The sequence below is a fragment of the Pectinophora gossypiella genome, chromosome 15, assembly GCF_024362695.1.
Source record: "Pectinophora gossypiella chromosome 15, ilPecGoss1.1, whole genome shotgun sequence".
Lineage (NCBI taxonomy): Eukaryota > Metazoa > Arthropoda > Insecta > Lepidoptera > Gelechiidae > Pectinophora > Pectinophora gossypiella.
The window spans coordinates 5,073,887-5,218,065 of record NC_065418.1 but is presented as its reverse complement, the minus strand read 5'-3'; the positions used below and the strand labels follow the sequence as shown (position 1 = coordinate 5,218,065).

General features: G+C 36.7%; 2 protein-coding genes across 2 annotated transcripts; both read right to left on the bottom strand.

The window, feature by feature from the left end:
* Positions 1-30,120: 30,120 nt before the first annotated feature.
* LOC126373152 (G-protein coupled receptor moody) lies at positions 30,121-125,130 on the bottom strand. Its single transcript, XM_050019180.1, has 7 exons — positions 124,648-125,130; positions 78,571-78,613; positions 41,686-42,159; positions 38,538-38,776; positions 36,050-38,176; positions 33,331-33,569; positions 30,121-33,124 (listed from the first exon to the last, which is right to left on the bottom strand). Exons 3-5 carry the CDS (start codon positions 41,917-41,919, stop codon positions 37,333-37,335), a joined length of 1,317 nt encoding a protein of 438 aa, XP_049875137.1. The 5' UTR covers positions 41,920-42,159; positions 78,571-78,613; positions 124,648-125,130; the 3' UTR covers positions 30,121-33,124; positions 33,331-33,569; positions 36,050-37,332.
* Positions 32,329-36,226, bottom strand: LOC126373448 (G-protein coupled receptor moody-like). Its single transcript, XM_050019606.1, has 3 exons — positions 36,050-36,226; positions 33,331-33,569; positions 32,329-33,124 (listed from the first exon to the last, which is right to left on the bottom strand). Exons 1-3 carry the CDS (start codon positions 36,224-36,226, stop codon positions 32,329-32,331), a joined length of 1,212 nt encoding a protein of 403 aa, XP_049875563.1.
* Positions 125,131-144,179: the final 19,049 nt, after the last annotated feature.

Sequence of the window (144,179 nt, the reverse complement as noted above, 5' to 3'; positions counted from 1 at the left end):
GCTCGCATTTTTATATATCACATGTAATGAAAATCCCAATTCATTGTTGATTAACAATAAAATCGTCTAGACTTTGGTACCTAAATTCTCTACTTTTATACTTTCCCTCATTAATGACCTGGTTAATATATGGCTTGATTAGCAAAACTTTCTGACCCTAAACTTCTGTTCTTGTTATCTGTGATCTACACTAAAACTCGGTAGTTTCGTCCAATGATTTATTGTATACCATTATTCGCACAAAACATTAATGGCCTATGCCAAATACTTACCTAAGGTATTGGGAACAGACTGGAAGGGCCCGGACGGCTTTATAGCCTTTGACTAACGAGAAATGTTAAATGGTTCGAAAACATTCAGATGAAGGGTTCCAGATCACCCCTGTATCACCCAAATGTTTTTCTGGAAGAGTCTTCAATTCCAAATGTTCCACTTCTAGTATTTAATGCGCTATTATCTTTAATGACTTTATGAAACGTGACTCTGATAAGATTCATCAAACGAGCAGTAAGCGGTTCATTTGAAGAGTCAACACTTCATTTTGAAGTATCTAGTGCTTTGTATGTTTTCGGGCAAAAAGAAAAACTTACAATGATATCTTACTGGAGTAATCGAGAAAGGAACACGTGGTCTTAATGTGATGCACGGAGTTCATTGTACTTATATTCCTTTAAAGAAAGAAACATTTATTACTTTCGGACACCACAAACACAGACAGGTACATTACAATCAACACAGGACAGAAACCACACACACCACCACTCACAAACACTCTCTATATGTACACTATTGTGTACATAATACTCTCTCTGTATGTATGTCTCTCTCTCTTTCTCTGTATGTACTTTAGTACATACATGTCATGTAGGAATGGTAGGCAGAATGAAACGTAACGCAAGGTTGTGTGAAAGAGAGAGCGACGAGTGAGCGAGATAGAGGAGAGGATTGCGGAATGACAGGGAAATGGCGGACAGTTGTTTTTAAAGAGGAAAACGTAGAAGATTATAAAACGTTTTTAAATAAACAAAGTTAAAGAAGTAATAATCGTTTCCTTCATGCCCTATCCCATATACATACATAAGATCACGCCTATTTCCCGTTGGGTTAGGCAGAGTTTACGGAATACTACTGACATGACTGACGCACCACTTTTGCTTCGTCCACTCTCACTAAAGACTTTATGTATGCTCGCCGGTTTAGAGTACTCTTGACTTGTAATTGTTTTAAAACATCCTGGATCTCATCTCATTTTCCTGTTCCAACCCTACCACTTACACCCGTATCATAAAACTTTTAATTACTAATTTTATTTCCTACTAAAAACAGCCTTGCATTGTTATTGTTACCTTGTTATTGTTGTAGTAATATACAAAGTTATCTTTGTATGTGTCTGTACAAGTTTGAGTTACGATTGGATTCTGTGACATCGAGCAGTCATCTTTTATTCTGTGGAATAAGAATCCTGGAATGAACTATATCAAATTCCCGTAGCCTTTTCCAAGAGCACGACTTTCCCTTGAGACGTCAAGTCTAGTGTAACTTCATAAGTTGCTAGAACACATATGTTATCAGAGTTATTTACTGCTTCTCTATTCTCTTGTAACATAGGTAGGTATATCTTAGGGACACATAAAGAATTCACACATTGTACGTATACACCTCATGTAGACCTGTTCTACATTTACAGCTTCAACGAACAACTAAAATCAATAAAAAAAATATACGGTCGAATTGAGAACCTCCTCCATTTTAAAGTCGGTAAAAAAAGCAATAGTTTATTCCAAGTGTGTAAAGTTTACCTGTGGAATGTTGATATTTTATAATTACTTATTAACTTAAGAAGTAATTGTACAGTCTTCTTCTTATCGTGTGGGTTGTGAGGTGGAATACCAACCTCATCAACCCTGGTGTCAGGGTATTGTACAGTTATTCATCAATTTACTGAAGGTATGTAAGAAGGTCACGGCTCAGCAATAACAATAGGTCTGTAGGCACCTATTTTCTATTTGGTTACGCAACAAAAACTTTTTCCATCAACCATTAGAGATCTCTCTTAGAGATAAGTCCACCCTTGTAAACGTCCATTTCTTGTTTGTGATGTAACTAGTTGTTAAGTGCAATAAAGTAAAGTATATAATTAATTAGTTGAGCGTGGTGTTGGGTTAGTTCCACACATTTTTATTAGTATTCCGTAAGCAAATGGCCATTGGCAAATGAATCCCTATTTCTGTCAGTCAGCTATCCGCCCGTCCGTATTTAGATACATCTGATAACTCATTCGATTGTAATCGGTCACTGCACGGGTCGTTGAGTGGAAGTGATGACCTCTTAGGGGTCGTAAAGCGGCGGTAGAAGTGGACCAGCTCGACGGGTTAAGCGAGTAACTCGAGTAAGCCACTAAACGGCCTCCCGGGGATTATTCCCAACTTCAGTGATTTACTCCACTTGTTATGTACAAAGTTTGGTATCGGAAGTTTCTGTATTGGCCTGGAGTCTACAACGCGCCGGAAATTTGTGGTTCCAATATTAAACTCAGTTGGACTTAAATTGCTTAATTCAATTTGCGGAGTCCTTAGGAACTTTGGTTTCATTCTTTGATATGAGTTACGTCTTTTGAAACTACTATGAGGTTTGCGGCTTTTAAAACTACTTTCAATAAGCTTTTATACTTTCAGAGGGTTTTCTTGCAAAAGAGTTAAAATTATTGAAATATCTGCAAGTGACATTATGTCTCTAGCTTTCATGAACTTTAAACTTCACATTATTCATTCACGATACATTGAAACAACGCAACGAGTCTGCAATGGATCTTACTCAGACTCTTTACGACGCTGCTTGCTGACCATAAATAAACTCACGCCTATTTTCCACCGGGGTAAGCAGAGACTGGAATTCCATTTGCTTCGATGCTGACATAACCTTTGTTGCTGTGCGTTTCATAAACGCACGCCAGTTCAGAGTATATCGTACTAAACCTTTGCTAAAAATCATTAAAAATGATATGATATTTAAGTAAACAAAGTGTTTTAAATATTAGGTTTTGTTATAAATGTAAAAGCCGTCGTTCAGATAAAACAAATCGTTAGTGGTCACTGGAATGGGTCGGGAATATTCAATGCGATTGAATGCCCACATTTATTCCAGGGTAATTTGATCTGGACCCTACGTGAGAGGAAACTGGGAGAGGCAATGGGTCACCACGGATGAATGCTTTTTTCACTTTTATTAAGCCCAATGTTCATTTCATGAAAAAGTCTTTCGCTATAAAAACCTTTTGGTTGGCTAGGTTCTTAGTACTCGCGAACCGCAAATGGAAAGCGTATTAACCTATGTGTATTTGGTACTTCATCATTTTTAATTTAAACGAGGCATTAGGGTTAAGACAGTGGTGGTTATATAACAAGAGATGGGAATTAATGATTTGTTGGGAGTTAATTAAATTACCTATGCTCGCCATTCTGCTTAATTGATTTGATTGGTCAAAACAATATTTTATAGATCGCGTCGTAGAGTTTTTCCTTCATTTATCCTTCTAATTTCATGGATAACAGACATATGCATCTTTTATCTTTGTTTTGGGTAAGTACTTATAAATGATGACCCGTATTATTACATCCAGGCACAAATACACGAAGAAAGAGAAGCAATATAGGTAGCAACATAATTCTATACATAATGTGATCCATTCCATTCCATATATATGCTTCTGCTTTCTATTTTATATTGTATTTTTGAATAATTTTGTACCCGAGTAATGAGAAAATAGGTTTTTTACGCCATCTATATTGTTTTTGGTGAACGTAGCCCGGAAAGCCCTAATTATGAAAAATAATATGAATAAGTAATTTAAATATTTAAATATAAAAGAGAAATATAATTTAATCGAGTTAAAAATGGTTGCTTTCATTACGTACATTTTGAACAGTATTCACCTAAGAATTAAAATGTTACATTGAAATGGAGTTTCTTTGGTAAGTACCTACATCATTATAAAAGTATTGCAGGCATATAATTTAAACATGCCTTTTTGCATTTTAAATGTGTAAAATATTTTACAACGTATGCATACCATACTTAATGCGTATTATTTTTTATATAGTAAACATATAAAACAATACTTAAAATATAAGTGCAATAATATTGTTAAAATATAGTAAGTATAATAAATACAAGTTGTATCACTGACTAATAATTAAGTATGTTGTCCTCTCTACCAGTTGCAGTGCCCTTACCGGGTCCATGTTGATACTATAATACTTACTTCTGTATTTTTATAACACCACAATTTGTACGAACACATGGTCGCAATAAAACATTTCTATTTCTATTGCTTAGTTTGCATTTGGCCTGACGTAGTTATAGAATCATGTCGGTATTTTCCAATCCCAATGATTATTGTTTCCAAACCAGCCTCTCATTTTCAGTATAAGTCATCATCATCTCCCTAACATTATCCCGTTTTTCACAGGCCCGCTTACCTAACCTGAAGATTTGACAGGTCTAGTTTTACAGAAGCGATTGCTTGTCTGATCTTCCAACCCGCGAAGGGAAAACCAGCTCAATACAGGTTTGGTCACATCCCTCCGAAAATGCATTTCTCGGGAATGTGGGTTTCCTCACGATGTTTTTCCTTCACCGCTGAGCACGTGATAATCATTTGGGTATTTGTATTACATTTTAGTATTTTATTGTATTTCAGTATAATAAGTAATGTTTTTTTTTTAAAAGAATAGCGTAGTCCAAGTTCCAGAAAAATACCAATAAGGTTGTACAATATATCCATGCCAATATAATGCTAGAATGAGATCACAAAAATTGATAGAATTGTCAGAACCTAATTCAGTTATTTCTGCAGAAATGAACTCCGATTATGATTATCCCAGCGTTGGCGACAAAAAAGTTTTCATCGTAAATTTACGTCAGGGAAATGATTACTGGTGTCTGCTGGCGATTTGGGATTTTTTCTCTAGAATTGCTCGGTTTGCTGAAGTCCGTCATCTGTTGAGAAGAGAAAAAATGCCTCTTCTGATCTTGATAAATGTGACTTGAGCTACCAAGACCCAGGCGCGGATTCGGCGTTGCTTTATTAAATCCCATCAGGGTAACATCCATCTAGTTATTGTATAGGTAGAATAACAAATATTAAAACTTTAAAATCCGCCCTTATCTTTGACTTCAGCTTCTATTTTGCGTAGTCTTTTAGTATGTGCCTACCTACATAATTAATGGAGGATTAAAAAGGTCGCATTAAAGCAGTTCGGTTCACCTACACATAAATAGCCTATATACGTCCCACTGCTGGGCACAGGCCTCCTCTCAATCAACCGGAGAGGGTATGGAGCATACTCCACCACGCTGCTCCACTACGGGTTGGTGGAGGTGTTTTTACGGCTAATAGCCGGGACCGACGGCTTAACGTGCCCTCCGAAGCACGGAATCATCTTACTTTTTCGGACAATCAGGTGATTCAAGCCTGAAAAGTCCTTACCAAACAAAGGACAGTCTCACAAAGTGATTTCGACAATGTCCCCATCGGGAATCGAACCCGGACCTCCAGATCGTGAGCCTAACGCTCTTACCACTAGACCACAGAGGCTGTTCGGTTCACCTAAAAAAGCAATATTGCAGTTTGACATTTCTTGCCATTGCGCACGGATACTTAAAACTGCGAAATTGCTTTTTAGACGAATTGATTCTATGTGGCCTTTTTAAACCGACCGCACTGTTAATGTATACATGATCTTTTGTAGGGAAGTTGAAAAGAAGAGAAACGTTAAATGCATAAAGGATTTGCTTTTTTTAAAACCCCAAGGGATACTATTAAAAGCAGATAAGGTTTTTCAAAGCACGGATATCATAGGAATAATCTTACCGTATCGTTGGTCGCTATTGAAGCTATACAACTCTCTACACTTACAAGGAATTAAATACAGCTGTGTGTCTGTGTTGGTAATTAAATGACCGGAATTAAGAATTTAGCTGCACATTCTTTGATATTGTACTCATGTTTTCACCATCAACTTCCCATTCTTTTCTTTTTCCTTCTATTTCTAGATTTATGTGATGGTACAATCTGTTCGCACGTAGATCGCCAGTGTAAAGAAAAGTACATACAAATTTTATAGCTGTGTTAATATTCCTTAAAGCGCATCTGTGCGGTGTAAGAGTCAAAACGATTACCATCATTACTCTTTTATGATAGGTTATTAAATATAATCGAAAATGGTGTCTGGTTGCCGCAGGATTTAATACTTTTTCTTGCTAGGCAATTCATAAAAAAATTTTTTTGATGATTTCGTACTTCGGAACTTTCAGATGGCACGCTTCGGAACTTTAAGCTGTTGTTCCCGGGCTACTAGACCAACCCGTGCAGGCATCGTGGTGGAGTATGTTCCATATCTCCTCCGTTTGCTTGAGGGGAGCCGTGTGCCCAGCAGTGGGACGGATATAGGCTATTAATTAAAAAAAAAGATAATGATTTTCTTGGAAAACAGTTTAATATTTATTACGTCTTTAGGGTAACTGGGTAAACAATTGAAAGTATTGAAATTTGATCGTCAGACGTAATATCCGTTACACGTCCTAATATTATTGAGTTAGCCGATTTGATTACATTCTCATTTAATAAGACAAATATAATATTCCTTGGTAATGTTTCTAGACTGTTATATTTATTTACTTCGTATTTGTCTTTGCATTAAAAGCTTTGTGATTATTCATCTCACGTTTGCTACGCTTGTGTGTTTAGGCAAGTAGTCAGCAAGTACCTACATCAACATAATTTAAATATGGTAAGAAGATTAACTAAGACAAAATAACATTTAAAATCCTTGTTGTTGTTCCGGTGTATTTCTGGAGAACGAGAGCTTTATTGGGAAACTTTGACCCTTCCTTATTACCATATGCCTATAAGGCATAAATTAGGATGGTTGGTTACTTTGCCTTCAGTAGGTTGTGTACGTTAAAGGATAAGGAAGATTATACTGGAATACTATTGGAGTAAAGGACAATTACAAAATGACAACTGAAGTATGTTTTTTTTAATATTCCGCTAACGGCCTCCGTGGTCCAGTGGTTTGAGCGTTGGGCTCACGATCCGGAGGTCCCGGGTTCAAATCCCAGTGGGGACACATCACCAAAATCACTTTGTGATCCCTAGTTTGGTTATAGGACATTACAAATACTTTATTGCACAAACAGGAAGAAACAAAACACAAAACAAAAGAGAAATATAATGAGTACAATAGGCGGTCTTAGAGGCTGTGGTCAGCCTGATTGTCCGAAAGAAAGATGATCCGTGCTTCGGAAGGCGCGTTAAGCCGTTGGTCCCGGTTACTACTTACTGATGTTAGTTAGTAGTCGTTACATGAGCCATGTCAGGGGCTTTTGGCGGCTTAACAGTAACTCTGATACCAGGGTTGATGAGGTTGTTAATCCACCTCACAACCCACACGATAGAAGAAGACTATTCCGCTTGCTTCTGTACCCCCACCCCTCCGCCGGCTAAGTATTGAATGCTATCTGAGACAATCCTATATATTTTTTGACGTGACTTATTGTAGATTTGCCGCAGATGGCATTAACTACTTGGCCGGACAAATGGGGAGGGCTGAAGGCTCCCACCCGGTACAACGTTTAAGACAACTGGCCTGAGGGTGCCCAGTTGGGCGCGAACCTCGGCTCAGGGCGTCGTCTGAGAGGAAAAATATTTGAAAGAATTAATCGACCCTAGTGGGTCGATAGCGATAAGCGCTGAATAAAGGAAATCGCCGACCACGCCGGCGGGGTCGGTATCGGGGTCCTGAAGTGTTTTGGTGTCGCGAGCTGATTGGCTGTCTCTATGGCTGAGACAATCCTACATTATATGCCGCATCATTATTATATGTTAATTTTATTTTATTTTATAATATTATATGCATGCCGTTGTCACCTATAATTAGGGTAACAATTACTATGTCATTTTATGTAGATCTTTACTGGAAGAGACTTGTTGTTAACTCTGTTGGTGACCTTTAATAAATAAATAAATATAAAAATATTAATACGACTGCGGCGTCTAAATCGAGTAAGTTTAATCTGTTCTGTCAACTGTAATCTCGCAAACAGACAGATGCAATGCGATCTACTAAGTAGTGTACAAAACGGTATAGCTCCTAGAAACTGATTCGCTCTTTGCCTACGTTACGAGGAACTTACCAGCACGTGTACACGTACGGTCACGAGCATTAATATGTATACACTTTTGTACCATGTCACATTAACTTTTTTGACAAATTAAACTGTAAGTCTCACTAAATGTCAAATATGTTGGTGCGACAGAGTCCTAAAGTGGGTACATTATATTGCTCATGACTGTACGTCACGTGTATGTGTGTGTGTGTACGGTCACGAGTACTAATATGTATACACTTTGCAACCATGTCACATTAACTTTTCTGACAAATTAAACCATAAGCCTCATTTAATGTCAACTATGATAGTGCGACAGGGTTCTGAAGTAGGTACATGATATTGCTCATGATTTTACGTTAGTCTGATCCAGTTTTTCAGCGGTTGGGCTCACGATCAGGAAGTCCCGGGTTCAAATCCCGGTGGGTATATATGTCGTGGTCAGATCTTAGAATTGATCATTTTATAATGTGTTCGACCGTTTCATGAAAAGATCATATTTCATGAAATAGCCAACTTAAGTTGACCATATCGTTGAAACGTCAACGTTTAATGATATTTCAATCAACGTTCAGCCATATCATTAATGCAGGCGGTGTTCATGTTATGTGGTGTAATAAAAATGCGAATAGTCGATTAACTTCTTAAATTCAAAATTATTTACCTAATCGATATGGAACATTGTACAATTACATCGGTTTGTCGATTATAATATCAATCCCCATCTCCCCATTTGTCCGGCCAAGTAGTTAATGCCATCTGCGGCAAATCTACAAAACATTCTATAAAAAAAGTTTAATTACAGTACTTCTTATTTGTCACAGTTCTTTGTATAGCGAACATACAATACACTCCAATTAAATGGCAGTCATACTTTTTTTTCTGACTGCGCTTTTCAAGCAATTTGGCTATGACGCTTCTGCAATTACCATATTTCCCTTTCCTGTTGTATTCTCAAGAATTTTTCAACAACAATGCATTTAGTTTTCTAAAGAAGAAAATTGCATGCAAAGCATTTTGAAACGACAACGGGAGCAAACATTCGTTTAAAAATACAATACAATAGGTGTAGGTATACCAAAAATCCATTCGTATTTTCTGGCATTTAATAAAATGAATATTATTTTTAATTTGGTTTTTGTTTTGGCAACTAGAATAGATACTTAGTTATGCAGCCTACACCTCCTAGAATTGTTATCAGTACGGGTGGCCGCCGCTGACTCGAGTCGCGCCATGGCCACCGCGAATTGCCGCGTAAGCTTTCGTCCATTCTTGTTACTGGAAGCGAGGTGTGGGATGCATCCGGCCCAGCGAGATATGCATGATAGTTTTAGTTTAGCTTTTAGTCTTGTCTAATAACTCGAATGTAGAGCACAGCTCCATTTTTAATAATATAAAATTCAAACTTCAATTTTGTATTTTTTAAAAACGCTCTACCGCGTTCCCAAAATCTTACTGGCGCAGCCGGTAGGATTATTCGCGAAAAAGGACTGATCTCGAGGACTCTAAACATCGGTTTTCGGGTGAAACGAGTGAATAATCTGCGAACCAAATAAATAAGTAACGATTATCGGCGCGAGAGACAAGACTCAACATCTGGAGCAGCACTGCTATAGAGGGAGGAAATGAGAGCAGCCAGGCTGTGAGTAAAACCCTTCATTCCTGTTTTGTCCAGTTCTATTCCCTTTGGCAGTCTAGTTTAGTGTAGGTAACGTTTCAGACGACATAGCTGAACCTTATCTGATTTTCTTTTGCTCGTATTGCACTACATTGGCAATACCCATATTTTAATTAAGTGATTTAAATTATATAACTCACTAAATCGGAGTTATAAGTGTGCTTTTAATTTAGGAAGAAGCTTTTATTATTCTATTTTACCTTTTTAACTATTTTTTTTTTGTGTTTTCGTGCTATTTCCTGTGTCTTATTTTACTTGTGTATAGCTTACGTTTCTTTTTTTATCTTTTATAATTGTGAAACCCCAAAAAAATAATAATAAAAAAAATAAAAAAATAAAAATGGAAGGAAACATTACTGTTATTCCGAGAGAGATGCTGTGTCTCATTCCCAGATTCGAAGGGGAACCCAATTTGATCAATCTTTTTGTCAGAAAGAGCGAATACGTTTTGGACTGTTTTACGCGACAAAACAATATTGCCCAGAACACTTATGTTCTGCATTCAATTTCAAGTAGGCTTGGTGGTAGAGCGGCAGCACTAATAAGTGAGAGAGAGGATGTGACTACATGGGAGCAATTGAAATCTCTGATAGTGCAACATTTCGGTGATCCGCGATCGGAAGAGTGTGTCGCAATAGAACTAGAGTCGCTTAAAATAAAGCAGGGTGAATCTCATTTAGACTTTTGCCATCGTATTCAATCCGTGCGTAGCACGCTCTTCTCGAAAGTAAACCTTTTGAATGACGAGGGTGTTAAGGCCGCAAAGATGATTATATATAATAACACAGCTCTTAATACGTTTTTATACAACCTGTCCGAAGACATGATTCGTATCGTGCGGTTAAAAAATTGTAGTAATTTAGAGCAGGCTTTGAGCGTGGTTCTTGAAGAAGAGAATTTTCGAAATCAGTACATGTCTAAAAAACAAACCAGGCAAAGTAACCAAAATTCACAAAATCTTCAAACTTCACAGAACCCCCAAAATGTATTTGGCTTTAAACCTACAAACTTTCAAACTATTCCTATTCAAAATTTTACTAAACCCGTTGACCAGCAAAACTTCCGTTTTCCTGTGCAACAAGGGTTCCGTTTTCCTGTACAGCATAAGTTCGGAGCTCCAGTACCGAACTCAGGTTTCCGAATTCCGTTACAACACCGATTTGGAGCCCCAGTACCAAATTCCGGTTTTATAATACCTCGGCAAAATTATGCTGGCGTTCCTAATCAGTATCGATTCGGTAATCCATACCCTCAACCAAATACGCGCTTTTTCCAACCTAACCAAAATCAAAATCAATTTAGATTTGGTGTTCCGAATACACAACCGCAACAAAATCGCGTTCAAAACCCTCAAATAGGGTCTGGAGACGTTTCAATGCGCACCGCACCGCCTATTAGACAAAATATGATTTATGACCAACAAGACGTATTTTACACTGACTCTGAGACTGAATCGACTCCTGTCGGTTACGAAAACTATTATTGCGAAGATCAATTTTATTTTAATGATGGTACCCCATTCGAACCCCAATTGATTGACGAGACCCCTGTCGAATTTCAAGTTATTGAATCTACAGAGAGTGACCCACAATGTGAACATAAGGAGTCAAATTTTCGTTCAACGGCCTCATGCCCTACAGTCCCGAGATAGTACAGTTAAATTGTAACAACACATTGAAACTTCCTTATATTAACATCCCTGAAATTAAATCTCGTTTCATGATCGATACCGGTAGTACAAGATCATTCATTAGCCCTACAAAAGCCAATCAGTACTTTTCTGATTTTAAATATAACGAACCCTTCGAAGTAGTGAGCACACATGCACGTAGTTGCCACGGTGAAGTTATATATATACCTCTTTTCAAGACCTTTAAAAGCTTCGACAAACATAAATTCTACATTTACAGTGTTGATGAGCGGTACGACGGATTGATTGGGTCAGATTTATTAAAACAGTTAGGCGCGATAGTGGACATGGAAAATCAAGTCTTACGTACAAAAAATGTAGAGATTCCGATCATTTATAATCCACCGTATGAAATCACCCTTGAACCAAGAACTGAAACTCGTGTAAAGGTTCCCGTTGACCTTCCAAATGGTGAGGCGATTTTAGACTACCTAGATCTTGGTAAAGGTGTACGCATGCCAAGCGCCCTTATAACATGTAAAAACTCATTCGCTTATACAGTCCTACAAAATATATCAAACGACAAAGTGACCCTAACCTTTGAAAGACCGTTCAAAGTTACGAAGTTCCAAAATGACGCATGTGAAGTAAACACGGTAAACAACAACGATTTTGAAATTGACGAAATGCTCAAACAAAATTTAAATAGATTACGTACCGATCACATGAACTCTGAGGAGAGAAAGGCGATAATTGCTCTTTGTCATGAATACAAAGACATCTTCTACTGCGAGAGTTTGCCATTGACCTTTACGAACCAGGTCAAGCATCAAATCCGGACTCATAACGAAAATCCGATTTATTCCAAGCCATACCGTCACGCACCCGCCGAAAACGATGAAATAGAGAGGCAAATCGAAAAACTTCTTAAGGATAACGTCATCATAGAATCCTATTCACCTTGGAGTGCACCCGTGCATCTAGTGCCTAAAAAGCTAGATGCTACTGGTGAAAGAAAATTCCGAATGGTTATCGATTATCGACGTCTAAATGAAATAACTGTGGATGATCGATACCCCTTGCCTAATATTTCCGACCTTTTTGATCGTTTGGGACGCGCAACTTATTTTAGTACGATCGATTTGGCAAGTGGCTACCACCAGATAGAGGTCGAAGAAGCATCCAGAGCGAAGACAGCCTTCACAACATCATCAGGGCATTATGAGTTTCTGAGAATGCCGTTTGGTCTCAAGACGGCGCCTGCCACCTTCCAACGTACCATAGACAACGTACTACGTGGTCTACAAGGCATTCACTGCCTTGTCTATCTTGACGATATAATCATATACTCTTCAAGTTTACAGGAACACCTCGACAAGCTACGTAGAGTTTTTGAGAGACTAAGGCAAACCAACTTAAAGGTGACCTTAGATAAGTGTGAGTTCCTACAAAAAGAAGTTTTATATTTGGGCCATCAAATTACCAAAAATGGCCTAAAACCTAACAGCGATAAAATCAAAGCTGTTTTGGAATTTCCCTTACCTAAAACCCCTACAGAAATTAAAAGTTTCTTAGGCTTGATTGGCTATTACCGAAAGTTTTTAAAAGATTTTTCAAAATTAACTCAACCCTTAACAAACTGTTTAAAAAAGGGCAAAAGAGTTGAAATTACTCCTGAATTTGTAACAGCTTTCGAAAAGTGCAAGGAACTGTTAGTAAATGCGCCCTTACTTCAATTTCCAGATTTTTCTAAACAATTCATACTTACTACAGACGCTTCAGATTACGCTTTAGGGGCAGTACTTTCTCAAGGCCCCATCGGTAGTGACAAACCAGTAGCATATGCTAGTCGATCGCTAAACGCTGCAGAGACTAGATACAGTACGATAGAGAAGGAACTCTTAGCCATAGTCTGGGCGGTGAAACATTTCCGTCCCTATTTATACGGAAGAAAATTCACAATATTTACTGACCATCGACCACTTGCTTGGTTAAATTCAATTAAAGAGCCGAACAGTAAGTTAACGCGATGGAAATTACACCTAGCAGCATACGACTTTGAGATAATCTACAAAAACGGTAAACAGAACACCAATGCGGACGCACTGTCGCGAATAAAATTAAATATTTTAAATAACGACGAGACTTCCTCAATTAGGGTGAATATAGACGACAATGAGACGATCGAAATTTCTGACTCTGAAGAGACACTAAGTGTTGCAAATAGCTATGACGATCTTGACAGAAACCAACTGGAAAGTGAATATCCGATAGTGTCGCCTACTTCTAGTACAATCACCGCAGCAAGCTCTAAATCGGACACAATTCACTCTGCCCCGGACATAGATACTAATGGCATCCCAATCCTTCACGAAGCGATAGATACCAAACCAAATCAGTTACTTATATATTCATGGAATAGACAAAAAACTACAGTCAAAGATCTTTCTAACAAAAAACAAAAAATCTTAGAAGTTCACTTACCTACAGATAATTCGGAATTAGTAAAAGATTTTCTTTTGAAGCACATTAAACCTAAAATAAAATATTTCATATATTTTGAAGACGACTTACACAGAAAATTATTTACAAATGCGATCATTAAACTTTTTAAAAAGGATATAGTTAAAATTTTCGAATGCACACAACGAGTAATTAATGTTGAAGATGAAGAAGAACAACGTCAAATCATATTGAAATACCATTCTGGTACTACGACACATCGTGGTATTCGGGAAACTCTCATAAAACTGAAACGAACTTATTATTGGAATAACATGGAAGTGACGATCGCAAGTGTTATAAATGCGTGTGAAGTCTGCAAACAAATGAAATATGACCGAAAACCCTTTAAGCCCGAACTACAACTAACGCAAACTCAGTTGAAACCTTTTGAGGAACTTTTCATTGATTTATTCTCAATCGAAGGGAAATCTTTTCTTACTATCATAGACGCCTTCAGTAAAATCGGTCAAGCTTTAGAAATATCAAACAAATCCACCCCGGAAGTAGTGCGCGCTTTAATTAAATATTTTTCATACTACGGGACCCCCTCCAAAATTAGCGCAGATTCTGGAAGTGAATTTAATAACGCCTTACTCAAAGAAACATTACAATTTTACAAAATCGACCTTCATATTTCGACACCTCATAACCCAAATTCTATGGGTCTAGTTGAACGTTTCCATTCCACCATTCTGGAAATATACAGACTTGCCAAGTACGAGCACAAATTAACAGATGCTGCAACGGTAATGACGTATGCAGTTATGTCATACAATAATACTATTCATTCCACTACTGGTCTGACACCTTTTGAGGTCGCCTTTGGACATACGAATGCATGTAGCACGTTTCATGTAGATTTTACTAAACAATATACCCAAAAGTTGGTTAGGGATCATGCCAAGAGAACTGAATATCTTTACAAATATTTGACTGACAAGATGATTGAAAGAAAGGAAAAGATTAGGAATAAACGGGGAGGTGAGAAAGAGTTCGGAGTGAGTGAAGAGGATGATGTATTTGTAAAAGGTGTGAATACCCGAAGAAGTAAAGATAAACCACGTTTTCAGAAGGCACACGTAACAGGTGAGATTATGAGAGGAATATTACCTGTGGAAGTTAAGGGTCGCGAAACACAAGTCCCCATTAAAGACGTCAAACGTCCTTCACAGGTTCACGCTGCTACTGGTGCCGGCAATGGCAGCCCTCGGCCTTCAACTTCAAAAAATCAATAACAACCCAGGCGTTTTACCCGTTAAGGAAGGCCAAGCGGTTATTAGTTCTGACAAATGGATTGTTCTAAAAGTATTAGATTTGCAAGTGTTACGAGAGGATTTGGAATTCAACGTCAACCGATACTCTAATTTAAACAATCACGTCTTATCCTTTTTTGATAAACAGAAACTACAATACGAGATACATAACATTAAAATCCAGACAGATCATCTAATGAACATGACAATAGACAAATTCAGTCAAATCATCCCGCTGCAGAGATCTAGGCGTGGAATTTTAAATCCTTTAGGCTCTTTGATAAAGGCCATAACCGGTAACCTCGATAACGAGGACGCTATATAGGTAAACGTGAGAACATACTTATGGAAAGGATTACTCTAATCTACAAAATTATGCATTCATTTGTTAATGTTTCAAAATCTGCCAGAAACAATTTCGTCCAGGTAGATAAATCACTGTGGGAAATTCGCAAACAACTAAATGAGACAAGTAAAACCCTATTGTACACTCAACTGGTAAATGCTTATAATTTATTTTTACACACCTTTGAAATGATATATATAAAACTGGACGAGGTTGAAACTGCTGTAGCTTTTAGTAGGCTCTACACTCTACATCAATCTATCATTAATACTAATGAATTGTTAAATATATTAAGTTCTATCGCCAAATCTCATAGATTACTATTTGATGTTAATTTAGAAAACTTACAGAAATTGGAGCAAAATATCCAATTGAAAGCATACACAAAAGGAAATCAGATAACGTTTATATTAGAGATACCTTTAATTTCAAAAGAAAATTATATATACTATAAAATGATCCCGTTACCTATTACCAATCCATTTAATCAAACGACTCTCATTCTACCCAAAAATCCTTACCTTATCCTGGAAGGGTCCAAAGCAGTCTGGCTAAAGCAACCCTGCAGAGAAGTCGACAAAGAATTCTTTATGTGTTTTAAAGATGAATGGCAGCAACCTCCGGCGGATCCATGTATCGAAGATCTCATCAGGTTTTCATCTAACACCAGCAATTGCAACCCTATCCTGGTCACAGTTAACAATATCAAAATAGAGCCCTTAAAACCAAATCAGTGGATTGTATATAGCAAACTGGAAAACATACTGAAGAAATCGTGTGGGCTAGAGGAAAACCGGGAAATCATAAAGGGCACATACATACTTACTATAGATGATGACTGTAAAGTGAACATCAACGAATTGATGCTGGAAAGACATCAAACTTTTGGCGCACCTGTAACCTCATACAAAACGGCCTTCATGACCTTACCTGACATATTAAAGACCGAACCAGTACCAGCAAGCAGACATCTCAATTTAGATGAAACAGCACTGATGGAACTGCAGACGGTTTCGATGGAAGCGGAAAGAGCATTCAATCGTGATGGTGAAAGTGAAAGTGTAATAAAGGTGAAAAGTATTAGTTTAGGAACGGTTATTTTATATGTATCTTTAGCTATAAGTCTCTGTATATTCATAGTATATAAATTTAAGTTACATTTATTATTATGCTATCAAAGTCATCAAAATGGAAATGATGACTTTGATTCTAACGGGGGAGGAGTTATGCAGCCTACACCTCCTAGAATTGTTATCAGTACGGGTGGCCGCCGCTGACTCGAGTCGCGCCATGGCCACCGCGAATTGCCGCGTAAGCTTTCGTCCATTCTTGTTACTGGAAGCGAGGTGTGGGATGCATCCGGCCCAGCGAGATATGCATGATAGTTTTAGTTTAGCTTTTAGTCTTGTCTAATAACTCGAATGTAGAGCACAGCTCCATTTTTAATAATATAAAATTCAAACTTCAATTTTGTATTTTTTAAAAACGCTCTACCGCGTTCCCAAAATCTTACTACTTTATTAATGTATGAAGTGTATATTTAAGGTTTGTTTATTTATTTGCAACTTGAAAAATAAATTCGCTCTTTGAAAGTCCAGTCAGGTGTGGGTACAGTTATGAGCAATATCATGTACCCACTTTAGAACCCTGTCGCACTATCATATTTGACATTTGATGAGACCTACGCTTTAATTTATCAAAAAAGTTAATGTGACATGGTTTCATGTGTACTCATGACCGTACATAGTTCACCTTATGATGTTGTAACTCGGACTGTTCCGATTGGGATATAATTGTCAGCTTATGTTATGTTTTGTGTTATTTGCAACTCTTACATTGTTATTACAGGCTTAACCTAACTCAATAATGTTAAGGACTTATAGAAATTCAGATATAAATACTTAAAAATAAACCCGTTTTTTTGATTATTTATTAACCCGGATTTATAATCAAATCAAATTCCTATAAATCACATGAATCGCAACAAATTAAAAGAGACTAAGTTAAAAATATTTGTATGAACTTTCTTACGACTACTTATACTACATTCGCTGGTTTTTTACAGTACAATATAGATACTATTTTTTATTTTGTAAGTACCTACAAAATTACAAGATTACTTATTACAAGCACTTACCAATTACTTGCTTGTTCTACTGCTCGTATGTCATTATAGGTACGTACAGTTGGATTTAGGTAACATTTTGTAAATGCGTAATTAAGTTATGTAGTCGCAGGCGGTAAACTGAGTGATAAATTGATTCGGATTAGTGTGCAGGGACGGACTTGAAATGTTTGAGGAAATTATTAGAAAAACAAAGTCAGTTAGTTTTGGTTTAGGTTAAAGCAAAGTTAGTTTAGGGAAAACAAAGACAGTTGCTAAGGCAAGAATCATTGTTATTTATCGTTGTATCACTAATAAATATAATAATAAGTAAATTTAAAATATCCAAGCCATGGTTAGGTAGCTAGCTAATCACGTTGTCTAGAAATAATCAACTCTATTCTCTATAATCTAGAACTATTTTCATATTTGGTAAGATTAATTATGTTTTTATCACGTGTTTTTATGTGTGGGTGAGTTCCGTGATGTCCACATTTTTCTTCTGTTATGATGAGAACGAACAATATTGAATATCACCCTCTTAGATAGTGGATTTCTAATCACTCTATCATCACTTTTACAGGTTTCTTTAAATATGATGGATCACTTTGCGGGCAATGGGGTTATCACCTGTCATTATACGGTTCGTCATGTCCATCTTAGATATAACAACACAATATAAGCTGACGGCTATATCCCAATGAGGGTAGTCAGAGGTACATCCGTCTCAAGATGAACTGAATACCTACACCTCACCGAGCTTATTCATCCAGCATATCCATCTTAGACTTCGTATCAAAATTGTTTGTCAGTTGTTTTCTGATCAGGTACTTGTGGCTCTGGCTGCCTCATTAGGACATATTCAAGGGAATAATAAGGATGAAACTGAGTACAGACCACTTCCCCAAGAATTCCGGTTGAAGCCCGGCTTAAGTAAGTTGTGGTCACACCGCCTCTTCGTCTCTACAACCACAATCGTTATGCGTCGTTAAGCTCATTCTAAATCCACACCTGCTCCCTTTAGGAACTAAGATCTAAATATAGAAATACTATTTACTGTTTCGAATTAATAACAGTTTTTTCAATTTATCAATATTATCTTTTTCTCGTCTCGAACCAAGGTGAATTTCTCGAGCCTTTTCAAGTTCAACACTTCTCGACCAGAAACTCTAGTGTTATCTTTTCACGTCCAAACTGCTGCGCCGAATTTGATGAGAATTGGCACACTGATAAGTCGGGATCCAGGGGACGATAGAGGATATTTATCTGAGACGGACATGACTCATAAAAGAAAAGACTGATGGTAGATCGTCACCAACGGCTTTACATGCTCTTCCAAGAACGAATGAGTCCGAAAAGAAATCCTAAAAGGTCCTCTTTCTTACGACTGGCCGTACCCGAGCTTGTTTAACTTTGTTGATCGGATCGACAAGAGCCACTTAGCAACACGTCTCTAGCACGTGATTTGTCGAACTGTACTGTATTGTCATGTATAGGTACACAAACAAATCAAGCTCCAACATTTCTAGAGGACGTGTACTCTCTCTTTGATTTGCCATTCCAAGAAGCAATTGGAATAGGAAATAGTTTGTATTGTCAATAGCTAAGAAATAAATACATATAACGGTTGCTTAGGATCGACATTTGATTATATTAGGTACTGTATGATTGGTTTCAATTAACATCTCAATGGTATATTAAAGTAGGACCTGTATAATAAACCCTGAGACATAATGAAGATACCATGCTCAGAACACGAACGAATGTCACTGTTTTTGTATTAAAACATACTTCTTCTATCGTGTGGGTTGTGAGGTGGATTACTAACCCCATCAAACGTGGTGTCAGGGTTAACATTGAACCGCCAAAGGCCCCTGACATGGCTCATGTAACGACTACTAACTTGTATCAGTAAGTAGTAATCGGGATCAACGGCTTAACGCGCCTTCCGAAGCACGGATTATCTTTCTTTCGGACAATTAGGATGATCTCAGCCTGTAAGGCCGCCTATTGTACTCATTCTATTTCTCTTTTGTTTTGTATTTTGTTTTTTCCTGTTGTGCAATAAAGTATTTGTTTTGTTATATAATGTCCTATAACCAAACTAGGGATCACAAAGTGATTTTCGTGATGTGTCCCCACTGGGATTTGAACCCGGGACCTCCGGATCGTGAGCCCAACGCCCAAACCACTAGACCACGGAGGCCGTTAGAATAGTTAAAAACATACTTCAGTTGTCATTTTGTAATTGTCCTTTAGTCCAATAGTATTTTTCCAGTATAATCTTCCTTAACCTTTAATGTAGGTACACAACTACTGAAGTCAAAGTAACCAACCATCCTAATTTATTCTTTATAGGCATATGGTAATAAGGAAGGGTAAAGTTTCCCAATAAAGCTCTTGTTCTCCAGAAATACACAGGAACAACAACAAGGAGTTTATAAGTAATTTCTTTCGTTCAAAACAGCTATAAGTACTGGTTTGTTCAAATTTTATGTCTTTTAATTTTCATGATAGTAATAAACTTATAAATTAAAAGAACACTATTGGTTTGCTATTACTTTCTTACCCACTTTCTTTCACATGTGTACCGCAAATATTTGACCAAATGTTTTATTCAGTAACATTCCGCTACGCTGAAATTAAAAAGGATAGAAAAACCGATGAAGTGACAAAATAAAGTTACTTTAGTACTTGGCTTCCAAGGGCGCAGTCCCGTATAATTCGGTGATAAATTATGGCGAGGTGGACACTTCTGTTGTTTGTGGTGAACCAAGTAACTTTGGCTTGGTATAATTTTCAGATAGAATAAATTTATCTCGCCTACACTGAACCAGCATTAGCCGCTTAAAGACTGTACTTAACAAATTACAGGCAATTTGGAATTGTGAACTAGAACCTTATGTAAATTTTTGATATTACTTAAGCCTTTGTCCCCTGTTTAACATATTAGCATATTATTTTAATTCCTATGTTTGTGCGAGGGATTAATTTAACTTTTCATTTTAGCTGTTGCTTCTAATGCATTCAGAAAAATACGTACACTAATCTTATTAATTTTAATGACTGTTTGCTGGTTTGTAACTTAGTATCCAATCAAAAACATAAATGTGAAATGAGAGCCAAGTTCAATATTATGATAAATGCCTTGGTTGTTGACTTCAACGACAAAAGAAGTGAGATCTAAATGGGTGCCAAGTTCAATGGTCAGTCCTGAAATTTATTTATAAGTAACAGTATAACATATCATATCTTCTTGTAACATAAGATAATGTATAATATTGTAGCCTAAGGTCTGTCTTGAACTGGGTTAGAGTTTTGATCTATAGGTCAGTCAGCCAGTCAATGATAAAAATGAGGATTTTTGGACATTAATATCTAAAAAACCGTTTGAGATAAGCTTATGAAAATTAGAACACATATGTATCTCGCAAGTCTCAATATATAAGCCTAATTTGATACGTTTATGTGAAATAGTTTTTGATTTATGAGGGGGTCAAAAGTGGCTCCAAATGGTTCGTGTAATAACACACGGTGCGGCTCGCCAGTTCTGTTTCTTGAACTTGGCTTGACACGCTACCGCGTATCTAGATATTAACTTAATATTTGAGCAGTATTATCCACATGCATGGCAATCCTTATAAAAGTAGGGAGACATAAATCACTAGAAGCTAATTCAAACCGACTTATGTCGATTCATAGCTGGTCTTGGTTCTGGTACGACAAGGACTGACGTATTGCAATTGAATATAGTAGGAGGAAAGGAGTAAAAGTAAAAGATAAAAAAGTAAATTCCTATAATATAGTGCACACGCGTTCTCACACGTGATGAAATTCATTAGGTTAGCGTCACGAATACGATCGCTGAGCCACAGCAAAAAGTAGTTTCAAGGAAACACCAGCGGTACCACTGCCTTATTACCCCGTCGAGAAGTCACGTCATATATTGAGCTAGTTAGCTAGTCATTCCACGTGCCCTCATCCATTTGAGTCACGAATCAAGGCAGTTATTGCACTAGCAACTCATTTCTGAAGTTCGCCTCTGAGTTTAATATTGTCTCACATAAAGTGAATTACTCACTTTGACTTCTTCGTACACGAGTTTTGCTGTTCTTCGAACGTTTACATGCATACATTTATGTACGTATGTATGGATGGGCAGGATCACAAGTAATCGGAAGACAAATTGCAGCCATTTTTGATACAAAATTGAGGATAGATACGATGTACAGTCATGAGCAATATCATGTACCCACTCTAGAACCCTGTCGCACTATCATATTTGATATTTAATGAGAATTACGGTTTAATTTGTCAAAAAAGTTAATGTGACATGGTTTCAAAGTGTATTCATATAAGTACTCGTGACCGTACTATAGATATAAGGCTATCAGCCATTATAGCCTCTACACTAGTATATCATGACAGATATCTAGAGTGTTCCTCTGTCGTATCTAGTCACATGCCTGACATAGAATAAACAATAACACTAACGTGGGAGAAAATGCAGCACGCGTTTTATCTCATCACCTCCCTAGCGTTATCCCGTTTTCATAGGGTCTGCTTACCTTACCTGAATATTTGACAGGTCCGGTTTTTTTACAAAAGCGACTGCCTGTCTGACCTTCCTACCTGCGAAGGGAAAACCAGCCGAACACAGTTAGGTTAGGGTTTCCTCACGACGGCCTCCGTGGTCCAGTGGTTGTTGGGATCACGAGCCGGAGGCCCCGGGTCGAATCCCGGTGGGAACATGTCACAAAAATCACTTTGTGATCCCCAGTTTGGTTAGGACATTACAGGCTGATCACCTGGTTGTCCGAAAGTAAGATGATCCCTGCTTCAGAAGGCACTTTAAGCCGTTGGTCCCGGTTACTACTTACTGATGTAAGTATGTACGTAGTCTTTACATGAGTCATGTTAGGGACCTTTGGCGGTTCAATAATAACCCTGACACCAGAGTTGATGAGGTTGGTATTCCACTTCACAACCCACACGATAAGAAGAAAAAGCTTACGATGTTTTTCTTAAACGCTAGCACGCGTAACGCCTATGTTTTTTTTTATTTGCTGCATACTTATAAGCAATCTTACCCCTTTACCTCGTTAACCCTAGGTTGATGAAGTTGGCCTTCCACCTCATAACCTACACGCCAAGAAGTACCTTCTACCTTAACGGATGTCGTTATAAGTTTCTAAGAGTTGGCAATCAAACAAGTCTCTTTCAAACCTGCAACAAAGGCAGGCAAACTTGACTAATTATTGAAGAGTTTTCACTTTACTAACTTATATCAATAGAACATAAAGGAGTTCTTTATAAAAGATTCACTAAAGACATATTATATCAAAAATCAGAATCATTTATTCAACGTAATTATCATTGATAAACTAGTTGAAGGTCAATTTAACATTTTTGAATTTACATCAATGTGCAAGGTGGTGGGAGGAAGAAATGACAACAATCTTTTAAATCAATGTATGTATATATTATAAGTTATTTAATAACTAGACGAACACATTTAATACCAAGCATTTTCTCATTTAAGTAGGTAATCATTATTCTTATAAGCCTTTTTAATTAAAGTAAGCTTCACATGAGATTTAAATTGATTTTCTGACAAATTGTAAATTTTGTCTGCTATGTTATTGTAAAAACGTTTACATAACCCCAAAAAAGATGAATTCAATTTACTTTATCTGGGACATTTTGGATAGGTACTAGCAATTTTATTTTTGTTCCTAGTATTGTAAGTATGTCTTTCACAGTTTCTCGGAAGGAGAGATATTTTTTTTTACGTACTTACATACATACATAATGTTTCCATAAATATGCAGCAGTCAGTATATTAATTTCTTTAAACAGCTCGCTCAGAGAATCTCGACAAAGCAGATTATAAATAGCGCGAACTCATCTTTTTTGGATAATGATAATATATTGGAAAAGCATACACATAGATAAAATTTATTGGTCTAGTGTTTTCATATCATGACTATTTTTCTTCATATTGATTGCAGTTTACTACAATCAAATGGCCAATTTATCACAACGTAATAGTAAATAATTCAGTATGACATCGTTCAGGGACCTTTGGAGTCGTTAGTGTAATTTATAATTCGATGAGGTATCTTGAATATCTCGGACTGAGCCGGCTGAGTTCATTTAATATTGTCTCAGTCCCTTGATTAAACATTCCTAGTTTCTGTTTTGAACTTAAGTTTCAAACGCGTACTTTTATTTAATAATAATGATAAAATACTTTATTGTTTACATTTACAGGAGAAACTAAAAAAGATAAAAGTTTAATTGTGAAACACGATCGAATGTTTTTTTTATATTGTTAACTTTCTTACTTATTTACTTGATGGAACACGTTTCCTCTTATTAACTCTGTTAAGTCTTCAGTTACAAAGTTAAGCCAATTTTATGTTTTTCAACTTAAAACTTTCTTGTTTTTAAAATAAAAAAATAATAATAAGTGTGTCAAGCGTGTCTTTAGCAGTTTGTTGAAAAATAAAGTTTATAAATCCACCTTTATAATTTTAACGGCAAAAAGGCTCTTCTGTAAGTTACCTTAAGATTTACACAACTTTTAAAAAGAACACAAAGGGAATAAATTTCACAAAAGAAAAGTTAAGCAGCATTGAAGTTGGATGTGAGTTCGCTCATCAGGAAAGATTCAGAAGTAGCTTAAGTCAATTACTTTTCCTTTTACCTTAATTTGTGCGAAATTTTTTTTACACGCTGATTTCTGACTTCAAGTCTACTTCAGTTGTTTTGATTTTCGTTCCTGAAATACTTATACATTTTAGTAGTCATGGATATACTTAGATCAGTGTTACTTAAGTGAATGTATCTAAAACACTTTAATTGAGAGTGAACGTCATAATTACGTGTCAATCATACGAGTCATTGGAAGAAAACCGAACCTGAACCAGCTTTTGTGTTTGAATATCCAAGCATAAAACAATCAATGAGGGCGGTTTTTCCCAATTCTTATTTAAAATTAGTACAAACTCATAACTTCATCAAAAAACTCGTAACACACGTACTTACGAATTTGTGTTCAACAAGACTGTTGAATTTACAATTACTAACCTTATAATATATCCACTGTAAAATTACTTTATTTTACCCTGAGCTATTTCTTCAGTTCTGGATTCATAATTACGTGTACTAATGTTACTATACGTAGCTTGTAATAGCTCGCAACGTCGATCATGGCACAATAAAAGGGACCTACGTTTATCGGAGTATTTTCGCAATAAGCATACAAAAACACATTTGTCCAGGATCGTTGACCAACGCTTTGTCTCTGACATCGGCACTGATTTCCCTACAGGCATAATTTATACAGCTAGGTAAGCACAACTCGTTTGTCATCAATCTCCCCTTTTTATATACCTTTGTATTAATGATTAATGGTGGAAAGCTTACTCGTAGATTTGAAATATAAGAGTTCGTTCGTGTAAGACTAATGGTTTTATCCCTTTCGGCAGTATTTGTTGTTATTAATAACAGCTAGTGAAAGGAAAAACTGAGCTTACATTTAGAACGCCTGAATTTTTTACGAATACGTCATCACATCATATTGTTTTTCTTTCTGTGTAGGCGTTTTGCTATTTGTCATAATTTCCAACACGATAGTGAAATTCATTTCTTTGTTTCATATCGCATTTCTATATCAGTCAACACGTTGCTGTCTTATTTAAAACTATGAAGGGTTTATGAGAGTGTTGAAAAAAGGTCAACAAAAATAGTTTATAATATTTAATTTTATTCCATAAATTTCCACAGAATAGTTGAATCCACCCCATAATCTGCTCCTTAAGTGAATGTTTGCGAAAGTATGTCCAACACCACCATAATCCACTTCAGCTGAGGCACCATCATTTAAATTATCGATCACATAGATCGCAGTTATAATATTTCCACTATCTTCATCATATTTCGGAAACACAACGTCACTGCTTCTCAAATAAAAATTAGGTCTTTTCACATGCAGACTTTTATGTAACAATTCGTCTCCATCTACGCGAGTTCCTTCAAGAACACTTTCACAGTTTATGTTTTTTAACGAAATTATAAATAGAATTACAAATATCAAGTTAGAAATCATTTTTCTTCCTTTCAAAGTAACTCACTATTGGCAGTTGTTAAATGAAATAAATTATTTTGCCATGTGGAATTTTGTATTGTGTGTAATAATAAATTGCAATCACAAACAGTTTGCAGGAGAATATTCAGTACTAAAGTGAGTTTATTTATCAGTCACATGTGCTTATCATATCATGGTGTTATAGATATCACGTTTCATCGCTTGAATGATAATGTATTGTATGATTCATTTATAGGAAATATCTATTTAGATGTCCATATCTTGAGATAAGACGTAGTAGCGTGGGTTTTTGTTCTCGCAACACGTGTAGAGCAACGTTTTTTCACAGAACTCATTTTTCATTTAAATCAACACTAAGAATTAAATTAAGTACAATGAAAATAATAATTAATGAATTATTAATTTTTAGGTGTAATTTCTCAAGCAGTTTTTTCTTACCTTTCAAAACCGGAACTTAGCAACTAAGTACCTAACTTCTTATTTTATCGCCACGCTTGAGTGACGGGAACGACAAAAACTTTTGGAAGTACGCTTATTGAAAACTTTAATATTTTATAGAATATATATTTTTCTTAGGCCCATTTCAAAGGAGAATATTTTTACTGAAGGGTTGTTCGAGATTCGTGTGTTAATGATAATTAGAATTAGTAACCAATGCTGGACAAAAGTAGAGCGTTAAGATTAGCCAATTAGCATCGCCATTTGCATTTATAAATATTGTAACTGACAGAAATAAATGAAAATCTAAAAATAATGCTAATTAAAAAGAGCTATTATACTGTAGACGAATTTTTAAATGATAAGTTTTAATTTTAATACACACTTCCTCTCTTCCCTTCAACGTTGCTGTGCCCTACAGGGTCCATGTTTTAGTTCCTGTGCCTATGTAACACCCCATTGTACTACATGGAATGCAATAAATATTTGAATTTTTGAATTTGACAATAAGTACATTTTGTTCTCAAACTTTCAAATATAACATGATGATGAGGATCTCGTTTTCGTAGCTATCTTGCTATGTAATAATTAGTATATGGGGTTCAAACCCCGGTAGACACCGCATTTGCACCAATGAGTTGTTAAGTGCAGTTTTCACTAACACAGTTGGCTCGACCATTAGAGACGTCCGAAGGACGTAATATACGATCCCGACAACCCGATTACTCTAGCCATAGAGGCAGCCAATCAGCTCGCGACACCAAACACTTCAGGACCCCGATACCGAGTCCGCCGGCGTGGTCGACGATTTCGCTCAATCAGCGCTTATCGCTATCGATGGACTAGGGTCGATTCATTTCTTCAAATATTTTCCCTCTCAGACGACGCCCTGAGCCAAGGTTTGCGCTCCACTGGGCACTTTCAGGCTTGTTATCTTAAACGTTGTACCGGGTGAGAGCATTCAGCTCTCCCCATTTGTTCGGTCAAGTACCAGTCCGGTGTTGCCATCTGCGGAAAATCTACAAGAAGTCACGTCAAAAAAAAACATTAGAGACGGTGATACAGCTCACCACCTATCACTCGGTCTAAAAGAAATCTCGGTAAGGTACGTAGTTCACCTTGCAATGAGTGTACGTCAGACTACCTCAACTGGAATACAGTCGTCAGCCTATGTGATGTTAAAAATGATGTCGTTAATCAAGCTTTTCCACAGATTATGTCCAGCCGGATCGTTTCGCATTATCAGCTGATCTGGTCTGATCCGGTCAACGGTTTCAGCGCTGTAATTAGATGGTACAAATTGATTCAATGTCCCGTTCACAGGCTATTAAGAGACGATAATTGGCACATTTGTTTCGTCCCTTCCTGCACGTCAGGGGTGGGCAACATAAAAATTTTCGACTATCGTTTTTACAGATAATGATACTTTTTATGATGCCATTTTGAGCTCTGATATTTCAGATATTGAGAAGTGTGATTTTCGCAATTTCTCGTTTTTCGTCATGAGACTTCACAATACTTACTTGTATACGTGCTTATTCGGAGAGTTGGACGCCAGGGTTGGTGACAGTGACTTCTACAGGGCTTGGACCGATAGCATGTACGACGTCTATCTACATAGATAGAATTCGCTGCGTTTATTGGTCGAAGCCCTCGATATAATTCGCGCCAGTTGTCGTGCATACCGTGTAGAAGTGCGAAGCCACACATGCAAATATTCGCTGTTACCCATTACAGGTAAGTTGACCACCCCTGCTTATCATTAGGGTGTCCCTTTTGTACACGTTGGACTTTCCAGCAAGAAGAAAAGGTACGGGAAGAAAAGGTAGGTAAGGTAACTAATAGCTGACGCATGTCCTTCTACAGGGCACCGACCTCTTATACTTACCGGTAAGGAAATTAAGGTGTATAATCGTGTCCATTCCATTGAATCATAGGTGTACCTACTGTATGTGACTTATAGTGGGGAATGCAATAATGTAAACAGACAACTTACAAGGATATTATATAGCAAATACTTAATATTACATAAACAGTCTCCGTGGTCAAGAGCCAAGGATTACCATCTGGAGGTCCGGCTTAGATTCCCAATGGGGACAATGTCGAAAACCACTTTGTGAGGCTGTTTTGCGTTTGGCTAGGAATCACCTGGTTGCCCCAAAAAGTAAGATGATTCCGTGCTTCGGAAACCCGCAGTGGAGCAACTTGCAGTGGGACGTATATAGGCTTTTTATCTTATGTTACGTTAAATACTTAATTATTTAGGGTTGACTGCTCGAAATTTTAGCTCTCTGTTTTTACTAGTCAGGAGAGGCTGGACATACCAGCAGTGGACGATTTCCGGCTGATGATGATGATGATTTTTTTTAAACCAGTTCACATAAATATTTTGAAAACTGCATTTAAACAGAAAATTGTAGTAATGTAATATCCCACTGCTGGACAGACACCATCATGTTCCTCGCATCACCACCCACGTGGATTGATGGAGATGACATGTAATCATTTGAGAAAGAAACTCTTTTGCAGGGATATGGTTCTGTCCCATTTCCCTTATGAGGTCATGATTATCATCATCAGCCCATTAACGTCCCCACTGCTGGGGCACGGGCCTTCTCTATAGATGGATAGGGAGATCGGGCCTTAAACCATCACGCGGGCTCAATGCGGATTGATGATTATTAACGACTGTTATGCAGCCGGGACCAACGGCTTTACGTGCCTTCCGAAGCACGGAGGAGCTCGAGATGAAAACTTTTTTTGTGGTCCGGCTATGACCGGCCTTTGCGAAAGTTGCTTAACTTCAACAATCGCAGACCGAGCGCGTTTACCGCTGCGCCACCGAGTTCCTCACTTATGGGGTACGGAACTCTAAAAACAAATGAATGTTATTAACCAGTTCCCCTTGACCTCTTAATTTTTCTAAGTGACTTTGGAGAGAGTCTTTGGGCAATATTCTTTAAGTAGATATTAAGTACCATCAATATTATGTTTATTATACTTGATATCAGGTAAGTAATGACTTCATGTATAGGTAGGCACGTTATTATGTCCCATTTGGCCGTGACAGATGCCTTCCCTTATCAACTGAATGAATGGGAGTGTCCCAAATATATTAGTATCTAGTGTTGAGGATATTTTTGGTACATAATTCCAAATTATCCGTAAAAAAAAACTTACGTCTTCTGTCCCTTTTAACATGAATGATACATTATTTATTAGGATGAACATAACAACTTCAATACTAAGTACGTCTGCTCGATTTCTTATGACTTGTGATACTAACAAGGGACTTTCCATGTCACGTTCACCAAAAATACATAGATGGCGCTGTAAACCTATAACGTGCTAATTACCTATTTTCTTATTGCTCGGGTAGATAATTATTCAAAAATATAATGCCACGGCAGAGGTTTAAATAAAAATAAATGATGCTTGATATTTGGACCAGATATATACAGAATTATGTTTTGGTCTGAATAATAATGATGATTCGGAAGGCACGTTAAGCCGTTGTCCAGGTTACTACTTACTGATATAAGTACGTGGTCGTTACATGAGCCATGTCTGGGACCTTTGGCGGCTCAATAATAACCCTGACACCAGGATTACTGTTGGTAATCCACCTCCCAACCCACACGATAGAAGATGAATAATAATGGTGGATGATGTGTTGTGCCTGCGTGTTATAACAAGGGTTATTTATACCCAAAACGAAGATAAAAGTTGCATAATGTCTGTTTTCCGTGGAATTAAAAGGTTAAATGAAGGCAACGTTGTACAGCACCAGCAGCACCTCGATAGTCCCTCACTGTACCTGTGAATTATTAAGGGTGTGATTTATGACTGTGTAAAGGGTTGTCAGTGTGAAATAAATAATAATCCGTATTTAAACATTTTAATTTATTTTTAATTACATCTTTGGTAAGTACAATGGCTTAGGGTTCCGTGGCCCCAGGTAATTGGTCTTTGGTATCTATTTTGGTGATAGACAGACATAAAGTATACATTTTTGTCATTATCAGTATTCTATAATACTGTCGTCATACCAGAATAACGTAACGAGGAAAATATCAAAGCCATATTGACACATATAAGTACTTATAACATTATTACATGATTTATTGCATAATAATACATCTAAAATTAAATTTGTACAATCCAAATTTTACATTTCAATTAAATTATTCATAGTTCTCGGTTCCTTCGTAATTTTGAAGTCAAATTCGCTGCAGTAATAATATTTTAGGTGTTTATTTGCCGTTCTGAATCTCTCACTCCTTCATACGGATAATTTTGTGACTCAATCCATCTGAACGATATGAATGTTGGATTTATAATATATTCACTTCTAGTGAGGGCAAATACCCATGGTTCATTATTTATAACTTAATTTTATAACTTTAAGCAATAAACCATAAATAAATAGGTAATTGCTACGAAAACATAAATATAATTAACAAGTATTTGGTATCGTTTTATGACTTTATGTGAGAAATAAATACATTATTTTTAATTACAATATTTTTGATAATAGGTATTCCTAGGGCTCCGTTCTTAATTTACAAATCGTATAAAATATTTATTTTAAATACTTTTAATATCTATTACAATAAATCCTTACATTTTACAAAACTGAGACTGTTTTTGTGCTCCTCCAACTTTTATTTTATAATTAGAAGCTATTTTAACATTTTTAATGGCCTCCTAGGCTTTTCTTACATAGACATACGACGATTAATATTATTATAAAACAAAATAATCATATTTTTTCTTGATAATAGATTATTTTATTGAAAATAAGGCAGGTTACTAAAACGAATCTTTGGTGTCTTCTTTATAAATTACAATGTTGTGTGTTTGTTCCTTTTTTCAAATTCAAATTATTAATTTCTATGTTCTCGATTACTCAGCACCTAGACGTATCAAATCGATTGAAACCCTTTGTATGTCTTTGACATCATTCTAATTTACATTAGTATCACACATTGATATTGTACACATCGTACCTACTAAATACAATTTTTGTCAATTTAATTTTGAATAAATATCTACTTATCATTTTTTGATACTCAACACTTTATAGTTGCTGTATTATTTTGACGCGAGCATATATTCATAGTGGCTTCCAATGTAACTTTATAACAATATTACTATAATTATGTCTCTAACCAACATTACGACAATAGATCACTACGATCGCCTATGAAAACACACGTAACACGATAACTTAAGTTCTACCATTATTGTACAACCCTAAAATCTTCTAATACGCCTTACTATCAATCAAGGAGCAAAAAGTATAGGCTTTATGCTCATTTAAGTCATTACTATTGTGGAATGTTAGCATGCGTAAAATATGTGAAATGTCAAATAGGTTCTGTACACAAAATTATAAGGAATACTTTCAAAAATATTTCCATGATGAACATTGATTTTACTCGACTGGGTAAATCTTGATCGAGCGGTAATTTTTTCGAGATAAGAATATTGTAGGAGAATGGTGGGATAAAAATGTTTTGAATGAAATACACAGTATAAATTTACAGTTAGACTACATGTAAGTACTTACGACTGACGTGCGTGCCTACTTGTAAGAAGACGTTCAAAACAAGTGGCGTCATTCAACCAATATTTCCTTTTCCCACACTCTTCAACACGTCGGTAAAACCCACAGATTGATTCCAGCAGTAACCAATTTTACTGATATTTCCTGTTATATTGCCACTTACCAAAGAAATTTGCAAAAAGTTATGATGAAAATAAATATGTACAATGACTCATTTTGTCGATAAACATCTAAGTAAATTATAGTGAATTATTTATTCCACTTAACAAACATTATTCCCACTTTCAAATACACTCTGCTTAAATGACCATCGATCGTTACGTTCGCTCAACATCTCAATTTATCATACACTAGCACGGACGGTTCTCACTCACGTTGGAAAATTCCAGAATAACACCTTTACATTCATAGGCATAAGGTAAATGTACACTGAAACAATTGCCCTCGTTTTGGGAAGGAACTCTGCGCATTTACCAGAAAATCACTCCTCGGCGCTTCCTTATCGCCTTGTGCTACGTCTGCATTATCTCCAGCAGTCACACGATTTGTTTTTGCAGGACGGCAGAACCAGCATCTTTCTGTACGCTTTTCTGTATTCCTTGGATAACAACACGTAAATTATAGGATTTGAACATGATGTTAAATATCGCAGTATATAGCTCCAGATAACTGCTGTAGGAGTTGGTTTCGATACATCTTGGAACACCTGTATTATTGTGATAGGTGTGTAGCATATAAAGAATGTGACCATGATCGCTGTAATCATTGTCAGTAGTCTCTTGTCTTTTGATGTTGGAGCAGCTTTGTCTAATAGTTGTGATTTTCTTAAGTTAATAGTTTTCCCGATGTTTATTATACTGTTTTTTGATCTAGAAGATCTTTCATCGGGAACTGAAATGATCACGCTGAGTGGAGCTCGTAAAGATTGTACTCTTGGATGTTCTGGGGGATTTTCCGGAGAAATTGGCTGTTGGTTGCTTGTGATATCACTATCCGGAGAGGAAGTTGCTATAGAGGAATCATCCTTATCGGGTTGGTGTCTTTTACGAATATTTCCACGGGATTTTGCAGTAGTTTTTCTAACGATGTAGAATATTCTAGCATAGCAGAAGCTTATAGTAATAAAAGGTAATACAAATGCAAACACAAAGAGGAATTTTTTGGGACTGTTGCCGTTGTGGTCCGGTAGAACGACACAGAAACTGGTTGGATCCATTCCAAACCTGCCCCAGGATTCGGTCCAAATTGGTGTCAATAGTGCAAAGGAGAGGAGCCACGTGGTCGCCACTATGATGCCGAGATTCCTCGATGTATATATTCTAGTGAAGAAAAAACCACATTGAAGTATAAAGCAAGATACTTACAGAAAAATGTATATTTTTGCAAAACATGACTATATTGCGGAGATTTTCTGCATATTCAGAAGTCAGGTGAATGTTTAAGGGTTATCTGAATTTAGTTTCAGAGTTTTATCTAAGCTTTCGCCAACTAATAATTATAAAATTGGAGACATTTGGATACTTACTTAGTATATAACTGAGGATGAGATACCATAATGTATCTGTTGATGGTGATGGCAACGATGGTGAAGATAGACACTCCAGCCAAGGCAAATCTCATGAAGGGGAAGAACTGACACATGAAGCCTCCATAAGGCCAGGTCCTCGTCCAGAAGGTGGTCGCAGACATGGGGAGGTTGATGCAGCAGTAGAGAAAGTCGCAGAAAGACAGGTTGATGATGAATATTGCTGTAGCGTTGCGTACCTGCAACAAAAAAGAAAAGTCTTCACTCACTTTTTTAACAAATAACATGAAATATACAAATACCTATCATTGAATAAGTAATGGTTTATTCATTGATGTGTAAAGTAGAATCAAGAAGTAATCAATTTAAGGAAGGAAGTAATCAAGAAATAAATAATTTACAGGAAAATGGTGTTATTTTAATAAGTACTCATTATCGTGTTAGAATCTTTCTGTCGACTTTAATACAGCATGGTCGGGAAACATAAATATCTGAACGCGTTTCATGTCTTGTATTCACTCTGACTCCATCATCAAACATTTTTATCTAATTTAATCTAGACTATAAGATCCCTCTGCTGGGCAAAGGCCTCCCCTTCCTCTTTCCAATTTTCACGGTGTTGTGCGTATTTTGGCTAGTCCTTCCGGCAATCGTCCCAGTCGGCGTGCCATCAAAATGTATACACATAATATAATATATTGCTAATATTTTTATTTATTTTTTTGTTATATATTATAACGAAATTATGTGTGTATTTAACATCTACTCGTAGCTTAACCACAATAACTGACGCGTGAGAATACTATAGTCAAGGCATCGGATAAAAATCTATGAATTTCGTTACTATTATCCCTATTGGACCAAATATAATTAAAAATCTTGTAACTCATTGCAGACACTTTTGGTGTCATTCAACACCAAGAAACAAGACGTGAACTCCTTATTTTTTTTTATCTCGTTTAAGGTACGTCGCATTAACTACTTACCATGACCTAATGAGGTACTTTCCAGACGACGTTCCCCAATAAGAATACAAATGGCGCTGTACAGATTTCTCTTCGTATAACCTTCTAATTTCATGGATAACAGACTTATGTCTATTATGCAACTTTTATCATGTTTTTTGGGTATAAATGTCATTACACCTAGGCACAACACATCTGCCACCCATTATTATTCTGATCTATATAAAGTGCAGCAATATAGGAAGCAACATAATTCTATACGTATTTGAACCAAATATCAAGCAACAATTATTTTTATATATGCCTCTGCTATTAAGTACATTATATTTTTGAATAATTATGTACCTACCCCGAGCAATGAGAAGATAGGTAATTATCACGTTAATTCTGAACAGCGCCATCTATATTTTTTTAGGGAACGTAGCCTGGAAAGTCCCTCATACCACTATATACCTACTGGTTAATTCGCCGAAGGACGTAATATACGATCCCGACGACCCGATTACTCTAGCCATAGAGGCAGCCAATCAGCTCGCGACACCAAACACTTCAGGTCCCCGATACCGACCCTCCCGGCGTGGTCGACGATTTCCCTCATTCAGCGATTATCGCTATCGGCCCACTAGGGTCGATTAATTCTTTCAAATATTTTTCCTCTCAGACGACGCCCTGAGCCGAGGTTCGCGCCCAACTGGGCACCCTCAGGCCTGTTGTCTTAAACGTTGTACCGGGTGAGAGCCTTCAGCGCTCCCCATTTGTCCGGCCAAGTAGTTAATGCCATTCGTTTTAAACGTAGGTATCTATTCACGCGCAATTAGGTCGATTACCAATGGGATATGAAAATAATATGCACGAGCGGAGAGGGTATTGTGTATCTAGCCGTGAAATTTTCATGTAAGTTACCTATGTCATGTTTTTCAATGCTTGGAAACCGCATGCGATTTTAAATTTTAATATTATATTTCAGATATAAAGAGATCCATATACAAGGTCGAAGTAGCTAGTGTGGTTTGTCGTTTTCCTTGTAACGATAAAAACATTTGTAATATTTATCGATTTTTTTGAAAATTTAAAAGGCAATATTTATTTATCCATTTTAGATTTTATGGGTTCCATGGGCGTGTGGCGCTAACAAAGAATAGCGCCACTCCATCTTCTCCTGCGGCTGTCGTATGAGGCGACTAAAGTATAAATGCTATAACAACAACTGGGTTGCCCCCCCCCCAAAGGTAGCTTCCAGTCTGTCTCGGTCCACGATAATCCACCTTCGGTAGCGACGTAGCAAGGCAGTGATGGAAAGCCTTAAAGGCAGTGATAGGGGTCATTTAGTTATCACCGGCTAGACGCAACAAGGATTCCCTGGGAGGGTTGACGTCAGGCAGGCGGCCGGTTGTAAATAAAAGCCGTAACTTTATACAACATGATAGGACGAAATGGAAGAGGTATACACGTTGTGCCGACCCCACTTAGAGTGGGATAAGGGCAGGAGTTCGAATCATAAGTAGCAGCAAGTTGTCTTCCGATTACTTGTAGGTTGAGTATTACATACAGATTGTCATAATGAATAATATTATATTTCTTATAATGAAAATTAATTTTCTAATGTTTTTTTTTATTTAGTAGTTGGGGTTCTAACACTTCAAATGTGCATAAGTATTTGCATAATGTTCACACATAACGTAGATTTTTTTAAGCTTTTTTTTACTAATTCAACTTAGGCATTTAAATCTGAATGGGAAGCAAAATAATCTTACCTTTTTATATCTAGCCAGGGAGATGACAGTGATCAGGTTGCCAGGGATTCCCACCAACATGAACAGTATGCAGGTGTAGGCGGCGAAATCCATAAGGCAGCTCGGATAGGCCTCGAAAAGATGTAAGGCAGCCAACTTCTCATCAGTGTATAATACTTTACTTTCATTCACTTCCATGGCAATATTTTCAATCACTTTATTTTTAATTCTAATAACAAAACCCTAACCGTCGTTTCAGACAATTACCTTACAACTGAGCCATTGACATCATAACTACATAATATTTCAAACAACTTCCCCTAATGAATCAAGTCCTGTCTACCGCATGGGTAAACCAAAACTGATAACGACATACATTTTAAATTGCAGACACTTTATTTTACTAACATTATATTGCTTTCCATCGTTATTGTTCCAATCTCTTATTTTAAAAATTTAAATATCGAACATGTAGAGATAACAGTAAATATTTACGATGCACGCCAACGAAATGACGAAACATAAATAATATCTATAACGCAGCCTTTATAATATTGAACGTTTAAAATTCATCTAAATAACTACTATTACAATTGATGTTAAGGTGGAATGTTTTCTATAGTTGCTTTGAAGAGTTTAATAAACTAGCACGCCTGGTTATTGTTTGTTTATAATAATCTAGATTGCGAACCACAACTTAAACTACTCCATTTAAGATTTTCCGGAACCCACATAAATTGTTTTATAAGTAGAAATTAAAATATGGCTTTACTTTTATATAAGACGCCTTACTTAATCCACTACGCGTTACCACAGAGTATCAATCAATATTCAAGGATAATTATTAATTACTTACGATAAATACCAACACTGCAATGAGTATGTTCCTTAGTTACAAATATTTACAAAGTTCGTCTTACATCCAACTAACGTAGGAAACTTACGTCTCATAACATTCTCCCCTACCCTTTAGCACGATCACGGACGGCTCGCAATTCTAACCAATTTACAAACTTATAATGTACCTAACCTTATTCTATAACACATAAATTATTTTGTAGACAACTTACACCTACAATTTTGTATGAGCTGTGTGCGAAGATCACAGGTAGACCAAGTAATTATGCGGTCAGTGAAAAACCACGCGGTTGTCGAACAAAGCTCAGACATATAAATATGAGTATTATAATTGAATTGTCAAAAGTCTATATGAAGGTGGGATTCGCCCACATGTTGGCTGATGATCAGCCGGTCACTATTAGTCACGGCGGGCGCTTCTCAGAGGCACCATCGCCGGATGGACGTCACGCCCAGCGACGACACATCAGCAGGTTCTTGTACGCCTGCCGGTACTCGCTTGACATCACCACATAAATAATCGGGTTGATACACGTTGTCAAATATATCAGCAAGTACCCCGCGATGTTTGCCACCGGATGCGATGTGAACTCTCGAAATATCTTCGTCAGTGTTATGGGTAGATAACACACCCAAAAAGAGAGCATTATTGCCATTATCATTTTTAGTAGTTTCCTGTCCTTGTGCGTGAGGCGAGGGGGTTTTATGGATGCTGGGGAGCGTCGTAGCACAACGGCGGCTTGTCGCAGTCGTTTGGCTGTCTCCCCGCCGCTCGGTGTGCGGGGTTTTGCGTCAAGAGCTGATTCTTCATCGTGCCCATCTAGCGTGTCTACTCCAGAGGAGGACGATCGCTCCGGGCCGGGAGTTGGAGGGTAGTGCAGCGCGGGAGGCGCGAGCAATGCTCTCTTCGGCGGAGCGACATGAGCATTCCCGTTCTCAGGACCAGGGGAGCGTTCTAGGGCTGTCGACGCGGATCCTACCGCTGAATCTTCATGTCCAGTTCGAGCTCTACCTTTCGCTGGTGCTCGAGACTTTTTCGCCGCTTCCCTCACGATGCAAAATATCCGAGCGTAGCATATAACTATGGCTAAACAAGGTAGCATGAATGCTCCCACAAACAGAAATTCCTTCGGGGATCTATTGTTTTGGTCTGGTAGTATGGAGCAAGAGCCGATTGTCGGATCTAAGCCGAAACGGCCCCATTTCTCTAGGAATGTTGCTATTAGAGCTCCGAAAGAGAATATCCACGTACTGGCCACCATAACAGCCAAATATTGCCGCTTGTATAGCCTGCAAACAGAATACGGTAGAAATGAAAAAAATAAAATCTGAATGAACACAGCGCGCGTTGCATGGGAAACAAAATTTTCGTGGAACTTTACAAAGGTATAGTAACAACCTACAAAATCTCATTCCGTATTCAGAAAACAAATATTGCACCTGTTTCCTCGTTATTTGAAAGAAAAAATACATGTAACTTTATTATTGAAACATTGGAATTTACATTTTCACTTGTTTTTATATCTGAGTAAATACTATTAGATGGCAAATAAAGAACTGATCAGACGAGAAAATCGTTGAAGCAATTGAATAAGTGTCAATGTTCGTATACTGGACAAAAACCTTACTACAAAACAAAGGTGTCACTTACTTGGGGTATACTCTAGGATGTGAGATCATGACGTATCTATTAATAGTGATGGCCAGGACAGTGAAGAGTGATACAGCGACCAGTGCGTATCTGGCGAGCGGGAACATCCGGCAGAGCGTGCGCCCATGCGCCCACGACCGCCTCCAGAACGTGGACGCGGCCAGGGGCAGGTTGAAGCAGCAGAACAGCAGATCCGAACATGACAGATTCATTATGAACACCGCTGTTGCATTCCGCACCTAGGAAAAATAAATTGTTTCCTTTAGGAAAGTAGGATAATGTAAGTGAATAATTTGTATTTCTGGTAAAGTAATGTTATGTTATGATGCAAAGAGTTGTATCCGTGTCTGAAGAAAATAATTATTTTGTTTCATTTGAGAAGGTCGATTTTTAATATAATATAGGGTGACACTGTAACGAAACCTTTGGGGGATTATTCAGGTCATGATTCTGAGTTGAAATCAAGCGGAATATCTTGTCGGAAAAACCATGACTTTTCTTGTGTTTTTATTTTAAATTATTTTCAGTTACATACTTTTGCGACGGAAAATTTCACTTGATATCTACTCAGCACCATCCCTCAAAATTTTCGTTACGATGTCACAAACACCCTGTATATTTTTTAAAGAATGTTACATGGCGTAATTGTAGAGCCAGCAGGTTTCATGGAAGCAGAGGGTTAAACAATAACTGAAAACGAAGAGATTATTGATTGGAGTCATATTAAATACATGATAGCCTCTGCCAGACGCTGACTATTGTCTTCATGTTATTCATATATGTATAAACGTAAATAAAGTGTTTATAATCGAATAGTTTTCTCATTAATCTTTCGAACGCCGGAACGCGGATCTCGACCAGACACAATGTAAAATCTATTGTGTCTGGTATCTCGGCATATGAGAGGTTAATTGAAGTCGAAACAAATCACTTTCTAAATAAACCTTTGAAAGGTTTATCTTTCTTTAGCTTTAGTTTATAATTTAAAATTATTCGTTACTTAATGTTTGAATAATGAATCAGGACAATGGTGCTGTATAAATTATGCAAACTAAACTAATATTAACTCTTATCATTTCGCATACTCATTGATATACTCGTACTAGGTAGTATCGTTAAGCGTCTACTGACCTAGGGCACGGGAGATATATTTCAATGTCGTTTATCGAACATATTGAATAAATCATGTTTCTGCGCGACATCTGATAACATTACAATGAAACACGTATTTTGCCCAGATGGATCTAGTTTAAATGGACACACAAAATACGTCAATAATTCTTATGGGAGTAAGCATAGCCCAAACACAATTTGCATTCACTCTTGGCATAACATTAACCGATTACCTACGTAATAGGCAGTTCCCCATTATGTAGGATATAATTCATCATGTTTCAAACAACATTATTTTCTTAACTCATGGTCACACCCTGAATACTCCAAACAAAAGCTTTATTGTTACCGTGTGCCGCCGTAAGTGCGAGTGTGACGCAGTCCGCGCGCTCTCTCCCTTACTCCTTAGCGGCTTACAGCCATTTAACACCAAAGTAAGATCCAGAAGGGGTAAGGTCAGCGCCCGATATGAATTGGTGCGGGGCGGAGTGTAAACATAACAACAAGAAAACGCAGATTTTTTGTTGAATATCGGTCTGTTTCATTTGAATCGTGAATCTTCCGGAACTATGTTTATAAAATGTTACAAAATTTCTAAAATGAAAACGGATTCATGATATTTTGTTTAATAAAATACGCGATCCATTTCACTTGAAACCATGATGTTGGCCTTAAGTAGAACACGCGCACTTACCCTATTCACTCTAGCTTTGAAAACTTCAAGATTATAAAGTTTAATTTAAGTAAGTAGAAAATGGTGCAAAAAAGAAATAAATGTTCGGTAGCAGTGTGTCTAGCTTGGCCTTTACTAACACAGTTGGCTAGACCATTATAGACGGCTAATAGAAAGCTCGGTGAAGTGTGGGTACTCAATTCTTTTTGCGATGGATGTAAGTACCTCTGACTAGTGAGGATCTATGTAATAAATATCGAAGCTGTAGAAATTATTATCTCTCTCTCTTTATTTAAGAGCTGCGCTCTTTTCGGTGGAGTAATCGCCATTCCTCTCTTCTTCCCGCCAAAACCTTCACCTCCTGATACGACACGACCTGCACCTTCTCTTTTATTTGTTTCATAAATGTTTTCCTAGGTCTACCCCTTCCTCTATTCCCTTCAATTTTTCCTTCTATGGTGTTAGAAATTAGTTTATAAGTACATAATGTAGAATGCTATTTATTTTCTACTAAGTGATAAGTAATCTATTAAGTTATCTGATATGTATGTTTGTCTTATCTAATTATAGTTACAAGTAACTGTTAAGTAAGTATAATTAATTATACATCGTAGTACTTAGTAATTACTTTGCGGCTTACGTTTGTTTATGGTTATTGATTGACGATTACTCGTGGATAATTTCGCATTGTTGATAAGATATTAATGTACAAATGCAATAAATACGGTACATTCCATTTATTATAAGTATATTTATTGTAAGTATATTAAAATAATCTACCTATATAGTATTTTCACCGTACGCAGGCGTCCGAAAATTAAAATTACGAATGAAACATTATTCATTAAATATCTACGAATATGTTTAATATAAATAAGATAATTCCTTTTTCACAGAATACTATTTGAAATCCTAAAAAGTCTGAGTGAAAAAGATTTGTAAATTGTTTGTATTAGATAGATCAGAATCGGTCGGCCTAATCTCGACTGATAGATACATCACTATGCTAATGAATGTCACATTGTAAAACTTTATATTGAAATGTAATTACTGTCTTGTTTAATACACTGGCCTGCGCAATTAAGTACTACAGTTTTGAAATTATAATAAATTTGAAACGAAATGTTACAATTGTATAGTTAGTTAACTACAAAGAAAGCTGATAAAACATCTATAAAACTTTTTATTTTAAATCTATTACCTGCTACTTCCTTCAGATGCAGAATTGTATTAAGAGCATTCGACCATTTGATTTAAAAAGTCAAATGAAAAAAATATATTTAAATTTTACAAGTGTATTACTTAATTGTGTAGGCCAGTACATTGGAAATAAATAATAATACCTAATTTGTTAATACTAACCTTCTTGCAGCGCGCTAAAGCGACGATGGTGATTAGGTTGCCCGGGATGCCGACCAGCATGAACAGCACGCAGCAGACGGACGCAAACCGTAACAGCCCATCGGGGTAGTCCTTGAACAACTGCACCGCCGCCAGCTCCTCGTCTGTTGAGTACTCCTCAAACCCCAAGCTCACGTTCCGATCCACGTCACTCGCGAACGTACTCTTCGGTATACTAGGCAGCAGATCACCCATCTTAACCACACCATACACATAATTCCCTATCAGCGGCACGAGTATCCTTCTCCATAGTTTAGGTGGGTACGCGCGCGGGCCTCGTCCGCAACTGATAACTGCAAGTACCCGAGAACTTGATGCGTTCTGTCAATAGACTGCAGTAATGTGTGCGTTGATAACGCATTTTGTCCAAGCTATCGGGTCACAGCTGCTCAGGAAGTGTCGTCATATCAGCGCCGGTCCGCTCGATGACTGTATCTGTAAAGATAAAAGAGATTTGTTTATTTCGGACGCTCAAGTTATTGATAAGCGTAATTGATGCAGACAATGTCTACTGAGAAATCTTATATTGGAACTCTTGTGTTGGACCTTTGACACTAATGTAACTTTATGTGCTAGTGTAATGTGATAACACGTCTTTTACATAACAGTGTTTGTGATAGCGACACGAGACGGGTGCCAAGGGACAGTCTGTCCCTACCACTCACTATCGCACACATACTAGTCAAGGGAAGCACTCTGTGGTAGTAAGCTCTTTTCCAATGTTTTTATGAATTGAAATGGAAGTGCCCGGTGGTCTATGCATTTAGTTTTTGTATCCAGCAGCTTTTAACGCGTGCTAAATTACGTTATGTTTATCTATTGTAGCCCATTTGGCTGGGATAGCGCAAGCGGGAAAATTAAATGGAGATTTAATCTGCGCAGCATTTTGCAGCATTTCGTTGTAATCAAGTCTTAAGGATAAGTAATATTGTTTAATAAAAACGTGAATTTCCTTGTGTTGAGTATTTTATTCAATATTTACCGTAAATAAATCTATTGTGACGTCAAATGTATATGTAAAGTGCGCATTGGGAGTGTAAACAGAGCTTGAATGTGGATAGGTATTTTACCATGCACTTGCGCTATTCTGACTAGAACGAGACTTAATGAGAGTGGGAATAAATAGTGTTGGACACGATTGTGAGGCACAGATCTTTGTTTGTTCCTTAATTGGATTGTGGTTGGATGAAATTGATGCAGTTAGATTTGATTAAGATTTGGTTAATTATATTTTTCAGACGCCAAGATGGAATATATTGTGTGGCGGGCGAATGATAAATGCATTTCTACTCGCAGTACTTTTAGCCTCATGTGCAAGTCTACTCCGAAAGAACAATCTTCTTATCGTGTGGGTTGTGAGGTGGAATACCAACCTCAACCCTGGTATCATCATCATCATCATCAGCCCATTAACGTCCCCACTGCTGGGGCCTCCGGATCGTGAGCCCAACGCTCAACCACTAGACCACGGAGGCCGTACGAAGGAACAATGGACTGATATTTGACGTAGGAGATGCGTGTAGGTATTTCTTTGGGTAATTAATTATTGTCTGTCAAAACAAAACATTCGCGTTTGGTTGTGACGAGCTGACTAATTGGGAAAATGAAAAGGTTGTTGGCCTCTGTAATTCGCGAAATTAATATTATATTTGAGAGATTGAGGAGCTTCTTTGCTGAACTGGGAGCGAATAAAAACCAAGATCACAATACAATACACAAACTCTTTATTGCATGAAAGTTACATATCACAGGAATACATATTAAAGAACCATACAAAAGACGGCCTTGTTCTTAACGAAGCAACTTCTTCCAGGCAACCAAAGAACACCTTCAGCTGCTTGTCTTCCTAAGCCTGTCGTAAACTTCGACAAAGGTCCCTTAGATAGTGTCCCTTATAAAACGATGGACAATTGTTATGGACGATATCTTGATTCCTTGTCACCATAAGGCTCATCATATGCATCTTAGGACTACGTATCAACAGATGTCCTCCGATTATATGTGGCTCTGCCCACCCCATTGGGGATTTCGGGCGTGAATTTATGTATGTATTGAGGAAACAGTTTGCATACGTCATAAGTATACTTAGGTCATTGATAAAATGTATAAGTACCTAAAATTAGCAATTCCATTAATTGTGTAATAAATAATGCAATATTAAGCATGTATATTAGGTATATTTAGGTTTTTCCTATCTAACGAATGGCGGTGGTCATCATATTTATATTTGAATGATCACTAATTTGAATAGTCACTGTGGTTCTGTGGTACGGTCACGAGCATTAATATGTATAAACTTTGGTACCATGTCACATTAACTTTTTTGACAAATTGAACTGTAAGTCTCACTAAATGTCAAACATGTTAGTGCGACAGAGTCCTGAAGTGGGTACATTATATTGCTCATGACCATGACTGTACACCGGATTGCTTCTCAAACAGAGACCGCCGGTTCGAACCCCGGTACCGATCTTGCACCATCATCATCAGTTAAGAGCCACGCTCTTGTCGGTGTAGCATTTTCCATTCCAGTCTATCAAAGGCCAATGCCTTGACTTCCCTATAAAACACGACGTTAACCTTTTCTTTAATCTGTTCCATGTAAGCTCATCTTGCACCAATGAGTTATTAATGCAATTTTCATTAACGTTGGTTCGACCATTACAGATGGTGATAAGGCTCTTCGCATATCACGTTGGTATATCAGAAAGGTCAGTGAGGTGTGGGTACTTAGTTCATCTTGCAATGGTTGTAGCTCTGACTACCCCAATAGGGGTATAGTCGTGAGCTTATGTTGTGTGATTATTTAGGCTATCATCATATTTATATTTGAATCGGATTATGGGACATTAATTTGAAAAGGCTGGCAATTCTCATACTGACAGACAATTCATGGCTCTCTTAAGTTCGATAGAAGTAGAATAGAGTTAGATGAACTCTGCATTGAATCAGAATCAGAACCATTGAAGGAATTTATTGAAGGTGAATTTTAACATTTTTGTTTCTACGTCATTTCGCAAGGTGTTATGGCTGAGAAGAAAAAAATACAAGAAACTGCAACAGCAGTTTAAATCAATGTACCTACGTACTAAGAAAATATTACAAATTATTTAATAACTGCAGGAACACATTCAATACCAAGTAATTTTGTCATTTATGTAATCATTAATCTTATAATCATCTATCTATTTATCTAGTAACTGTTTATGTAAGTATGTTTCTTTTGTGTGGAATAAAGAGTTGTTGTAGTGTTAAGATTTTTTACATAAAGTAAGCTTAACATACCCTCCACCCCCGGTTAATTGAGGGGAGGTCTATCCCCAGCAGTGGGACATATGTATATAGGTTGTTTATGTTATGCTTAGCATGCGTGTGTCTACAGTTTATCTATAAAACCGGCATAGTACCCGCGCGATTGTCGTTTTTTTATAAAACTGTTAAGTAAACAGACAGTGTGCTTGTCTGATAGGCGTAAGATAGGACCCAGGGACAAGGGTTGAAGACTTTCATTTTAATTAAATAAAAATCCCCATATCTTGGTAAAACAGGCACGTAATAAATAACGGGGCTTCGTGGAGTTTGTGGACACGTCAAAGAGGTCGTGACTAGACGAGTTGATAGTAATCCGCAACTAGGGTTTGATAAGGCGTATTGATACATGTCTCACGCCCGTAGTCCCCAATGGGATGGGCAGAGCCACAAGCAATCAAAAGGCAACATGCAGCCACATTTGATGAGAAATCTGACGAACCGAAATTACATACATCACATACATACTGGATGTTGTGCCATGCTCTTGTCGGTGTATTCTCCATGCTGCTTTCTTAGGGAAAAATAGGGCAGTGGTTTCCGTCTTACCTTCTTGATCACGTAAGAAAGGTTAAATAGAAAATCTAATGGGTGAATATCAAAATGTCAAGTTTGGTAGCGAACTTTCATATTATTTTTTCGTGAAAAATTGGGTTCCGACATGAAAAAGGATAGTTCTAGATACGAGGTACCTTGTTCCTCGTAGCTCTTTACGTCTTTGTTGTTAGGCACAGTACCTAAGCAGCATTTTTCACCCGATTTTAATAAAATAAGCGGAATCCATTAAAATATAAAATTGCTAAAAATATTATCCCTTAATAATTCGGCGGAAACTGACTCCATGATATCATAATTAACACATACATGGATACCTGCATCGTCGTATATTTATAACATTATTATTATTTATTAGGTCAGTTTACGCTCATTATGCACCGCGACAGCGCAGCGTTTACGTAGAGAAAAGCGTACAATACAATACAAAAACGGTTTATTGCACATATAAACACAACACTAAAAACAATTACAAAAGTAACAAGAGAAGCACAATCGGTGTCCTTATTGCTAAATAGCAATTTATTTCAGGAAACCTTAGGGTGAAAGAACTTGCTACATATTGGAGTCGGGGACGATGCAATACAGGTATAAGTAAATAATGCAATATAATTTAAAATGATCTACTTAAAATAACACATACTTAAATTACCTAGCGTACCTAACGTTTGCCTTACATTGGTACGACCGGGACTTTACAGTCTTCAATGACCCTTACTTAGCTTCTAAGTCAACCGTTTCAAAGTGCTCACAATTAAAGCTTCCTATAGTTGAGTGCATTTCCTCAATAATTCAGTGGAAATAATCGCCGATAAAATAAGGTTAAAGCTAAATGGTTCGTTTGACAGCTGTGAGAGTTATGGACGACCCAACCTGGAGCGATCGCCCACAGACGGACGTCTGTCCGTCAATCCCTGCTCAAGCTCTTTCGAAACGAAAGACCTACCTAAGCTTTGAATATCTAAAAGGGTTAACCCATGTTAAGTGTATATTAGGACGATTGGTATACACTAGGTACCTACATCTATATACGTCTATATCTACGTTCGTAAAATAGCTACTCCAACAAAAAACCATCTATTCATTAAACCATTTTTGGAGTATATACAACTAACCTAGAGAGCTCCATCCGCCAGACCACTTCAATAATTCTGTTGTAAATAATTTAATATACTTACTTAAATGTAATACAAAAGTAATTTGAAAAATGAAGGCTATGAAATAAGGGGTAATGGAATCGTCCTTATTCCTGAAATGTTTAAATATTTAGGGTCTTAAGTGAATTTTCGTGTACTGGATATTATTATGAAATATTGTACGGTTTTTATGCATATAAGTCTTGTCTGTTTTATACCTCTGGATATTTGTGAAAGGCTCGTAGATATTTGAATTATAATATAATTTCAAAATCTTTAATACATTACTTACCTAATTAAAGCACATAATAGCGGGTTCTTACCGCGTTTAAATGGGGATATGGGATGGGTTTATGGGGATTACTTACCTATTAAATAATCATTATCTCCGCTAGCGTGTTTTACAAAAGTGACTGCCTCTAATCTTGCAATTCATAAAAGGAAAACCAGCCCAAAACAGGTTAGTTCACAAAACTCTGAAACGCATGTCTCGGAAATGTCGGTTACCTCACGATGTTTTCAATCACTACGAAAACGAACTAATTGGTTAAGGCCAGTACTAGATTCCAACTTGTGACTACCCAGTGAGAGTGAAAGCGTTCTCTCAACTGGACTAACCACGGCTCAAAAAAGAAATTAATAAGCATATTCTTCGTTGTGCCATTTTTCGTTAATGTTCTTTCAAATATTACACAAACGTTATTAAGCAATCAGAACATTATTTAAGAGACAAAAATTAGGGACAATTTCACGCTTAAAACGTTGAAATAAGACAGGGAGGGATCGGAGTTAAGCAGAGCGTGGCATCAAATATTAAGCTACCAATTAGGTTCGAAAAAATGAATGTTAAGTAGAGCTTGAATACGCTAAACAGGGCATCCTGTAGGGTAGAAGATGACCGTCAACCCAGTTTGGTGATGACCCAAATACAGCGGGATCCTTAATGAATTCGCTTACGTAGATGTAGGATTGGAATTTAACATACATCAGCTGTTTAATATTTTATATATTCTTCATATTACACATATATCATATTGTTCTCAAATCCTTTTAAAATAATGTTAAATGGACAGATTCCATTTTATTATTTTGAAAACTCTTTCGACTGCACGAAGATTTTCGACATTACTTAAGTACTTACCTATTTTTTGTCGCATGTTTATAAGGACTAGTCAACTGTCAAAATGTAGGTTGATCATTATAATACCTTGTTCTAATGCCATTTGCATCTCAGTTTAATCGAACCAAAAAAAAATGCTTACAGAGCTTCTGTTTTACAGATAGAAAGGAATCTTTTGAATATCGTTAAAGTCATGCAGACAGATTTCATTTTTATTATTTTACAAGCTCCGCCAAATCGAATGGACGAACGAGTTGATCTTATTGACTTCAGGGGAGCTATACCTTCATGAATGTGTAATATACGGCCGTCAGTCAGTAGGGCAACGGAGCAACAGGTACGTGTTTGATCTCAGTACTTAAGTACATAAAGTATTTTTCTTTCTTTCTTCTACTTTCTTCTTTCTACTACTTGGACTCTTTATTTAACGGCAATTAAGAAGCGAGACAGAAGGATTTCAATACTTTCAAGAATGCCTACAGGGATGTTCTGAACCCGAATCTATATTGCTTCTAATTATTTTATTTATATATATTATTTTATTTATTAAATAAAATAATTAATAAATATGCAAACAAAGGGCCACCCCATGATCCCAAGTGTCGCATTATGAATCATAAGTCAATGGTTCGTGGTAGCTATTGTAACTTAGGATTTCTTGCAAATTGTTGTTGTAAGGTGTGTTAGTAAGTGGTTTCCTTCTTTTCAATTCTGAATAATTGACACTTTATACACAGTGTTAGTGACACCGTGCAATAAGCTTCAAAAAACAATAGTTTTGTAGTCTTCACTTCTTTCGTTCACGTCTTTTGTTTGTAATTCTGTATTTCCTATGTGTGCAATAAAGTATTTGTTATGTTCAATCTACGTTCAATAGGAATTATGCAGTACTCGTATTCAAGCAGTAGAAACACTATACCGCTTTCCTGTTCTACTGTACTTCATATATGCACAGTCAATGGTTAATTATGGTTTTAAGAAAATAATGCCTCTCGCTGCAAAGGTAGAGCTGTCCCTTTTATCACACAGCATAATCCTTTAGAGCTTTGGCTTTTACTATTATTTTTAGAAATTGAAGCTCCATTCCCAATGTCATCGAGACAAGATGTTGTATGGCTATTCAGAATATTTATAATCTATTTATTTTCAGCCGGAAACGCAGCAGGATGCCTACTAGCGTAGCCAGCTTTCTTCTTAAACAAGGAGCGGCGGTTCCAATCCCGGTATCGGACATGCACCAATGAGTTATTAATTTATCTTCAGTACAGTTTTCACTAAAACAATTGGCTCGACCATTATAGATGGCGATATGGCTCACCACATATCACGTTAGTCTAACAGAAAGCTCGATGAGGCGTAGGTGTGAGTGCTTAGTTCATCTTGGGATGGATGTACCTCTGACTACCCCGATTAAGATATAGTCGTGGGCTATGTTATGTTAGGAAAAGCTGACGACAAGTGTCGAGAGCTTCTGTTAACTCCGTTGATAGTAAAATGCTGTATGTAGGTATGAGGCTTAAGGTGTCATAGAAAGTTTCTCTTTCAAGAAGTTCTGCAAGGTTCAATATTATATTAAGGTGAGAACTTAATTCAACTCGATTGAACCTGTCCTCGCTCTACGTGGGCGATGACGAGGGGCCTTTAAATATTTTCCGGATAACGCTTGACATCTTTCGCAAAGGATTTTCGGTACCTAAGTATGTCAGAATCCAAGACAACAGTTTATTTGACGGCAGATCTATAATGTAGTGCTTTGTAAAATGTATTATAGCTCATCACTAATTTAAGAGCCACGCTCTTGAAGGTGTAGCATTCCCCATGCTACTTTTTTTAGGGAAAATAGAGCAGTGGTTTCCCTCTTGCCTTCCGCCCCGCAGTACTCTGACGCGAGTGGGATTGCGCCCAGAGTGATCTATTCTAAAGCCGTACTAGGACTCCAGTCTTCGGTCTCTGAATAGTACTGACTGTTACTGCTGCCGTATGTCAGATTCCAGGTAAGGATTATAGCTGTACTGTACGAAATGCCTATTTAGAGCTTTTATTCGCGCCAGGGAACAATTGCGTATCATGGTTTTTACAGCGACTCCCCGAACGTCCATTCCTGCTACGGCGAGTATCGTTATAGCGAGTGACTCTTAGTCGCGTCTGTCATTTGTTACCACATAGAATAAATATTTTGAATGAAATTGCATTATTGATGTGAAAATGCGAAGATTTTTTCTTTATAAACTATCTATCTCTGTAACTACCTACATTAAAAAAATGCAGCAATGCACTCGTCGTATATAATTTATCTACGTTATAGTTTTACGACATACCTACATACAACTACCTACTACCTACATAAAATACGATCCACATACCTACAAAGCTTTCAATCTGCAAAAATTTTCCAGAAAATGAGAAATCACATGCTTACGTCCCGTTTACCTGACGTTTGATTCTTAAAAATAGCTTCGACACATGCTTTACTCTGCGCGAAATTGGGATACATTAAATAATAAACATCCGCGTGAGATGTGGTAATACATTGGAGAATTTTATAGCATTGTATAAGTATAAAAAAAGTCCGGTTTGCTTTTCAAGTGGGGAGCGCCGGTTTGAAGCCCGGTACTGGACTTGCACCAAATATTCTCCAAACCACCACCGGTTGATTGAGGGGAGACGTAAATTGTATAACAGTATTTTATGTTTTTTTTTTTTAAAAAAGAACATCTAGGGCCCTGTGCCGAGATTTTTCTTGTAACTTCTTTTCCCCGGCTATACAGGTTGTGAGAAGCCGCAGTAGTTTTAGGTGGATGAGACGTTCGTTATGTAAAACTTGACGATTTAAAGTGTGACTATGTTACCTACTGAATAAATATAGACTCCCCTCAATCACCAGGTGGGGTTCGGAGAATATTTCATATATCATACATACGTGTATTTTCTTTATAATTAAGTAATATCGGCGGAATTGAGATTTCACAAAAGCTGTTAATCAAGAATTAAATTGAATACTATTCCCTCAACATCGTGTAGCCCAGTTCCAGTTGTAGGTACGTATTAGCTATATTACACAGAGTAGTGGTAAGTGGTTTGTGGAGTGCTACGTACTTAGCTGTAATTTCTTCCACTTCGTTGCACTGAAAAGCAAAGGAAAATGTAAATTAAAACATAAATAACACAGTAAACAGTTATAATTCAAAGTAATCTGTCTAAAATTTAGTTCTTAGGGCCTTATCCTATATATGTTACGACTGCGCAACCAATTTGTACCAGGCAATAACCGAATTCCGAATAATCATCATCTCCCTAGCGTTATCCCGTTTTCTACGGGGTCCCTTAACCTAACCTGAAGATTTGACAGATCCGATTTTTGACAGAAGCGACTGCCTGTCTGACATTCCAACCCGCGAAAGGAAAACCAGTCCAATACAGGTTAGTAAAGTTCACATACCTCTGAAATGCATTTCTCGGGGATGTGGGTTTCCTCACGATGTTTTCCGTCACCGCTGAGCAAGTGATAATCATTTATGATCCAAATATGAACTCGAAAACAAATTCTAAAATCATTTGTTTAGGCCTATGCTGGGATTCGAACCGTGTTCTACCAACTGGGCTACCACGGGTCTTCCGATTCTGAATAATATCCATAAATAATTTCATATAAAATGTCGCTTCCCAGCCCGTAAAGCATCGCCTTGCTTTGGACTTACGTTGGTATTTGTTTTATTGTATAGATAGGTACCTATTATACGTAGAACTCTAGCTTCACATAGTGTTAGGTACCTACTTTAACTCCTTAAATACAATATATTTTATTATCGAATATGGCGTGTCAGTTTGATCGAGCGCTGAAAATAAAAGAACCAGGTGTACCTGTAATAATTGTGACAATAAGGTTCTGGACAGTGATCGATGTCCCGTAATACAGGAGAAATCGATTTCCACAGTAGATTGCTATATAGAATTGAACATGTTTACTTGTTACATTACATACATACATACATACATAAACTCACGCCTATTTCCCACCGGGGTAAGCAGAGACTATAGAACACACACACTACACTAGAGACTTGTTACATTAATATATAAAATCACGGTCCCGATCCCTAATGGGGTGGGCAGAGCCACAAGTAATCACAGACAATTTGCAGATTCTGTTGATACGAAATACTAAGATGGGTATAATTATATGAGAGACCTTTAACACGCCTGGGACATAGAACACTTAGCAGTACGTATAATATGCCCTGAAACAAAATAATTTGGTTATTGTTTACAAAAAAGTGACTACCGAACTATACTGGGTGTTAGTGACATCGTAACAAATACTGAGGGGGATGATTCAGACCATGATTCTGAGTTAAAATCAAGTGGAATTTTCCGTCGCAAAATTCATGTTTTTTTTAAATATTTTTTTAATTATTTTCAATTCTATACTTTTGCGATCGAAAATTCCACTTGATATTAACTCAGAATAATGAGCTAAATGAGCCCCCTCAGTATTCGTTACGATGTCACTTACACCCCGTACAAGTACATACAGGTAGCCATACAAGTAGGTATGGGTGTTAGTGACACTGTATCGAATACTGAGGGGGATGGTTCAGACCATGATTCTGAGTTGATATTAAGTGGAATTTCCTGTCGGAAAATTCATCCAAATTTTTGTGTTTTTTAAAATTATTTTCCATTCCATACTTTTGCGACGGAAAATTCCACTTGATATCAACTCAGAATAATGGCCTGAATCATCCCTCAAAGTTTTCGTTACGATGTCACTAACACCCTGTATACTTCCAGTAACAAAACTGTTAAGTTAATAAATAATAAAAGGTGAAAATAAAGCTGCTTCTCTAAAGAAATACGATATACTTAATAACAAACTTTGCTAAAATATTACTGGTCATTGACAGTCCAAAAGTCACTTTTTTTGTATACGTTGTACATGGTATTAGTGACATCGTAACGAAAAATAGAGGGATGATTCAAACCATGATTCTCAGTTGATATTAAGTGTAATATTCCATTGAAAAAGTATAGAATTGAAAATAATTAAAAAGAACTTACTTAAAACAAATCGTGAATTGAAATTCCACTTGATATCAACTCAGAATCATGTTCTGAATCATCCCCCTTAGTATTCCTTACGATGGTACTAACACCCTGAATAACCAAACATTTTTTCGATGTCTGTACTCAAACGGATAACATCGTGGTATATTCAAAATTATTCTTATTTCCCAAACCGCGCATGGAACGACAAGGAAAGTGTATTATAATATACATAATGTAACTCATAATTCGGGGTTATGCTTGTAAATAAGTGTTATACACTGCGTACCTATCATTTTTTGCTAACAGGCCTGGAGGCTTGCCAAAACCATCGTTTTCTGTCTACAAACATCTACAAAGAAAGTAAAACGTTTCGACAACTTCGAATCTGGTCAGTTTGGGGAAAATAAAGTTGCTTCTCTAAAGTAATGCAATATAACTATTTAATAATGAATAATTGTGTAAGAATTTATTTTATAACTAACTTGTTATATTCAGGCTAAAAAATAATAAGTAAGTAAAATATTTTTTTTCTTCATAAGGACACAAAAAAAACTGTTACAATAAAAACCCCACAAAACCATAATCCTCGGGTTGTCTGTGGGAGTGCAGTTCGCTTAAAATATTATGCATAAAATACAGGTAATTTATAGTTAAGAGATCTTTTGCATAAGATGTTTAAATAAAGAAAATATACCTCCGAATCTGCCTATCTAATTTCTTGCTAATATCCGTGCGACAAAATTTATAAAAAGCGTAAGCAACTGTTAAATGTTGCAGCCAACCAGCTTTATTCGTTGTTTAATTAAATGCACTTTTAAAGATACTCCAGCAGACGAGTTATAGCGCCACTACCAACCATTAGTCCGTCACGGAATGGACGTAAACCCTTATTAGTCGGATTATACTTACGAAAAGCCAAAGATATTGATCACGTAAACGTATTCCATGTGTTTATCTTAACTCTCAGTTCTCTAGAGAAGTTATTCTAAGTATTACGATAAAATACGGTGTAGTAAACTCCTTATTCACTGGTTCTTGAATATAGCTTCATAGATTCACTTACTTGTATCACAAAACATATATACATTTATGCATACTCACGCACGCGTATACCCTTACACAGAAAAGGAGCAAAAAATATTATAATAGATGATAACTTGGACCAAGTTTACTGTCTAAGTAAAATATAAAGAAGCAGGAGTGAATTTTAGCAACATTTCTAAATTGTATAATTGATTGGGTAGCGTCCTAAGTCCAAGATAAATTACGAATTGCTGATTACTAAATAAAGACAGGTCTAAAACTCATGAAAAACATATTTCTTTTTTAACGAATTTTGATAAAGAAAAACGCATCAATAAGTTCGGTACTTACTTACTATAATTATATTATCACGTTCCTCTATGACGTCACACCGTGCTCTTTCAAATTCTAAAGTAATTTCTAGTTTTTGTCCGAGTAGTTGGAAACTATCCTGTTCAGTAAAATAAGGCACACTGGTATAAATTGCTCAAAAAGAGGAAGTATGACTACCATTTCATATACATTTTATGTGGTGCAACAGAGTGTATTGGATCTGTGTTGTAGGGTGTGCACAATACCTCTGATTGATGAAGGAAGGGCACGTCTTGTAAATTTGACGTTGGGCCAAATGTTGCTTATGATTAAGTGTGCTCAGAGAATGTTTGTATTCAGCAGGGAAATATAGGTCAGCGGGGCAATGTAGGTTATCTTATTTTATATTTATTTTGTCCGCAACATAATGCACAGGGTCACGGCTTTATCACGTAACAAATACTTCTTACTCTTACTATAAGTTTTACTGTAACTGTTTCTATGCTTTGGTGCATGTATTTTCTCCTACGAATCTCAACTAGCTTGAAAATTATTAAACAATAGTCTTCGATCATACATTAGTCAAGTGGAGAGAAGAGGCCGTAACGAGAACGAGTGATAAAGCATGTATATTTGTCGGAAATTCAGTAAATATCGTTGTGCAGTGTAATTTACTGGGTTAATGGAACGCGCCTTATAGGACTGTGCACTATATAGCGGACTGGCTGAGAGCTAGGGATGTGCTAGCACGAATATCAAGCCTGTTCCATTATGATATTGTGTTCGCGAAGGTAATAAAAATCCTATCAATATCGTCGGCGGTAAATACTGTAGCAAAGAAGAAGAGATGTGAAAAGTAGTAAGGGATAATGAGAACCTAACCTAAATTGGGACAAAGTAGTAATAATGTAAATAATATAATATAATAATATAAAATATACACTTTTGATTGCAATAAAAAATACTTAAACATCCGGACAAAGATCTGTCCTTTACTATAGTTTTTTACTTATTTCTGGCCAATACCCAAGAAACAACAAAAAATATTGAAAATGAAAGAAAATGAATGGATGAAGTGAGAATGAATGAAATGAAGTGTGAATAAAAGTAAAGTGTGGTGTTTTAGTGTATGCCCGAAAAAACAATAAAGCGAATGAAAAAAATGTATCGAATATCAAATGTATGAAGTTTTCCATGCGCATCAGCCCTATGGTTAGGATCCGGCGCTCGCCGCCGCGGCGCCTTGGGCAAAACCTCGACGTTTCTCCGCACGCCAGTGGTTCGACGACCTCTCACGTCATCTCGTCCTCGTCAATATATCGCGTTTCTTCCACACTACATATCACTACACATAAGTGCATACTGTTTTGTTCACTCCGTATTCAATGTATTGGATGCCACGCTTCGTTAATCTCGCTGCTAAGTGACTCCTTGCGTTTCAGAAAGTAAGAGCTTTTCCAAGAAATAAAGTTTATTATCAGCTGTAGATACGATAAGACGCAGCTTTAATGAAATTACTTTCGTCTAAGAATAATCTACGTAATATGAGATTGTCATTATAAAACGCGAGAATAACTTTATCGTATTAAAAAAATATGAATTTAAATCTCATTATCACAGAAGCAGTTGAATATTGTAAATATGTCATCCTCTCCGGTTGGCATTGCTCCTAACTAGGTACAGATTTCGCGTCTCATATGACGCCCAACGTGGGGCAACGTCTCAGTATTGTCTATAAGTAATTGGATAGTTTCCTAGGTCAGAGAAAATTTACTTATCAAATTCTGATTACTAAATAAAGATGACACGGTTTCTTTTCCATTTAACTTATTTATAATGAAAAATGTATTAATAAGTTCGACATTTTGTTACGTTTTTCTATGACGTCTCAAGTTGCTTTTTCATACAAATTCCATAGTAATTTCGTGTTTGCCGTTTAGTAAAAAGTATCTAATATGACTAGTTGGAAACTAGCCTATTAGGTGTATTTTCTGCGATTGCACACACTTAAAATGTCTTCAAAATAAGTCGTCTTAGTCAAGATATTATATATATGTATGCTTTTATCATCAAAGCTTTCCTTGTTGCAACTTTTGAGACAATTTCACGGAAAGTATATATAGTACTAAAATCTCAGAATTTAATAAAAAGCTAACATTCAGTAACATAAGGCAGCTCACGTACCAACGAGCTGACAAAAATATTATACGAGTTAAACTAAATCCAGTTGTTATTACAGCTGAAGTCACAGTTCGTTTGTGAATGAGGGCAATGGTGATTTTACTTCTTTTGGATCGAATTTTTTTCAAACGTAAACGTAATCAACCCGTTGACGGAACTACTAATGATAAAAATGGATTAGTTGACTACTTCCTAGAGTTCTTTCATGATGAATATTATATTACAATAGAGTGTGTATACCAATTCGATTTATTTAAATTTCATTTCGGTTATTTGGGAGGACCCTCGTTAATGCTCGGTCCAAAATGAGAGCGCAAAAAGTACGAAGCTTTTTGCATAATATCAATCGTTCTGACCGTGACAGCCTTGCAAATGAGATTTATTGAGGGCTTTCGGAATTTCCTCGGAAAAACTTTGAAGTAGGCAGGACAGTCCACACGTATAGGAGCCTTATCTATCTTATTTTATGCCATGATTGATTGGGTCTCACGCGGTATGTACAGGCTGAAAAGTTGTTAATGCATTTTTTGTTGTTTTTTTTATGTATCATAATGCCGGTTGCGCTGTTGCGGCCATATCTTCGATCACTTAGATAAAAACGCTTCAATGCTATCTCCGTCTTCGCCCTTTACTTGATGGTCCAATATGCAAAAAGAGATCCGAATGGAAAATCTGAGCACACAGAGACGAGCAAGAAGAGAGCTCTCTGGCGCAGCCGCGTAAGGAGACCCGACCTCAGCTCGGGGTAGGACAAAGAAAAAAAAGACTTAAGTACACGATACCACATGAAAATGTTAGTTGTGTTAGTAGGCTCCGTGTTCTGCATTTACACTCTAAGGTGGTCCATGAAGCGCGCTGTCGACGCCTATGTAAGCCAACCTAACTCCTTTCAGAAGTTCAGAAGCCTCTTGGGTTTTTTACCATAAACTGAAACATGTTTAGACACCGTTTAAAAATAATGACAGTTACGTATAGGAACAGCTTAACATAACATGACATGACATAACATAGCATAGCATAGCATAACACAGCATAATATAACATTGTTTTAAGTTTACGCGGTTATTTTATCATAATTAAAGCACATAATAACGGGTTCTTACCGCGTTTAAATGGGGATATGAGACTCCCCATATCCCCATCATATCCCCATTTGAACGCGGTGAGAACCCGTTATTATGTGCTTTAATTATGATAATATAACATAACATAAATAGTCTATTTTATGTATTTATAAGTAGAGCTTATGAAGAAACAGAAAACTAAGGTAACAGGTATATACGTAATTGTTTTCTATCAGCTATGATAACCGAGTAGTTACATAACCATAATATAACAAGATCACTCTGTTGTAGTGGGAGGGTGTTGATCAAATTATAATTGTTTGTTTGTCTGTTGACACCGTTGTAATTAAGTTGGGAAACCGGAAACTAAAAGTTATTGTAGGTATAGTTAAACTTATGAATGATAATAACCGCAAATGGGTATACGTATACAACTTGTAGTAAATTTTATTTATAAGTATACATGTATGATATATAATACATTTAAAGAGGAGTTTTCATATAAGCGTAGCCAGGATAGGAACATTCTGAGTATTTAATCTACTTGGTATAATAATGACGCGACACATAATTAATGGTTATGATAAAGACGACAAACAGTTTAGTCTTTGTCCCGAACTATAAGAAAAATACAAGACAGTAATGTTGCCAGATAATCTATTCTCAATTAATCGATTAGGTATCGATACTTTCCATATCAATTAATAGATAATTAATTATTTTTAAATAATATAATCGATATTTTACATTTATCACAACACTAATTTAAGAGCCACGCTCTTGTCGGTGTAGCATTCTCCATGCTATTATAAAGAAAAATAATTATATTTTACATTATTTGAGTCATATTTGAATAATTTATCTATCGATGTGATGTCGAACTCCACAAGACAGTCTTGTTTGTGTGTCTAGCATGCACAGCATATTCTTTGAAGATTGCTTGTCATCGCAATGAAAGGGTTTGTCAGTACGTGGGATGTTTTCACAGTCTGCCAAAGATTTTTGCCTGTCATCTATCACAACAAAAATTACATGTTTTTTTTGACGTGATTTATTTTAGCTTTTCCGAAAATGGCATTAAATATTTGGCCGAAACTACCTTTATATTTTTTTCGTGACTTATTGTAGGTTTGCCGCAAATGGCATTAACTCCAGCCAAGTGGCCGGAACTCGTATGCCTCTCGTTGTGGGCAGCATAAGATATGAATAACGAAATCCGCAGCCACTTCTAATATTCGTTTCCAGACGCGATAACAACTACCTAATCTAATATGCTGATGCAATCTGGACTAAAATATTAAAATCCATACAAAGCGTTCAGTATTTTCCCAGGCACGTCGTAAAAACCGACAGAGGGATTGTGTCATTTCTAACATGATGATGATTATGACTACGTTCGATTAATCAATTGTTTGTTAGGCCGGGTTTCCAATTCAATATTCAATCTAGTTCCATACTTTTGCGACGAAAAATTCCACTTGATATCAACTCAGAATCATGGTCTGAATTATACTTCAAAGTTTTCGATACGGTGTTACTAACACCCTGTAAGTATAGTTAGTTTTTTTTTTATTTTATTTATTTTCATGTTAGAATGCACTAACCCGCTACTACTACTTATATTTGTACAAAATTGTCCTGTATCCAGGTTGCCTGGAAGAAATTGCTGTATGAGCGAATAGGCCGCCTTTTGTGCCTTTCTGTATTATCTATTTTCATTATTTCTGTATCTTGTGTTCAATGTGCTCAATAAAGTATTTTATCTATCTAAAAGTTCTTATTTAGATCTATATACTACGTCACGTGTTTAGTTCGGAAGAACGATTTTGCACGTTTTGTGTACGTTTCTAAATTCAACATCGATCTGCCCAATCGACTTCCAATTCTCTTGTTTGACAGCGCACCGATCGATCAAAGTGATTGATACCAACACCAGTGTACTTATGTCCATCTAATTGTAGACGTAGTGCCAAGGGACTAAATGACGACTTAGCTGTACTTATGTAAATTAATAGTTTCATTAATAATAATAATAAAAACTCTTTATTATTAATAAGAATAATCATTAATATTAGATTTACACGTATCAAATTTACAGAATTTTTCATGACATGCCAACGAAACGAAAAAGAGAAGAATACATATAACATATAGCAAAACATATAGGGTAGTAAGAGGCACACCTATCAAAAGATGAACTAACTACCCACGACTCACCGAGCATCATGATAAAACTTTTCATGTATTGACTCGAGACGAAACGAAGAATTTAATGTTCAGTATAATGCTGCTTGTTATCCCGTGAGTGGCATACAAGTTTTTATGAAATGAGATAGCAAACAACCACTTAAATGTCCATCTTGATAGGGTTATGATTCTATATGTCTGGGAATAAAGCGCTGGTAAATTCCATTTGTAATTAGGAGAAGGTCAAATATCTGCCTATGCGCTTAAGCACAATCGGCTAAGTTACTTCAAGCTTTAAGGTGACATGATGAAGCAGTGTGTGAAAGTGTGCTTTGCATTTTAGGGTTATAAAATCATTTATTCAACGTACTTAATTATCATGGATAAACTTGTTGAAGGTCAATGTAACATTTTTGAATTATTTACGTCATTTCGCAAGGTGTTATGGCTGAGGAGAAGAAATGACAAGAAACTGCAACAGCAACACATCTTTTAAATCAATGAGGGTACATTACAAGTTATTTAATAACTATCTATAAGTTCGATTCTTGCAGTAGGCTACTAGGACACCAAGGCCCCGCCTAGACCTACCAAATGTAAGCAGTTGACATCTGCAGGGCTAAAATGTGCAACGTGATAAAATTATCGATCAATTCAATAAATTTTGTCGAAATCGATAAGTTTGTTTTTTTTCCATAACATGCGTGTCGCGTGATTTTGATAGAACGACATGACTTATTTGGGTTCACATATTAGCATCAATCAACAAAACGACATAATTACATCGTCATGTAACGTTCCGCATGTTAGCCTTATTGGTATCTTGGTGGTTGCGCAACCAACATGTTGGGGTACCTATCATACAACTGCATACATTTCATTGGTAGCGCGATCGTCGGGTCATGTTATCCCAGTGAGATAAGGCACCTGGAAAGCATAAAATAGTTTGCAGTATTTTGATGTTTGGTAGTTAGGCACCAGACCGTATATGAGGTTGGTACTCCACCTCACAACACACACGATAGAAGAAGAAGGCATCCAATTTACAGGCAAAACTTATTCTTTTTATCCCATTTCCATTGCCATTCAACAGTGGCTGCAAGTTGTCTTTGATTACTTGTGGCTCTGCCCACCCCATTTGGGATTACGGGCGTGAGTTTATGTATGTGTATGTATGTCCATTCCCATCTCCATCTAACTTAGTGTATTTACAAGATACCAGCTGCTTCGTTACATAACAGTCAGAGTTGTAGGTTATACTCAAATCCGCAGTTACAAGGAAATTACTGTTAGGCCGTACTTGGTCGGAATTGAGGCGTTGGAATAAATTAAGGATACGGTTATGCCAAGGGTTTTCGATACTGCCGTATGGGTCTCGGGTTATGTCATTCATAAAAAAATACAACCACTTCTATGATGCACTCTCGAATCAGGTTTCGTTTCGTCCCTTCCGGGATAGGGTCGTAAGTAGTCGTAGTTTATGTTTAGGCATTTGTTATGATATTTATGATGAATCTTAAATCATAAGAGAAGAGTTTGTGCGAAGTGACACCACTTTTCATTGGCTTTCACATTAAAATATGTTTTTGGAATTAATGACTGCATATTTGAGAAAAAGCTATGATGTTCAGTAGTGACAGATTTATTTCACGACCCTGATAAATAAAACCAATGTATTTTTTTTGTGTTGACAAATATAGCATGTTACTAACTTGGTAAGTTCAGTCTATTGATAAAAACTTTACTTCTTATGTGCAAATTTTGGCCAAATAGGCAAATTCATAGAGTTCATTTCTGGGCTTGTTATATTTTTAATGTAAATATCCCTGTACCGTGATATCCCTGTTCACAGAACGCGTGATTTTCATCGTAGTGTCACGAGTTTGAACTCCGGTTCGGGCTTTAAACCATTGAATTCAAATTTATGAGTTTGAAATAGTTTGGATTGTAGATAAATGATATCACGTGATTTCGTGGATTCGTATCCGGTTAATGGCAATAACATAGCTGGTGAGGAGTGAGTGTATAAGCTATACTTCTAAGCCTACCCCTTTAGTGATACTGGCGTGATGCTGTGTTATTTTATATGATGTTTCCTTCATTAAATGTGTCTGTTATTAAAAGCAACCGTTGCCCAAAACAAGAGCACATTCTGTGGTCGGTAGCCTCAACCAAAGCGGTTGCAAACGATAAAGTGGCCATATAAATCAGGACGTCGCTCCCCCTAGTCCCCCTACAGATTTTGCACGTAATAACAAGTCCACTTCGGGGTAACTCTGTAATTTATATCCCATCCAACACATAAGCGTGAAAGCCTTTGATACGTTCTCTTTGGGAATCAAGAGACAACCTTTTACAAATTAACATCAACGCTATTAAATTTAATTAAACACAACTACAAATTACGTACCTAATTCTGACATTTACGTCAATATATGTTAATTATAATAATATTATTACTAATATTATAAATGTGAAAGTTTTGTGAGTAGGTATGGATGTTTGGATGTTTGTTACTCTGTCACGCAAAAACTACTGAATGGATTTTAATGAAACTTTACAATAATGTATAATAATGTGTAAAGTGTATTTGTATTGTATTGTATTGTATTGTAATGTATAACATAATAACACACAAGCTTTAATGATTAAAAAAAAAACGGAAATTCTTACCGCGGAAACCGACATCTACCCGGACGAAGTCGCTGGCGGCCGCTAGTATATACATCAGTACGTGACATCGTAACGAATACTGCGGGGGATGATTCAGACCATGATTTTGAATAAATATCAAGTGGAATTTTCCATCAAATCAAATCAAATGTACTTTACACCCCCATTTTTTTCCATCACCGATGACGCTGAGTTCTGAGTTCGAGAACTCAGAAACATAGTCTGAATCATCCCTCAAAGTTTTCGTTACTATGTTACTAACACCCTGTATATTAGATGAACATACCTGCGGAAGAGTGGGTATGTTGGTACACATAGGCGTGATGGCTATATTTTATGTGTCAATATAACTATTATGCAGGGTTGGTGTATTGAGATTTTGTTTTGGAATGCTATGCGTTTAGCTCGGTTGGATAATCGATGTGGCGAGTCGCGTGTGATGGCCCTTTTACAGTAATGGCTCTGAGTCAGATCTGCTAGGTACTTTTCGTTTAATTAACTTTGGATTCGGACAAACAAAGAAAACGCTTACATTGTAATACGGCTCTATTAGTGATATTAATGTGGAAATTCCAGCATTGTCCTTGTTACCGTACCTACTTTGTTAAATGATCTTCTCTTTTGTCTTTTTCATAAAATAACTATTATTCTCTCAGCTATGTGGGAGTAAATTCGTGACGAATCATTAAGAATGATCATTATACATTAATCTGCGTAGAATCGTACTTATCTCGGCGAGACAATTCATCTATTCTCTTAGGACGTTGATACCGGCACGGGATTAATCTTAGTGAATCACTTTCCTCCATTTAAGTACTTTTGTAATCGGTTCGGGTGATAATATTTATGTTTACGAATCTCGACTCATCAAACATTCAGGCCATTAAAACATGTCTCGCTCTCGATGTAACGGGTAACACAATGAATAACAAAATTAATTTTATGCCAGACTCATTCATTTCACAAGCCTCCAATTTCATTAATTAACTACAACAATTGATGACACGAATCAGAAATTGGGAAAATGAAACCAGTTGAGTTTAATTACTTTGTATAATATAATTAATAATTGATTATATTGATAATTGAGTGGTTAATTTTTCAGAATTCATTGTTTCGCATCCAATTTATATCGCTTAAAATAAATTGATATCAAATGCCTTCAATAAGTATTATGTTTTTAAATAAAATTCTTGAAATGTATTTATGTGTATTTTCAATATCGAAGGATCGAATTATGCATGGTAAATAAATACTTATATCTTGAGCATTACGTCCTAAACTGTAATTGGTTTTCCCTTCGAGTTGGACGGAACCAATCTAGTGTCAGTCAATTATTTCGAGTAGGTAACAGCCTCCGTGGTCTAGTGGTTAGAGCGTTAGGCTCACGATCTGGAGGTCCGGGTTCGATTCCCGATGGGGACATTGTGGAAATCACTTTGTGAGACTGTCCTTTGTTTGGTAAGGACTTTTCAGGCTTGAATCACCTGATTGTCCGAAAAAGTAAGATGATTCCGTGCTTCGGAGGGCACGTTAAGCCGTTGGTCCCGGCTATTAGCCGTAAAAACACCTCCACCAACCCGCAGTGGAGCAGCGTGGTGGAGTATACTCCATACCCCCTCCGGTTGATTGAGGGGAGGCCTGTGCCCAGCAGTGGGACGTATATAGGCAGTTTATGTAACCGGAGGCCGGAATAAACAGAGACTTGTGCGAAGTAGAATTGGAATTGCACAATTAGGTACACGTTTACAGGAGTAGGTTCACCAAACATGATGTTCCATATCCCAAATTTTACCTAAAAGAGTGAGTCAACTTTAATGAAACTTTGTTCCTACGAAGATTAATGATTGTCTAAAAAAATCAATCTTCTATTTAATAAGTAGATGATGATTAGCACCCGACCGCAGAAACCAGTAAGATGTTAATAAATCACACGTAAGTAATTCCTCTCATCTTCATGTCAGCTAACAGATAATTTTATCGAATGAAAAAGCGCAGGGAAGGTTAAATTGGGGTTTGTAATATTTTGTGGTTTCAACAGGGTTTTAATTCTAAAACTAGTCACCTTGGTAATGGAGACTTATTTTCTTTGAGGCATCATCATGTAAGAATATTATAAAGCACTATACTTTTTGAACTAGACTAGAAACTCGTCCTATTGTGTATTCTTCATTTAATTTTAATCAGAGCTTGTCGCCTATTTCTCAAAACAACGCTTTTGTTCGTCTCATAACAAATTGTTTGTCAAATTTTAGCTGGTAATAAATCTGCTACGTTTGGTGAACAGCCGAATTTTGCCTTTTAAAAACAGCCTTGAGTGTAAAAAGGGCCGATAATTGCTCGTGCACGTGTTTACAGCTGAAAAAGTTTACCCCATCTGTTTCATTCGCACACGTAAAAAAATGATGTGAAAGAATTAAATTACTGTTTATCATTTTTATTGACAGTCCTTTGTCTCTCATAATATACCTCTACCATAAATATCTAGTTTCTCGGAGGTACTTAATACGTTTCTAACCCGATGAGCCACGTGGAGAGAACTGGTAAGGCTTGAGCTTATTGAACCGTTATCATAATTTAAACAACTTGTTAGAAACATGGAATAAAGAGTTGCTAACACTAACTCTGATTTTGTTGCTCACGCACGAAGATGTCTACCAATGATTGGTCGAAATGATGTGTTCGTAACGACGGTCCTACTACGAATGCTCTAATCATGTGTGAAAACGATAGACAAAGAGAGAGACATAGTCTTCTATAGTCTAAACGATCCATTTTCCGAGTCGGAGCTGAGTAACGGTTTGAAATAACGACGTTCTAAGAAATGTCTGGGAGGATGTTGCCGCATGTGTTACTTGCAAATGCATGACCAAACTGACTGTTTGTATAATGTAATCTTTAGATCATTTCCTTGTCCGTTAAATGTTTTGGCTTGAAAATAGCTTCTTTTGATATGCCAGTGAAAACGTAGACGAAGCTAAGGTTTTAGAAGATTTATTAATAGCAAATGTTGACAATGGATTGTTTCTAAAACTGTTGTAGATTATTTTGTTTAAATGACGAAAATAAAAGGAGGGAGGGAACCTTTCGGTCCAAAAGGTCTACTTCCCAAAAGGACCACTGTCTCAAATTTTACGTAACTTATTGTAGATTTTTGTGTCGCCTTCGTTGAAGCGTTACGCATACTGTGAAGCGATATGTATTCCGAACATTCGGACTTGCCTAACTTGAAGTACCAAGGTACATATTAATGTAAGGCAAATGAACAACATATATTATTATTTACTTAGTACGTGTATTGAATGCCTTGAGAAGATAGTATATTCTAGCTCTTTGAAGCATCGTGATATCAACACTAAGCAGCTTTACTGCGTACGGAGTTAACACCCTAGGTAAAGAAGTTCTAATTAGTTCTCTGAAAACCATGCGCAGATGGGAAAAAGCAAGGTAAATGTTGTGTTGTGTTACGAAAAAAACGTAGGGTTAAATGTAACGAGTTGGAGGCCCGCCCCCTTGCCGCTATTCGTTACAGTTAGGTACCGAAACGCTGTGCTCACGTGCCCTCACTGTGCGCGGGAGTTCATAGTGAAGCCGTCTTCGAGAGCATCAGCGTTGTACTGTTTAGGAGACGAAGTGGTCGCCGTGGCCGATATCTTTCAGAGATCGTCATTGTGTCATGAAAAGACGTATTTGGATTAAACATAATCAATGTCTTTGAACCTGTGTTCTGTAAACGTAACATGCGAAGACACGCCACGTGTAAATAAAAGGTCATATAATATATAGTATATCGTATATATGTTATAATGAAATTTAATTAACAAGTCTCAAGTGAAGGTGCTTTCAACGACTTTCGAAGGTACGCTTACGCGAGGGTAATTTAACTTCACACTTGCTTTCTGTTAATTTAGAGGCAAGAGGTTTCTGATTTCATGAAGTCTCAAGAAACCATAAATTCCGGTATTGCTACCTACTTTTACGCATAAAAAATTGCAACTTTAACAGATTTCCGAATATAAAAAAGTATGTATTATACTTCCTTGGGAAAAATAGATGCCCAACAGACAATTGAACATTCTGATGATCTAATAATAATTTTAAAATTTACCTAATGTTGAATTTGTTTTTCCTAGTTTGTCCGAAAGTAAGGTGTTCCGTGCTTCGGAAGGCATGTTAAGCCATTGGTCCCGGTTATTACTTACTGATGTAAATAGGTAGTCGTTACATGAGTCATGTCAGGGGCCTTTGGCGGCTCAATAGTAACCCGGACACCAGGGTAAAGTCTGGCGACGTCCGATAACGCCTGTTTTCGCCGGGATACATATTGCTCGACAAATTTAATGAAACCTAGTGGGGATGGAGCTTAATGAGGCCTAAAAGTGATTAGAGTGATTCTATCACTTACTGAATGAGCAACCATTTTACTTAGCAAGGGCAGTTTTCTCGCAATTAAAACATGCGGGATTGGCTCTTTTAGAGATTAGTCCATCTTCTGTACCTATTTTTTGTCATTATTTAAATTTTTGTAAATACAAACAATAATGCATTAAATGAATGTGTGTAATGTATAATATTTAAAAAATAAACTGTTCGTGGAGAAAGGTTATAAAATGGAAAAGCTTCTCCAATTTAAAATAAGTGCCAATAGATTAATAATTAGAGATATAACTTTTACTATGAAAAAATATTTTATCTACTTCCTAGCTTTCTTGTGCCACAATTTTAATTGCCTTAAACCATTTTCAACAAAATTGAGAATACGTTCTGACGGGTTTAATTACCAATCAAAGAGAGATAGATTTATAAGACATTTATTATTTTATGAAAGCTATTTTATTCTAAATTAATTACTCGCCGGTTATTAATTTAGCACAGGTAGGCTCCTGTGGAAAAAGTTAAAAGAAATATTTGATTAGTTTATGAAATATCGGTCTTCGTTGATTTATCATCATCACTAATTTAAGAGCCACGCTCTTGTCGGTGTAGTATTTTCCATGCTACTTTTTACTTACGAGGAATACCTGTTGCAGTACCTGGTAAACAGCGTCAGGATTGAAAAAAATAAAAGGCAGCCACCATTTTTATATTTTTAACAATAATAACAATAGATTTTTGTTTCAGACAACAGTCAATAAATATTAATTATATTCGCCATGGATTACAATCATTATAATTAGACGTATGCTGTCTATGGCTCCTGATTATAGATAGACGTATTTCTAATAACGTTATAGATTCATATAACATAGTGATTACATTGACAGCTAATACAGTGACGCGAGTTATAAATGGGTAAATAGGTTAAAGTGTTCATTTTACGACCTAGACTAATCCAAGATTGGATGTAGAAGCTTTATAGCTCGACGCCTGCATCCGTAAACCCGGCTCAACGACGCTGTAACTCCCAAATTATTTTCAAAAGATTTCATTACGCCATTACATTGTAATTTAGTCAATTGAACAGCTCCATAAATATTGAGAAAATTGCCTATTTCGTACAGGGATACGGAACTAATTAACGCTGAGAAAGTTCGTTATCCCGTCCCAAAGATGATTGGAAATTTTTGACATGGGCATGAACATAAAGTCTATATTTTTTAATAGAAAATTGATGCTGTTTTATGAAGGAAATGTCAAGTAAGAGATTAAAATTTCGCCATTTTGTTGCTGTTAAAAAATGTGTTTATTATAAAAGTGGTGCGTTGATAAATTTGATTTGTGGGTGATGTTTTGACATGCAATGATATGTTTTTCTACACATGCCATAAATTACATTATTATATCAGCTTTGATATAATAAGATTACTCATGTTTACTTACGTTTAGTTAAACTAGTTATTAATTACATGACAGAAGATATTCTGAGGGACTAAGTTACTTATATACCACTTTAATATAAAATTGTGGGCACTCATTGTTTCTTATTACTTTGTAACATACAAATGCTGTATTATGACTGTCTGTCGACCAAAATAAAATAAAAAAATACAAAAATATAGATTGAAATATTGTTCTAGAAAGGAAGTCTAGGTTTCAAGCTGAGTACCTACTAAGTATACCTAATCACTTCTAATGTAAAATAAGAACTCAAACTAGTTTAGTTACAACTATTTGTTTATCCAGAGTGCCAATAACTACGAGTAACAGATCTCGTGCAAATATTTACAGCAAGAGTATTTTCATCCAACCTATTTCACGTGAAGTTCTCGTAATTGTGCTCGGTCGCGTATTTTTAACGTAACGTGTCACAATTCCGATACATTAACTAGGTCGGTCATTGCCACTGACAATTTTTTATCGTTACATGGAGACATGTTACGGAAAAATGTATGAAAGTACATTTATTTTTATTTTTGGGTTAGTTTGTCATTTTAGCGGCGTAGATTTGTAATTTGAGATGACTGTGCGCTTAAATTAAGCGTCCGTGGTACGCGTTTCATATTTTCGTGTACTATGTTTTGTGACATGAGCCGTGCCAGTTGGTACAACGCTTGCCTCTCGCTTTGAAGTCGCAGGTTCGAATCCAGCATAAGCCTATGATTGTCGGATTTGTTTTCGAATTCATGTTTGGATCATTTAAATGATTATAACGTGCTCAGCGGTGAAGGAAAACATCATGTTATACCTCTCGCGGGTTGGAAGGTCAGAGTCACTTCTGTAAAAACCCGGACCTGTCAAATCTTTAGGTTAGGTAAGGGGACCCTTTGAAAAACGGGATAATGCTAAGGATATGATGATGTTTTGTGACATGAGTAAAAATCTCCGATCTAGATGTCCTTTGGAGCATGGAGGTGTTCCAAATAATTGGTACTGAAGAGGTCATTATTGCCACATTTTTTGTGTCACTTATGTTTTGCCTCAAATCAGATGACATTCAATACTTGGCCGAACTAACGCGGTACGCTAAGTGAGCCGGTAGCTATAAGTGCAGAAGGAGAACATTCCAGAAAATACTTTCCAGGCATGAATAATGTTTCTTACAGGCACGCTATTATGCGGAACTATAAATTTTGTCATGTACCTAAAGAAAATAACACATGTTAAGTGAAGCAAAACGTCCGACATTACGTTATAATGTCATGTCGTAGGTCGCATAAAGGCACTATAAAGGTTAAGATTCATAATATAATGCCACGGGTAATTTATGAGCGCATAAGCATGATAAATAATATGCCAGGAAACGGAACCATGTAAAATAAATTGATGTTCAGTCGTAATGATGCGTGTCGTTTGTTTGCAAAATACGAATATATTTCCAGTTAGAAATAATTTAATAGAACGGAAGTATTCATACTAGAATATATTAAATACAGTATTTGAATATTATACGTGAAAAATGAATTTGTATCAATTATAATCTTTGTCATACTTGGCTGTGTTTTCGTTGTTATAAAAATATATATTTTTAAACGTACTTACTGTAATGTTGATTTAAATCACACTTACGATAATGTAAAAATCAAAGAAAAAAATGTTGCCTGGAAGAAATTGCTGCTCAGCAATAATTCCGCCTAATAAACTCTTTCTATTTCTCTTTTGGTTAGTAATGTGTTGTATTTCTTGTGTGTGCAATAAATTATTTATGTTATATTATTTTATGTATTGTATTAAAATCATAATTTAAAAATTATCGACTTGTGGCTGTGCCCACCACAGTAAGTAGTGATTGCACGTTTTTTTTTTGTATGTATCTGACAAAGCAGCGTGGTGGAGTATGCTCCATACCCCCTCCGGTTGATTGAGGGGAGGCCTGTGCCCAGCAGTGGCAGGTATATAGGCTGTTTATGTTATGTTATCTGACAAAGAGAAAAGTAAATCGAAAAAGGGCTAACTCGGACGGGTCTTGAACCCGCGCTCTTCCAGCCGGGACGAGCGTGTTAATCCGAAGTTCTTTTCGATCTACATCGTCATTACGCCTGACCTGAGTATTTCTATCTATTTAAATAAACTTATTTTTTTAAAACAAAATTGAGGCACCATGGCGGCCAGTGTGTTATTTAAATCCAGTTCCTTCCCTAGCGTGTATCCGAGCAAGATAATCTGTCTTGTAGAATCTGTGCTGTTCCCGGCATTCCTCGGCTTTAGGCGCGCTGCCAACTGCCGGGACTTCCTTCCCGGGACTAGAGACGTTACTTATGTAATAATGTTCTATTATGTTTTTAAATAATAATACGGTACGTACATTAGTAACTACAGACAATCGCTGGGGAAGACCAGGGGAGTAAAAGGGGACAGATCGAAACAATTCATCTAAGAAAGCAATGTTGATATTTGACATTTGTTTGCATTGCGCACTTACTTTTATGTGCGCAAATGTCAAATTGCAACACAGCAGTACGTATTGCAGTATGGTATTTTTGCAGCATTTCACACAAACAACGTGAGTCGGGGGGAGGAACAGTGGTGTGAATCCGAAAACTTTTCTGCTTCAACTTAAAAAAAAATATCGAAAATAAATATAGACTCGGACGGGATTTGAACGCGCAGCTTTTGTCAAGCCGAGACGAGCGTGTTAACCATTACACCAAATTAAATCGAATTCGCATGGAGCCCAGGCAGGCTTCGTCAGGTCTTCACATTCCAGCAGATAAATCGAGGCGGCTCTCTGGTCTCATATGAGCGCAAGTCTCCCAACTGCAAGTGTATTATACTAATTCCCTATTCTAACTCGATTATAGATGACTTGATAACCACTCTAAAATAAAAAAGTAAATACAAGAAAAAGATAGAATTATGTCAGTATAAATACCAACACCATCCCTATTCTAATTCGTGTTTCGAAGTTTTCACACGCGCGGTGTGTATCACCGTGGCATCTTCGTTGACGCGTTACTTAAAATATATAAGCAGTTTGCCAACTGAACCTTTCTATTTGGTCGCTATCCTACTGACAATCACACGTATTTACAATCAACCTAATATGGAATTTATTAATTGTTCTGTTCCTTTGGTAAAATAATGTAGCAAAAACATATACAGGACAAAAAATAATTAATACTAGGTATCGTTTTATGTTGCTTTGGTAGTGTCAAGAAAAGAGTACAAATATATTGCAAAATTCTTCTTTTCTAAGTTTTGTAGACAATCTATAATAGTCTGATATTTTATTTTAAAATACCCAGTTACCACACTTTATTTTATTGTCTGTGGCAGCGACTTCCCGCCAACCGCGACACGTGTTACGGCGACAGTCTTTTGTTTCTTTTTCGCCACCATCTGTCCAACAGTTGTGTTCGGTGCATCGGGAATCCAGCAGTACAACATTATAAATACTCTTCCTAAAATAAATGATAAAGTATATAAAAATGTAGAAGTGTACTGTGTATGAAAAAGTAGCATGGAGAATGCTACAGCGACAAGAGCGAATGATGATGAAAAAAACTGTCAAATAATTTAGAATAAAGTTATTGTCAGCCAGAATTGTAAAGATAAAAACATTGCAACAAGTAAAAAGCTTGTAAAAATATAGGCCAGTGCTCGACTGTGGGACACATATAATCATGGATTGTTGATGTTATGTAAGTACATAATAAAGTGGAAGGTGTCGCTCCATGGTTATGTTTGTGAATTCTTCGACGTGGGAACGGTTCAAAGTTGCAAGTTGTTCGCTTAACATAATATTTAACCTGATGAAATGACAAAGTCCTCTTCATAGTGTCCTGTCATAGCGATTATATAGCTTTTTTAGTCCACATGGTCAAGCAAAACCAAACTTCGTTTTATCGTAAGGCTGAACAGTGTTTTCATACAAGCAGGGTGTCGAAATTTTTTTTTTTCACAGAATGGCATTCTAGTAACTAGAAAGTAGTGTGACCTCTGTATCGTAAAGTGCCACTAAACACGCTAACCTTTAAGCGACGGAAAGTGTTTACAAATCGACACTCCGTCCTCTCTATCTAACCCGGAAGAGATAGGTCGTAAAGATGAGACGTTTACTTTCACCTCGCTTTTGAAGAATTCAAATAACTCTTGTTACTGTCAACTTATCTAGTTTTATGTTGTTTTGTTTTAAGAGCTGTTTCTTTGCAGACATCCGATATTGTCGTTTGAGAATCTATCTCAACTTTTTCTATTTGACATTTGGCATAAGGCAATTAGGTAAGTTTTACTTGTTGGTATTTTCGTGCTATGTAGGTAGATATTGTTCCCACTTCAATAACCTGAGTTTTTAGAGTATTCTGGTTGATAATTGTGGAATCACCTTTATAACGAGAAAAGTTAAGATCAATGATTGTAAAGTCGTCTATAACATTTACGCGGTAAGAACCAGTTATTATGTGCTTTAATTATCATATTTGTGACAACAACTTCATTATCATCAATTATTATTATCGGTAGAACATTAGCTATTTTCAGGCCTACGCAGGCGGTTTTCACAGCGGTCCTAATACAACAATAAATGGGAAAATTAGAATAGACATGATTTATCATTTAAAGTACTAAAAGCCAGGACAACTTTGTTTTACAAAGTCGTTATTTTCCTAACAGTGGAATGTTAATGACAATAATTTAGTAATGCTCAATAATGTCCAGTGAAACCCAAGATTTACGAGCCTTTATAAAATTATTTCGTCGTTTGTCTACCAAGGGATGTTATAATAATTGTCTAAATTAAATAGTGATGTGCGGAAATCAGAAATCCTGTAGTTAAGCCTCGTAGAAATTAGTTATTTCTGACTGCATTCTACATGCTATGCGTCGCTAGAACGGAGTTAGTGCTATGGGGGTTAAAATGGCCACATCAAAGCAATTCATCTAAGAAAGCAATATTGCAATTTGACGTTTGCGCAGACAAAAGTAAGTGCGCAATGCAAACAAATGTCAAATAGCAATATTGCTTTCTTAGATGAATTGCTTCGATGTTGCTATTTTAACCCCCCTGGAATAGAGCATAAATACCAAGCATACTTTTTTAAAAGTGAGCTTTGGCAGTTCAATGTTTGGAATATCTTATTCGCTATTGGGGCAACCACGAAATAGAAGAAATAAGTTGGAAAGGCCCTAACGCGCATTTTGTATGAAAACCGCTGTCGCCGGATCAACACCACTCCCTTTTTAACTACTACTCCTGCAAACAGATAGCTCTAGTGCTTCTAAAATTGTATTGTCACTTTACCGACAATGTACAGTTTATGTGATAGGCTCCAATTTTATCATTACTTTTCGTAAAATATTGCATAAGTACATAAGTATTTATTCTGGTAAATAGCCGATTATACTAAGATTTTTAGCTTTCCTGTGATTACGATTTTTTGCTCTGCAGGTTACAATGCACATGACGACCTTTTAATACGACGCACAGAACTCCGCGATAGTAATCGCGGCGTGTAAAGTTAGCGGACGAGTGGAGTGAAAAGTTGAAGTATGAACTATTTGCTCATACTTGTATGGAGCGCGTTTCACTGCTTGGCCCTTCCGTAGAAAGATCTTGTATTCTGTGGTTGTAACACTATTTCACGCAGTTCGTTTTATTATCTGTAGAGTTTATACTCTGTTTCACTGTCGTGTATCCAACTTAAGCGTCAAGATTAATTTCGCTTCGGCACATCACTATCTGAAAGGGACCCAAATGGGTTGGGTAGTTCCTACTTGTTATTGGAGAAATAAACTCTATATTATAGTCGTCTGACAATGGTGAAACCCATAACCAACCATCCTTAATAACGTTAAGCCGTTGTCCGTTGTCATAATAGTGGATATTAGATTCAGGATCCGAATTACGGATACAAATTAAATGTGCGTAAATGATTTAAGTTCTTAATTCCTATTGTGGCAGGAAAAGCTATAAATAAATCGTCAGAATACTGTCCTAGTCGATTTTGACAGTCGTGTTTGGTATAATAATTATGGAATATGTCACAAGTACATAGTAACATAATTATTAGCGGGTAATAATCCATTATGTCAAGACGCGAAAATGAGGCGTTCAACAATAATGATAGTCTGAAAAGTATACGCTGGATAGAAGAGATGCTTTCATCCATCCATTTTCAACTATGCAGGGTGTTAGTGACATCATAACTAATAATGAGGGGGATGATTCAGACTATGATTCTGAGTTAATATCAAGCAGAATAATGGGCTGAATCATCCCTCTCAGTATTCGTTACGATGTCACTTACACCCCGTACAAGTACATACAGGTAGCCATACAAATAGGTATGGGTGTTCCGTAACGAATACTGAGGAGGATGATTCAGACCATGATTCTGAGTTGATTTTAAGTGGAATTGTGTTTTTTTTAATTATTTTCAGTTCCATAATGGTCTGAATCATCCCTCAAAGTTTTCTTTACGATGCCACTAACACTCTGTATAATTACAGCTAAGTAATCTTACTACTGTTCGTAATAAATATTTCTTAGTTCAAAACTCATCGGCAGATTACACCTCAAAGTGCGATTCCTTATCGAAAATTCGTAATAATGATGAGTTTAAGTTGTTTATTTCTCTGATCTTAAGACCGAGATTGGTAGACACGTGTACTTTGATCGAATAAAAGCTTCGTTTTACAGAAACTTCTTTAAGTTAAATACTAAGAAATGCTCTCGCTCCAAGCTTTGTTGAGACGTTGTTTTTGTCGGCTGAAAAAGACAAAAAAAGTTAAATAACGATTAGTTATGGGTTGAGTGTTCTCTAAATGTTATTTATTTTAAGATAGTTCGCTCGTCAACGAGTAGGAACTGTTTGGAATCTTACTCGTAAAAATTGTGTCAGTCGTTCAGAATATCGGCTAGCTTAAGAAAATCGTTGTTGTAAGCACGATTTTTCACCGACTTTAAAATCTGTTCTTAATATAATACGGTCTCTAAGCAGTAAGTAACTAAGATGTAAAACACCAGTTCTCCTAAAGGCCTTGTTGTTAATTGAAAAATGTTCACACAAATTAACATGTAAAATTTCAATTTTGAGGTCGTAATTGGTGGTACCAATGGGTTTACTTGTGATGGTAGCTCGTTTGTACAAATTAGCACTGAAACCCTACTGATTGCGGGCCGTTACCTCCAGACAAAGCCCTTTCAAATCACATTAATAGGGTTGGGACCTGTGAATACATCTTCTCTTTACTACGTACTTGCTAAGTGGAGGTGAGGTTATAACTAAAAAGTAGGGTAATTTGTACACCTCTTCCGCTTTCTCTTTTTGTTATGACTTGTGTGATGTAGATTGCTTTACTTAAGCAGTAAAAATACTAACATGTGAGAACTTTCATTCGCTATATTGTTTTAGGACAATATACTTACCTAAGTATATTTGCTAGACCACGTTCAAATGGCCCTCCATTTTGGTGGACAGTAAATTGTATTAGATTAAGGTTGGTATTTCAACTTCAACTTTATGGTTGTATGGCAACCGGTCGTCATAGAGTAGAGACGACCATTACTGCCAATGTCAAGTACAGGAACCACATTTGTCCATAGAGAATGTCCATAAAAGTACGTCCAAAGGTATCACTATTTCCTGAAACAGGACATTTTAATAAAAAAAAAAGTGTAATCAGCACACGTCATGCTCATGGCACTTCGAGAGCCTGTTGATAATTTAAAATAATGTAACCATAGACTCAGATTTCTTTCGCGCTTACGCGGAGGATTTGACATTACTTTTCTTGTTGACAAATCAGTTCCATAGATCTTTCACTGCTTTTACAAAATTAAGCACTTTTTAAGGTTTTCGACAGTTTTTCCTCAACGTAATTTTCCTCGTCAGACTCTTCCAAGACCTTTTCGAGTGCTCCGTAAGCAAAAAGCACGAATAATAACCCCAAAGATATAGACTAAACTATATTTCAAATAAAAGTATTGTGTATTTAGTTATAGTTATTTGTTCAACAAGAGAGGAAAGTTATGTTTTGAGGTCCAGTGGTTGAGCGTTGGACTCACGATCCGGTGGTCCCGGTTACGACTTACTGATGTAAGTAAGTAGTCGTTACGTGAGCCAAGCCAGGGACCTTTGGTTGGTTGATGAGGTTGGTAATTCACCTCACAACCCACGCGATAGAAGAAGTAAGTACGAGGAATTGAACTACTGAGCGCAGTGACTAATTCAAAAGCACGAGACACAAAACAATATTAAGCATACTTACAACTTTTTACCTCTACTTAGAATAGTTTTATAGTTTGTAAATAAATTCAGCATTATAAACAGAGGTTACACTGTACATATATAAGGCTGTTTCATTATCTTTTCGGGAAAATCTGAAGAAAAGTTAAAAAAAAAACTACTTTGTCTCTTAAAAGAATAAAATGCGCTTTTTAATTAGTTCCTCTTGCGATGGATGTACCTCTGATTACCCCAATAGGGATATAGCCGAGTGATTATGTGTCCCCATTGTGTTTGAGTGCTGAGAGGTGAAAAAGTATTTTACCGTAGATTATTAAACTGCTCCCCCGGCTGAGTAAAATAAACAATTTTGTACAGAATTCAGAGGTTTCAAACCCTTTTCAGATTTGAAGGTTCATTAGCAGGGAGATATTATATAAATTACGCACTGTTATTATAATTATGCCTTTGTGGGAACCAGGGGCGTTAATTGCTTCAATAAACGATATGTGTGATATTTTGCGTGTATAATCAGGATGATAATAATATGACTGTGTGTTGCCTAGAGGTAATACTTATTTTACGTTTATGATATAATTATGTACTCGTATACGGAGAAACCGCGTCAAAAAATAAACATTTCTTAGTACCACGCCTGTATTCCAGGGGTAGGCAAAGGTAGAACACAGTAAGTGTAAAACAAGGCTTTTTATATGAAGGGTGTGGCTTAAGTCTTGTGTAATAGGGAGCGAACATGGAAACCTCGTGATAAAAAATATCACTCAATAAAATCGAACTAAAGAATGTACTAGAAATATTTGGGTGTTTTGTTTATTAGGCCAGAAGTAGTGCATTTATCCGATTTAGAGTAGCGTGGTAGAGTGACGTCTTTGTCGTCATCCCTTTCTTCATCATGATGTGATTACTGGATAGCCTTCAGAAGTCTCCATTTGACCTCCTTATTAGTGAATGTCGTTCCATGCAACTCGACAATAAGTAACGCTAAAAAACATACAACGGAGCCGGTTGTAAGCACTAGACAGCCATACTTTCTTGTTTGAAAGTTCAAAAAAAGAAATGTTAGGGAAAAAGCAGTAACTTATCAAGTAACTAAAAGCTGACGACAAAATACAGGCGACGACGAAGATTTACACATCTCTTAAGACGAGATGAATAGCTGCACAAGTATTCAACATAAGTGCTGAAACATGGCCCACTCACGTAACTAGATAACCGCTTACAATGATATGTTACTGAGGAAGTTCTTTATTATAGTGCCAAAGTTATACTTTTAGCGAATGGAAGCCGGAAGATTGATAGCTATTTACACAAAAAATATCCCGGAAAAGTTTTACTCACTAGTGTTTTGTTATGAAAGCGCATATTTTATGACTAAAATGTAAAATCGTTGTTTAAATTCTTGGTAAGACATAAAAATGTTGCTTAGGTAGATAGCTCTAATGGGGTACAAAACTGCGTATTTCTCCCACCAGGTGTCGCTACTGTTGAGTGTTCTTAAATTTTGACAGTTCTCCATACTATTTGAGTAAACAAACATATTACTTTGGTTATATTTTCACACTATAACCTTAATCCCTAAAGATCAGAAGGCAGAAAACTTATTACTGCCTTTTCAAACTAATAGTTGCTTCTTTTTCATAACTTATCTTTCAAACAAGATACACTCCACGTTGCTCCACACGTTATAGCAATTTATCACGAATGTTAGCTGGACAATATGGAGAACTGTCAAAATTTAGAAACACTCAACAATCAATTGATAGTAAGTATTCACAGCTGTAACAAATATTTAAGGGTTCGTATTTGCTACAAAACATTGTTGTTCCTAAGGAAAATTGCAAAAGTCATGTTATATTATGTCAAACATCTTTTATATCTCTGATAAAGTGTGTAACGCAAGCCCAATAGGAATAGGCGTATCATGTCACTCCCGCGTAAGATAATCTCTGTATCGTCGACAGAATACTTTATCCCTTACACGTAATTATTCCCTAAAGCATTTATTATTGTGTACGCGGCCATAACTTTTCTAAAACCTTGAGAACTAGAGTGTCTAGAACGAAAGTTCTGGGGCAAGAATCTCTTGGAAGTTTGTTGTTTTGTTGCTATGCGAAGTTCAAAATGGACGCGTCTTATATTTGGGTAAACTGTGCCAACTGCTTTGGCGAAATACTTACTTAGAATTTCGGGTCCAGGCCGCGAGGTCAATATCTGCCGTTTCTGAAACAAAAATCCCTGTTAGTTACATATTATATTGCTTGTTATTATTAGCTTGACAATCTACTAAAAACAAAGTTGTTTTGACTTTGAAGCGAAAGAAAGATTTGTTGCGTTGAAATTATTTTTTAATATCTCTGGACTCTCTTTGATCAGACTTTATTGCGATCTTATTAATGTTTTCGAATAAAACATTTAGATAATAATAATGAACAGTGCTTAAAGACACTTTTCCGAGAACGACCTACTTCGAACCATTGAGTTCGGTTGAGAGGGTACTTAAATACCCACTCTATTGGGAATCAATACGAAAGTATTTCTTTGTTTTTATCTCAGTTATATGTTGACTTCGTTACATTATAAAGGAAGGCTCTGCGTGTCTGTAAGCACTAAGAGAAAAACTCACTTCGTCGAAAGCAAAAACAAAGCAACCCCAAACATATCGGACGCTGGAGTATTTTAAATTGCCCAATTGTTTGTACGCAGTCGTATCGTACATTTCTCGGATTTTCCGAAAAGGATACAAAATGAAGAAATCTGGGGGCACGGCGAGCCATTTGCATATTGACTGGTTTTCAATGCTAACGACCTAGCTTTCCTAGATGTACGTATGTAGCTTTAGTTTGAAACAGTTTTATTGCTGGACCGAATGAGATTTGGTCCCATGTTTTCTTATTAGCCGATTAGGATTTATTTAATTTGTCTCGATACATCGTTGGTAGTAATTTCTCTCGGGAACAACTTTGCTATCTCTTTATTTGAGGGGGATGGATGAATAGTTTTGTTCAGTGCTCTATGTATAGATTTCAATGAATCCTTTTACTTGATTGTTTATACTGTTTGTTTCTATTGGGAATAATTGAAACTCTTTGGCTCTTATACCCACTATATACAAAGAATTTCAGAAATAATCCTTTCAATTTGTTAATAAAGCTTACAAGAAATCTAATTTTATTTGTAAAAGTACTAAGTAAGTTTATAGGGGGCAGCTAAAGATAGCAAAAGTAAGAATAAAAAAGTCGAATACTAACTTTTTTAATCATCGTTGAACTGGTTAAGTTGATGGTGATTCGAGTTCTTTATTCGCTGTTAGCTCGGAAACTTAGAGACATAGGCAAAGTAACAAGCCATTATTACTTGGCAGAGTTTAGAAGTTTGGTTTGCTCTTGGTGGGTAATTCATGAGTTTGGAACTGATACCCTGTAGTTAGTTGTCCGACTTTCAATCACTCATCTCAAGGTCCCCTTCCGCTGTTATTGTAATTGGTTACGGAAAATAAAATAAAATATTTGTAGGTAGGTACGATACCGACTTCGAATCAAGAATACCGGATGAGAGCCTTCAGTGCCCATTTGCCCGGCCAAGTAGTTAATTCCATCTGCGGCAAATCTACAATAAGTTACGTCAAAAAAAAAAAAGAATCAAGAATTATTTTTCCCTCTCCTATACAGGGTGTTAGTTACATTGTAATGAATACTAAGGCGGATGATTCAGACCATGATTCTGAGTTAGTATCAAGTGGAATTTCTTGTGGGAAAAGTATTTTTTCAAATTACTTTCAGTTTTATACTTTTGCGACGGAAAATTCCACTGAATATCCACTCAGAAGCATGGTCTGAATCATCTCTCAAAGTTTTCGTTACGACGTCCCTAACACATCAGAAAAAAATAACATACTTCGCCTATACATAACCCCGTTTCGAGTCATTTTATTAGTATTTGAAAATAACATAACAGCATCACGGCTGTATCCCCAAAGGGGCAGGCAGTTGTAGTATATAACACCCACTTCTCGCCAGTTATGTATAAGTCCCATGTCATACGAAGGCCATTAACCGGCCACAAATCCTGGAAACCATGTGATATATGAATTCTAGTTCATAATGTCGAATTCAGTGGTCTAAAGCCCGAGCCAGGATTTGAACCCGTGATACTACGATGGAAGCCACGCGATCTCCAAACAGGGCTATCACGGCTTCTTGAAAATAATCATGCTATGAAAAAAACTGCCTCCGTGGTCCAGTGGTTGAGCGTTGTGCTCACGATCCGGAGGTCCCGGGTTCGAATTCCTTTGTGATCACTAGTTTGGTTAGGACATAACAGGCTGATCACCTGATTGTCCAAAAGTAAGATGCTGCGTGCTTCGAAAGGCACATTAAACCGTTAGCCCGGTTATTACTTACTGATGTAAATATGTAGTCGTTACATGAGCCATGTCAGGGGCCTATGGCGGCTCAATAATAACCCTGACACCAGGGTTGATGAGGTTGGTAATCCACCTCACAACCCACACGATAAATCATGCAATATTTTAAAAACAAACTTAGCTAAATGCATCTCTACAGTCAAATAGTTGCGTAACTAAAGATACGTTTGATAGAAGTTATAGTACTTAGATTATTATTGTAGATTGTTCTTGTTAGCTAGTTTAGAACTATCTAGTCGTATTTCAGTGGCTTAAGTGCGGATTATACCGGCTGTCTGATTGGATAACAGTAAACCTGGAAGTTGCTGCTCATTTATCTCACGGGATTTGAATACGCGTGCCGCATAGCTTCTGCTAAGTAATAGGCACTTATATAGGACACACACGAGTCCAAGTTTTCACATATACCCATGTATAATAATGAAAAAAATTATAAAAAGGATAATAACAAACCCAATAGCCCAGTTCCCTTTGTTCCCATAATCTGCAATAGTCCTACATGAACCGGGGATTGTCTTTGGGTGCACTCCGAAAGTGCATACAGGGATGATCGCCGGTTGGTGTCACACCACATTTAGTTTAAACTGTCTTAAGGGGCCTCTACGTGTTGGCTTCGGCCCCACGCACGCCTTCCAAAAGTCCGGGACTCCGTAGGCCCGAGATATGGAAACGACAAACAATAATAATAAACTTTTATTTCAAAAAACTTAAAAACTATGTTAATAGGAAACTTAGTATCTATTCTTTTTACAATTAACAGCATATGTTGCCCCATGCATTTTTGTCCAGTGGCGTAAGACAGGATTATTCACACTCCCCGCCACTGCCGCCAACAGACTGTTGGAGCTGCCCCGCACCCGCGCCATCAAGGATGCTGCTCGCTTACGCATGGTGGCGTAAAAGTCATCTTTTTTTGCATCCGCAAACATCCCCGATGCGCTGCAGTAACGTGGCAATCCCAACAAGGCTCTAAAAGCTTTGTTATACTGAACACCTAGCGGGCTGTAGGCCCTCTGAGTATAGTCAATCCACAGGATGCAAGTATAAAATGTTTGGCATAATGCTCTAAATAACACACACTTGACTTCTTTAGTGCACTTTGCAAACCTACGGATCAACATATTACTCCTCACCAAAATCTTTCCGCGTGTTGTAATATAGGTATTCTAACGCGCTGTCAAAATGTTTTATTTTATATGGAATTATAATGAATAAGATTCTGGTTATTTATTTACTTACTTCACAATTTTCACTGTGTCAGGTTATGTGAACTCCTTAATGTCCCATAAACCTAGTTTCTATCTAGGTATATGTCTTATTTTAAGTACCCCATCGAGCGATCTGTTTTAACATTACTTTATCAGGCCTAAGCATAACGTGCCACATAACCCCAATCTCTTTAATAGGGGTTTAAAACACCATTTTATTCCCTCCATTCAAACAAAGCTTTAACCCTGTTTAAACATGTTAGCTAGGGAGAAACGTTTACAACGTATAAAGGTGAAACATTCGGGTTAATTTTATTACGTACAGATATTCGTTCCCTCACGTAGCTCGGAACAGATTCTACTTTAAATTTACTGCTTACTCTTTCAAAATCATTATTATCACTGCAGGGGTTAGAAAGGCCACATTGATGTTATTCACCTCATCATCATTATCTCCCTAGCATTATCCCGTTATTCACACGTTAGGTGACATACCTCCGAAAATGCATCTCTCGTGAATGTGTGTGTAGGATGTAGGAGTGTGATGTTTCTGTGTGTGAAGCAATTCACCTAAAAAGCAATATTGCTATTTGACATTTGTTGAAATTGCGCATTTACTTTTATATGAGTAAATGACAAATTGCTTCGACGTGGCGTTTGGAAACCCCCCAGATGTTCTGATGCTTATTTAGATTGTCTACTGTTGTTTTAATAATATAAAATGTTAGTATTATTTAAATATTAATATGTATATTTGTAAATAAGAAATAACATTAGTATAATCAGACTGCAAAACCAAGATTAAAACAGAATGAAAATGACTTTAAATATTCATGTATGCATAAAGTTGAAGTTTAATAAACTAAAATAAGTTTTTCTTTGTCTCTGAATATAAAAATAAGCATTATTTCTTACAACTTTAAAGTTTGTTTAAGAAAAATGTGCGAGTGGAGTTTTAACTATTGGTGGAGAAAGTTGTCCTTGTTGTAGAGGGATTAGAACACGAGTGACATGGTATACGTCTAGACGGTACAATGTTCAATGGTATAAACGGAGAGTGCGTCATTGTAGTTGACCCGTGGATACTTTACTTAACGTGTTTTTTTTTAATTCTCTTTATTGAAGACGAAGCAGTCACAGAGAGCCTGTCTTACGTGACTTAAAATATTTTAATAAAAATAAAACACCTAAGTATATTATTAAATAAAAATAATAATAAAAGTCACAATCATAATGGACAATAGATTTCAATAAAAATAATAATGATAAAATATGAAAGCATTTCATTTGGAACTTTCAAAGTAAAATGATTCGATTGTCAAAATATTTTATGATGAATTATCGTACAGTGATTATTTTCTGATTGTTGTTATTTTCAACTCTCTGCTTTTCGTGTTTAATATGTTTCGTTAGCGTTTAGGTATTTTGAAATAATTGAAATGGGATTTTATGAGACCTAATTCCAGTGAAGAAGATTAAGATTTTATCTTCTTCACTGATTTAGGTTAGGATGTATCTTATCTTAATCTTAGGATAAACATTGAATAAAATGGATGTTTGAAAAAAGGTCTATCTTAGTCATTTGGGAGCAACACGCACTGATTTACACTATATGAGAATACCTATTTAGGGATACTTATTTCGGATTTTCTTACGTATTTTAACCTAACCTAACATTAGTGATGCTGAAATTATAATCTCTGTTTCTGACGTTGTTATTTAAGTGCGTATGGAAATAATAACATTCTGCGTTTCGTTATGTTATAATGAATTACAACAAAACGTCGTGTACTTATCATTACTTACTCGCGAACAATTCGAGTTGGTATAGTTGTCACGTTTGAACCACTCCAGACGCTGGGTTTATTAGTGTTTGTAACGAAAATATCTCCATTAAATGCATAAGCATAAATAATATAATATATTACATGCGAAAAAATATACAAGTATTATTAGAAATAATAATTTTAAATATAAATGAATATAATTAATTGCTGTCTTTTTCAAGTCAATATTATTTATGAAAATCATTATGTGTGTACGTTAAAATGTATCTTTCCTTCCGAGAAACTGTGAAATGTATAAGTAAATTAAATTCTTTTTTGAGGATTATGTTTGATAATTACGTTGAATAAATTATTCAGATTTCTTATTAATTTGGTAAGTACATAATTATATCATTGTTAATATTTCATTACAGTTTTACAGAAACGCCAGATCAAGAGTACTCTAAACCGTAAGACTAAGACTTTGATGATAGCGGAAGAAGCGAAAGTAATGTATCGGGGCCGTAATAAGTGGAATTTCGCGGTCTCTGCCTACCGCAGTAGGAAATAAGCGTGATATTATGTATGTATGTAATCTGTAAGTTAATCACTGTAAATTTAACCACGTATTACAACTAATATTACATCCGGGAAGTACATCTGGAGCACTGGTGATCCCGAAACACAGGCTCTGGCTTATCTCGGGCGCCAGTCTCCACTCGTACATACCCTTCAATTGTGCATTATTTTGTGAAACCCATTTATGTACATTGTGGAGAACAAATAAAAAGATCTTTATTATTAAATACATTCACAAAAATATAACCAATGTAAGCTGAACTCCACACTCCTAATTCAGTATGGTAGACGCATTAGGACGGTGATTCAGATTAAAATTGGTCATGGCGTAGTTACGGATGAAAATAAAAAATCAACGTACTTACATACAAAAAGTGATTGGCGAAATTTTTCCTACTATAATCATTTGGTACCAATTTACTTTGTATCATATTTACTGCGCTTTCAGAATATAAACTCGATATTGTTAAACTGGTAAGTACATTGTTTGAACTTTAAGATGCTTGCAATGTTTACAACACGGTAAACTCTTACAAAGAACTCGTGCGAACAAACGTTCTTTGATACAAGAATAACAAATACTGTCAAAACAAATTGATACAAATCAGATAATAAGGAGCTCCGAAATTGAAACCGAAACTATCAGATATCCGAAATAAAAGCTCTCAGAAGCCGATTAAAAGTTTCCGATGATTTCGGATAGAAGCGGAGTCTAAATGAGCTCCGTTCCTCTGCATGTTTGTTTTCTATTTCTTCGTAATTAGTTAATCATTGTATGATTACTAACAATACAATTTTACATTTATGTGTGAGAAATAAAGTCTAATTATTATTATAAGTGATGGACTGATGGCTTGTTCATTGTATTGTACGTCACATTTAATAAATATTGTCAATATCGAAAGCTGTAACTTAGTTGCTTAGTTCTGTGCAGTGTATTTGATTGATTGATTGAGTTTCAACTTATGTTCCGATGATTTTTAGGGCTTTTTCTACCCTCTAGGATAAGAAACGAGTGTGGTTTCATGCTACTTTAAAGAAAAAAATATAATTGTATATGTAGTTAAAGGTAAATGAATGTAGAAAGCAAGAGATGTTTGTCACGGTAGAGTTAGATATCTATCGATAAGTAGCCTATGGTCATAGAATAAGGCATACTACGCGCATGGGAGTCTCCAAGGCTAGAGTGAATAGGCATTTGCTAGGTAAGCGTGATCCATTCTAGAACACATTGGCACTTACCGTCAGGTAAGATTGTGGTCAAAGGCGAGCCAATTTTATATAAAAAAAAATAAAAAAAAATAGATCGGACATTCTTCATCCCGCACCAATTCATATCGGTGCCCAGCTAGGTTTAGTTCAGCCCCTGCAGGGTCTCATTTTAATTATAATGACCGTAAAGCGTTAAGGAGTAAGGAACCGCGATGCGGGCTGTCTGTCTCGCTCGCACATACGCATACGGCAATAACGAGAAAGTGCAAAGCATAAAAGTAAACCGCATTGAAGACAAAACCTTCTCTTGAATAGGCCCTAGACTTCGCCGTTAGATTCGCAAAATTCGTTTATTCGCGGAACATCGCAATTTGTCTTCCTGTACGCCTTGTTTCGAGTTTTCGCGAAACCTCTCGCCTTTTAGCGACAATGCGGATTACGCGATTCAGCGGCGACAAATATACGACAATGTTCAATTGGGATTAAAGGTCTCGGATTTGATACGCAGCTGGCCAAACATTGTTCACAGACAATTACCCTATGTATTTGTGTATGTGTAACCTTGAATTCGCGATCGTCACTGTTAATCCTACCTAGTACTAACTTAGTACCTATTACCTAGACTGTTGTTATTGTCGAAATGGGAATAACCCATAATTATTAATTTGTTTTTTGAAACAAAATTGCGGCCACACTTGTGTTGTAATAGATTATTTACATACCTTGATATAGTCGCGTTAAAGGATAATAATTTATACATATCTGATAAAATTAATTTAGATTGATATTAATGTTCCTAGAAGCAAATAGAATTGTCAATAATACAGCTAACAAAAGTGAATTCAATAACAGTTTCATTACGTAAAAAGCTTTCGCTTTTAATGGAACATTTTATTGAACTTAATTTCAAGTTTACTGCGCGTTTTTCATTGGAAATATTTCGTACCTTGGCAATTGTTACTGTGGCGTCCTCTAATAAATAAATACTTTCTATCCTTATTTCTTTCTTTCTTTCTTTCTTTATTTCAATTGCTTCGATAAACTTATAGAATGAAATCAAGCATATTTTAATTTAGTACATGTAACGCAGATAGGAAAGTATACTTTACATATGGTTAGGAAATTGAGAAAGCTCTGAAATGTTGGTCTAAGAAGAAAATGTTATGTCATAATCATAGATTGATCAGCAGTTGCCATTTTACGTTTATCCAAGATTTTCCTTTCGTATCGGTCATAACATGGCGAATGACATGAAAAACCACAGAATATAATAATCAAGCTCGCTCCAAGCTCATATCGGTGGGAAGCTGAAAGTGTAGCGTGCTTTCTATAAGTACGTAGAAACTACACATAAAATAAGACCACGCCTCATCAACATCTCCCTAGCATTATCCCGTTTTTTCACAGGGTCCGCTTAGCTAACCTAAGGATTTGACAGGTTCGGTTTTTTACAGAAGCCACCGCCTGTCTGACCTTCCAACCCACGAAGGGAAAACCACCCCAATACAGGTTAGGTCACATACCTCAGAAAATGCATTTTTCGGGAATGTGGGTTTCCTCACGATGTTTTCCTTCACCGCTGAGCACGTAATCATTTATGATCCAAACATGAATTCGAAAACAAATTCGACAATGATTCGTTTAGCCCACGCGTATTTCCCTATTTCATTTACTCCGATCCTGTCCACTCTCACCAAAGACTTCAAAGACAAGAGTACTCTTGACTCTAAACGTAGTATAATTATTATTGTTTATTCTATGGACATACGACCATATTCACAAACTGCTCGGGTACTATACAATGATTCCAGACTCCTTCCGTAGCGACTGTGGGGTATTATTGTATGTATCTCGTTATTTACACACTACTGTCACACACTCAAATCTCCTATCTTAATCTCCTGCTATCTAACAGTGTAAAGAGATTACCCTCGATTCCATAATAATTCACGGCCGAGACGCGAGTCGGCTGCGCTTAATCCTATATTTTCACGAAGCCAGTTTCGTAATTATAATTAAGTGCGTTTAAAAGCCCTCTCTTTCACATTACTTTGAGTGGCATTGTGCTTAAGTCTAATTACATTGTGATGGACAGAAACACAGCATAAATAGAAAGGAACCGACTAGTCTATCAAGCCGATAGGTTTACAATCTATCTCAATTTATCTCTAGCACTACTGTTTTATGAAACGTCACACCAAATCACATCCAAAATAATGTAAAGACTAATGACCAATGAATACTAGATCAATATAAAATCTTACATTAAGTCATCATCATCAGCCCATTAACGTCCCCACTGCTGGGGCACGAGCCTTCCCTATGGATAGATAGGGAGATCGGGCTTTAAACCATCACGCGGGCCCGGTTATTAACGACTGCTAATGCAGCCGGGACCAACGGCTTAACGTGCCTTCCGAAGCACTCCTCCGTGCTTGAGATAAAAGCTTTTTTTTGTGGTCACCCATCCTATGACCGGCCTTTGCGAAAGTTGCTTAACTTCAACAATCGCAGACTGAGCGCGTTTACCGCTGCGCCACCGAGCTCCTCACATCAAGTATAATTTAATATATTTACATACGTACACACATAAACTCACATCCCGTAATCCCTAAAGGGGTGGGCAGAGCCACAAGTAATCAAAGACAACTTGCAGCCACTGTTGATATGTCGTAAGCTGGATATGATGGACTTTATGGTGATAAGGGATCAGCGTAAGGTCTATAACATTATTACATCATGTTAGAAAGGACACAATCCCTCTGTCGGTCTTTTTTAAATATCTTTCTGTCATTTAGGTATAACTAATATTTCTTCAAAGCTTATTGGAAACCTTTCACTTATTTAAGTTGACAGGAGATTTCATAGATTTTAATTAAATATTCCTTCTGCAAAACAATGGGGCCACTCCGACCATCCAGATGATTTATGTTGTCTACAATTTCTCAATGAATGTAGATACTAAGTAATCAATCTTGTCTTCAAACTACCTCTGTCGCTATCAATTAAGGCTATCCCAGTGTAAGTGACGCATTAATCTATGATTACAGTGACGCCAAGTACCTAGAGAGTGGTAAATAAACAATTCTCTCATCATCAAAGTAGTTAGTGAAGTTAATAGGAAAAGTTCTAAGCGTGGCCGGTTATTATTCTTAAGGGATTTCTTGTAAATCTTTTTGACGATTCAATTATATTGAATCTTTTTATACGACGTGCATTATTTATCCGGACAATGAACGCTTTTTATTCGTTATTTTGGTGCCATGCCTACGGGTGCATAGGTGAGCGCGTAAATCGGTTCAGGGGGATTAAAAGGCAATTCATCTAAAAAAGCAATATTGCAACTTGACATTTGTTTGCAATGCGCACTTACTTTTATATGCGCAAATGTCAAATTGCAATATTGCTTTTTTAGATGAATTGCTGCGATGTGGCCCTTTTAACCGCCCAGAACTTTGTCTCAGCAGATTATTTACGTCAGGTAAAAGCTACCTGAAGTATGCTGACATTGGTTCGAACCAAATGCATGGTTGTGTTCAAGCTCCGAAGACTTCTTCACTTATCCTTTTTTGTTAGAACGATGGCACAACTGAATCTGTAGGACCTTCTCGTTTAAATATCCATCTTAAAGCTGTAATAACAAGGGTCAGTGAAACCTTTTTCCATTATATACGACTAGATAAAATAACCTCCAATAGTGGTCTTTTGCTCGCGAATATACGTAAAAGGCAATACTCGGAAAGCTGATATAATTTGAGGTAATGCCTGTATAAATGTGCCAAATTTTCACTTCACAGGGTTTTTGTTCCGTGTAGGTACTATATTTTATCCTTTAGGGCTTGGGATGGTCAGGAAACCGATTGGGATCAGGTCAGGTAAGGTAAGCCGGCTAGTAATTGCCACGCCAAATTGAGTTATATTTTATGTCCTGCGAAAATGTGACGTGTTTTATGCTATCGGCTGGAAGTATGTACGTTAAATTAGGCAAAGGTTGCTATATAATTATTACATAAGAAAAAATAATTCCCTGTTGGTTTGTTTGTTGTGTGAAGAGCTTAAATGGAACAGATTAAAGAAAAGGTTAACGTCGTGTCTTATAGGGAAGTCAAGGAATTGGCCTTTGATAGACTGGAATGAAAAATGCTGCACCGACAAGAGCGTGGCTCTTAAATTGATGATGATGAGGTTTGTTTCCAATTTTTTGCTCTAAAGACTCTTGAACTTTAGAGTAAATGGGTGTTTCCAAAAAAATATGAATAGTTCATACATAGAACATAGAATGTTCTATCGATTCATCGACCAACGTGATACTGGGAATCAAACAAAAACCTACCAATGGTTTAGAGATTCTTACATACATCTCTGAATTTAATTAAAATATTTTTTCGTTTACAGATCAAGACGAGAAAAAATGTGTAAGTAAACAAATATATGAAAAAAAAAATATATAAAAATAAAATTAATTAAATTACATATTATTAATATAAATAATGATTCGCCGTAAAATTTTTCAACCGCACACATTACTTTAGCTCTTGCAATCATTATCTAAGCAAAGCATCTTCACATTGGCTACATGTCCAACATCTTATCAACAGTAGGTATAGACACCCTGCGGGCCTATTTGTTCAACTGACCCTTTTATCTAAATCGCCCCTAAACCTTTATTTAAGCTTGGATTATTCTAATCGGCTACAAATATACCTCCACAATTTTCTATTTATTTAAAAGCTTTATAAAATTGCCTTTTTGTACCCCATGCCTACCTACGCTTCAATTTAATTTAAAATTTAAAAAAAAAAACAATATTACGAACATTATTGCTGTTCTATGTGTTTATTCACTAGACCATTTAAATAATACCTGATAACCTTTAAAAAGAAGGGGAGGCTTTTGTCGAACAGTGAGTGGGATGTTCAATATAATGTTAACACAAAAAACTGCTTTTAAAATGATTATTTATTTCTACAAATACTTACTATCTTTGTTTGTTGAAAAATCATGTAAGTCTTCATTTTGAAAGGGTTATTCCACAAATACAATTATTTTTGTAGTGTTTTTTGTTCATTTTACTGTTCGTGAAATGATGTGGCTATTCGTGAAATTGATGGCTGCGTAACCAACAAAGGAACGTAACGTTATTGAATACAATGTGGTAGTCTGAAAGCAAGTACTATCTTTTTGATGGTAATAAGATTTGTAGTAAGAAAGCAGGTGACTAGAAATGTTTCGATGTTTTCGTAAGAATTTATTTGTACTTTTTATACAGTGTAAAGACGTTAAATAAAAGACGTAATAATAAATGTCATAACAAGAGTAAAAGCTCTTAACAGTTCCTGGGTCGATAAATCAACAACATTAGGACGGATACGTTCAACCCTCTGAGGAGTACCTCAGAGGGCTATTCCTCGACCAATGGGCATAGGGGATGACGAAGTGGCCATAATGGCACATTATAAACGTGCCTGCCAAGCTGGAATCCTCTCAATTTCCTAATGGTTCTATAACAAATGTCATCACGAGAAACGAATGGTTATAATGCTTTCTTCGTGCGGGAATGACCCGATTATAGTTATTGTGCGCCAGAGTTATGACCGCATTTTAATTGGATCTTTTTTATTTCGACAAGAATTCGCGAAGTTTTGGAATGCTTATGCTTAACCCTAAAATTGTAGGAATCCGCTCTAGAAGAATTGAGAAAGGTACAAATTACTTTTGTGTTTCGTCGTTACAGTACAGGTATCTATATGTTCCGGCCTATTCGTTTCAGACAAATAGAATCTGGCTGTGGTTTTACGCCAAGACTTGTGGTAATGACACCTATGTTCAACAGCACCCCCAATATTTGAATCATGTCAAAATGTCAACGACATGTTTACGTGACTATTACCTTTCCCATCTGTTATCATTACTTACCACTAATGAGGTTTCAAGGAACCTTGTAATGTTATACATTTTCACGGAAATCTGTAGGCGTTTTACAATGCCTATAATGCCATAATAGTACTTTTATAAGAGAGAAAATTCGTAATTTATTACTTTGCTTAATTTTGCGTAGGTAGAGTATTTATAACCACATTTAGGTGTTACACCGTGACTAGCTATTTCATAATCGTTTACTGCGAAAATGATCAGTTTTAATGAAAACGTTTAAGAATTTTCGGGATACGAAAATTGGTTTGGACATGTTTAATTAAGTTTTTTCGCGTAGTAAATTATGTAGGAGGAGGTTCGTATGATCTATAACACAAATACCTAAGTTGGTTTGTAATTTTGAGAAGATAATCTAGTTTTTACATACTTAGTTATCTATCTCACAAACTGCCATCAGATCCAGGATGTTTTACGAAAGGCCAGGGCAAGACTACTATAACCCAGAATGCATGAAGTCTTTGATGAGAGTCGAAGAAGCGAAAGTGGTGTGTCAGGATCGTACCATGGTATAAGAAAACCAGGTATGCTCAACACTGACAGCTAGCATTTCAAGGTTACCCCAGTTGACGTCATCCCACCTTGCGTTGCCATTTCGTAAAAAATAAATTACCCACGTCCAATGTTTTTAATTTACTTTGCAAGGAAATTTTGTACTTTTAGTAAAAGATTTACTAACAGTTTTAATGATTTTTATATATGTGACAAATAATAGTAATTAAATACATTAGTCAGTAATTCACTTAATTTTCAATACTTAATCAAATTTACGTCCTTGGAATGTTGGTGACACCAATTTAATGGTAACACTTACGTCATCCAGGACTAGCAATGGCGGCTTATAGGATTGAGCATACCTGGTCTTCTTATACCATGGATCGTAGAAAGTGGACTTCCCTTGTCTCTGCCTACTCCAACGGGAAATAGGTGATCATATGTATGTGTATGTATGTTATTTCCCTGAAGCATAACATGTTGTGGTATTTGTGTGTGGTAACTTTTCCGTTCGCGACTTAGGCAGCGTTAGACTTTGTAATTAGATATAAAATAAAATCCTCATTGATAAGTATCCATATACATACTCGTAGTCCCAGTAAAAAGTACAATGAATTGTCGCTTTTTATTTATTAATTATTATTTTTCGTATATACTTTTCCAAATCGTTGTAAAAGTATTTAACTAGACGTATCTTTATAATATAAGCGTGTGATGCAGATTAGTTATAACATTATATACTCTGTTGATCTCTCTATCTAATGCCACCCACCACAATATACTTAGCTGGTAATCACCCGACCGCAGCAACCATAATGCCTCTGTACTATATCCGTCATTGTGCTTGATTAACTCTGAACATATCTGATTAACTCTAAGCTATATCGGTGACTGAAACATAAAATATACATACAACATCACTATACTATCTATCACCGTTATAATAAATAAATCTACATATATAAATGTGAATGATGCGTGTGTGTGAATGTGATGTGTGTGTGTGAAGCGGCGTGGTGGAATATGCTCCATACCCCCTCCGGTTGACTGAGGGGAGGCCTGTGCCCAGCAGTGGGAAGTATATAGGCTGTTTTTGTTATATATGTGTATATAAATGTGAAACGTCACTGACGGACTCATCACAAAATCTCAGAAACTACAAGTGCTAGGAGTCTTTAATTTTGCATGGAGATCCCTTTTAGAACGTAGGTGCTCACTAAGACGGTATTTTGCGAAATTCAACCCCTAAGGGGGTAAAACGGGGCGGCAAAGTTTGTATGAAATTTCTATACTTTTGATAGCAGGGTTTCACATGAACGATGTCGCGAGTAACACCTAGTCATTAATATATTTAAAGACACAGCCTATATCAGTGGGTTCTTCGTGATTGTAAGCGTAGGTTACCGCGCAAGGAGATTACTGGATAATTGGGTAGTTTCCTAGGTCAAAGATAAATTATGAAATTCTGATTAAGTACTAAATAAAGACAGATAGATCTAAAGCTGTTAAAAAAACGTTTCCTTTTTTATTATTGAACTTATTTATGAATTTTAATAAAGAAAAATTTAATAATAAGTGCGACAGATTGTCACTTTCTTCTAGGACGTCACAGGTTGTACAAATTCCATAGTAATTTCGTGTTTCGACTTTTATTAAAAAGTAACTGATTTGACTAGTTGGAAACTACCCTATTTACGCTTCAGGAAATTTCACCACTCCAGTCCACCATGAGTCCATCCGATAGATAGACAGACACTTTAGACAGACAGCCTTTTCTACGTAAGTCCCAGAGCTACGTTTGGGAGCAGCTATTAGTTCAACAATAGGTGATTAGACCATATAGCTAAAACCTCATTCGACTGTCAATATCCAACCCCTTCATACTAATTACCTACAACGTAACTAATGGTGAAGTCAAAGTCAGTAAACTCTACGCTTAGCAAGTTGGTTGTATACATAACTACGCTAATTACTTAATGTATCAATCCTTTGATACACAAATCTCTCATTATTGAAGAGCTGCGCTCTTGTCGGTGAACTAATCGCCATTCCTCTCTTCTCTCTGCCAAATCCGCCTCCTGATACCTACACAAATACACAATTCATTATCTCCCTAGAATTATCCCGTTTTTCACAGGGTCCGCTTACCTAACCTGAAGATTTGACAGGTCCGGTTTTTTACAGAAGCGTCTGCCTGTCTGAAATTTCAACCCGCGTAGGGAAAACCAGCCCAATACAGTTTAGGTCACATACCTCCTACCTCGGGAATGTGGGTTTCCTTACGATGTTTTGTTTCACCGCTGAGCACGTGATAATCATTTATGATCCAAACATGAATTCGACAATCATTGGTTTAGGCCTTACTGGTTTTGAACCTGCGACCTCGAAGTGAGAGGCAAGCGTTCTACCAACTGGGCTACCACGGCTCTACATAAATACACAAATGCGTCTCGAAATTATAATGTTCGTATAGACGTACGGGGATATTAAAATTGAAATGTAAAACATAATAACACTTCACTTTCTCGTTTAAAAAAATATTTTTTAATAATACCATTTTTAAGTAATACCATTTTTTCATACCACTCAACCTCTCCCCCCATTTGACCCAAAAAGCAGGAAGTGCTACTAAGGGCACGCTTTATATTAAATAATAGAAAACGTGCCTTAGGTTATTCGCAAAAAGGCAGTATGACATTCTCGGGAAACCTGACAAAAGTAGTCACTTTTGTAGTCACACACGGTGGTATTGCACTACAAATTCATGCTTTTTGGAGAGCAGTTGTTATTATATTCCTATATAACAGTGCTCTGAGTAATAAAGGGAGATCGTTAAGTTCCTGTCTCATTGGGACACCACGGTGACGTCACTACCAACATAATGTATGCAGTTGTACTGATAAAGGGTACTTCACTCGGTTGCGCAACCAATTTGTCACTATAATATTCATTATAATCTTAGAGCTTCGTATAGAATCATTCTTAGCGGCTGCAAGTTGTTAGATTACTTGTGTCTCTGTCCACTCCATTAGGGATTAAGAGCGTGAGTTTCTGTATTTATAAAAGTGTTTACGTACGTTTGTTGTGAAAATAGTTCTATCATTTAAATTGTTTAATCCATAATGAACAATAGAAACAGCGTTTAAACGTTCTCACACACATTCTGTATATCAATAACAGTAACATAGCTGTATGAGATTCCCATGCCCCCGGATGCGTATTTAGAAATGCTTGTTTAATATGTCCCCGCCGGTCCAGACAAATAGAGAAAATAGTCTCGGACGTATTGGAGTAGGGTTTCCGGGCGTTTTTCACTTGGAAATCCTACTCTAGTTCGTCTTGGCTGGCGGGGACGTATTGAACTAGCATTTATAAATACGCCCCCTCGCCCCGGACACATCATACGACATGTTTTGGACGTATTATATTTTGTATGAAAAATGTATATATTAGTTTGTTTTAAGATTAAGCGGTTATTATCATAATTAAAGCACATAATAACGGGTTCTTACCGCGTTTAAATGGGGACATGAGACTCCCATCCCATATCCCCATTTAAACGCGGTAAGAACCCGTTATTATGTGCTTTAACACATACATACATACATACATAAACTCACGCCCGTAATCCCTAATGGGGTGGGCAGAGCCACAAGTAATCAAAGACAACTTGCAGCCACTGTTGATACGAAGTCCAAAGATGGATATGATGAACCTTATGGTGAAAAAGGATCAGCCTATCGCCCATAACATTAGTCCATCATGTTAGAGGACACAATCCCTCTGTCGGTTTTTACGACATGCCCGGGAAGAGAAGCAGCTGAACGTGTTCTATGTTTTTTATATGCTCCCAGAACAGCATAGAAGCAGCATGTGCTTTAATTATGTATATATTAGTTTTTTGAGCCAGATTATTCGCGTTCGACACGTCTATATCAGCCTATTTTACTCGTATAGTCAATTAGTTTTTGCAGTATTGGTTATCTATAATACGTTATTACACTAGTTTACCCATAAGCATTAGTACTTAACGTAACATTATTCTTTTTTTATGTCATAAGTTTACCAGTTGAACTCGTGTTCGTATAAGATTATATCTAAGTTATACAGGCGTAAGTTAGTTGCATCTATGACTTATGAACGCACGAGTACGCAGCGCAAACAAGAAAGTTCATAAAAGCTGTCGTTTAGAACAACTCGTGCAGCCTGTCGAGCTTGAGTGACGTACGTGGCACACGGGAATAGATTGATAGAAAATGTCGACCATATTTGAAAGCGCGGATCCAGTCATAGAATAAATAAGAATACTACGTACAGTCATGCATGACTGATATCATGTACTTACCCTCTTTAGAACCCTGTCGCACTATCATATTTGACATTTAATGAGACTTACGGCTTAATTTGTCAAAAAAGTTAATGTGACATGGTATCAAAGTGTATACAAATGAGTACGTACAGAAGAGACAATCCACCCTGCAAAATAAACGAGCTTAGAACCAGCTTAATTCGTCTATGTTAATTGTAAAGTTAAGGAGTAAGGGACCAAACGCGGGACAGTGGTACTGTGGCCCCTGAGTCCCCACGGTTTTTTGTACGGAGTGTCCGGGCTGACTTCATCATCATCATTTAGCATGCAACAACGAGCCCGATCTTGTAATCAAAAACCTCTTTGAGGCCCACGTAAAAAACATTGAATACGGCTGGTTTAATGAAAAGAAATAGACCTTCAGCCGAATAATGAATGCCATCGAGCAAGAGGGTAGCTAGTGATAAGTTTTACGATCACAACTAGGTATTTACTTACTGGGCCGGAGGTTCACGTTCAAAATTAAAAATGAGATAATGATGCTTATTGGCTACGAGAAACACCCTGATATATAATCAGCGATTTGCGGTTCAGGAGATAAAGTCTATTTTGTACCATTTTCTACCTTATTTCAGAAATAATTATTTAAGCGCTATCTCTTTTTTATAATTCCTTTGGGGCACCCTGTATACCTTCTACTAAATTAAGATACGTCAATAAGTACTGCGACGTACCAGAAGTTTAACATTTTAATAAACACACTAATCTCAATATTTACAATTACAATACAAAGCAGAACATCAATAATACATCGGCACATAATCAACAAAACAGTCCTGTTTTGTGTAAAGATCACACACAGTACACAATCGCTGTGGTGTGATGATGCGATCGGCGCGTGCGCAAGATCCGCCCGGCGCAGAAGCACGTACGAGGTACTGCCATAAAACTGTATGCATGACTTGAATACACTACTCTTATGCAGGTGGAATAATATTATGACACCTCCAATGTGTTGAAAGGAAATCTTTGGACACAATGCATTGAGATAATAGTTTTGAATATAATATTATTACACCCATACTTACACAAACATGAGCTCACGACTATATTCCAATTGGGGTAGTTAGAGTTACATCCATCACAAGATGTGCATCAGAAGGCACGTCAAGCTGTTAGCCCCGCCCCGGTTACTACTTACTGATGTAAGTAAGTCCCGGTTACAACTTACTGACGTAAGTAAGCCCCGGTTACTACTTACTTACATCTGTGAGCCATGTCAGGGGCGTTTGACGGCTCAATAATGACCCTGACACCGGTCTCGAAGATCAGGCAATCCACGCGATAGAGATAGTAAATAATAAAAATATTTTTGTAGATGCGGAAGCGACTCATTTGTTGATTTTATTTATTGTTCATCTTAATGTTCCAAACAACTATTAAACAACAGTTTTCCTTGACAAATTTCCTCTTATGTTCCATTCTGTGTTGTGTTATTTCTGATTATGAGAACAAAGATATGTCAACGGGAAATAATGTCTCTTTGTCTGTCTCAATTTCTCATATTACTTAGATTTGATCGAACTTGCTTGACGTTACGTTATGTGTTTGTTACAAATGATCATTTGCCTGTAGACTAAAATGACTAAGTACCTAGTCTATAAGTACCTAGTGTAGGACTAAGTACCTAGTAAATCTTATTTATATCTTCGAATGAAGCAACTCATATTTTTTTTTTTAATTAAGATGGGTTTGCTCTTGACTTCGTTCTTCTACAAGAAGAAGAGATCGACGTTGGAACGAGCTTACCCAGAAAATGCCTATTCACCCGTGATTTAAAGGACCCCAGGTTATAAGAGTCAGGAAACACCGACGCCGGCATATCATATCGATCGAACTTCACATGAGAAGTTCGTTTTATCATATAATATTATAGTACTTAACGGCCTCCGTGATCCAGTGGGTGAGCGAATTCCGGTGGGGACATATCACAAAAATCACTTTGTTATCCGTAGTTTGGTTAGGACACAACAGGCTAATCACCTGATTGTCCGAAAGTAAGGTGATCCGTGTTTCGGAAGGCACGTTAAGCCCTTGGTCCCGGCTTGGACCACACCAACACCTCCACCAACCCGCATTGGAGCAGCGTGGTGGAGTATGCTCCATACCCCCTCCGGTTGATTGAGGGGAGGCCTGTGCCCAGCAGTGGGACGTATACAGGCTGTGTATGTTATGTTATGTAAGTATATTGGGTGATCGTTGATCACAAGCAATGGTCTAATCCTAGAGAATAGAGAAAACTGAAATCCTAAACAAGCAATATGAAAAATAAAACTTGTTTACGTATTGCGAAACAGAGATACATTTCAGATGAAGCAGATATATTTGCCCCAGAAAGAAAAAGCACAGTTCATAAATAAATCCATTTATATGCGAATAGGAACCTAAAAGTTTTCCTTATATGAGAAGTTGGTCAATTTTATCGGCTTTTTGAGTAAAAGAGGCGAACTCCTTCGTCTTTGATAGAACAGTTTCGATACTATCTGTGTTTGACAACATAAATACAGATACACGTTCTGTTAAAGGTTTTTGTTTGTTAAAGAGTTTTACGACGATTTACATATTCATTTATTAAACCGATTAATCAAAGCGAGATTTATTAAGCTACCTATTCATCGTCTTCCTAGCATTATTCCGTTTTTCACAGGGTGCAGTTTGTTACAGAAGCGACTGCCTGCCTGACCTTCCAACCCGCGAAAGGAAAACCAGCCCAATACAGGCTATAAGGTCACATACCTCCGCAAATGCATCTCTCGGGAATGTGGGTTTCCTGACGATGTTTTCCTTTACCGCTGACCACGTGATAATCATTTACGATCCAAACATGAATTCGAAAACAAATTCGACAATCATTGGTTTAGGTCTGTGCTGGGTTGTAATCATAGAGAACTGAATTAATTCTTTGATTCATAGTAAAAATATCAGTGTAGTCTATAAATCAGCCGGGTCTGTATGACAACCGCCGACCGAATTATATTGAACGCTTCGACCAATAAACGACACGAAGAAGGACGTCAAACGGCTATTGGTCGAAGGCCTCGATATAATTCGCGACGCGCGCGGCTCGGTTTTCATGCAGACCCTACTGGATATTATAGTAAAGGTCAGTTACGAACGTGGATTAAAGGGTTTATTTACTCATAAAACGTCCTTAGTGCTTATTATGCTCTGTAATTTTGGTGTTGTATCAATTGTATTCTCTCCGCGGCTTTATTTCACACAGGTTTCATCTGGTACACATGTTCCCTATAATATTATACTTATTTTTTATTCATATATTGACTTTCTCCTTCAACTTTCCCGGGTTTATCCCTTCTGTGACAATTCTCAATCCCTGCCAATATGTCACTGATTTTCCTGACACATTTCTCATTTGTGATTTGCTGTCTGTCGATACGTGAAGCGGAATTTGTTTTTTGGATAACGTTATATGTTAGGTATATAGATCACAGGGTATTGATGCAATCTCACGGGCTCCTTCTAAACGTTGGCAAATCGGCATACAGACCACCTGACAATTGGTGGTGTCAATCCTCTACACTCGTAAGTTGTGCAACATTAACGTGTTGATTTATAATATTATTATATTATGTATAGCTAAACCAAATTGGGACATGTTTCTAAATATACCTACACGTTTCGTTTCTAAGTCGATATTTTTACTTATTCTACTACCGCGTTGGAACTATCGTATGGCTCAAAGTAGTAGACGCCTGCTAGAAGCGGCGAATATAGTTCCATTAGAACTCGGTTTATTAGAACCCTCTATAATATCGTTCTTATCTTTTTGTAGAATCTAACTCCCATCTTTCATCTCCCGTTCTCTTAAAAAAAAAAAAACATTCCATCATTACATGCACATGCTTCCAGTAGACTCACATTATCCGTGATAGTACGTCGTCGAACTAAATTATTTTTGTTCCCTTTATTGCCTTTATCGGTTAGCTCAGTGTGAGATCGGTACCGAGCTGAACGCATTATGGTGAACAAATTTAATGGGAGACCTACTGCGTTCTATCGCCTCCGGTGGGCTGGTAGAGAATAAAACAAGATTTAGTACTTTCTGACTATTTACTTTCAAAGTTTTTTCAATGAACACACGGAACTTCGGTGATCATGGTTTAACCTATGAGAGAAAGATTTAAAACAAGATGTTGTAAAAATAAAATAAACTGTAGAACATTTTCAGATATCAAGTTTAGTTAAAAGAACACGGAATACGCTATAATTAGACAGTAATAAAAAAGATAAAAAGAGTCATTGCAAGAGACATCTTAAGAAGATAAATTACATAAATCTACTGGGCACAGAGACAGAATATAAATCGCGTTGCTTAAATAAATAGAGTAGTTTAGCTGTCTATAAAATCATTTTTATGTAACGCTAATGTAACATTACATCAAAATAAATATTTATACGTGGTATAATAAATATTTTGAGGCTCCACTAAACAAGAATTTAAGTAAATCCCTTTTACACGTCAAGGAAATGTGATGCGGCTTAGCTTTTAGGTATAACAATATATCTACGTTTGACAGATGAAAATATTTTTAAGATAATCCCTAACACGTGTAGCAGTTATTCTTTCTGATATCTTTTCATGTTACTTACATTAATTTTTTTTTGTAAAACCGCCTAAATTTATTGAAAATTTTACGTGTTTGTCAAATTATTTGAAAGTCTACCGTTTTGTTTGACGCGTTTGTCAAACACCTTTGAACGATCAAAGTAAACGATCTTCTTCTATCGTGTGGGTTGTGAGGTGGATTACCAACCCCATCAACCCTGGTGTCAGGATTATTATTAAGCCGCCATAGGCCCCTGACATGACTCATGTAACGATTACTTACTTACATCAGTAAGTAGTAACCGGAACCAACGGATTAACGTGCCTTTCCGAAGCACGGATCATCTAACTTTTGGACAATCAGGTGATCAGCCTGTAGTGTGCTAACCAAACTAGGGATCACAAAGTGATTTTTGTGATAAATCCCCTAGATAAGTCCCCATCGAGATTAGAACCTGGGACCTTCGGATTGTCAGCACAACGCTCAATCACTGGACCACTGAAGCCGACATATAAATCGATTACGGAACGAAAAGTAAGCGATTACGGAGTGCTTTATAAATATCTAATGATAACTAACGATTGTATCTACAATCGCTTGGTGTCAAGATCAGATCAGTCTCTATGCTACAAATATTTGCTGGGATATAAACTGGTTTTAAATGTCCAACTGGACTAATTACTTTGGCAGAGGGGAACGCCTGTATGATATTATAACCCGTGTTGCTTTAAGGGCTATCATCACTTGAACGGAATCCATCTTACTGAGCTATTATAATAATGTTAACAAAGCTGATTCTGCTTTCATGGCTCCCCAGTTGTTCGACCAAGTAGCGTGTGCCATCTGAGGTAAATCTACAATAAAACTTGACATGAAACAATAATACCTAGGGTGGTAATAGTAAACTAATCTCAGCTTCGAGACTGTTCTCAAGATCATGTCAATGTGACAGTTCTTTATAAAAACAGGGACTTGAGCATGGTCTCGAGAGCAGTCTCAGCTGAGATTAGTTTACTAATACCACCTCCACACCACCAGCTCTTCTCTAAGTAATATTGAGAAGCTATATATAGTATGTCAGAGTTCATCCTATCCTGGTGAAATACTACTTTCCCTTTTTGTTGTGGTCTCGGAAGAACTAACGCGCCAGATGTTTGTTTATGCTCGAGTTACGATGGCGTTAAATTCTTTCAACTTGTTGTTATTATATGAGATTTTTATTTTATTAACCTACTTCAGGCCTGATAGTGGTTACGAGATTATTTTTTAATAATGCCAGTTTCAATAAAAACTATTTTAAACGGTCTTATAAGTTCTTTATGATGGCAGGATGTGATCTATTGAGTTTCAATGTTATTTTTGACTGTTGATCATAAAAGTGTTAGTAATAAAAATATTGTTAAGTGCACTTTATTCAACAGCCTCCGTGGTCTAGTGGTTAGACCGTTAGGCTCACGATCTGGAGGTCCGGGTTCGATTCTCGATTGGGAAATTGTTGAAATCACTCTGTGAGACTCCTTTGTTTGGCAAGGACTTTGCAGGCTCGAATCACCTGATTGTCTGAAAAGATAGATGTTTCCGTGCTTCGGAGGGCACGTTAAGACCCTTTGGTCGCGGCTATTAGTCATAAAGACACCTCCACCAACCCGCAGTGGAGCAGCGTGGTGTAGTATGCTCCAAACCTGAGGCCTGTGGCCAGCAGTGGGACGTACATAGGCTGTTTAAGTTTATATACTCGTACTTTATTATTAAGTATAGCCGATGAAAATCTGTATAAATATTCCAATGAGATAGGTAATCGGATAGGTAGCAGATAGAAATTATTGCCAAGAGTATTGTTAACAACATAACATGATAACTTAAGCTCACGACTACTTCCCAATTGGTTGTAGTCAAAGGTACATCAATCGCAAGTGAACTAGGTACCCACACCTCACCGAGCTTTCTTTTAGTCCAACGTGACAGATGGTCAGCCGTATCGCAAAACTGCATTTAAGATAAATTTATAACTCATTGGTACAAAGGAGCTCGGTGGCGCAGCGGTAAACGCGCTCGGTCTGCGATTGTTGAAGTTAAGCAACTTTCGCAAAGGCCTGTCATAGGATGGGTAACCACAAAAAAAAGTTTTCATCTCGAGCTCCTCCGTGCTTCGGAAGGTACGTTAAGCCGTTGGTCCCGGTTGCATTAGCAGCCGTGCCCCAGCAGTGGGGACATTAGTGGGCTGATGATGATGGTACAAGTCTCATACCGATGATATGTTTGTATGTTACTTAATTAAAATCTAAACAAAATTATATATTAGCAAATTAGCTCTCCCTTCGCTTTAATTTCCATTTTACGTAAACGTAAAACTAGTCGCCAAAAGTAGGTCGCTACATGTTTTGAATAAATACTATAAATATCCGATACAAATTGGTTTTCTGTTTTGTACAGGTAGATCCCATCTCCATGCAAATAGGAGTATAATATTGTTTCGGAAAAACATTGATTGGGTCGCCCACACGGCTAAGTCTTTAAGCTTGTACTTTTCTTCCTTAAAAACATAATTTCATAAATTCAGGCTTAAGTTAGGCGTCATTATAATATGTTTTTCTTTGAGAAGACTTTTACATCATGTGAAATATTCAATTAAATATTCAAGAAATATTCATGAAGATTTGAGATAACGTTCTAATTACCCGACTGCGACGAAGCGAAATACAGGGTGTTAGTGACATCGTAACGAAAACTTTGAGGGATGATTGAGACCATGATTCTGAGATGATATCAAGTGGAATTTTCCGTCGCAAAAGTATGGTACAGAAAATAACTTAAAAAAAACCAAAAATTTTCATGAATTTTCCGACTGAAAATTCCACTTGATATCAACTCAGAATCATGGTCTGAATCATCCCCCTCAGTATTCGTTACGGTGTCACTAACACCTATACCCACTTGTATGGCTACAGTATGTACTTGTGCGGGGTGTAAGTGACATCGTAACGAATACTGAGGGGGATGATTCAGCTGATTATTCTGAGTTAATATCAAGTGGATTTTTTCATCGCAAAAGTATAGAATTGATAATAATTTAAAAAAAACAAAAAAAAAAATCATGAAATTTGCGACGAAAAATTCCACTTGATATGAACTCAGAATCATGGTCTGAATCATCCCCCTCAGTATTCGTTACGATGTCACTAGCACCCTGTATGTATGTACGTGTGTGCCCGTATGTTCCAACCAAACTTCTAAACCACCTGTCATAATTTAACAAATGAGGTGTCATTAGAAGCGTTTTGATTATCCGGTCGTTATATGCTAAGTGACGTCACGCTAAACTCAATGTGGCGCCCTCTAGAGCACATAACGTGAGAATGTTTTTTTTTTCTAAATCAGAATTTGCTTACCACGGCATACGACCACGGCTATCACCTAAACATCATTCATTATTCGGAAGAATTTTTGAGAAATATACCATTTTTTTTGTTTCATACTTTTTAGAACTTTTTAGTCGGGTTTTTAAACTTATATTTTTATTTAGTTACCGTGTATTTATGATACCAATAGTTGTATATAAATTAGGCTTGTGTGAAGGGACTTTGGTAGGCTTCAGGCGGGGGAGGTAGGGGCCTTCACGGATCATTACCATTGGAAGACCTCATCTCGGAAATTACCCGAAAATAACGTGGCTAGGTTACTGACACCTTTTGTACTCTGTGGCTATGGTCTTTATCTTACAATGTCCCAAACAAATCCCAAGCAACATTAAACTTATTCAAAATATACCCTAACACCAGGGTTGATGAGGTTGGTAATTCACCTCACAAATATTAATTTAAAATCGAAAAACGAATTGTTATTGATTGTCAATGGCACATTATATTATATTAGATTATTTATTGTACACAAAACGTAACACCTATGACGTTGGTCTAACAGAAAGCTCGGTGAGGTGTGGGTACTTAGTTCATCGTGCGATGGATGTACCTGTGAATACCCCATTGGGATATCCCAATGGCTAATAATGGCATGACTATATAGTCATGAGCTTATGTCATGATTAAAAAGGAACAAAAAGCAGTGAAAATTCGTAACAAAACAACACACACACACACACACACACACACACATCATTCACGTCGTCCTTCTGCCCGCTCATTTTCACTTTAGTGGATACCAAACTTATTCAGGGAATAAAATAATGTAAGTACCTAAATAAGAACATAAAACTCACGGAACCGACAGGCTGACGTTCTTTTGTTATTTTATCGTCTCCTTGCGTATTCATCTCGCTACCATTTAAAAAATTCGACTAACGCGGCGGTCTAACAGAAAGCTCGATGAGGTAAGTACTTAGTTTATTTAGTTTATATTTAGTGTGCATTCCTCTGACTTCCCCCATTGGGATATCGTCGTGAGCTTATGTGTTGTTGTGGTGTAAAGCTAGAAGGTGTCTGTCGGAATCAGCACCAATAGGTACTTATTATATGTCTTCAATCTGTAGACAGAAAACAAGACCTGAACTTCGATTGTTTCAATCCGATAAGGGTTGAGAAAGCACATTTCGCGGGCCATTTCATTTGCAACAATTCTATTTTGCTTTTGTTTATTTTCGGGAATACTGTTTTCAGCGATTTTGCGAATAAAATGTCACATTGGCTTGCGGGGACAGAAGTCTTCGAAATATAAGTACTAACTAGATAGTGACTTATCTGACAAGTGGTTTTCGGCGACGCCTTAGACCGAAATATATTTCTGTGCATCTATTTTTAGTTCGACGCGTTTACCGAGTTTGGGTACGGATACTCATAATGCGATAAAACTTTAAAATATTTTTAGATTTTTTAAAAATAATATTATTTAATAATATTATTTAAAAATAATTTTATTTGAGGAGCTCGGTGGCGCAGCGGTAAACGCGCTCGGCCTGCGATTGTTGAAGTAAAGCAACTTTCGCAAAGGCCGGTCGTAGGATGGGTGACCACAAAAAAAAAAGTTTTCATCTCGAGCTCCTCCGTGCTTCGGAAGGCACGCTAAGCCGTTGGTCCCGGCTGCATTAGCAGTCGTTAATAACCATCAATCCGCACTGGGCCCGCGTGATGGTTTAAGGCCCGATCTCCTTATCCATCCATGGGGAAGGCCCGTGCCCCAGCAGTGGGGACGTTAATGGGCTGATGATAAGGTAATATTATTTAATAGCTCTAGGAAACTTCAGACTTCCATATCATTTTTAGGGTTCCGTAGCCAAATGGCAAAAAACGCGGCCTACTTAAGTCCTAAATCTAATAATGTATTTAACTAAGAAGTAGGATTTAAAGATAAAAACGCGATACCAATTATGTTTTATCTTTTCTCTGCGGAATGAGAACAGATTTGTATTTTCCACCTGTTTTCTGCTGAAGCGACTGGTTATTATTAATATAAACATGCCTGTATTGAAGATATAAGCCGTACTCGCAAGTTTAGGCACACGTGTAGGTAAATCGGTTAACAAGTAAAAGCAGATTATAATTCTATAAAGAGCGGCATTAGTATCCACATTGTGGCCCGTGTTTACGCAGATTCCAATTCAAATAGAGTTCAAAGTAAAAATATTATAATTATTATTTAAAAAAATAAAAATAAATAAAATATATAAGGCCGCCATTTGCCATGTACTTAGTTAAGAGTCTTTTTGTAATTAATAAAGCGTATTTGTATTGTATTGTAAAAGTATATGTTTTGAATAATGTTACATAACTACGTTTCTGGCATCTACGTCTTATCTTATCTACTCTATTCGATCCCACTGCTGGGCCTTCCCTTGATTTTTCCACTCCTTTCGACTTTGTGCGATCTCTTGCCAATCCCTCCGATAAGCATTGAGGTCGTCACAGCATCTTTTACGCGGTCTTCCTCGACTTCTATGCCCGTCTTGAGGTGTCCAGTGGGTAACGACTCGTGCCCACCGCTCCGGATGCATCCGACAAACGTGTCCGGCCCAGTCCCACTTCAGAAATCAGAAATGAATTATTCATCATTTATTTATTTTTGATTGATTGATTGACTTTTTCCCTACATCAGTGGTACCTGTTAATCACATCTACGTATCATCTACGAAAGTGGAGGTTTTGGCTCATTGTCTACCTACCCCAGTAGGAATGTAGTGTGATATTTAAACCGCGTTCCGTCATACCGAGAGTAGTGTCGCCTGTCACTCACGCTATGCGCATAATCAGATTGCGGCCCAAATGGCACAGTAAATAGTATGTACCTAACGAATAAAGTGCAGCGGCTAAATGATGTAAGTATCATCATTGAATAAACAATACCTACTTTATTTTATTCTAATAACAACGGATAGGTAGACACCTATTCAAATATATGTATGTAATAGACCGTGAAAAAAGGAGATGGCATAGAAGTTTACCTACCTAGAAGTTTACCCATTACTAGGCACAGGTGGAGGAATTGGGTCGTGTACTAGGTTCAAGATAAATGATGAAATTCTGATAACTAAATAAAGACACATCTTAAATTAACGAGAACCATTTTCTTTTTTCTATTTGACTTATTATTAAATTTTAATCGAGAAAAACGTAATACATCCTTACTTGGATGACATACCACTAATCCGCACCAAGCGCTTCGCTTCATCCTTCATAATGCGCACAGCCAAGGAATGGAATGGGCTGCCGGCGTCGGTGTTTCCTGACTCCTATAACCTGGGGTCCTTTAAATCACGGGTGAATAGGCATTTTCTGGGTAAGCTCGTTCCAACGTCGATCTCTTCTTCTTGTGGAAGAACGAAGTCAAGAGCAAACCCATCTTAATAAAAAAAAAACTCCGTCATTTTGTAACATTTATCTATGACGTCACAGCGTGCTTTTTCATACAAATTCCATAGTAATTTTGTGTTTTGACGTTTAGTAAAATGTAACTGATTTCTAGGAAACTAGCCTATTATAAAATAAGTATCTACCTACTTGAAATCGAACATCAAAAAATCGCAAGCCAATTAACGTACAATGTTTTCACAGCAAACCAAAGAGGTATTCTTTCTTGCGATAATATTAGTAGGAAAGTTTTTAAGAACAGGAAAAAACTAGCATAGCAATATCCCGAATAAGCTACAGAATTGATGGCAGGATTGATGAGTTATATTATGCTCGAATCGCACCTTGAATACTGATGTCTGTACATCAAAGTGAGGTCGTAACACCTGAATTTCAGGGTTTCCTCTAACATGAACTATTTGAGTAGTGATATACGTAATAATATATTAATAACGCAATTAACTTTTTTAATAAACAAAAAGGACTTCTCAGATGTTCTGATGCAATTTAAAAGAATATTTTCATCAAAAATATTCTTTTTCGTGGGATATAGCCGTGAAGTTTATGTTTTGTGAAATTAGTTTCTAGACTCTATTACGGTATTAATTTGTCTTTGATACCACTTTGCAAAGCCTCTGTACTCACATTGAAATTATTATTATAACATCAGCCAATCAAGCGGTTCAATCGAATGAACACACTAATTACCAAATATTAATATACCTAATGATCAATATGTCCCGGTATTGATTATGACTAATTTGTATTGTATTGTAATAACAAATGATTATGATAATGTTTGCTCTGATACCTATCAATTATCCTTAGTTAGGAATGATCAAGTAGGTACTAATGTGCTTTTGGACGTTTGTGACCTGACCGGAAATTGTACTAGTTTTCCCTTCAGGTTGGAAGGTCAGACATGCAATTGCTTCTATACAAAACCACACTTGTCAAATCTTCATGTTAGGCAAGCGGTCCCAGTAATAAACGGGATAATACGACGATGATAATAATGTTCAACTATCTGAGAACTGAAATTAGGCAGCTAAATTACTCAATTGTATAACAATATTATTATGTTTTTTTTTAAAGAACGTCTAGGGCCCTGTGCCGAGGTTTTTCTTGCAGCTTCTTTTCCCCGGCTATATAGGTTGTGAGAAGCTGCGATGCAGTTAGGCGGATCAGACGTTCGTTATGTAAAAATTGATGATTCAAAGTGTAACTATGTTACCTACTGAATAAAGATATTTTTGAATTTGAGTTTGAACAAGTACTCACTATAATTGTTCACAGACTACGTTAATCAAATACACAAGATTGTCTCAGACAGACCTGAACTACTTTAGTAAAATGTTGATAAAAATGTTTCATTCAATCCCAACGATATTTTACAGTAGAAGCCAGGACATACACAACCTTGTAAAATCGATGCTTCAATATACGTAACCTCGTGTCCCTTGTTATCGAATCCGATGGAAAAACAAAAATGTTTGTCTGTTTGAAGACCTTTTTATTATAATACGGTGACGTATTGTCGTCGTATCACTTTCACGTATCGTGAAGTTATTGGTTTCTTTTCTTTATTATTTTTTACAATAAAAAATAGACTAGCGATGAACGTGGATCTAAGAATTTGACAGCAAAGGAAAGTTCAATCAAATTATTTGAGAATTGGATTCATTTTCTGTTTGGCTGTCAAATAAGTATACACACATTCACCGCTTCTTTATCTTTTATACGTACCTATAGTTATACATACCTAATATAAACTTCATCATATCTGTCTTGAGACGTAAATGCTGCAAGTTATTTTCCCCGTAGAATATTTCAAGTGAGCCAGTTACATCTAGATGTAGGTTATTCCTACGGATGCTTACTTATTCTTTGGTGTCAACAAACACAATTTAACTCCCAAGCCAGCGACGCAAACTGGGAACAATTTCCACTAAATTACTTAAGAAGAATTATTTTGTGTTAATAAATTCGAATTCCTTTCCGTGGAGACATTCCGTGAAGGTAGCTGGTGCAGTCTATTATCCGAGTCTCGCGAGCGTGAAGCATTCTCACGCGTGCTGCACAAAGTGCGACAGAGGAGCTCAATGGAAACAAGGCCAGCTACGTCTTGCTTTAGTTTGTGTACGGATTTATATTGTACGTAAAACAAACTAGCTGTGCCCGCGAATTCGATATAGCGAGGGGATATCTTCTGAACCTTTTAGTTTACAATATACAGGTTGTTAGTGACATCGTAACGAATACTGAGGGTGATGATTCAGAGTTGATATCAAGTGGAATTTTCCGTCGCAAAAGTATGGAACTGAAAATAATTAAAAAATCAATAGTTTCTATAATTTTTCCGACAGGAAATTCCACTTGATATCAATTTAGAAACATGTTTATGCATATATGTGAAATATAAATATATTTATAATATGTGTAATATATTTATAATATATTTACAATATGTGAAATATAAATATATTTCACATATTAATATTAAAATAATATTAAAATATTAAAATATCATATATTAATATTAAAATTAATACCATATATTTCACCATATAGTATTTCATGTTTTACCTTATTAGATGAATACCATGCAAAGACCTGTGTGTGTAGTTCACATGTTGGGGAAACGGACTCGGGGTAAAAGGCAGGGTAAAGTAAAGAAAGCCTAGTAATCTAATTACTATCTCGGACTTATTCAAATAGACGTGGACCTTTGAAGGGTATCGTTAAAAGGGTTTTGGGAATTTGTTAATGAGAACAAGAATGTGGTTTTACTTTGCACAGTGACGTGTTTGGTATTTAGGATAATATTACTAATCTCACATGCAGACGTTTACTTCCAAGAATCTTTGTTTACCACGCAACTGTGTTTTTCTCTAGCTCTAAATTGTGTAGGTGTATAAGTGGGTGCAATGCAGTTTATGTACCCATTATGAATTCCAAAAAAACATCTGCGGGAAGTTTTAACTAACTGAGAAGTATCAAATACGAGTACCGTGTCTGCAAGGGACTCTGCTTGAATAAAATCAATTATCTATTTATATTTTTTATATTTATTTTTATTATTATTTAATAATCAATTATTTATTTTCGAGATTGCTACTTAGCAATAAGGTCGCCTATTGTACTTTTTTCCTGTTTGTGCAATAAAGTATTTGTTATGTTATGTTATCTAAACTTTGATTTCAATGATACTTCTTTAATGACTTCGTTTGATCCCAGGACATCATCATCTCCCTAACATTGTCCCGTTTTTCACAGGGTCCATTTACCTCACCTGAAGATTTGACATATCAGGTTTTTTACAGAAGCGACTGCCTGTTTGACCTTCCAACCCACGAAGGGAAAACCAGCCCAATATAAGTTAGGTCACATACCTCAAAAATGCATTGGGAATGAGGGTTTCTTTCACCGCTGAGCACGTGATAATCACTTGTAATCCAAACATGAATTCGAAAACAAATTCGAAAATTATTGGTCTATGTTGGATTCGAACCTGCGACCACAATGTAAGAGGCAAGCGGTGTACCAACTGAGCTACCACGGCTCCACCGTTTGATTCTAAGACATAACATCGAAAAATTACACAAGAAGTCGAAATACTAACTATACTTTTTCTATACGTGCCGTAATCGCATAAATAGTAAGAGAACAATACAAATGTTGTCTTAATAATTAACCCACTAATTAATTACCCAATTACCCAACTAATTAAACAAAAGAGAGAAGCCCCTAAGCATTTAAATGAAATCTAACGGTATTTCGCAACCTAAACATGTTGAGTAGCTAAACAATTTCTCTTCTCTTTATTAAAATACCTATAAGTCTTCTCATAAACAGAAGGATTGACCGAGATATAGCGAGATCCCGACCTCAAGGTCGAGACATTGTGCGGGGGTTTGAGTATTCTAGCTTAATAATTCAAGGTCAGAGTTGAGCTGTCAATAACAGACGTGCTTTCATATTGACGATACTCGTCACTTAAACCCTTCTCTAGAGTTCATTTGTGTTTAGCTTTAGAGAGAGCGTAGTTAAGGAGTGTTATGAACTTATGATGGAGAATATTAAACGTTTATACCACGTGCGTAGGTATATCTATTAAGGCCTGTGCCCACTACACCGTATCATACTAGGACCGCGTCCGTCCCGGCACAGGCCAAAAAATATTCTTTGTATGAAGTATAAATATAAGTAAAAATATGCTTTGTACGGTTTAGTGAGCGTTGCGCCCACTACCACCACCGAACCTTGCGAACCTTGCGTACCGTCACCGATCGAACTCGTAGCGTGCCATGCACGGACCGGACAGAATTCCCAGCGAGAATATTTTGCTTCGTTAGGCTGCGCTTCCATTGAAGCGGAGCTGTGCGGAGAGGAGCGGAGATGTGCAGGAATCGACCAATCACCGTGAAGGAGAGAGTGACAGAGCGTCTTCGTTTTCGCTCTCTCGGACGCTGTGATTGGTCAAATCCGCACATCTCCGCTCTTCTCCGCCCATCTCCTAGTCAGTGGAAACCCGGCCTTACAGTAAGCATGGTAGCGTCCGGCACGCGCTGGTCCTGCATCTGATGGTATGATACGGTGTAGTGGGCACAGGCCTTTACCCTACACATGTATCTCTCCTTCTGAGAAACTGTGAAAGGCATACTTACAATACAAGGAATGAAAATAAAATTGCTATTCAAAATTATATATTAAGTAAATAAAACTCATCTTTTTTGGGGTTATGTATACGTTTTTACAATAAAATAAACCAGATAATATTTGAATTTGTCAGAAAATAAATTTAAATCATTTTATGTGAACCTTACTTTATGTAAAAAAGATTGTTATAAGATTAATGATTACCTAAATGATAAAAATGTCTTGATTTGTGGCTTTTTATCATAGATTTATGTGTTGCTTTTGCAGTTTCTTGTCATTTCTTCTCCTCAGCCATAACACCTTGCGAAATGACGTAAATTCAAAAATGTTACATTGACCTTCAACAAGTTTGTCCATGATAATTACGTTGAATAAATGATCCTAATTTCTGACTTGTCTATGTTGTGTGTGGGTGATTAAATCTGTGCGACTAACATGAGTCATGGGTGTGGTTTTGAGATAAGATACAAGCTAATGCTAGTTGCTAAGTCAATTATTTATAACAATGCTAACGTACCCGATAAAATACGTGAACGGATCTTTTTGAAAAAGGTTTACATGGGTTATGCGGGCACGTAGGACTTAACCATTGTGCTTTTTGACGCCAATGCAATAAAAATAAAATGGATTAGCTGACACCGTGAATTAAGTAAATTATTGCTTCATGTTTTTGTTGGAAATCGAAAAGATATACTTAATTACTGTGGGTAGGCCCAACGATCTGCTGAAGGTCGCGGGAAGCCGCTGGATACGGGCAGCGTAGGACCGATCGTCGTGGAGATCCTTGGGGGAGGCCTATGCCCAGCAGTGGGCGTCGTATGGCTGATAATGATGATGATACTTAATTATGTAGGATTATATCATTTGCAACTATCCTTACGTCACTACCTATAGAAGCTATGGATAAAATGTGTTACCCAGTATAAATAATGTAGGCAACTATTTGAGATTTTCTCTTTTTATGGACCACTTTTGGGTCACACCACTCCTACCGCGAAACGTGTCGTTCGTGTGATATTTCGTTCCAGAATACAAAATTCGTGACGCCTAGATAACGAGCTGTCACATACATTTATTCATAATATCAACAATTTCTTCTTACACGTGTAGGAACATGAACTTTCAGGTATTTGTGACAATTTGGTAGAGAGTATAACAATATATTTTTAGGGTTCCGAACCTCTTAAGGAAAAAACGGAACTCTTATAGCATCACGTGCGTCCGTCTGTCTGTCAAATTAAGACTCTTATTTCTCGGGAACGCGTGGACGTATCATGTTGAAATTAAGTCAATTCAGTCATGTTGAAATCCCTCATTCAGCGCTTATCGCTATCGACCCACTAGGGTCGATTAATTCTTTCAAATATTTTTCCTCTCAGACGACGCCCTGAGCCGAGGTTCGCGCCCAACTGGGCACCCTCAGGCCTGTTGTCTTAAACGTTGTACCGGGTGAGAGCCTTCAGCGCTCCCCATTTGTCCGGCCAAGTAGTTAATGCCATCTGCGGCAAATCTACAATAAGTCACGTCAAAAAAAAAAAAAGTCATGTTGAAAATAAGAAAATCTAAGTAATACTAATTATGAACTCCCTTAGAAACATATTCAAACTTGACCGGCTTTTGAATTATCTATCCTATAAAAGTTACTTATACTGTACTAATGTAACTAAATTGTTAGTTAATATAATTTTATAATTTGTACTCAGTACTTAATACAGACGTAAGTATAACTCAATGTTCAGTCCCTCACCTCCGCTTAAGCGTCATTAGTTTAAAAGGTTCGAGAGTAATATTCATTTAAAACCAAAACAAACAGTAAAAGTTGGTGTCGGTGAAGTGTCGTCAACGTTATGAGACTGAATTGAGCGGAATGACCTAGAAACGGCGACATTTCGCTGAAATTGAGGCCAGTAAAATCTATTAAAGGAGATACGGAATATGGAAAACGCCTTTGAAAAGCTGCCGTTCAGATGCTATCGTAAGTAGGAGTTTTAATACAATATGAAGTGATGAACATTATTGACGGCTATTCTTGTACCTTGCGATAACGTGAAATAAAATTGTAAGGTGTTTTAGGACGTCATTGTCGTAAATACATGTTAGTACCCATGCATAAATGGCCGTTGTATTCAATTTTTAAAAGTTTAATTACAACGTTCCTAGCTACAATCATGGGCAAGTTTCGATTTTATTAGTAGTAAGAAGACCCAACAGTGGAATGATGCTAGCTGATAGGACGGATTGGATGAACTTTATTAGTAGGATAAAAAAAATAACCGACTTCATAACCTGTCAAATAAAAACTTAGTAATAATACCTACTTTGCTAATAGTTATAATGTTAGAATTCAAATTCCGAAGTCGGCGCAAATAGGCAAACGAAAAATGAAAATAATTATTGCTTTACGATTTGTAGTTTCACAGAAATGTGTGGACAAACTTACATACACACATACATTATGACTATAACATTTGACACACGTATTTGGAAGCCCACATAGACTAACATAATGCGAATATTATGCAATTCTAACATTATTACAACATACGTTTAAATAACATTTTTCTTTTTTGAAATCTGCTAAAAATAAGATTGATATTGAAGTGTCAATACTGACATGTCTCCTCGAGTCCTTGTAGTAGAGTACATTGTTTTCTACAAACAAAGTTCATCGACTCTTTAACTTTTGGGCAAAAACTGTCATCCGCAGCCCGACCTTTGTCGATGCGAAATCAGTTTCCAACTTTCCCTTAGCAATTCACAGGCTATTGGGAAAGTCGACATGAAAATTAAACATGTTTTACTTAGGCACACTTAGGCGCTTGAGATCTATTGATCTCGGAAAGGATTGAGACAAGATATTTGATAGCTCGTGAATTAAAAAAAAACTTACTGTTGTTGGCTGAGGGTGGCTGGAATCAGTAGCGTCGTAGAAATAAAAGATGATGATGGTAGAATGATGTCAACCACTCTGGTTGGCATCACTCCTGTCCAACTTTACATTCTAGCAGGTTGTTGTTCTGACAACCGTTCAACATCGGTTGACATTAGTGCTATTCTACCTTGAGGACGTCGTTAAAAACTAAGTTTGTGGACAGCCGTACCTACTTCAACAATGTACCTATGTGCAAATGCCTTTTTAATAACCATACAAGCCAATATAATTAACAAATCTGAAGTCTGCCAATTGTACTTTAGTTGTCATTTTGTAATTGTCATTTACATCGTGATTATATGTAATAACCGGCGTGCGTGTATGAAGCGATTGATGAATGTGGAGGAAGCAAGAGAAGTGTGTCAGGATCGGAGCAAATGGAATTCCATAGTCTCTGCTTACCCCGGGCGGAAATAGGTGTGAGTTTATATACCTATGTGTGTGTATGTGTAATAAAGTGTTTAGTATAGTATTTATTGTGTTATTGTAAAAAAATACATGTGCAGAGTTAGGAATAGTGCAGTGGACCGATTAAGGGGGGTTGGTTTACGTTTTATGATCCTAATGAGGAGGGGATTGGACTGACTCATGAAATTACATAACGTAAATGTAACATGGCATCACGCCTGAATCCCCGAAGGTGTAGGCAGAAGAGTATATTATATGTATACATCCATTCCTCGCCAATTATTTTTAAGACCCATGTAAATGGCGAGGTTTTTGTTATTAACCGGGCACAACGCGATATCAATTACCTATGACCCAAATGTGAATTCAAACTCAATAAGTTGAATTCATAGGTTTTATTGCCGCGCTGTTTATAAAATTACAACAATAAGAATTTTATTCACTTCAAAAGAAAATTTAATACGATAATAAAGCCATTCAACTGTACTAAAACTGACAAGCTAATGTACGTAGATTAACCAACATACCGTTAATAATGTAATAAAGCAAGGTACTTATAACTAACGAGGCAACTTTTCTTCTTTATAAAAAAAAAAATGTATTCCATTGCCACCATTCTATCGTAAAATGTGGTTTATACTATGCTATTTGTTCTACAACTTATCTAGCCTCTGAATGAGTTTTAAATAGTCATTAGGATGCTAGATGGTACATTGTTTAACGTATCTACCTACTCCACTCCAATCTCATCAGTCATCCCGTGATCATGGCACTTGCAACAGTGTCGAAATATCGGGAATCTCATATCCCTGCTTTAAACGCGGTAAGAACCCGTTATTATGTATTTTAATTATGCTAGATGGTATAGTCATAAAAACTATTTTTATTGTAGTAGGTAGGATTCTGACCCCAATTCCTGCAAACACCTCCTAATTTTACTTTAAGTTAAATCCGTCATTTTCTTATACACCGAAAAGGAAAGAGACGGATGATTGAGAACTGTTAATTTTAAAACGAATGAAAGAATAACCCGGGCGAATGAAATAGGTATCTCGTTGATAATTATGCAACCCGTATGACGAGTGCTTTCAACTTAATTCTTTCGGGTTGTTGGTCAATATAAAATTTTGGGAGGGCTTTTTTAATCTTCTGCCTTAAATTGACGTGTGTTCTACAAATCTTATGCCTGTCGGTTACCCGTCCCTTTCCTTTTCGGCGGATAAGAAAATGACAGGTATAACTTGAAATAAAATTAGATGGTGTGTCTGTGTACTGAAATCAGCACCATTAAATCGTTATACTAACACGACCGCGCTACTCGTGTTACTCGTTATCGTTATGTTAACTTTTTTATTATTATTATTTGTATGTCTTTTTCATATCTCGGGCCTATGGAGGCCCGGACTTTATTATTATTATTATACTACGAGTAAGGAGATAAACGATTCAAATCATGTTCAAGTTGTTATATCGCAAGCGTTGTCAACATGCATTGAAATAGTACACTACTCGTAACTAATAACTGCAACATTTCAGACATACTTCATATATTTTGGGATGTTTGCTCGTATAATCACCAGTCTACTCGCAACATACTATGTGCTTTGCCAAGACGCTAATTAACACAACATCGCCGTCGTTTTGAAATAAAGACAGAATAACACACGCTATGCAACGCGAAGTTTCAATGGCGAGTTCTGCGTAGTTTTCATACATCTACATTAGTCTACATCACTTGTTAATTTTATTCTATTTCGAATCTCAATTGGGGTTGTCAGAGGTACAGCGACAAATGATGAACTAAGTATCCATGCCTCACCGAGCTTTCTGTTAGACCAACGTGGTAGATGATGAGACGTATTTAGAATTAGAATTAGATTGTAATTGGTAAGACCCTGGATTAAAACACTCTCTCTTCTATCGTGTGGGTTGTGAGGTTATTTACCAACTTCATCAACCTTGGTGTTAGGGTTTTTATTGAGCCGCCAAAGGCTCCTGACAAAAACACTAAAACAGCTAGGGGATGTCCGTAGAATTTGGTTTTGCGAATTTGTCTCGCCAGTGATGTTTCAGCTCTAAAGTGTGACCACAATTCATCATGCGATGCCGTGTCTTTGACTACCCCAGTTACAATTAGGTTATTTTTATGATGAATAAAAACTACACGCATCGGCGTCCTGGTCGTGTAATGGTTAACATGCTCGTCCCGGCTTGACAAAAGCTGAAGACCTGTTCGAGTCAGTTTTTTTTCTTTGTGAATAAAAGCTCATCTAATTATAATTAAGGTAATCAGAGGGCACGAGAGGAATTGAGCATTGCACGATTACTAAAGTAGGTAACATATTAAACCAACGTGATGTGGTGGTGAACCGTATCGTCGTTTGTAATGGTGTATAACTCATAATCGGTGCTAATCCGATACCGGGGATACAACCGCTGCTGATGAACCACAGGACCACTGTGCCTACAAAAATAAGCCTATCAGGGGTTTTAAAAAGGCCACATCGAAGCCATGTAAAAAGCAATATTGCTTTTTGACATTTGTGTGCATTGCGCACTTACTTTTATATGCGCAAATGTCCCAGTTTTATGTTTCATTTGCTATTCGCTAATCGCCAACAGTTAGTAAGACGCGGATACTATTTAAGACAATACCAGCCCACCTCAGTTCTTACTGCCGGTAAACTCCTACCGTTTTATAGTTCCGTATCTAAAAATAAAACTACGCTTGTGTACTCTTTTCAATCGTCTCACCAGGTAGTATGGTCTCAAACTGTCGAAGTTACTGCATTACAAGTAATCTTTCAAGAACGGTAGCTAATGCTATTATATGAGTGTGAGTCCCATACATAGTACCCTTACCTACATATTCACATACTTCGATCATTATATAGGTAGATGCACAGTTCCATTCAAAAAACTGATGTATACCACTTCAAGTATATCGAAAAAGTCCTAAAGTGTCATATGGTTTAATCTAATTTAAACCTTCTGTAACTGAGATAACTATGGAAACGCGGCGCGAGGATAAAAACAAAACGAGGCGCATCACTGTTATAAAACGCCTCTATTTGACTGTGTATTTTTTATTTAAGGTGGCAACATTGCATCTACTAATATACTTACTTACATATGCGAAGCTTACACACATAAACAAGTGTAAGTAGAGAGCTACCATACTTGCAGACTACAATATACGAACAACACAGTATACGAAGTTAAAATCGTAATTGATGGTTGCCCAATTCTGTAATTTCTCATGAACCCTAGTACCCTTTACTACTATAAACGGTTACTGCTTATTTACATGCAGATTGGATCTACCTGTACAAAATATAAAAACAACAAACCCAAACCCATCCAAGGTAAAAAAAAGAAAACAATTGGTATCTGATATTTTAGTCTTTACTCGAGGTAACTACTGGTTACTTGGGTATTTGCCAAGCGATCGTGTTTTGACTGTAATCATAATCATCATAATATAATATATTATTTCGGTAATAAAAATCAAATATCAATCAATATTAAAAATAATATACGTAATATTCAAACTGACACAATTAATTAAATATTATTCTCATAATTAAAAGGCCCGTTCCAAATAGAAATATTAAATACCTATTTACTCGTATTTTATAGTTGCAGTTCTTCGAACACCGGAAGTCAATATATTAATAAATTAATATTAATAATAATATAAAATAATATTAGTTAGTTTAGTTTTATTATAAATATTATTATTTTTATTTTAGAATCTTTTGTCTTTTTGCAAATATCCAGTTAAGACTTTTGTATGTCATCAACGTAAGTTCTAACTGGATATTTCCAAAAAGACCAAATAATAGGTATGTTAGGGTAGTTTCCAAATAGTCAAATCAGTTACTTTTTCTAGACGTCAAAACATGAAATTACAATGGTATTTGTATGAGTGACGTAATAGAAAACGTGATAAAATGTCGGACTTTCTAGATTAAAATTCATAAATAAGTTAAATAGATGAAAGAAAATGTTTTTCGTTAGTTTTAGATCTGTCTTTATTTCATCAACACTAATTTAAGAGCCACGCTCTTGTCGGTGTAGCATTCTCCATTCTTGTCTATCAAAGACCAATTTCTCTTCCTGTCTTGATATAGTAAGTAATCAGAATTTCATAATTTATCTTGAACATAGTACACGACCCATTTTAGGATATTTTTGCGTTAACGATAATGAGACTGACCACCGGCGTTCAAAGATCTACCTAGCAGGTAGGTTATTCATAGTAACAAGCCGTCGTATCAGATGTAGCTAGTTATGTATGTGTGTATGATTTTGTCGACAGGTGTAGCGCGCAGTGACGTGTTCGTTGAGTTAGGAATAGCCATTGTTAGGGTAATGCAGTCATGTTTAGCTGTATGTACGTAGTTCTGTTGCGTGGCCTTACTTTTTGCGTACTTACGTGGAAAATTTCTACTCGCATTAAGTTTTTTTCCTTTGTACTTACAGGAGGAAACTTGGAATATAAACACATTCAAACACAATTTCAAAGAGATTTAATAAAATAGGTACATCATCTCCTTTCTGCCACTATTTCTTATCAAATAATACTCGTATTTGCAAGTTTGAATTTTGATAGTAATTATTACACTTTTTATTTCAATTGTAGTTGCTTTGCCAATTTTATCATCTTTGATATTTTTTAATGAAATGTTTTTTAAACAAAAGCCATGTTTTTAATTAGTTTTTCGTTTGAAAAAGTTTTTTTAATTTATTTAAAAAAAAAATTCTTTAAGTACATACTTTTTTCCAATAAAGAAGATGTTTATATAAAAGCCTGAGTCAGTCTTACGCGAGGAATGAAAAGCAATTCGGATTAATATTACATGTCTTTGGATGTTTTAAAGATAGGTCTGGTCAAAGTATTCTAAACCGGCGAGCATGAATGAAGACTTTGATGAGAGTGGAAGAAGCGAGAGTGGTGTCAGGAATCAGGATCGTTGTAAATGGAATTCTATGGTCGCTACCTAATCCAAAAGGAGATATTCATGTTCTTATGTGTGCGTGCATGTCTTTAGAACCAAGAGATATGAATATTATAGAATTTGTATTACTTAGTTACCTTGCAGTAGCTGCACGTGCCAGTCTATTGGTTTCAGAATTAATAATGAGACGAGAAAGACAATGCTGAGCGCTTTTGTTAAATGGTCAAGCTCAGTTTTAACGTAATTTGTTATTATCTTACTTTATAGTTATGGGTTTACTAAATTACTAATAACGTAAAACGTATGATAATTATGTAACTTTAGTGTTGGTTATATTTTGTTTAATAATGTAGTTAAACTGTTGTTGATGTGAGGGCTCACATGATGTGTCGCGTGGGGGTAACTTCTACGTTGCGACGTTGGAGCATGACCGTAGAATAAGGAATAAGTATGACGACAAAACTCCTACCTCGGAACGGACCCACAGTGCATCGTGTAGCCATCCTCCCATGGACATAGGTATGCTATTTTATCCGTCGAAAATTTTAGTAACCGCGAAAATGTTGCGGCACGAGTAAAACAAAGCAGGCTGATCAGCTGATTGTCCAAAAAAGTAAGATGATCCCTGCTTCGGAAGGGACTTTAAGCCATATCAGGGGCCTTTGGCGGCTCAATAATAACCCTGACACCAGGGTTGATGAGGTTGGTATTTCACCCCACAACCCCGCGTGGGTAGTGTGGATAGAAGAAGTACTACAAATATGTTACCACAGATGAATTACAAAAGTAGCTATACCATATTGCTGAGAAGCGCTTTAATTTTTAATAATATTGGACGAAGTTACGCTCTACATCCAATATCATTACTTAACTATTAGTCAGTATTAGATATATCTTTAAGAACTAGGAATATAATATTGGACACTCTTACAATTTGGGTTCCAAATTATTGTCATCGTTTAGTGTTGTAATTTATATTTTATTGGAGTATAAATCATGCGAAGTGTAGCTAGAAGATGTAGAGTATTATTGATTGCATACTATAAATCATAACATAGTTTAAGGACAATAATTTATGTGCATGACTTACTTGCATAAGTTTAGAACTAGTTATGGAAATCGAAAATAGATATTTTCGTTTTTACTTTTCATCAATTATACGAAATTTATAAGAAATAAACGCAAGGCAGTCTAGATTTACCCATTAACTATATCGAATATTATAGGCAGCGGGATTAGGCCCAAAGGAATAATCAGTACAGGACGAACCACCCCTACGAATTATCCCTAATGATTCTTATCCAACCGCTTTCCCTAAAGAATTAAGAAATGAAATGTGTTTACAAACATTTAATTTGAATCATAAGAACGAACAAAGATCATAAAGTAAATAATTTACTTTTTTACGAAACTTGATGAATACTTAGAAAAAGGAGGAATACACAGACTTCTCAGAAGTCTCTGCCAATTCATGAAAATATTTTATAAGTGATCAAATTTCTTAAATAAATTTTATTAAACGAAAAAAGGTGTCCCTACGTGACTGGAACTAAGTACATGATACCTACATATATACAACTATTAGGTACTATAACTTAGATATTATTTTTGTTTAATACGCACTTACATATTAATTATTATATCGATAATATATCAATTGTAATATATACCAAGGGCCAAGCGCCATATTTAGCCTAACGTGTAGACTTTGGAAACTTAGTGTTTGTATAGTTTGGGCGTGTAGAGTTAGAAGCTAGGCTCTAATAGAGATCTGATAACTTTTTCACTTTGCAATCGCTATAATCTCGTTTTGGTTAAATTTTACATAAAAATGTTTTTGTTGGGATACGAATATTTAGATTTACAAAAGCAGTTTCAGACCTTTGATGATCCTACTATGATATTAATTAAAATCTTAATTATCTTAGATATCTGTGTAATGTTAATTAGTTGTTACTATTTATTTATACCCACTGAGTAAATAAATCTTCGTTATTAGATCTAAATACTTCGAAATTGCTTTATAAATGAGTCCGCGTTTATTAAAACACGATAATGAATGTCGGATTTTTGTGAAAAAAGACTTTTGGTTATTCAAGAAAAGGTTTTTCTCTTCCTGGAAAGACCCTTACGCTCAGTGGTTTTGAGAATTATATTCTTGAATCTATGGGTTCTAGTGGTTAGTAAATTTCATTTTAAAAGAAGGTTATTACCCCAAGCGGGATGATATCCCCGTTTCGACAATAAATGCGCTAAGCCTAAAGGGTGCTTTCGTACCAATTTTTTTTTCAGACGCCCGTTATTTGCCAGATTTTATAGCGCTCTAGAGATTTATATTACTTCGGTCTTTAGTCCCTTGGATGTTGGTTTATGAGTTCCTAAATTGGAAAAGGCTTAGAATATTTTAATCTTTTATCGTGAAAACAAGGAACAGATTGCAATATTTTCATTTCTTGGCTATATTAAATTAAAAGCATAAAAATTATGGAACATAAGACAAAACGCTAAAAGGTAGAGTAGTCAAAACTCTAGGGAATTATAAACCTACGAATCTGTTTTATTATAAAAGTTAATTTCTAAATCCAGTCATGAGTTTAAAAAGTTGAGTGCGCTACATTTTTCTTCTTTTACTCCATTCTTACATTAACACATTTTATTTCTTTTATTAAGAATTGATAATTTATATTTGTTTAAGTATGTTAAATTGTAGATGGTTCTGTTTTAGTAATGAAGTGTGTTGTGTTGTTGTTTATATTCTGTAGCTCTTGAGTTGCTTATTAGGTATTTGGCATTTTGTGAATACTATTTATATAGGTATATTATTTGTATGTATCTATTTAAAAATGTATATTATGCATTTATTTATTTATTATTAGCTTGTACTTAGGTTCACGCGTATTTTAATTTTTACATATTTCCTCGCCTTATGGTTGTCTGGAAGAAAACGCTTTAAGCGATAACGGCCATTTGCCATTTACCTAGTTAAGTCTCTTTTGTAACTATTTTCATTTATTTTGATGTAATAAAGTATATTTCTATGTGATTTCTCTACTGATGTTTTAGCTTTTTTAACCTAAATAAATCCTTACGAACACCACTGACCTTGCTAGGGAGAATCACACATGAGATTTAAACACATCGTATCTAGTGCGTGATTATGACTATACCTGCGCAATTATTTGTAATCATGATTTAATAGCATGACTTCTTTATGAGAACTGACGGATGTGAATTATGATACATGTATGACATGTAAACAGAGCATCACGCAATCATTGTACTCCCGACGAACGTTTACATATCTCTTTGCCGATCTAAAGTACACAAAGTGACGTGTACTTAACCAAACCATACCAGCTTTATCCCGTGAAAAAAGTAATTTAATAAAGTAATATACAAAGTACTAAAATGTCTCAAAAGAACAAATGAATTGAGTCGGAACGTCTTCTTTTCTTCTAAGTGAACATTAAAAGTTCTCGAAGGACAAAATCTCTTGCGCTTATTTGTTGGAGATCATAAAAAACCACGGCGAAAATTACCTAAGTTCAGGCAGTCGTAAAAAGTATACCTGGCACTTGTTTATAATTTATAACCTTTTTTTATATCAAGCACCGCAGAAAATGCACGCACCAAAATTTAATCAAAAACAAGCCTTCCAATACATACTCACTTTACGCTTTTCAATTAAATTCTTTACCCTTTTTGACGTGAAGGGGATGAAAAGATTAAAACGGATAATTCAATTTATTTACCAAACAAAGCGAAACATTAGCATGAATGAAACAACGTAGGTACGTGTTTATTTTAAAATTAAACATAAATGTATGATGAAGTTTGACATTGAATATAAACATGAATACTAAAATGATGTATACAAGAATGGTAATGAGGATTTGTAAAAGGAACAGATGTTTAGTGCGAGATGATGAGAGAAACAAATAGTTACCGTTGCGGGCTTGGAATGTGTGCGCTTCTAATTTGGACGTGGCTTCCGTCGACGAACAGGAAACACCGCTCAAAACATTACTAATCACAATTATCCAACTTGAATGAATGTTTTAAAACATAACATTCTTCATCTTGCTGCCAGTCTTGTTTTCATTACACCATTATCGTCTCTCTAACTTATAACTATTCCATCGTCACTGTTTTAATAGTTTTATTAAGTCCCTATCCACAATTGACTAGTCTACATTTATTTTTAAGACAAAAAACATCAATTAGTACGAGAAAAAAATTGGTTAAATTCTAAATGTTATAAAAAGTAATTTATACTTAAGAACGTCAATATGATATATTTTTACAATTAAAAAAGTACTACTGATACTCAAATATGCGAGCGCGAAACATTTTTCGGAGCAAAGATCGATGTTTTTTACGCGACGCTCGGAAGTGCGACGAGCGAACGTCCGCGAGGCGCCTCGTACTGACGACGGCTCTTTGCCGACTGGCGCTTCAGCGACTGAAAACGTAAGCACATGGCTGAAGACAGCCTCGACCTTTTTTATGAAACCCTGCCGGGGTCACTCAACTTCAGGGTTGGAGGACGGAGGCTGTGATAAGTGCTCTTAGGACCGGCCTTTGAACGGACCCTATCCTTCTACAATTACACTTGCGTTTTAATTATATCGATAACCAAATTAGTTCTTGTAATACCTAAGTACCTACTTATTAATGATCTATGATAGAAATTTGCGCTCTGCGCTGTAATGTACTGTATCTCTCGGGATTCAACGACGTCATGTTAATGATGTTTGTAACAATAAATTTAAGTATAAATACCTAAATAATTCATAAAATATCGAAACCAGCTTCAGTGTTTCAAATCGAAATTAAACTCAAATTATTTAATTGAGTAACTTTTACGTATGTAGACGAACGTAATTAGCAAGAGTTTTAACAAACATGGGTTATTACGGCCTCATTTTAAAACAAACTTAAAAGTTCGTATTCAAAACTAGAATTTATCCAACAATGTTTCATTGATCTCAAAGAGTTAATGGGTAAAATGTGTCAGCAGAAAAGTTGGTGACATGCCGGGAAAGTTTTAACAAAATCCAATTTAACTTAAATTAAACGATGGATGGCTTATTAACTGAGTTCTTCGAAAGTACACAACTGAGCAAACTGTTCAGTCTAGAACAAACTCTATTTACATTTTCAGCTTTGAGACTCTGAAAAAGTCTAACTTTGTAAGGCGAGTCTAGGGAACAATGTACATAAATAGTTTTTATCTTCAGATACGTATTTGGAAGATGAAAAATTTACATATATTAGGATTTATGTTATAAAATGCCCGTGGGCAAAATAGTATAAGTACTGAATAGGTTAGGCAAATATTTACCTGTACATTGTTAGAAAAAACTCAAGTCAGTTGGAAGGTCTGACAGGCAGTCGCTTCTGTAAAAAACCGGACCTGTCAAATCTTCAGGTTAAGTAAGTAGACTCTCGGAAAAGCGGAATAATGCTAGGGAGATGATGATGATGACATTATTAGAAGAAACTCCTTTTAACGTTAACTCTAAAAACAATAAAAAATAGTTTAATATGAAAATAATGTAATTCATTACATTCAACAGATATCCCCTTTTTCGTAATAATTTATTACCATCCCGTTTTCACAGGAGTTGATTGCAGGAAATATTACAATAATAATCAATAAAAACCCAATGTAACCTCAGCGATTGGCAAGCTATTGCAATATAAGCGGTGAAAGAACAAGACAATTCACAAAAAAAAACCATAATTTTGCCAACAATATAAATCTTACTTGAGAGTGTTGGTCGCACTGTGACAACTTAAACAGGTGTACCGTGGAAACTAACATTACTTGAATATAAGTTATTTGACAGCCACTACGTTCTAGAATATAAGTGGCTGCAAGGGGTTTTCTGCTGAGTAAGTAAGTAGAAAGTACTGTATATTAGAATTTACTTCTGCAAGGAAGATGGGTTGTTTTGTATTAGAGTTTGTATGTGTTCATAAACGAAAGCTGCGTTAGAGTTTTTAAAATAATAACTACGTGTTACTTTCGGCTCCAAGCACGCTTTTCAAAAGTCCGGGATTCCATAGTCCCGAGATATGGAAACGACATACATAGGTAATAATGTAATCTTTATTTCACACCTGACACGTATTTTAAAATTACAAAATTTACAAAAATAGCGTATAATTACAATTGATAGTTTACACAACAAATTCTGGGAGCCTGGTAATCTGAAACACAAGGTATCCTATTCAGACACCAGTTCTCTTTATACTTACCATCTTTAACTATAGATGTAAGTAAAAATGAAATTACCACTTTTTATTATTATTACTTGAAACAAAATGGCGTCCCTTCCCTGTAATTTATCCAAGAAAACCCTAGTAAATAGTTTACACCCTCATAAAAGTCGGAGGAATCTGAGCAGCCCTTAATTGATCTGCTTTTCCTTCCGGATTAGAAAGTTAGAAAACAGTGGCTTTGGTAAAATAAATCCCGATTCTTTTCAACTTCTGTAGGTAGATAAATTTCCAGATACACTCGACAATGAACACTAGGACTATGAAGATTGATACGTGTCCCAAAGTACAAACGTACGTCATGAAATTTGATTTTACTTCTTTTGAACTAAATATGAAGTACTCGTAGAATATCTATTTGTGTTTGCTCCTGACAACTCAAAGGCTAGGCTTCGTCAAAGAGTTTAATGAAATCTTGCTTTTGAATACAACATCAGAAAGGTTTTGGCTGTTCTGCTTATGAATAAATTGACCCGCAGAGGAGAGCCATATTTTATTTTCGTTTGAAAAGTCTTTTTTCGTGTCAGGATCAGGCTAGATTTTTATTTTCATAAAGATCTATACGGAATTTATAATTATATAAGCTTCATCCGACCTCCGTGATCCAGTGGTTGAGCGTTGGGCTCACGATCCGCAGGTGCCAGGTTCGATTCCCGGTGGGGATATATCACACAAATTACTTTTGTTTAGGACATTACTGGCTGATCACCAGATTGTCCGAAAGTAAGATGATCTGTGCTTAGGAAGGCACGTTATGCCGTTGGTCCCGGTTACTACTTACTGATGTAAGTAAGTAGTCATTACATGAGCCATGTCAGGGGCCTTTGGCGGCTCAATAGTACTCCACCTCACAACCCACACGATAGAAGAAGAAGTAGAAGATTATATAAACTTCATTATGGAGGGCCACAAGTCGCTCCTCGAAATACTCTCCGATTTCTTGGGTAGTAATTCAAATTAACGACCTACAAATCTTAGTTGGAAGCAACAAGTTTCGTTCACTTATTAATTATCCCTTTCGAACAAACAGAACATAATTTAAACTGTGCATTGATGATCATTTTGCAAAGTCAACTGTACTTATTCGCCATTTCCTTTGTCACCGTAGAAATTTCGAGTTCCTGGGACGTGACATGCGTACAAATGAATGTGGTCCATTCATACATTAGCCGAGCGGTAATCATTACTCAATGAAGTATTATTACTAAGAAATAATCGTAATGGTTTCCAACAATAGGGACATTCCAAGCAATATCCACCAACGCTTTGTTATTCAATCCTTATAATATTCTTCCCAAGATTATGATAGTTTCAAAGATATTTATTTCTATGAGAAAAATGTGCTCTCTATATTGTGATACTATTAGAAAAATAGTGATATGAACTCAAAACAAAATACGTTGTATGAATTCTGTCGTTCAAAAATATTGTTATTGTAAAAAAACTTTAAAGAAATATTAACAGACAAATCCACGCACACCAACAGTTCATGCCCGTTATCCTTATCAGCATGGGCAGAGCCATAAGTTACCTGCAACTAGCAGTAAGTAAGACCTATATCATAATAAGCTAGCACGCTCAACCCTTTTTCTACTCCTAGTCCAGCCGATAGGATGCCTTCGGCCCACACAATCATGCGTTCATTCGTTCGGCTCACACATTAATTCACATGTTCGTTCGGCCCTCACATTAATTCATTCATTCGTTTGACCCACACATTAATTAATTCGTTCGTTCGGCCCACACATTAATGAATTCGTTCATTAGGCCCTCACATTAATTAATTCGTTCATTAGGCCCTCACATTAATTCATTCATTCGTTTGACCCACACATTAATTCATTCGTTCGTTTGGTCTATACATTAATTCATTTGTTTGTTCAGCCCTCACATTAGTTCATTCGTTCGATCGGTCTACACATTAATTAATTCGTTAATTAGGCTCTCACATTAATTCATTCGTTCGTTCGGCCCACACTATCATTATTTCGTTCGTTCGGTCTACACATTAATTAATTCATTCGTTCGTCCCATACATTAATCCATTCATTCGTTCGACCAGCACATTCATTCATTCGTTCTTTCGGCCCCGGGTGTCATCGCACCACGATGCACGAGCATGCGTTCTAAAGTAATTAACATTCGTGCGGCACGCATGGTAACTACCCGCTACGTCCCGTCTGTCGGATGTGCGCTTGTATGGGACGTGCATGGTAAGGTCGTTAGCCAACACTGCTAATCCGGGCATCGGTAGACGATTTATTAATCCATTATTGAATCTATTGGGCACTGTATTGGGATAATGGATGTTATTTGACTTATGCAATGTGGTTAGAAAATACACTTTATAAAGGCACTAGTTCACTAGGACTGTATACAGGTTAGCTGACGTGGTTACGCAACCAATTTGTTGCTTTGTTGGAGAAACAAGCACTTCACGTATTATTTTATAAATTGAAAACACGCGATTTTTTAAATTACGACAGATACAAAAAAAAAATGACAAATTGACAGCTTGGCAACCGAACCCCGAATAATTTCTTTCTGGTGGCGCAACGGCACAACTATGGTGTCCTATAGAAACAGGGCCCTAAGTTATTATTGTATTTTACCCGCACTAAAGTGAGCCCAAAGATCACGGGTGAATCACGTGAAAACAGACACGAACGGGGTAATTTGAAAATAATACTCTTTCAGATACACTGATAGGGAAAGATGCGGTAGTATAGATATATTTGTTTGTTTGCATACTCTTTATTGCTTTGAAATACAAAGGAAACTTACACATCCTTACCCTTACATAAAGCATAATATGTGAGCTTTTCCCTAATTGAGATAACTACATCATAGGTACATACGCGTCCATGACAAGTCATACGCCAGCCGTCAAGACACTTTAATCGTATCTATACCTACCTTAAATTAATATCGAGAAATTGCTTTTTTACACGTGTCTTTCAGCCATCATGATATTACTTAATCCTTCTTTTTATAACCTACGGTATTTTTTATATCTAACACTAAAACGATGTATTTTTATGCTTTCCATAACAGTTTCATTTATCTCTATACTGTGAAGTGACCGTTAGGAACTTCTCTTGCCTCGTACTACTCGTCAATGAGTTATTGTTTGGTGTTAAGATAAGAGGTTCATCTTTACCCATTCTTGACTATATTTTTTCCCATATTTGTCGTATCTTTCGCTCGTAACATGAGTTACTCACACTATATGAACTTTCGCATATTACTTACTGTGACATTCGAGTCTTAATTTTACGTCGCGTAAACGTGTACGTACTTATATATTTATAGAACACTTACAACTAACCACATTTACATACTTTGAACGATGTATGTTGGTTAAGAGTCTTTTTATAATTATTTATTTTTATTTTGGTCGCGGGAAGCCGGGCAGCGCAGGACCGATCGTCGTGAAGATCCTTGGGGGAGGCCTATGCCCAGTAGTGGGTGTCGTAAGGCTGATAATGATGATGATTTTGGTGCAATAAAGTATATTTGTATTGTTTGTATTTGTATAATAAGTATAATAATTAAAAGTGCACACAACATTTATTATAAATGGCAATAAACGCACCAGTTGATAATATGTTCAGGTTCACCAGTTGACATATTCAATTGGCGCGTTTAACAGCTCAAAAACTAATATACAATTCAATAAAAATCAAATTAAGTATCTAAATAGCACGACTTACTAAATGTAACAAAAAATATGAGATCCTAATCGAACAGTTTAATTTTAAAACTTTTTATACTGAACTGAAAAAAAAACAAAAATAAAACAACGTTCCAACAAAAACGTTCCTTTAAACTATAATGCGCAGAAACTGTAGTTCCGTCCATAAAAAGCGTAACCATTTTCTTTTATCACTAACTATACTAAACGATATTCGCATAGAAACCCAGTTCAAAGTATTCAAGTGTCCCACATTATGCCCCATTCATATCAACCAAGTTATTTTTAAAACCGACGGGCGAGACAGTTTTATTTATTTTTGTCCCACTCGAGACTCAAGTCTCGAGACGCGAGACTCGAGACACGAGACTCGACGCGAGTCAAATGTCTCACGATTTGTAGTCATGATTCATTCGACTCGAATTTCCATATCAGGTTGTTTAAATCGTCCCCAACTGTTTTATTAAGTCATGTTTTGAACAGTTTATGTACTAAAGCTATCTTGAAGACAGGCGAAAGACGAACGTAGCCGTCTGGAATATTTTATCTAGATTTTGTGTTTTAATATTAGGTCTTACAAGGATATCATTTTACTAACTTACAAATTGTAGATAGTATTTATATCAAGATGTTATGGTATCTAGTATATGGAATTTGAAACTTGTGTTGTTTTATTGTATACAATTGGTTTCTACTAGTTAGTTGATGCTTAGTTCTTTTTTGCGATCTCGATGAATTTCATAAATTGTTTTTCACCTCTTCAGCATGAAAAGCACACCTTTTGTCTCATGTGTAAAAACAGTGCGGAGAGTTTTGTGCACTTAACTTTTTAATTTTATACTCGGATTTTCACGTAAGATACCCACAAAAACTAAGATATTATAAGTATATAGTGGTAGTAGTAGTATTAGTTATACAGGGTGGCCCAGAAGTTCAGGTTCAAAATGAAAAATTAGATAGAGGGGCTCATTAGCTACCAGAAACACCCCCATGTATGTTCAGCAATTATTTATGGTTTAGGAGATATGACCCATTTTGTACCTTTTTCTAGATTTTCTACCTTACTTCAGAAATAATCATTTTGTCGCTATCCCTGTCTTAATAATTATTTTATTTTACTTCACAACTATGCCTAAGGCTGTGTACCGCTTAATCAAAGATAAATCAAAGTCAAATCAAGTATAAAAAAAAAGTTATCGGAAGTCAAAGTGAGAATTCGACCAAAATTGTTACAGTTGTTAATACTTCGCCGAAGAATAATAAACACATGAGATTATCATGGACCTTGAAAGTATTTCTAAAAACTGCTCCATTTAATAGGCTTTTAGAAACATCCAAAAAAAGTACCCTTAATATGGGCAAAAAACTAAGTAATTTGACCTCAAATATTGCAAGACAGACAGATTTGAAGGAAAATTTGACATTCTCATACAATGTAGCTGCTTCTTTCTAACGTTGTTAAAGGTGCTCAAAGACAGATTTTATTTTAGTATCCAATAGTATGAATCACCAACAGTGTTTGGGGACAACTTTTTCCTTGAAATCTATGTACCTTCATTAAAATACGAATACCAAAAGTGACTGCAAGTTTTGTCTTCGGATTGTTGCTATGTCTAACCTGTTAGCGATTATAAGCGTGATTTTTATTTACTTTTAACTGAAAATGTGTCTTTGAGCACCCTTAACAACGTTAGAAAGAAGCAGCTACATTGTATGAGAATGTCAAATTTTCCTTCAAATCTGTCTGTCTTGTAATATTTGAGGTCAAATTACTTAGTTTTTTGCCCATATTAAGGGTACTTTTTTTGGATGTTTCTAAAAGCCTATTAAATGGAGCAGTTTTTAGAAATACTTTCAGGGTCCATGACAATCTCATGTGTTTATTATTCTTCGGCGAAGTTTTAACAACTGTAACAATTTTGGTCGAATTCTCACTTTAACTTCCGATAACTTTTTTTTTATACTTGATTTGACTTTGATTTATCTTTGATTTAGCGGTACACAGCCTCAGGCATAGTTGTGAAGTAAAATAAAATAATTATTAAGAAAGGAATAGCGACAAAATGATTATTTATGAAGTAAGGTAGAAAATCTAGAAAAAGGTACAAAATGGGTCATATCTCCTAAACCGTAAATAATTGCTGAATATACATGGGGGTGTTTCTGGTAGCTAATGAGCCCCTCTATCTAATTTTTCATTTCGAACCTAAACTTCTGGGCCACCCTGTATATATTAGTTATATATATATACTCTTTGTGGCAATTGAGAACTATCCACAAACTTACTGCTAAGGCAAATCAAGTTGTAAGTAACTTTTATTTAATTTTCGTGTTTTTTGTAGGTACACTTTTTCCCGCATCTTTAGTATTCAGTGCCATATAAGCTTACATCGCTAGACGGTAAAAGTGAAATGGCAAATTCACTCTGAATTTGAAATCAGTTGGTTCACATCAATACAATGTCGTTTGATTCCTCGGATTTTATTTGTCGTGTCGTTCAGTTCACGACGGCGAGAATTTGCATTCTTCGCCTCGAGGGGCGCACTTCACTGTCATATCGACTGTATTGAAAATCCATTACAGACATTTTATCTTTCGCGAGACGATACAACAAAGCAAGTACATTATAGTATTGGATTTATTAAATTTGCTCTATTTTGCCTTGCAACCCTTGGTAGCCCAGTTGGTAGAACGCTTGCTACTCACTTTGAGGTCGCAGGTTCGAATCCAGCACAGGCCTAAACAATGATTGTCGTATTTGTTTTCGAATTCATGTTTGGATCACAAATTTTAATGATTATTACGTGCTCAACGGTGAAGGAAAATATCGTGAGGAAACCCACATTCCCGAGAAATGCATTTTCGGAGGTATGTGACCTAACCTGTATTGGGCTGGTTTTTCCTTCGCGGATTGGAAGGTCAGACGGGCAGTCGCTTCTGTAAAAAACCGGACCTGTCAAATCTTCAGGTTAGGTACGCGGACCCTGTGAAAAACGGAATAATGCTAGGGGATGATGTTCTATTTGATATTTCTTCTCGATGTAGAGGTACTTATTTTTTAAAGTAGAACTGGTATACTGCGACTTGTATGTACAAAACTCAGAAATGTGCATTTTCCTGCACGCTATAGGAGTAGGTAAATTGAAGTCTTTTTTAAAAAACAAAAAACATTCCAAACACTTGTACGGTTCACATTTCCTCGATATTTAGTATGTGACTACATTTAAATTACGATAAAATACAATATATTTTCATATTTGGAACAAAAACATGATAATCGTGTCAGTCAATGCCACTCGCAACCGAAAGATCGAGAGATACTTCTCTTAATAAAATAACAAGAGAATACTTGGTAAAAACATTTTTTATCATAAGGCTTTGGGGACGGCCGTTGCTCCAAGTTTTGTTTTGCTGCGGGCGCCTTGTTGCCTCGTAAATAACAGAGGCATCTGTCACGAGCAGGCCGCAGACGGATGTCGACTGGAGTTCTTTTACCCGACTTACTACTCGACTGAACGAGAAAAATAATCAAGAACAAAAAGTAAAAGTTATAATAATTACAATATAATAATCATCATCTCCCTAGCTTTATCCCGTTTCTCCCAGGGTCCGCTTACCTAACCTAAAATGATTTGACAGGTTCGGTTTTTACAGAAGCGACTGCCTGTCGGACCTTCCAACACGCGAAGGGAAAATGAAAGCCCAATACCGGTTAGGTAACAACCTCCGAAAATGCATTTCTCGGGAGTGTGGGTTTCCTCACGATGTCTTTTTATTATAATTAAATAAAATGATCAAATAAATGTATAAATATTTATTATAATATTATAACTATATTAAAGGCAAGACATATTTATAATACGAATGTAGTAACTGTACGTGTATTACTATTATTTTTGACGTGTCATATTGTAGATTGCTTCAGATGGCATTAACTACTTCGTCGGACAAATGGAGAGCGATGGTATTCAGTCAGAAAACAACAAGATAAATAATCGTTTGCGCATATCGAGTAGTTTTCTAAATGTACGCTTAACTAAACTTGAGTATTTTTTTTGTTTTAGGCACTCTATGCCTTTAAATTATCTTACTTGGTAAAAATGTATTAACGTACAACGTCTAATCAAGACTTAAGCTGTCGTTTACAAATTAATGGTAACGAATGATATATAATACGTTATCTGAGGCTCTAGGGATTATTCAGAGGGTAAACCGAGCCAGTCTGTGGAGGTTATGTGTAATTTCTCTATATTTTATGTAGACAAGGCCCATTTTTTTCAGCCACAAACACGTGTAAATGTCAGAGATTTTCTCTACAAAAAAAAAACAGTCTAGAAAAAATGTTAGCAAACAGGATGAGATAATATTTACAAAAGTACACTCTTTTGTGTTCTGTTATCTATCAGTCAATATTTTGAGGTTCTTTCTTCAGTAAGTACTTACATTAGTAAACGAGACAATGTTGCTACATTTACACACGATCAAAAATATAAGTCCCTTTCTACCTCTATATTTCTTTTTTAATTTAATCGATTTTCTTCTCTCGTGTGGGTTGTGAGGTGGATTACCAACCTCATCAACCCTGGTGTCGTGGTTACTATTGAGCCACCAAAGACCCCTGATATGACTCATGTAACGACTACTTACATCAGTAGCTTAGTAGTAACCGAAGCACGGATCATCTTACTTTCGGACCATCAGGTGATTAGCCCGTAATGTCCTAACCAAACTAGGGATCACAAAGTAATTTTTGTGATAGTTCCCCACCGGGATTCGAACCCGCGACCTAAGGATCGTGAGTCTAACGCTCAACCACTGGACCACGGAGGCCGTTAATCGATCAAATAGCTTCTAAATTAACCCAAATAATTCATCAATGTAAAAACAAGCTAAAGTCGGCAGATATATAAGTTACGAATAACATAAGTTCACTAAGAACTAAGTACCCACACTTCACCGAGTTCTCTGTTTGACCAACGTGATAAGTTCCTCTCTGATAGAACACCCCGATACCGACCCCGCCGGCGTGGTCGATGATTTCCCTCAATCAGCGCGTATCGCTATCGACCCTCTAGGGTCGATTATTTATTTCAAATATTTTTCCTCTCAGACGACGCCCTGCGCCGAGGTTCGCGCCCAACTGGGCACCCTCAGGCCTATTGTCTTAAACGTAGTACCGGGTGAGAGCCTTCAGCGCTCCCCATTTGTCCGGGCAAGTAGTTAATGCCATCTACGGCAAATCTACAATAAGTCACGTCAAAAAATAAAAGTGTTAGAACATACAGAACCAAACAGATTTGTTTCAAGTTACTATCTGACAAATAATTATTCATTCTGCAATTATAGGTAAGGTATGAAGCTATAGAGGTAATTCCCGTGAGTTGTTTCTCAAAACATCACGGCACGGTACGAGCGTGCCTTCACAACAACCGCGCTTGTACTCTATTATTAAACATTTTGAGAAATCAAACACTCGAGCACACTCGAATGTAGAGAATGATTGGTGGAATTGTGGAATTTATAAGCAGTAAACTAACTGTTTCAAGCGAATTTGTCTGCGCGCAATCTCATCATCATCATCAGCCCATTAACGTCCCCACTGCTGGGGCACGAGCCTTCCCTATGGATGGATAGGGAGATCGGGCCTTAAACCATCACGCGGGCCCTGTGCGGATTGATGGTTATTAACGACTGCTAATGCAGCCGGGACCAACGGCTTAACGTGCCTTCCGAAGCACGGAGGAATTCGAGATGAAAACTTTTTTTTTGTGGTCACCCATCCTATGAACTTCAACAATCGCAGACCGAGCGCGTTTACCTATGCGCCACCGAGCTCCTCACGCGCGCAATCTCACTTGGACACAATAGTTGCACTCCTGCATCAATGGGAAATTATTCGGGATTCGGAGGCCGGCAAAAAATTGGTTACGGATAAAATGGATGGCCGTTTTTATTTTGTGCTGCAGATGGATCGTTGAAAATAAACAACAAAGTGATCGTATAAGGGTCCAGTTTTTCCTTTTGAGGTTCTGCACTGCTACAAAAAGTACGCACATTTTGTTGTACAACTGCGTACTTGAGTTTTGCATTGTGCATTGTAGTGTGAGCATTTTGTTGCTGTAGTGAGAAGATGGACCTTTAGTTACGTATATTTATTTTTTGTTTATCGATTTCCAAATATCTCTCATAGTACATATCTGCATGTATAAAAGTATTCCTAGTATTATGAACTGAAATAAAGGTTTCAGTTTACTGTGAAAACAAAGTAATAAATTAAAAACGTCACATTTGTTATATGAACGACAAATGTTCGAGTTAGCATTATTTTTAATGATTACTGCAAGTTGTAAATCGTAGATTCAAACTCAAAAATATATTCATTAGGTACTTAACTTAGTCACACTTTGAAACGTCAATTTTTAAATAAATATTTTTGTCGAACGTCTTATGCGTCTAAGACTATTGCAGCTTTTCACAACCTGTATAGCTAGTCATTTTATCGATTCTGACGATATAAAATATGTCGTTTTGTCGATTCGTGCTAATATGTGAACCCAAATAAGTCATGTCGTTTTGTCAAAATACGAACAAAATCACGTGGCATGCATGTTTAGGCAAAAACAAACTTATCGATTTCGACAAAACTTATTGAATCGATCGATAATTTTATCACGTTGCGCATGTTAGCCCTGCTGTGCAGTCATGAGCAATATAATGTACCCACTTTAGGACTCTGTCGCACTAACATATTTGAGATTTAGTGAGACTTACACTTCAATTTGTCAAAAAAGTTAATGTGACATGGTACCAAAGTGTATACATATTAATGCTCGTGACCGTACGTATAGCCTACTATCGATGTGGGCAAAGCTATATTGAACCGGACCTGTCAAATCGTCAGGTTAGGTAAGCGGACCCTGTGAAAACGGGATAATTCTAGGGAGATGAATTGAATGAAATCGGGGTTTTGTTGAAGAAAATCGCATCAAGATGTGATTTACTTACGTGGTGTTCACTATAAGACCACGTTATGTACAGTCAGAAGCAAATAGTTTATGACAGTCAAGGTATACTATAGTTAGCAACATCCAGAATGTCCAATAACTAGGGACGTTCAAGGTGGCCGTATAGATAGTAACACTCTAAGTGACCAAAAACATCGACACAACCTCATCATCATCATCATCAATTCAAGAGCCACGCTTATCGGTGCAGCATTTTCCATGCTCCTTTTTTAGGGGATAATAGGGCAGTGGTTTCCCTCTTGCCTTCTGTCCAGCAGTACTCTGACGCAAGTGGGATGGCGCCCAGAGTAGTCGACACAACCTGCGAGTTCAAAAAGTTGGTTGTTCAAAAATATGTGTAGGTACCTTGACTGGCACTAACTATTTTCTTCTGACTGTACATAAATTATTGTTTATTCTATAGCATCAGGTTACCAGCTCATATAATAACCCATCTTCTAGGATTCATCATCACACCTACTTAATACCCAGTCCACTTTTACGACAAACCTGTTTTATTATTTCTTTATTTTACTTCAATATTATTATTACAAGCATGCAATACAATGCAATTTCCCACGTAGTGGGGTGTTCTATATTATACAATATTGAAAAGTTATTGAATTGTGGGAAATCATTTTCTATTTTCGTATTGGAGAAATAGAAATAGCTTTGTAAACAGCAGAGAATAACGGGGAAAAGGATTTTCTTTAGTGGTGAGGATTAAACTCTTAGTGCAATACCGTTAATGGGAAACGGAAAAAAGAAGTGAAAAAAAAAATTGTAAGTAAGATTAATATTGTTTAAAAATAGTAACGTGTCTTCAATAATCTGCAGTGGAGCAACGTGGTGGAGTAGTCTCCATAACCGTCTCCAGTTGACTGAGGTCTGTGCCTAGCAGTGCTGCTGTGCAGTTGTGGGCACGCATTAAGGCGTTTTATGTTTATTTTATGTGAGTAAAGGTGAATATTTCTAAAAAAATAATACAGATAGAATAGGTCCACGAAAATTACGTACTAACTATTATATCATACTATCAAAATCGGGGTTTTTTCTCTAGCTTCACGCAATAAAAACACTTATCTCTATCGCTAACTAAATTCAACTTTACTCAACTTTGAAACTAAAGAGCCATTTTGAAATTGTTCGAGGACTTTGTAACAATTGTTTGGAAACTGTTCTAGACATTTACAGTGATATTCCTAAAATAGTGCGGTCGGTTTAGGTTAGTATTCGTTACTATTTCGCTAACAAGTTTAAACGGTCCAACGACCTATAGTAGTTGAGCTTTGTGCGCACGATTCCGAAGTCCCGTGTTCGAATCCCGGTGGGGACAAATCACAAAAATCACTTTGTGACCCCTGGTTTGGTTAGGACAAGCTGATCGCCTGATTGTCCAAGAGGAAGATGATCCGTGCTTGGGAAGGCACGTTAAGCCGTTGGCCCCGGTTACTACTTACTGATGTAAGTACACAGTCGTTACATGAGTCGTCAGGGGCCTTTGCTCAATAATAACCCGGGTTGATGGGGTTGGTAATCCATCTCACAACCCATACTATAGAAGAAGGTTCATTAAATTAAAGTCGTGTATTATTTGTCATCCAGTATGAGAATAGCGTAAAGATAGACAAACACAACATACGCTCCCGACGTAGTCAGTACATCCATCGTAGGATGAACTAAGTACCCTCACCTCACCGAACTTTCTAGTAGACCAACGTGTGAGGTGATTAGCCGTATCGCCGTCTGTAAAACATAGACTTAGGGTATTAAAAGCGATGGTTTGATGTATCGGTCACTACTTATTAATATATCATATACATGAATTATTTCTTGATTTGTCGATGTTATATTTTATTTCCAATTGATTCAAACAATTTGTTCAACCAATGGACCACAGAGGCCGTCTTAACGGTTAATGAAGGTCTCCACACACTGAAGCCACCTTATGTGATATAAAATCTATCTTAAGGAGAAGAAATAGTCTAAGTAAGTACTGTTTTTCGGATGCTGAAATAAATATTAGTAATACAAAACTAGATATTAAATCCTAGACTTGTTTTTTTTTTGACGTCTTTTTTGTTAGGTACTAAGTAACAAATTATTTCACAAACAACCTGTGCTTTGATTTACGACAACTGTTCATGAAGTTTTTGAGCAAAAAAAGAAAGATACAGGAATTAGGCTGTAACAAAATAGTAAATATTTTTGGTAAGTTTCTTTTACTTTGGAGATTATGGAGGCAATTTCGACCTCTCACTGGGAAGTCAAGTTCCGAAAGTTTTCTGCTGAACTACACTTTAGTTAGTGCTTATTCATAATTTATATCAGAAGCCATTTTAATCGCACAATTTACTACAAGTCTTGAAGATAAAAAGATAAATATTGAATAACGATTTCGCAACATGTTCTTCCTTTCGTTATTTTGAAGAAGAAATGAATCAGCGTAATTGGGAGATATAGTCAATTGAGATGAACAATAAAACACTAGAATAACAATTACCTCTTGTATAAAATGTTTAAACGAAGTAACGGTGTAATATCGACGGATCTCGAACATGTCGCTGTTATTGCGACTCGTTAAAAACTCATTGGTACGATATTGAAAGACGTGGACTGTCCATAAACAATGGAAGATGTTTGTTACATACAATATAAGAAACAATAATAAAATTGCTATCCAAAATTCTAGGTTAGGTAAATTAAATTCATCTTTTTTGGGTTTATGTATACGTCTTTACAATAAAATACCAGACAGTATTTTAAATTTCCCAGAAAATAAATTTAAAGCTCATGTGAAGCTTACTTTATGTAAAAAAAGATTATTATCTAAGACGCAGAAGTGGGTAAACATTAAAAAAAAACAGTAACTAAAGTAACAATTTATTAATTTTATCAAAACATTAAACTAATATGGATCAAAGTATTTACGAGTAGGAAATAACAATATTTCAAACCACACAGGACTTGTAGAACTCGATGTAGCTCCGTGAACGATCGCCAAACGAATGAAACGAGTCGCTGTCATCCGCTCGTTTTTATAGGCGTCAGGTGTGTTTACAATAACAACCTATTTTTATGCTAACACGGCCTCTCCTGATTCCGCGTCGTCCTCGACCGCGTTAACGTCGAGTAATTCGTCGATAGCATCCTGAGCCAGTAGTTCCGAAGCTGTTACGTTGGAAGCTGTCTCGTCATCGCTCAAATTATTATATTCTGGTGCCGAGGATGAGTCCAGGGCCGGAGATGGGCCTGGTACTTTGGAGGGACCGGCAGCCACCTCTTCCACTTCGTTATCTGAAACATAGGATCTGTTTTCCTTTTGCAACCTCAGCCACCTTATGCCTCTCTCTTCCACACCTTGTTCATACATCATCAACATTCGTCCGCTTTCAATAATATTCTACGTAAAAATTAGTCGTCCATCATCCCTCTACAGGCTTAAATCTTCCACACATTCATCTACTACACACACCTATGAGACGTCTCAGATTCAAGTCTACACACACTGTCTTACGTTGCCAACTAATACAAACAGCATGGTTAGCAGCTTCTATTAGTTAACTTTTGCGAAAAGATAAGCTCCGCAGAACCTGCATTTTCGCCACCATGACCGCAGTCAAGGTGAATACATCCAGCGTTAGCCGCAGCAGGACGCTCAAACAGAATGTATTCGTGATGTTGTGTAGTACCGCAGCACCACACTAGTAGCAACCTTCGATGACCGCGGCCAAAGAAGAAATACATCCAGCGTTAGCCGCAGCAGGACGCTCAAACAGAATGTATTAACGAGGACCCGCAGGACCAAGTTGTTGCCACGTTGCGTTGACTGTGTAGTCTAGCAACCACCATATAGGAGGGAACCGCAGTTCTCAACCCATCACAACCTCCTTTCATCTCCTCGCGAGTTTTATTGTGATTTGATTATCAATAAAAACAATTAATTTGGTCTGTCAAGTCTGTCTGTTTATGTCTACCTAGTTATATGAAAGTGGATAGAGAGGGACACTACAAGAGAAGGCCTTTTGTTAAATGAAGAAAAAGGTTTTCGACTGGGAACAGAAGGGAGAATGACAATCTAAATCACAACTTTTATACCCGTCGAGAAAATAAGATTCGGCTGCTCACTTACTTTCAAAGAAAGCGGCGCAGGTCTCAGGGCACCACTCTCCTCGCCAGGGCACCATATATTCAGCCGCAGCCTGTGTGGTTTTCCCATATGACCCGCTAAGCAGCTTTAGTTCATAACGGCCACTCCGCAGAGCCTTTTGTACTCGGTACGGCCCACGCATTCCAGGATCAAGCTTCCCCGTTGACTGGGAGTACTTGATCACGAACACAAGGTCGCCGATCTGAAACACACGAGCTGGGCGACGAGTCGCATTAGCATAACTATCCTGCTGAGCGCGATTGCGCTGCAGCAAATCACTAGCCCTGGTTCTACACATCTCGCGCCATGCTGGACGATTGGGCCGCGCATTGTCAACGGCCAAATCACGGATCAGGCTCCGGATCACTGGTGTGGCGCCGTCCAAGCCTACGAGCAAATTTAGAGGCGAAGACTGGGTAGTTTTCTGCTTAGTGATGTTGAGTACCAATTGCAGTTTCCACAGGGATTCCGACCACGACACACTCTCGTTGGCAGCCTGGATACGAATCATGTTGAGCAAAGTTCTTATGTACCTCTCGACCTGTCCGTTGGAATGGTGCATCTCAGGCGTGATGTGGTGTAGGTCGCAACCCATTTCGTTGATCCAGCTGACGAAGTTTCTTGCCTCGAACATGCGACCCCGATCGGTCACTAACAATTTTGGCACACCAAACAGAGAGATCATGTTCGAAACGGCCCGCTTAAGCTCCTCCGTATCCTGTCTAACGATGGGGTAAAGAAGGGAGTATTTAGAAAACGCGTCCACCATCACCAGCACGAACTTGTACCCATTTGATAAAGGTAAAGGACCCAAAGCATCAGCGTGTACTGTCTCAAAGGGCGCCTCCGGTTTCTGCCAAGAAGTAATATGTTGATGAGGAGCTCTAGGCACACGTTTGCGGGAAATACAAATGAGACAGTGCCCTATATACTTAGCCACAAATTGCCGCAGACCGGGGAACCAAAAATGCTTTAAAATCAAGTCCAAAGTTTTCTCGATGCCTACGTGTCCGTGCTCATCGTGGAAAATGCGCAGGAGGCTCAACCGATGCCCTTTGGGAATGTAGCACAATTGCCTCGGTTCTTCTCCCATTGGGGAATAACGATAGAATAGTAAGCCATTTTCATGAACGTAGCGTCGAGGATCGAGTTGGCCCTCCTGTAACTGTTGAATGAGTCCCTGGGTTTCGTCGTCAGCAGCCTGCGCCATTTGAGCCCAATTACGTGAATGAACAATGTGGTGTACCTCAGCAGCAGGATTGCGACTTAAATAATCCGCATGAGACATCTGTGTTCCCTTTCGATATTCGATCTCAAATGTGAAATCCTGGAGATATACCCACCATCTTGCAACTCGTGGAAGTAGGTCCTTCTTTCGTTCTGTAGCTTTAAGCGCGTTACAGTCGGTAACGACTTTAAATTTGAGCCCTATTAAATAGTGGCGGAAATGTTGTAACGCCCTAACAACCGCTAAGGTCTCCAGTTCGTAGGAGTGATACCTACTTTCCGCACCCTGCGTAGTCTTGCTGTAATACGCGACGACTCGTTTTTTGCCATCCTTATGAGTTTGCACCAATACAGCACCATACCCAATGCTACTAGCGTCTGTGTGGAGCTCCGTCGATAGCTCGGGGTCGAATATAGAAAGCACCGGCTCGGTAGTAAGTCGAGTTATGATGTCTTGACGTGCCTTTTCTTGCTCACATCCCCAAATAAAAGGTACATCCTTCTTGGTGAGTCGCGATATACAAGCGGTTTTTAGAAGAATACCCCTCTATATAACGCCTAAAATACCCTGACAAACCTAAGAATTGTCGCACTTGCCTGACATTAGCCGGCGGTGTGGAATTTACCAATGCTTCAACCTTGCGAGGGCTCGGCTTCACCTGACCCTGCTTAATAACTCTTCCCAAATACTCAACTTCCTGGGTCAAAAAGGAACACTTGCGCAAATTAATTGAAAAACCAGCTTCCGTGAGTGTTTTAAGCACTTGTTTCAACAATTCTATACCTTCCTCAATTGTCGAACTCAGAAGAAGTACATCGTCAACGTAAACCAGTACAGTACCTGCCTCTATGAAGCTTCGCAAAGTCTCGTTGATAATACGTTGGTAAACAATAGGAGAGTTTGTCAACCCGAAGGGCATCTTGACAAACTCATAATGTCCCTCCGGTGTGACAAATCCCGTCTTGTGAATCGACTCTTCCTCGATTGGAATCTGGTAAAATCCAGTAGCCATATCGAGACTTGAAAAATAATTGAATTTACCAAGACGGTCGATATGGTCGTCAATGAGTGGCATAGGATACCGATCCCGAACAGTGATGCGATTCAGGGCTCGGTA

Bases quoted from the DNA above. Each gene is read 5' to 3' on its own strand.
- LOC126373448 (XM_050019606.1), bottom strand. From the start codon at position 36,226: ATGGAAGTGAATGAAAGTAAAGTATTATACACTGATGAGAAGTTGGCT. The intron at 33,570-36,049 runs GTAAGATTATTT...TTTTTGTTGCAG, and splicing joins CCCTGGCTAGATATAAAAAG to GTACGCAACGCTACAGCAAT. The intron at 33,125-33,330 runs GTAAGTATCCAA...TTTCTTCACTAG, and splicing joins CATCCTCAGTTATATACTAA to AATATATACATCGAGGAATC.
- LOC126373152 (XM_050019180.1), bottom strand. From the start codon at position 41,919: ATGGGTGATCTGCTGCCTAGTATACCGAAGAGTACGTTCGCGAGTGAC. The intron at 38,777-41,685 runs GTTAGTATTAAC...TATTTTTCCTAG, and splicing joins CTTTAGCGCGCTGCAAGAAG to GTGCGGAATGCAACAGCGGT. The intron at 38,177-38,537 runs GTAAGTGACACC...TTCTGTTTGCAG, and splicing joins CATCCTAGAGTATACCCCAA to GCTATACAAGCGGCAATATT.